Source organism: Eutrigla gurnardus, assembly GCF_963514095.1.
Source record: "Eutrigla gurnardus genome assembly, chromosome: 13".
In the NCBI taxonomy this organism is placed as follows: domain Eukaryota; kingdom Metazoa; phylum Chordata; class Actinopteri; order Perciformes; family Triglidae; genus Eutrigla; species Eutrigla gurnardus.
Window position 1 is genome coordinate 4,654,558 of NC_139936.1, and position 142,202 is coordinate 4,796,759.

A 142,202-nucleotide genomic window follows, 5' to 3' on the forward strand; every position below is an offset into this window, starting at 1 on the left:
ACGTCGAAGTTGTGATATCAGGCCGTCTTCCTTTTCTTGTCGACGGCGTTCGGAAACTAATAAGAAATCCCCAGTGAGGTCAAAATCTATCTCCCGAATCCTTCGCCTGCAGACCGCGCGACATCAAAACCCAAGCAGCCGGTGGAACACAAAGGGGAAATGTCTTTCTAACTCAGAGATAAGATAGAGGCAAAGAGGGGCGATGACCTGTTGCAAGCTTTGAAGAAATGGTGCCGTTTATTTCAAGAAAAGTCGGGGAAACATCTTATTTCATGTTATTGTACCGACAAGATTCTTCATTCAGGCGTCCGAGCATCCTTCAGCCTTAGTAGTGTTTGGTGAGGAACTGCACAGTGGCTACAGGCTTTCCCAGACGGCACCGTTTGATGAAGGCGGGAAGATCCCATTTACCTGTGGGAGCAGAATGACATGTATTAGTACTTTCATAGTATTTGGAGGGGAAATGCACTCAAAACCCACATTTGTTTTGCAGAAATCAAAAATAATTACGCAGGTAAACCTCAAAAGATGATTAGACAACATGTTTTTTTTTTTAACCCGCATACATTTAGTACAGTCTGAGTGCAATCTCTGGTGCATTAGTGTTTCTCATGACCGCTCGGCCCATGTTTAAGGGATCTGAGGCCTAACTGAGCAGCACATGGCTCTGGGATGTGAGTCACTGAGAACAGCACTGCTGAAAATAAAACATGTTGCTGTAATGATGGAGGTGGGAACGCAAGGACGTATTGGCAAGAAGATATGATTCAATTGCCTGGACTGTTTTTTTTTTTCTCTTCCCTCCCCTTTTAAACAAACACCAGACGGCCATCCGGCTGGTATGACAATATCACTTCTTAGATTTTGACAACCGCTGATTCCCTGCAGCTTCCCCTCTCCCTTTACAAAAAAAAAAAAAAAAAAAAAAGACAAATTCACAATTATGATTCCAAGGCAACAAAAACCCTGCATGCTTAAAACTTGCAAACTTCAACAGATTCTAGAGCGAGAGCGAGGGTCCGCCTGCCCGCGTCCTCACATGTTGGAGCGTACATACGACAATGCCGTGCTCCCCAAACGCTGACATTCTGGTATTTCCGTATGTGGAGTAATTACACTAACAGCTGCTCAAGAATAGCGTAGGAAAGTTAATCTTTTGAAAAGAAAGCCAACTATTGAAACGGTCCAAATCTGTAGAGAGAATGGTCTCACAGTTAGGGGTTTGAGTCTGACTCGGATAGGAGCGTAACGTCTCGCTGCCGCGGCAGCTTTACGGGCTCGCCGTGGCTGTTTTCGCCATCAGGGAGGAGGCGAGCCGGGAGAAGAAACACACTTTGCCGCCGATATGCACGTCAAAGTGCGATCGCCTCCAAATCAGAAAATGTCTTACTTAAGGCGGTGATTTTTCAAATTACATATTTTTATTCTAACAAATCTTAAAGATTTATGTATATATCGAGCACCCTTCCCAGTCCTCACCACCTGTTCAGCTCATGACGGCGGTGTGTGCGGGTTTGCCGTGAGGTCGGGTCAGGGTCTGAGCTCAGCTGGGAAAGGTGATGAATGATAACTGGGGGAGATGAGAGGATGAGTACCTGAATCCTGCCTGGTCCCATCTGTGAATGAGGATTGCCTGCAGAAAGGGCTCCGATAATCAAGTGAGGGCAATGGAGTCAAGTGACCTGCCTGTATGATAGGGCATGGCCCCAGTGGCCCCAGTAGCCCCAGCGGCCCCTCTGGCCTGTGCTATCCGTGGGAGATAATGCACTGCCTCTGCAGATCCCCCCAAACCCCCCCGTGTGTCCAGGACAAGGTGCCTGACCCCTTAAAGGAAAGCTGAGGGGTGAGGCAACAAACTTTACACTCAATCATGTGACATATTTGACACTCTTTCCTTTTTTCATAAGAAGAACCGGCCTCACACTAATTTTTAGGCAACATTTCCTAAAAACGGAGAATGTCACACCGAAGATCATATTATTGTAGACTAACGATCAGACGGAGAGTCAAAAACCAGGCGCTGCTTGTAAGGCTTTACACACATAATCCTGTCTAAAGCTGTGCAATCATTGGGCGCAATCCAAAGTGAGGCAAAAATTAACAATAACTGGCGGTATCGCGCCGGCTGGTACCCTGCAAATGCCGAGACTAACACAAGTGACCTTAAAATAGGCTGGTGTCTGTCTGTTTGTAGTGCAAAGACGTGTTTCTGCCGCTCCCATCTGCCTGCTCATGGAAAGGACAGATAGTGTGGGACCTGAGGGCGATGTTCAGAGTCTTCCTGCCTCCCCTTTTGTTTCCACCTTGCTTCGATGTCTGGGTAAGGCAGGGAGATCAGGATTGCTGTGAGGTGACACAGAACTGCTACATTTAGTGGTGTGGGCGGTGTCCCTGCTAAACCTCTTATGGTGTCTCGAAAATACTCAAAAACCAAGTGATCCTGTTCATCGCAGCGGAGTAAGAGGAGCCATGTCAGGGGAAGAGTTTTACGGAGCTTTTATCATGTAACAAATTAAGTCATAATAATGTCACGAGGCGGGGAAATTCTTCGTGGACGTCGGAGGTCAGGGGTCAACCACAGTGACACGTCTGCCGATCTCCGCTGACAGCCTGCTGTCAATACAGAAGCATCGCTACCGAATGCTCGCCGGAGGACTCTTAAAGTGATATGCCGCATGTTGAATTTGTAGTATTCTTCACCTGCAAATAAGTAAATGAATGAACGATTAAATGACCCAAACAATTAATAATTTATCAGAAAAGTTGCTGATTCTGTTTTCACGTTTGTGCACAATATTTGGCACCTTGGTAAGTTCATTAACGTAAATAATACGTTATTATTTTTGTGTGGAGTTTGGGAAAAATCTAGAAACTTTTACCTCTAAAAAAAAAAAAAAAAAAAAAAAACCCAACAACCAGCCAAATTTCAAAACGTCAAAGCGTTCCTTTAAGGCAGCCGACTCCTGGCTGAAACTCAGGCCTGCTGTAGCAACCAAATCCTGGCTCTGTTGACTCCACGCAGCTCTGATTAATGGTAGAGGCTGTGGGTGGGTGGTAGACATGGATCTGCCCATTACCACACTGCAACATTGCAAATGGCTTCAATTACTGTGGAGTGTGCTGAGCTGGCAGTAGGGGCTCTAGGAGGCAAGATGAGCAACGTGCACCATCCAGCAGCTAACTCCACTGTGATCCATTCATTCACACAACATGATCATCATAAAAACAACCCCAAAAAAAAAAAGAGATCAATCTTTTCATTTTCGGCCAATAATTCTGATGCTGTCTTGTGATCATCACCGTTTTTTTCTTTAATGTTTCTGGTCAATCTCCAGTTGAGGTCCCATCGGGGAGACGAGAGGCTGGATGTGTGAACAGTGCATGTGCAAACTACTGCGTCGGCTGAAACAACACTAGACGGCCTCTCTCAAGGCCCCGGTTTCCCTACCCGGGAACGCTAACACTGTTTCCCTTGACAAACTCGCTCGCCGGCACAAAACAGTAGCAGGACATATTGAGGGCTTGCCAAGTGGCTGACAAGTATCACGAGGGCCTGTGTGCCCACGCCTGCCCCCCACCCTGGCACAGGGGCAGCCACCAGTTAGGGACAGCCTTCCTGAGCCAGAGCGAAGGGGGGATTCCCTACGATCACGCCCCTGTGCCCGGTGCCAAGAGCGCAGGGCCCCCCCGTAGATCCTTGTGTAACAAACCAGCTGTCACCATCAGTTCACTGACCCACATTCATAACCTTATCACAGGAGGCACAACAGACTCCCACCATTCTGCACAACAGCCCCGCTCCACCTCTCATTGTTCGCCCCCTTTACTACTTAAGCGATGGTCAGAGATGAAAAGAAAAAAGACGACAAATTTGCGATAAAATTGAGTCAACGACTGCGCTACTGGAAGTGGAAAATGATCATTAGGAGTCTCCCACCCACGGCTAAATGCTCTCCCTTTGCAAATCACATCAATTAATGTCATGGGCTATGAAAAATGCTCTCTGTGTCATACCACATGGAGGGAGGACAGACGCTAATAAGTGAACATACTTAACGGAGGAGGTGGGGAGACATGGGATTCCCTCCGCTCCTCTTGTCTGTGCGGGAATACCGCGCTCATGGCCAAGTGGAGGACGACAATAATACAGCAGGTACGCCATTAAATTCAACCAAAACCAATAATAACTGTAAAATTGAATATTTTTCTATTCATTAACCATGACTGGGCTTTCATTCTTAATATGTCACGCAGCGTCTATTTCCATTACAAACCCCTCTTTACAAGGGCAGTTATCCTCTCCAGAATTGACCCACCAAACGAGACATTTGATTAGCCAAGAGTGAATTTTTTCTTAATTTCATTTCCCCTGGAATAGAGAGAACGCTTTGCAGGAGAGAGGAAGTGCGACGGCGGGAGTTAAACTCATCCAGTCGATTAAGGATGGGTGGATCCACACAGTTCAATCGCTTCATGATGTGGGGGCAACTTCTGTGTTGCAGAAAATTAGTATGCTCCAGTTTATTTTGCACAAAAAGATTAAAATATTCTAAACAGCAGGCTATTATTCATGCTACTATTTCTTCAGCCTAACTAGTTCTGACACAGTGAATGCTATAACAATACCTCCCCAAAAATGTGGATTTGGATATGTAAAATACTCCAAAGTACATGTCTTTTGACATTTCCTTTTTTCAACTTCAAACAGCCCTCAGACTAATGTGAGTGGATTGTTTGCTGACACAGCCGTCAGAAACTTCAAACAGCGGAGATTGGCAGCTCCGCTCATTCACGGCCACGGCGCTTGAAGTCTCACACCGCCCTGATCTCCCCTCAAAATCACTGACTGTGACCCGAGTCGAGCAGACAGACGGGCACGCCTCCTGCGAGGTTCTGCACTGTACATCCAAGTGCAGTTGCCCACCTCCGAGAGACTTTCCATCAGAGGGGGAGGAAAAGTCAGACAACCTGACGGATAAACAAAACAACAAACTCCGCTCTCTGCATGTCTTTTGAGAGACAAAAGTAAGGAAGTGATCCGGTATATGAGCGGTAATCAATGCGATGCGTTTGTGTACACTATGCATGTGTTCTGACTGTCAAGACGTGGTGAGGCTGACTGGTGCAGGTGTGCGTGGGAGCCAACCACACTCGTCCTCTTGACCCTGCAGGCATTAAAACTGCAGCAGACTAACCTCATTAACATTTCCCTTGTTAAGTTCAAGCACTTGGAGAAAACGATCTTCCTAAAGCAACTCCAAATGCTTTGATTAAATGCTTAGAATTGTTTGTTGAATTATGCGTAATGGCACCGCCACGGACCAAAACCCTGGGCTTAAAGGTGGTTCCGCGGTGTCTGGCTGGAGTCTCTTGGGGACGTTATACGATAATGATTAAATCGCTAATAACGGCAGCTTCAGTCTTCTAATATGGAATCATTTCACCCTAAATAAAGGATTAAAGCCCACTCAAAACAAATGACGCAACACCTAAATCAAATTGAATGTCGTAAAATGACACACTTCCTACAGTATGTCAGGAAAAACACAAAAATACCTGCAGTAGTCTATACAGAGCGCTAAAACACAAAACCTATAACCACAAATAACGTGGTTAATTTGAGAGGAAATGTTTGGGCCTCGGTGCAATCTCTCTATTGCTGAGTCAACAACTAAGTGTTGGCAGTTGTGTTGATCAGTGTTGCTATATGATGGATGAGCCTGCGGGGGCCCACAGTGCAGCGGACTCAAGGTGCCGGTGAGCGGAGTCATTACCGCGGAACGAGTTCTCCTTCTTGGTGAGTGACACTGGGACGTCTGGAAGCTGCTCAAACAGCCTGAACTGGTAGCGGTGGAAACCAGATTTCTCCGGCGGGGTTGGACGATTATATTCTGCGTGGAAAAAAAACAACAACAAAGAATCAGAATCAGGAGAGCCGAGACCGGTGATAGTAAATAGCAATACGCGGTATACGATTAACGCAATGATGCAACTGAAATCTAACAGTGGGCTAAATCTTTGAAATCCCAATTCTTTCCATTCACTCATCCTCTGGATCTGGATTATTTTTTTTAAAACAATAAAACAATGGTAGCTGCGGATGCAAAAAAAAAAAAAATGTAACCTTTCATTGCGAGTGCTCTTCACTCACTCTGGGGTGTGGGTAATAAGCGGGCTACATTTTTCTTTTGGATAAACCCTCTTTAATCAAAACACTGCAGGAGAGTAAACACACTTCACTCTCTCAGGATGCACATCCGACTCTCAGCTGTTGAGAGTCGGATGTGACTGTTGCACCCTCACAAATGTCTGCTGCTAAACAAAGGCAGGTATAGGAGCAAACATTATACACTAAATGAAAAGTGAGTGAGATGGACATTTTAAAGACAACAATTAAAGATGAATTGAATGGTCACTTGAAAACCACACTTACCAGTGAGGGTCTGCCCATGTATCTTTCCTTCCTGGAGTGTTCTGCCCTGGAAATTCAGACAGAGTCGGTCAAGCAAAGCATCCAAAGAGGTTTTTTTTAAAAAACAAACCGAAAACAAATAAAATACTTAACAATATGACAACAGAGAAGATGACCCAGTGGGACATTACACTGCTTCCTACAACACAACGCCACTTATGCTTTGTGCTAATACAGACAAATATTCTGCACTCACTTAGCTCAGTGGTCAGTCCTTGAATTAGCACCCACGACCAACTAGAAAGAGGCTGGAGAAGCCATTTAGTTCCCAAGCCAATTTCATTTGGAGCCAATTCTGAGACAGTTTAACTTTTGACTATAGACGTATATTGTCATATCGAGGAATTTTTAGCAAGGATGGATCCATAAAACATTGGAATTAGGTGATAATTGGAAAAAGACAATAATTTGTCGCTAGTAATCTAAAAATATAAAAAAAAGACAGTTTCCAAGCAAATTAAACCATCTGAGTGGATTTCCAGGTAGCAATTCCCCATATTATTAATTGTACATTAACTTCCCGTTGCCTAGAAACAGTCATCATGTCACCCGATGTGAGGCACAGATATTTTTCATGAGCATTTTCTACTGTATATTTGTCAGGTTAAACCCCCTCATCCTCAGGAATCACACAGTCAGGCACCTCGCACTGCAAATTGCACACAGGAATGTTTGTTTAATAGATTTGGCTGCTCACTGCAGAACGACTACATCCTTGAGTGGGAGGAAAAAAGACTAAATATGTTGTCTGTGAAATGGCCCAAAACCCACTTGAGGTAAGCATGGAAGTCCCCCATCACCGGCATCAAATATCTGGTCTCTACACCTATTTCTGTCCTCTTTTTTACTCCGCACAAAGGCTCCCCCTACAGGCTGACAGAGGTACTGTGTTGGGAGACAGCCTGCAAGGACAAAAGACATCCAGGATACGGGGCTTTTACCTCTCATCCCCTTTGATCCTGAAGCACATTTTAGTCAAAAATAGTTGATAGCAATATATAAGAATGGCACAATAGTCTTTATTAGAGTTTATTTTTTTCCATCTTGGGAATGTTGCAAACACACTTTGTGCTCAGTAATTATGATATCTTTTTAAAAAGGTCATGAATGATCATGTTTGAAAGACAACCATGATCCCCCTTTCTCAGTGATTTAATAAATCACCTCAGCATGAGTGTTTGATTTAGATTCTTGACAAGGAAAGGAAAATATTTTGTTTGCTCTCCAGTCATTATGTGGAGAAATAGGAAACTGGACGGATCACAAATGCTGTTTGGAGATGGGATGGCGATGGCACATAGTGCCAATTAAAAATGTTACCACTCTGTTATAAGTACATGGTGTGTCTGTAAATCTAGAGATGCGGTTATAACTCCTTACAGTGTATCATTTGCATGTGTCTCTTTCAGTAAAGAAATGCAGCAGCAGCAGCAAAGCGTGTGTCCTCTACTGTACATCATCTCATCTAGAATCATGTAACTGCTGTCGAGCAGATTTAGCAGAAAGTATGAGAGTGCAGAGCACCAGTGTTTACACAGCCTGCTAAAATTCAGAAGATTAGTTTCAACTGTGAGTATCTTCATCCACTGATCAGTGAGAAAAAAAAAGAAGCTTTATTTAGAAATAGCAAGAGTCCTGCAGCCTGCAGGATCCAAACCCATTGCCATAGCAACAGGTAGTCAACATTTGAGCGTGCAACATTTTCCCACATCTTAATGCTTGGCTCTCGCTCGCTCTCCACGGCACCCCTCTGCCCTTTTAATTTCATTACAATACATAAGAGTAAAGACAACAGAAAATTAATGCAAACGTTAAAAGACGAGTCAATCGTATGCAGGACTCGGACTGAATCGCATGTATTAATATTCACAATATATATAGAAACGTTAAAAAGCGATGTTTTTTGTGTGTGTGTGTGTGGTTGTGGTGGTTTTTCTACTCCCGAGCAGCAGAGCTGGCATCACAGTCGTTGTGACAGGGCAAGGCAGTGTTGAGGTCACCGACTCCTGATGCTCGCTGGGGAGTGACGGACTCGCTCACACTAATCTAAAGGACATTTTCACATGGTGGGCGGCCTCCCTCGGGGACCCTGCTGTGGGGGAGAGACACGGGGCGTGAAAAGTTCGGACCACCGAATGATTGACAGCCGCTCGCTGTGTTAATTGTGTTTTGTGTATTAGGGAAAGGTTCTGCTTAAAGTGTGGGTTTTAATATGTGTACCGTTTTAAAAGTTGCAGCGTTTTTTTCCTTCATTAGAAATAGAATTTGGAAAAGGTGAAATGCCACGTTGCACGGATACTTTCACCCAAAATTAAAATGCATTATTTGAGCAGTTGGAATTGTAGTTTCACATCATTAAATTCTAATGCCTCTCGATCATGGTGAATGGTTTTCTTCTCAACCCCACCCGTGCAAAATCTGGGAATGATGATGTCATAGATTAGCGGTATAATATGATTACAAGGCTGACATAGTTGTAGCCACCAATATGCTGGTGAACGAGCGCGGATACACAGTTGCCGTCTCCTTGAAGTGACTGCAACTCCGGCTTTGCTGCCTGGATGATAGATGTCATGGCTTCTCGCCGCCCGGAGAAGTTTTTCCATATAGTAAATCCATTACGGCTTTGTTAGGGCGAGTCTAAAGTCACATAGCGCATTGATGAAGTTAATCTGGGATCAATGATATCCTCAGCCAGGATGATACTCTTGAGCTCAGGGTTAGGAAAGTCAAAAGCGCTGAGGCTCCACAACCCAGACGCTGAAAAGTTCCCCAATAAAAACAGTAGGAACGGTATCACACTTTAAATACAACTATTATCACGTCTGGTTTCAGGAGACAAAAGAATGAAACATGAGAAAGCATGTGAGTTGGTTTCTTGTAATAATAATCTCAATTCTCCGGTATATCACACTATGACAACACAAAGGTTGACCATCTGACTAAACATATTTTGGGGGGATTTTCAACAGCAGCTTGGACGATTGTAATTGTACAGTATTGTTTGCTCCTCATAACAATGAAAGCAAAGCATGTAGACACATAAATGGACAACCAATCATCCGTAAGCGTCTCTGATCTGAAGCTCTCGACTGAAAAGCAGCCGAATATTAAAATGCGTATCTTTACCGTGAGAGCCCAGTGGAGTACTCGCGGCTGCTGCGTCAGTGTTTCAACTGTTGGAAAATGTGCAAGTTATGTCATTTCAACAGCTGAAAGTTGAAAAAGAACTGCCTCATTATCTATGCGGTTACCAAGGAACTCACTATCAGTGCTTCCGAATAGTGTAGGCATGTAGGCGCTGCATTTAAATTTGTATGTCCATGAGTCACACAAAGTCTTCTAGTTTCAGTCACTCATAGAGATTAATATGTGTATATATATAAATGCTACCTAATGTTGTGATCATATTGTATATTTTGGGATGTTCTGAACTATTCTTTAATATTTATTGACTCATGTTGATTTCATATTTGCACAAAGCAAACATTTACAGGAGAGAAATGTTTGCTGTTTAAACTCACGACAGGCATAAAAGCTACATATACATATAAACAGTTTATCATATGCCAGCGTCACATTATTAAAAGTCTGAAATTAAGAGGAGAAGCTTAGTAGTTCAAAGCACTTTTCTCAATGACAAAGATACCTGCACTCACAGTATTGATCTGAATGAATTGAAATAATTCATTGTGACTGCATGAAACCGATTATGAATGAGTCCTGCCTTTTTTTAAAAATGTATTTGGTTGAAGGACAAACCAAAGATGTTTCCTTCAACTGTTAGTAAAAGCAAAGAGCATAAATGACCCGTGTAGAGTTTATGTGAAAGTTATTAAGTCAAACTACGCTTTGAATTCCCATACAAGGGGAATGCCCATTCTTGTGGCTGTGAATCACACACACTGCAACAGTGTGGGAGAGGCAGGAACTGACAGAGAAATGAAGTGAAAGCATCAAGATGGCTGTTTAACATTTGATATACTCAACAGAAAAGAACAACCTTCAAGAGGAGAGCGTTACGTTAAGAGTCTAAGAACCTGAAACAAGGGGGAAGGGAAAGGCCTGGACTGGATAAAAATGTAAATCAAGACGATACCATTGGCTAATTATTCATGGTAAGTGTCAGGCCATCTACTGATATATTTGGGGCAGCAGGGGGTGCAGTGAGCAGGGACACCACCTTTTGAATGGAGGGTCTGAGTTCGGGACTGGAAACAGGAAACTTCAAGCTGGAGGGGTTTCTTCATTTGCCTTTCGCTCTGCTCAGATTTCCATCCACCGCTTCAGACACCAGATCCAACTCATGTCCGTCCAGCTGCGGCGTTACGGACACTTCATCGCGCCGCTCCCCTGTTGTTTCATCGCGGGCCACAGCTTGCCTTCATGTTTTACTGACTCTCTTTCACACTATGACTCAGGCAAAAGCAGAAAAGGATCCCGGACAACCTACACGTTATGAGCAATGAATAATTCTGAAAATCTGGAAACTGCAACGCACCAGAGCTTTTTTTTCTCTTTGGGTCACGTAATAGCCTGACACGCCAACTACCAACATTCAGCACAATCGACTCTCCGTTCCAAGTTGAAACGCAACCAAAGCTGATCCAGACCAACTCATTTATTAAAAATCCGCCCTCTGAATTCAGAATTAGTTTGCAGTAGTTTTATTACCACAATGACATTCCTGGAAACGGCCTATTGATGGGACACCGATGCACCTCTCAAAGTGTCCAGGTATCAGCGAGGTAAATTGCCCATCATCTGAAATCAAGCTGAATATTATACATGCATTGTTGACTCCTCTAGGCCTCAGAGGAGGAGATGAGCTGTGTGTTTGTATAACGCGTCTACATAACTTCCGCTGGGAATCCTCTGACAAGAGGTAGGAGTCCGTGAGGAGGTGGTGAGAAGGTGCAGGGGTGCGGCTTCACCAGGAATACCCACTTGCCCAACAACCCTTCTCCTTTTTTTTTTTTCTGTGTGGGTGAGTGCTTCCCTTTGTCAGTTACTCATGCACCTCCCTGTATGTGCACCACTTCCCTCCTCCTCCCTTTTGCACACCCTGTAAACCCACACCTACGACAATCAGCACCCACGTCCTTCTAATGCAGTTCTGAGAGCATCATTCTCCCTTTTACTTGCAGTCAGGCTAACAGACGGGGAGAGAGAGCATGACAGATGGTGTTCACAGCTCTATTTCTGAGGCTGGACTCGTACCGCCGCAGCACCCCCCCCCCTCCCCTCCTCGCCTATTCCACTCAAGCCAAGTGCTTATGACTGCCTCCTCATCTTCGCCTCAGTAATCAGCCCATTCATTTGCAGGGTTATTGTGAATTAAAAGTCTGTTTCTCACAAGGAAACCTCACCATTTACAGGTTAAGCAGTTGTTTTTCTGCCTTCAAGAGAACATCAGAGAGAATCGCATCAAAGCCAAGCTCGGATACTTAGTCATCTTAAGCAAGAGGGGACATTGAATTTCAGTTCTTAACAACAGAATTCTCTCTAGGATTTCAGTGTAATCTGTCACAAATTGAAATTGAGTGGGTGAAAAGATTCTCTGGTGTTGGTGAAAAGACACCAGCTCACCTGACTTCACCAACGCGGCGTGCAACAGTTTTACTGACAAAAGATTTCACCACTTATATAACAGCTGAGGATACTTAGTTACTCATGTTTCCACGTTATTTCCCTGTCATGTCCACACCATCCACCCATGCACAATGTCTAACCCACTTACACTGCTCAGGAATGCAGGGGGCTGGAGCTTCTCCCAGCACAGAGAGAAGTGAGGACACTGATCAGGTTTGTCATCATCTATTACAGGTCTGAAATTTCAAGCTGTGCCCCAGTTTGGACAAAGTGCCATAAAGAGTCAAAGAGGAGTACTGATGTTGTACAGTACACTGTTGGGGGTGCTATAAAGTAGTTGCTAAAGGTAGAATATGTGTCCACTGTCAGACTCCTAGTCCCATACAGCTATAGCAACTTGTAGCTGTACTGAGCACTTTGAGATTCATCCATCCACCTTCCTAGTCTCGAACATTCTGCAAGCCGGACTTCATGTTTCTGGATTATCGGGGGGCCCTAACTTTGGCTGACGGGCTCCTCTGTGTAAAGATCCGGGCTGCCACTCAGCCAGTAACGGCAAAGTCTTTATGGGGTGATTTGCAATCGAGGGGTGTCTGCCCTGACAAACCCCCCTGTTGGGAGGTAGAGGGTCATTAGTTAAAGCAGCATGAAAGTACTTGAGGTAAAGAGACAACGTATTCAAGAAGAGACAGCATGATTGATATCCTCGAACTATGACAGAAAGGAAATTATGACTGAGCATGCCTTTGAGGAGTGAACGATGGATGCTGCTGGCCTAAGCATATAAAAGTACAGTTTTCCTGGCTGAACTTAGGCTAGAACTTCATGTATATGATGAAGTATGGTACATGCACCACCCCTGACCCACCCTTCCTAAAACTGCTGGTCAACGTCTCTGCCGACCCTCCGAAGGGGCTGGAAGTTGAAGCAGTAACCTCGATTTGGTGGCCAGTAAGAAGCCAGGCATTGGGCAAGGGATTCCACTACCACGGCCAAAACATATTCAGGCCTGGGCACAACCAACTTAGACATCATTAAGATGCTCTGCTCTCCACTTGAAAGTTACTCTTTCTCTCTCTCTCGCTCTCCAACACTTCCAACTGGCCGTCGAGCATTCATCCTTGCCAGGAGGTCCTCCAGGATCTGGAATCGGCGAGTCAACTTCTGTCAGGTTCAACATGATCCGTCAAGCTGGAGTGAAATCTGCATGAAACAGAGAGTCTGCACCACTGATGTCAGCTGCAGACAAGCATGCATCCCTATCAAGGGACATGCCAAGGCCATTGTTAGGAGCCACATTCCTACCAGCCAGCACCCAGGAGCACACTTGAGACCACATCTACATGGACCTCTACGGTGTAGCGTACCATGTGGTGGTCAATTACACTCATAGAGGCTATCGGGGGTCTCCGTGGACTCAACCATCCTAGAGTTACGTTTCGCATGCTGATTTCTATTATCATATGGCCCACAGTTAGCCGAAGATCAAACCCATATCCTGCAACTGAGCAAAACAAGCGTGAAGAGGCTGAACCAGGTGCTGAAGAACGGCATCAGAGCTCAGCTAACAGATGGCTTCATCTTCTTCGTGGAAGCTCCACGGTGCTCTTCAGAAGCTGGTCTGTAGCCCATGCAGGTCACGATTACCATCCTACCATCGTCTTTGAGATGGCACGCAAACACACCTATAGGCAAAGCCCAGTGCTGCATGAACCGGGAGTAACGTTAGCCGTTATTTTATAGCAGGCAACCTTGACTTCTCGGCTGAGCAGCTGGTAGATGTGTATGGCAGTTATAGCATGTACACGTTATGTTTTATTCATGTTTTGCAAAGTAGAAGTGATGTTCCCCCCCACCCCCACTCCCAACGCCCAAAAATAGGGAAAATATAACTTAATTAATTAAATCAGTTAATACATAAAATAAATAATACTGTTAGTTAAATTCCAAATTTGACTTGTTAATGTGATTTTTTGACCCCTTTAAAATTGATGATGATTTACCTTTTCGTTGGTTTAAAATCAGCTAGTAAAGTGGCTACTTGTGAACCAATCCAGTCGTACATGTTGCCTCTCAACTCCAGTCTGGCATCTCAAGTTGCCAATCGGACTGGAAACAATGAGCAGCGCACGGAAAGGGAAGTCTTCACCAGAAAAAACACAAACGTAGCATGCTTGCCCTCAGAGGCTTATCTGTTGTCAGACTGATAAGAGGGGTTTTTAAAGATAGTATCAAACACAATAATGATAATACTTTTAATCTGGAGTCTCCCGTAACAGTAAATGAGCCTGTGTTGTGAAAAAGCCTAATGGGCTTGGAGTCTGAGTTGATTGGTTGGTGGAGCAACTTAATGGGGATCAGCTGAGCGGGATGGATTGGCCTCAGCAGGACAGGGTGAAAGCCAGTGGGGGAGTCACCCATGATGTGCTTCAGTGCGCCGACAAATTAACCCACTTAACAATAGCCTGCTGGAATAATGGCTTTAGTAAAGAAACTCATTTGGCTTTGGTAATGAACTGAGTTGGAAACATAAACAGTCCAGTTATTAAGTGAACTCCAGCCATCACTGACATCGCTCAACACGCACCGCCATGCACCCAAAACCTACACTAACGCTGGCAATGCTCATTAGCAGGGACGCGCACTATTACTCAAATCACTGATTTAAGAAAGTAGCCACCCAAACTCATTATCACACTCATCTATTCTGGTCTAATTTGCATAAATTAGAGATCTGCCTTAACAAAGTGGCCGTGCTGGGTTGGTCATCTCGTTCTCACGGAGCAGATTGGGCCTAACGGGGCAGAATAGAGGCCAGAGTGGAAGTGATTTAATAAGATAATTTCATTCAACCTGGGTTGCTGCTTCCAAGTGTGTGTGTGTGTGTGTGTTGGTGCTGATGAGTCTGTACTTTAGTACTGCTGAGGGAAGCCCAAGCGTGAGTTCCCAAGGTAACAGTCGGTTTGAGTGGGGGCTGGCTGAGTCATTTGAAGGGAATCCTGGAACCTGAACAAGGCTGCCCACTCGCCCCACCCCCAGCTTCATCAGCACAACAAGCAAACAAGGCACTGACATGTCCCCATGTAGGGCTTCCCACTGATGGGGGTGGCACTGGAAAATCCCAGCCTGAGCTTGCCTACGAGTAGCATCACACACACACACACACAGACGCGAGGCCTCACCGCTGCGTGGCTGCAGCGGTTTCCGGCGGTAAGAGCAGAAATCCATGGAGATAGTAAATTAATACGTTATAATGGAGTACAAATACATCCAGGCACGTGCTGGATTTTGATTAAAACATGAGAGGATGGGGGAGGTGTAAGGGGGTGGGTGGAGGAAGAGGCAGATAATGCTTATTAAAGCAGTCAATGGCATAAAATTAAAGCCGTTTTTTTTTTTCTCCTTCTTCTTCTTTTAAGTGTGAACAGTGACACAAAATAAATGAGAATTGAAACCTTGTGGGCCCAGAGGATGGAGGAGGAGGAGGAGGAGGAGAAAGAGAAGTGAGAGGCCGAGGCGGAGGATGAAGGAGGAGTAGGTGGACAAGAGAACGAACTCTTTGCCCACACAATTAATCTAATTATTAAGAAATTAAAAGAGATCAACAGGCGTGTAATTGACCACTTAATTAGTTCAAGGTCAGTCTACTCTTTTGACTTTGGGAGGAGGGCGGCCCACGGTGCAACGAGACAGGGAAATCTGCCTCAAATATCATGTCATTTGCAATGATTAACAAACTAACAATCAGCCACAAGTGTTTAAACACAGATGAGGTTTTCCAGATTCATAATAACTGTTTTATGTGCCATTATGTCCAATATTGTGTCATTCGTATATATAAAACAAAGGCAGCGAACCATTTAAAACCTGAATAATAATGTTAGTAAAAAAAATAGTACATGAAGTCAGTAATCCGTGCTGTTAAGAGTAGTCATTTTATATGCTTCTGTCCGCGGTTCTATCTGTTGATAACTCTATAGTTCATTCAGTGTCTTTAGTCATTAACAACTGAGAGCCGGCACAAAGGGATTTAAGAGGCAGCATTACTGTTTTGAATCGCTGGATGTTTAATTCTTCTATTATAATTGAGGTAGGAGCGAGACAGAGGTTATGGTAACTGCTGGAAACCTGTCCCACTTCACAGAAAGGTTAATGAACCTTACAAGTCCTATGGGAGATGGAGTATGCTATTAATTTGACAAACGTGGGAAATAAATGCTTTTATGCTTTTATTGACGGTGACCAATAGCGGCCTTTGCTGAAATGAAAGGTTTTAGTCTTTTGGGTGCTTTGCTATGAGGCAAAACAATAATGTGGAATGCATTTGTTGGAAGAAACTAAGTACATAATTGTTTGAATAGCAATTTTCAGGCCAAAAAGCATCTTCATTATTAATTCCTACTTTTTGGGGGAACATATACAGCGCAAAATGTACAGTAACCTCATTCATGTTATGAAACATCGGCCTTTATTCTGAATACATTTGTGGCGATGAGGGATTTTTTAAAACGCTGTATTTTAAAATCTACATATTTCCACAATCCATTTTATGCACTGCTGGTCTGGGTTGCGTTTTAACAGGGCACCAAGGGTATAATATATTGACAGCTGGAGAGGAACATGTGCAGCGGTGTCGGCGCTAACCTGAATGGGGTTAGAGGGAATCATCGGGAAAGGTGGCTGCGATACATCAGGACACAGGTTTTAGGCACAGCACCAATAATGCATACAGTGTGCATGATTAAGAGATTAAATGGATAATCTCCTTTTCCATTCAAAGAGCCTGACGGAGGCAGGGATCTGGTTTCACAAAAGGTAGACTTTCACCATGGCTTAAATCTCACCAACAGTTCAGACTGACATCCACGTTCATCGCTTCCTCAGAGCTGCTCAATCTCAGGCAGAACGAATTTTCTGCATATATCGGTACAACTCCCGACTCGTGGAAACATTTCCTGAAGAATTAAACAACGGATTAATTCATTTATTTATCCACGCATCTTCAGCAACTCTTCTTCTTGTCAGAAAATCGCAAATTTTGCAATTGGCTTAAAAGGCTACGTGTGAATTTCTGCCCCTATATGGTTAAGAGACGGATAACTTAAGTTAATGGTGGACTGGAACCAAATACATGTACTGTAAGTACATTTACATTTAGGTCATTTAGCAGACGCTTTTGTCCAAAGCAACATACAATAAGTACATTTGTCAAAAGAAAGAAACAAAGAAACCACAACATATCATTGCCGATAAAGTAAGAGCTAAAAAGCAAGTGTTAGGTCCTCGTCTGAGTAAAGTAGCTACTTAGTACTGTATTATAATAGTATTCTGAGGTAGACATATCATACGTGTTTTCATTTTCTGGTACTTTATACTTTGTTCCTCTAATTAGTATGTTGACATGGTGGTATTGAGGTATGGCAGGTAGCTCTCTAATATCAGTCTTTATTCTTGTGCAGCTGGTATTAAACTAAGACGGCCTTCGCCTTACAGACCCATCTAAGATGGTCCTAACCTTACAGACCCATCTAAGACGGCCTTCGCCTTACAGACCCATCTAAGATGGTCCTAACCTTACAGACCCATCTAAGACGGCATGCCTTACAGACCCATCTCAGACGGTCCTAACCTTGTAGACCAGACTAACACATCTCCATGAGATCGTCCCCGGTTATTTATCATACCTCCTCTCGTCTCAGCCAACTCGCTGTCTCTCACTCTCTCAGTCTCCCAGCGATACTATGGGCACTGTTTCCCTGTGCCTGTGCGCACCATGTTTGCCAGAGGAACGCACAAGAATCCGAGCTCCACAATCCCTCTTAACCTTTGACCTTGGCTTATTGTTACCTGTGAGCAGCACTGTGGCAAACATGTTGTACAAGTACTGTACAGCCCTGCAAGCTGTTTGTGTTCTGCAAGTATGGAGGGCAGGGGAGGAGGGAAGGAAGAGAGGGAGCTATTTAATCCCCCCCAAAGGAACTCCCCTCTCAACCCGTATCGTGAACTCACAGGCAAATCGCGTTGCTGGAAGGCACACCACACACACACTGCTGTCTTTTTAATTTCATCAGCTGAAAGAAATCTATACAGTGCTTTGGAATCAGACTGAGCTGCGGAGAGAAGTGAACTATACGGCACCCCGGAATGTAAACAGGTTTCTCACCAAGTGTAGCATAAAAATACCACATTGTAACAGACCTCTTGGCTATGATAATGGTCAATAGTACAGATCAGAGGTCTTGGTAGATTTTATGGTTGTTAGTCCTACAGTATATCAATAGGAACAAGTTGAACAAATCCAGACAACAATTCAGAGGGAATATAGCAATAGTATACACAAATTATTCAAGTGTTAACATGGATAAAATGTTGGCTTCTGGTGAAAGCATTGTATTGACGGTGGCGTTTCGCTTGCCATTATGAAAAGCATTATCTCCTGGGAATATTAGGAACGCTGTCATTAAATCCCATGCAGTCAGCTGCTTGGTTAGGAACAGATATGAGCTGTAATCTGCAGAGAATGGACTCATCTCTCCTGCAATTTTTTTGTAATTGTCCAAATATCCACAAAAATAGGAACAATTATTATTAAATATTCATAAAACAGAGCACCCATCTACATATAATTGTCAAACCTCCATCACCAAGCTTAGTAACAATGCTGGCCAGACATTTGAGTTTTTTTTGTTTTTTGTTTTTAAAAAAAAAGAAGAAATCATGGTAGATTCCAGCTGCTCTGGTTCTGGTATTTTATTTTACAGAAGAGATGTCATAACAGCTGTAACTGTTTGTTCATTATACAATATCGTCCTTTGTCCTCTATTGCAGTTTTCTAATTTTGCAGTTTGGTATAACTTTTGGAGTACAAACAATCCTCATCAGTACGGGTAAGAGTTAGACAGGCCACTATAATATCTGCCAACTTTGCATTCATAGCTGTCACACTTAATTATCGTGCCAAAATAAAAGAAAATACATTGGCTGCAGGAGGTCTTTTGTGAAGTCTTTGTTTTTGTGTACAATTAAATGGCAAGCATGCTATATACTTAAGTAGGGGCTATTTTAGGTGAGCATAATTGTTAGTGAGTTGTTTTTATCAGCATGCATCCCTCCCCTTCACCGCACCCTATCAGGAGACACCCCTAAGAGGAAGCGTTTTCCACAGCCGAGGCCCCGGCAACCCCCCACCAACCCTGACATTTGTTCATTTACCCGCCCCTCTCTCCCCCTTACGCTTTCGATGCCTGCCTTTTTTCTCACCGGGTCGGTGTCTGTCAAAAATGGACCAGTTTACAGGGGGGGGACAGGTAGGCAGACTGCAGCAAGCCCCCCACCTGTACCCTAAAACCCATGAATTCGCATGCGGGGCCGACTGCCAGAGATCCTGCTTTACTGACTGAAGTGGAGGGTGTGTGTGGGGGGGGGGGGGGGGGGTATGACAAAGACGACAGCTTGTGTGGGGGAACATTGTCTGCGGCTGCGACTAGAAATCTTTTCAGGAAAAAACAGGATTTTATACACAATGGTCGTGGGTGTGAAGAAAGGGGGCACATATTAAAAGAAGCGCCTTTATGTGTGCAGAGCTACTGGTTTTAAACAGCATTTGCATGGAGAAGGTCCAATCTGTTCTTTTTTTCCCCTACTAGGCTATAGTGTGACAGACTGGATCAAAGGGGGCTTTCCAGGTTGTCCTTGTTTTCTTGGAGACTAATCGGGATATGCCCAGGACGGTGAGCAGGCTGCAAATTAATGTAGCTCAATGACACACAGCAGGCCTTCTTCCTTTAAATAAAATGAATGTTTCTCTCTCTCAGACAAAGAGACAGAATCCATGTGGTAAAGTCAATAGGAATTTAGTTTTTCTTAGAATAAACTATTAAGCAACATGTGCAAACTATAATATATGGATGATTATTCCTTCGTTGCCCGAACAGCATTCATGGCTTGTGATAGGAAACCATAGCAGCTCACGTTCTTCATGCAGTGAAACCTCCTCAATCATCTCACCACGGCAACCGCAGCAGGGAGGTCAGTTGTTATAGAGATGGCAAGGCTTGGTAGGTTATCAGCTACAGTATCGCCCGTGTGTGTGAGTGTGTGTGTGTGTGTGTGTGTGTGTGTGTGTGTGTGTGTGTTATATGTGGACGGGGGATGGAGCTGACAATTGAGCGGAGGATTCTTATGTAATTCTCCCTTTAGGTGGCAGAGAACAGTGAGAGCAGCAGCCCACACTGAAGAAGAGCCTGTTTGTTAATAAACTGAAAGTAAGATAAGATCGTATTAATACAGGCTGCGTGTACACAACAAGGGGGGGGTCATGATGTAGAAGTGCGATGGGGACACAGACAGTAAAAGCAACTGAGTTCAGGTATGAAGTGGGCCTCAAAAATCACCCTTTTCTATCAGCCTCTTTTAAACACTTCCACACACTATATGCAGATAGCACACACACACACACACACACACACACACACAAACCCACTTGAAACAGGACAACCTTTATAAAAAAATAAATATAAAAAAGAGAGAAAGAAGCTAACAAACACCAACATCCTATGTGGCTGAGAGGCTGATGAGGTTTAGCGAGGGAATGACTTCCACAGGCTGAACTCCATGCAGCACAACCTCTGACATTTGTCTGGCTGTAGCTGACAGCAGGATGAGCACCGCTCTAAATGTTAAGCACCTCCAGCTGAGTCTCCATGTTAAGGGCTATTGTTGACTTGTACCGAGGGAGGTTTCCGATAGTTAGGAAGAAAAAAAAAAAGACAAACTACCCGCACGTAAACTTTATCAGGGTCAAACTAAAACACAAAGCTTTTTTCAGACTTCTTGGTAATTTACTTAAATATTTCTGGCATAACTCTTAATCACATACGTTTACTCACTTCTCACATATATTTATATACGACAATCTGTTGAAATTCTTCCCACAAAGAACATGTGTTTATGCTGTCAGTTTAAGTTTAAACAAAGGAGGACAACAGGTGCACCGAGTGGAGTTTATATTGGATGAAGTTGCTTCATATGACTCGGAGCCAGGAGGCACGTCTGTGTAAAAGTTTGCAAAACCATAAACAAGCAAACTGTTAACCTGGGTTATGAGCATTTTTAGCAACTTTGGAGGGAGAAAAAAAAAAAAAAATCACATTTAAAAAAAAAAAAGAGAAAATTGTTCAATTCCTTTGCGCCCACCCCCTTGTCATAAGATATGGATGTCCCGTAAGGTTATTTGTGTTTGCCGGGAAATGAAGTGCTCAACTGGATTAAAAACATACTGCATATGTTTGGAAATCTGTTTCCCTGGGCGTATGAGTGGAGTGAGCGAGCGTGAAGCAGCAGCTTGCGTCTCCTCCAAGAGAGAGGGCAGACACTCTCATCATTAGCTGGGCTACAATGTGCTCCTCTACCTGCTCCAATCTGCACAGCCAGGCTCCACTCTGACGCCAGACAGATGTTCCCAGCACGAGGTGCAAAGTACGGAGAGAGGGGAAACGAGAGTGAGCAGGAGAGAGGCAGAAGAATGGAAATATTCAGCAGAGTACACAATAAGAGTTTAATTATGAATAATACCAATGGTTCTTTGTTCTCACAATGAAACTAGCTATGGTTCGTCTGGCCTTTGGGAAATTGTTTTTGGCTTCCATATGGGGGCAGCTGTCTGTCAAAAAAAAAAATAAACGCTTAAATCACAACATACCACAGTGGGGATACATGATAAAGAACAACACAATTGTGTATGTTTGTTTGCAATATGGGATATTGGCTTTTGCAGGGGTTAGAAATGTAATTTCAGCACTAAATCAGTGACTTATGTGACGGTTAACATCAACCTGATATAGTTTGTTCCTATTGTTGATCCCAAAAATATGAAACACTAATAAATGTATCAGCACAGTTGTTGACACATGCTTGATTATAATCAAACGATGCTGTTTGCAGAAACAAAACCATCAAGTGTTATGCTTTTTAAGGGGGATTTGAATGAAATACAACAAGGGGTTACAAGCCTAATAGTTTGCAGTTTAAAGGACATCTTGAGGTGTGGAGCAGACGATCACTGCAGGCTGCAGAATTCACAAACACAAAGCCAGCTGGTCTGACACAGTCACAATACTTCACTGTTTGTATTTGCCTGACCAGCAGCAGAACACAGGCTCTGTTCCCCTCCGGGAGCCGCTACAACAGAGATGGATGTTAAAGCATGCGTATCCCTCATGCACCATAACAAAGAGCACAGCACACACCGTGTGCCGAAACGGCCAACTGGCCTTCCATTAGCCGGGGAGAGGAAGTTAACGAACACATGATGGCTTCCCATCAAAAAGACTTTTGATTTGGCCTTTGGAAAACGAAGCAGCGGGTCACTGAATGACCACAGCCTGAACAGATCACCGTGGATCAGGAATCCTTTGTCTCATGTCAACAAGAAACTGCTGTCTAACCAAATGAAACAAGCTGATAGTTTAATATAGTTTCTGATTAATACATTTATATTTATAGCATCATTTTACAAATAGAATAATCGAAGGCATTGAAACTTTGATGGGGACAGCAACCTCCAAAATACATCCAAAAATCCATTAAATATCATAAAACCCAAATGTTATATACTCCTGCTCCATCTCAATAAATCCTAAAACAATGCATCGCTGTTTGAAATGGGGTTTAACAGCCCTAATGAACACCTTTTCTCAGAGGAGAGAGAGCTTTAGCCACTCTTCTGCAAGTTCATATTGCATCACGTGGATTCACAAACCGCCAAAAAAACTTTAATGAGAGAATAAGTATTAACAAGTAAAAGTAAGACCCAGTGCTGCATTTATATAAGCCGCCTCTATTCGGATACTAATGATTTGCTTGTTACGGTAATTAGCGCTGCGAGACCGTACCGGAACATCTGCATCGGTTTAGACTCCGGGAGAGCGGAGAGAGGGAGGGAGGGGCTCACAATCTGGAGTTTCGACTCCGAAAGCTTGACAACAATCTGTTGATGGTTATTTTGGTAATTGTCCATAATTGATGTAAAACACGCCGTGTGTGTTGGAGGAGATTTTAAACAAATCTTTGCGTAGCTGAAGGGGGGTCAATGAAAAGGGGCATTTGAGAGGAAAATGCACACAAAGCATCTGATAAGTGTTTTAAAAGAAAGTGGACGGGAGGAGACGAGACACCCAGACACATGAACATGGTGACAACTTGATGACATTTGTTTCAACATCAAATTCTGTTGAAACAAATATTCGGAAAAGAAGAAATAAAACTAAAGCAACGCAAGCAAGAAAGCCAAATTAGTTCCTTGTTTTATTTTATTTCCATACATACGTCCCTCCTATTATCTTGAATGTGAAATCTCAGTAACACTTCAAATTTGGCAACTTGGTGGTCAAAGGTCAGTGTGACCTGTGTGAATTAATATGCTTATTATGATAGTTACAGGGGTAAGGGTGGTAATTCTGGTTTATGAACGTTGGTTCTTCTCTCTGTCTTTGTTAGGCATGCATTCGCCGTCCATGAGCAAAAAATGTCCTTGTTTCACGTTTTTATAACCGTCCATCCAGAGGAGCTAATCTGAAACGACTGTGCAGTGTGTGTGTGTGTGTGTGTGTGTGTGTGTGTGTGTGTGTGTGTGTGTGGCGGGCTCTCAAACACCTCTTCCTGTGGTCATAGAGGGTTCTGGCATGACTGACTCATTGTGAGGAGATCCTCAGCACATGTTGTGATAAGTGAAGAGCCATAGCTGAATAATTCGGCTCAGAGCAAGGTGAGTGATGAGTGTAAAATAAACACGGTAGCCCAGCGCGGCGTCCTTGTTCCGATCGCTCCTCTAATGAGACCTCGGCTGAAGACGCGGCGTAAAGCTACGGTGCCACGTTGCTCGGTCCGGCCTGACCCCGCTTCACTCTCGGCTGAATCAAGGAAATCTTTTACCTCCTTAGCTGGGGCTACGGATAAAGGATACGCACTAATTATGGAGACGTCCACAAACTAGAGCAAGACTGCACGACCTTGGACTAATGAATATAAAAAAAAATGAATATGGCTGCTGCAGCTCGTGCTGTTTGACGAGCGAGGATCAAAACACTGATCCGTTTGACATTTGAAAGCATGACCCCCAACTACTACAAATATTCTACCATCAAACAAATTGCCAGAAATACTGATCTAAATTTAAAACAAGTATAAAAACTCAAAGGACCAATTAAGTATTTTCAAATATATAAATATATATAATTTAAGAATAAATTGACCTAAAATTTCCCTCAAAATCATAACTGCCCTGAAACAAAATCCAACACGTTCACATTGACACTTGAAAAAACAAAACCGAGGTGGCGTGATGTCACCTAGCCACTGTGGTCAATTAAACACCTCCCACTACAGGTTGGCATCACTCAAAAGGCTCATTAACCCTTCTGACCAACCACCAGTCACAATCAGAATAACATCCCGTCACATCGGCCAATCCCTACATGGGCAGAGCGGGTCAACACCCACACAAGTGACAGGAAATTGAATTGCCGGAGAGAACGCGGCCCGTCTGAGCACTTGAAAAACATTTGTTTATTCACAGCCGGTCACACGGCCAGACCGATTTTATGGGCTTAAATATAAGAAGCAAAAGGTGATGCCTAATGCAATTTAATAAAAGTAAAAGTACTTTTTGTGTGTTGTTGATGTATGCGAGTGATATGAGGTAAATATCCTTACAGGCAAGCAGGATATGTGGTTGCATAAATCATCTCTAAAAGCACAGCGCCCGACGAGCTGAATCACAGAATTTCTTAATTCATAGCCGTTGGAAAGGTTTTCTGAAATATATATCCCGGATACATCACATTTGGATCTTTGAATCAATGTGGCGTGTACTTTAGCGTACAACTGCGCCTTACAAAACGAAAACAGGAGCGGCGACGCATCGCCGAAGCCTCTTTGTGTGCTTGTTTTTCAGACCACTAGTCTTAATCTACTGGGTTGATCTCCCGGCTCCCCGCGGGATTATAAAAATGTCTGCAAACCTCCAAAATATTTGAGGCAATCAACAACTCAACGTGCATTTGGCGGTAGAACGCAAGAATGTGAAAACACACAAGCGAACGGATAAAAAAAGGAGTGAAATATGAAGAGAAATAAGGGGATCGGAGCGGTGCCCATTTCGGGGGTGTAAAATATGGAGAAGTGTGGATCATTGGGGGAGCTGCTCTGCCTGGGGGAACAGATGAAGGGAGGACACTCTGCCAAGATCTCTCCACTGGAGGGGGAGCTGAGGGACTGGAGCTCTATGGGAGAAAGAGTGTGCGCCTCGCATGCTGCTCTCCTCAATCTCAGTCTCACACGCCTGCATTGACACGTCCCAGGCTCTCTGCAGCAGAGGGAAATTGCTGCTGACAGGGCCTTGCAAACTTTCACAGCCATTTAGAAAGACTTACTCCCACACTTTTGTCACAGGCATTTATTGCACAAGATACATGATATGAAAAATTAACATTTTTTGAACTTGGCATGCCTTTTTTCGCCAAGTTAGGCTTAAAAAACCATTCATAATTTTTCAGCCGCGCGATCGGCCCCACTGCAGATGTAAACACGAGACATGCCAAGCGAGACCCCGAGATTATGACAATTTTGAAGAAAAAAAAAAAAAAATTCAAACGCTACTTCATAAATTTGTACCACACGAGCTCCTAATCCAATAACAAATGCCGTCCGTGTCACCATCACCAAAACACACAAGGCTGTTTTTAGGAGCAGAGGTTAATGCAGACGTAGTCTTACCTCTATGTCCGCGACCACCCAGTGTCTCCAGTAGCGATATATTGGTTTGGCACGGCTGAGAGCATCAGGATCAACCATCACCAGAGTGTACAGCTTATCCTGCAAACATAAAATATTATTTTTAATGCAGACAGAGTGCTTTACTACAGTAACACACACGTTGAGGCTGGCCCATAGGCAGTTCCAGCGGTACCCGATCCCTTTCTGAAGGTGCCGTTTGTGCATCACATTGCCCAAAGGCTTGCATCTTAAATACTTACATAATATATTTCACATTCTTAGCTTTAACTAACTGTACCGAAAAGAAAGCATCAAATTAATTACACTCCAAAATGTCACTCTATTCATAACAGAAATGAGGTGTACTAGTTATTTGTTTGGTTGACTGAGTTCACAAAGCTGACAAACACAGTTCATAACCAGAAGGTTTGGTTTTGCCTTTTGTTGGCTTCAGCTGTCAAGGCTAAAATGTTGCAGAGAAAAAGAGAAACATCTTCCATCTGACAATGTTTTCTGTAAAAAGCATGAAATAAAACATGTTATAAAACGGCAGAAATACACATAAGAATATGTTCTGCAGCCATGCGAGTACAGTCTGATAGCAAAAGTACAGCTTGCTCTCTTCTGTTATTCCTTAAACTTAATATTATCGCTGTGCCATCAAGGAAGTGACAACATTTTGGATCTGGTACCAAAATCGGCTAGTTAACATATTCACAGTAACTTTCTGCCACTTCCCCAGTATCTTTGTACCCCTCAATCTGTCAATAGATAAAGCGAGAGAAAAAAAAGCATCTTAACGAACACTTGATAACAGTTATTGGACGTTGACTTGGCGGCTGAACTGCCGGAAAAAATTTCATTCTGTCTGTCCCTAAAAGTTAGAGAATTATGAGAGCAGATTGAATTACTGCAAGAGCACATTTGTCATCCCTGGTCTCGTGCCCAAAATCTGCCAGACCATATGATGGGCTTTTTTTATTTTGTTCACTTCCTACAAACAGAGACATTAATCGAGGCTGCTTCAATCCACGATGTCCTCTTGCAGTGTATGTACTTTCAACTGAGGCGAGACCATAATGATATCAGCTTTAATGCATATGACACAGATGCAGCGTTTCTTACATTTTTTACACTCGCTGCCAAACGACACCGTCTGTGGTGCATTGAGCCCATTTCAGAGAATCAAACGCGCGCACATAAATATAAACCCTGAATTTCTGTTTGTTGTGTCCCATCAAGACATTCTTACAGGCCCCTCTGAAAATCATCGTAAGCTGATGTACTTGAATGAGATAAAGAGTCATGTATTTTTCTGCAGATGCTCATTTTCAGAAGGATTCTCTGCCTACCTGACAAGCAGTAATAAGCGTAAACAACTAAGCCTAATAATAGGATAATACTGTAGTCTCAGCGATAGCGCCTGCAGGTAACATCCAGACACACCAGCAACAATAGAGCCTCCTCCACAGCCTGTCAAAAGTGACTCTATATCAGTGACCCCCCCGGGCAGCTTACCAACCATGACCTGTTGCCTTCTCAAGAGTTGTAATCCTCATTTGTACATGTTTGCTACCAGGCAAAAACACTGTGATAATGTAGTTACACTAATATTTAAGTCAGACCCCCATGCATTCAGAAATAGCATGGTTTCAAACAACACACACACACACACACACACTAAAAGGTATTTAAATTAAAAATGACCTCCAGTCACAATTATCATTGTAATAAATAGCACTTTATCGGATATTTCACGAAAGTTACCATGGATGGAGCTACACTGTATAGGACAGGCTTAAGATTTCCCAAAGCCAAATTTAGAACATTAAGAACATTTCACATTAATTTTCCAAACTGTAACAACAAACATGTGGTCTATTTATGGTAGAATTTAAATGATTCCTGCACATATTTTGGGCTTGAATTTCTACCTGTAAGAATCTGGCTGGTCCAGCTGGCACAGGCAGCAAATAATACAAGAGGCTCCCTCCGTGCTTGCACTTCACACATTGTGGCATGTACCCTTCCCTCTTACAAGAACACTTTTTTTCTCCATCTGTCAAAATCCACATTAATTACGCACAGATATGTGTGAAAGACTCCAGGGAAAAACAGATGCATATTCTGCCATCTGAAACCATTTATCGTGGCTCGACCAACTAAATGTATATTAAAACATGTTTTTTAAACGGGGGCTAATTCTCATGGCTGGATACTGGAAGGAACACATTTTCCCAAATATATTTTGTCAGTATTAACTACGATAATGAGAGAAAAGTAACAGTCCTCAATGATAATTGGATGAATGAATTTGATAATGAAAATTTAGATTTGCACTGCAGCGAATCAAACCTCTCATACCTCTTATGTTCCTGTGTTTAATATTTTTCTTTTTTTTTTTATCTAGTAGACTTACATTATTGTAAAAGAGATGAAAGGTCAGCAACCCACTCTTGTTACGCTCCGTAATGGTTTCTAAAGGACTCTGAAAATGTCAGAATAATCTGAGAGCCCGGAGCAGAAGTGAAATCTGGGCAGGTGTCAGCCACGGACCACAGAGCACCATCGGGCCATTATACAGGAGGTTCCTGGGTGTAGGCTGGAGGTGGGGGGAGATTGAGCCTGCATTCTCTTGGGATTAACCTCCCACTGCCTGCTGTGATCACAGCAAAACGGCCCCAACGGGACCACACCTCAGACGCCAGGCGGCTGGAATAAACCCCGACGCTGGCTGGGTCTCTATCATGGTCTGCTGGTTGGTGGTGGTGAACAGTGGGCAAAGGGAGCCTCAAAACATCTTGATGGTTGTATACGATAGAAAGGTGCAGTCTGTTGTTTTAATACATTTTTATATTGTGTATTTTCGAGAGATGACATGAAACTCCCACTCCACGCCAATAGCATCGAGTAGATACACTATTTGCAAAACAGAAGACGGCGAAGAACAAAGGCAGAGAAATACCAGCGTCTCTGAGGACGTAAACTACTGGCTTACCTTTGAGTGAACTCTGCTGGGGATGAGAATCAGAGAGATGTCTAATCGCTGCTCTCGTAGAGCTGCCTGGGCTATCGAGCCCGGCTCTGCTAACTGATGACACCGCGAAGGGCGAGAGTGAGTTAGCGAGAGGGAGGCAGGGAGGGAGGGAGAGGCCCCTCTGTGAGTTTACAAGTTCATGCTTTATCCCTGACCCAATAGCAAACAGTGTCATCCGTGCAGCTGCCTATTAATATACCCATTGCTTTATCCTCCCCTGTTCTTCATCTCCTAAGCACAGAACTCACAGCGTTTCATTAAATGGTCAACTGTGCTCGGCGCTCGACCCGGGGCAAAGCAACGCATCGATCTCAAATCCCTGTTTAAGTAGCAAAAATACTTGAACTCGTTTGGTAATTAACAGGTATCTGTGTTGTGATTAAGACACGCCGGTGGCTTAACAACCATCGACTGCAGCTTAGAACAAGGTTGAAAGATCGATCTGGAAATAACAGAAAAATAAAAAACCTAAAACACAACTGATGTACATTTTTCAGACGCTGAAGTAAAATCGATTTAGCCAAAAAAGTATTTAAAAAAGAAAACCGAAATGAAACTCCATCTATAATCTGGTGTCAAGTGAATTCATAGAGCAAAGGACGTGTGCACTTTTACACTCCGGACAAAGTAATAAAGTTTAATTTCGGAGGCGGAGGGAGGGGCAGGAGGGCAAACGATGGGGAAAGGTAACAGTTGCGCCACTGTCGGGTTCAGCAGAGGAGGTTCATCCTGTTGGAGGGGAGGTCAAGGGTCAGCCAGACAGCAGTAATTGAATCCTGACCAGAGTGGGAGCCGCAGACCCAAAAATGAGATGGAGATGGAAGGGGGGGGGCTGTGGCAGTCACCTAGAGTCCACCATCCTTACAGGTGAGGAGGTCCTCGCTGGTCATTAATAATAGTCGCCCCCCAAACCTGCAAGCAGCATTATAAAACCTTCTTCACAGACATTCATAAAAGGCCGATCGGTAACCTGCCTCACAGGAATCGGACGAGGAAAAAAACTGAATTTCGTGGGAATCTTACAAAAATATATAGTTTTATTCTAGTGATAGAAAAGAGGCCTTTGTGACTACGGAGACAAAAATACAAATGTCAACTTAGACACCTACAACTGCTGTGTGATCTGCAGGTTTAAGGAAGTGGACAGCATTTACATATGTATTAAATATACCATGACTCACATCTGTCCACTGCCTGCACTTCCACTGCCCATAATATACTCCCAGCGGTTCAGCTCTGTGAAAGATGTTGAGTTGCATTATGGGAAGTATAGTATCCAGTTTTTATATGCAGAAAACATTTTTTCATTTGTGTTCCCTACAATATCTGCTCTTGCAGTACAACATCTGTTTATACCAACTGAAGCATGATTTTTTTTGTGAAGGTGCCCTGTGGAGTTTTTCTTGTTTACATACATTGTGTCTCACTAAAACACATTATGTGTGTGTGTGTGTGTGTGTGTGTGTGTGCTTAAGCTCCAACAATTTGAATGCGTTTCCTTCTTTATAAAACATTTGCAAAGCTTTCTCCATACTTCAAATCGTGCACTGTCGACATCCGTGGTTCCTTCATAGCATTGTTCTTCTTCACTGCCTTTGTTGTTGGGCCATTATCACCAGTGACTGTCAATCACCGGACGAGTGTGAAACCAATGGCAGGATGTGCATCCAGCGTCTGCGTGGGTGTTCACACGATACAAACAAAACAGGGGCGCACTCATAATAACATTGCTCCATAGTGCGGGTACCCTCGACGTCATGTTTAACACTTGGTTAAAAAGTTAGGGGAAGTTCTTGGTCTTGGTTAAATATTGTCTTTTTTATTTCTTCAACTTTGGTCAAAGTAGTTTATAAATAGAATTTCTCAACTAGGGACTAAAAGTCAGAATATCTCAATCTCATCTGCTTCGATTTTGACATAAAAAATATATATATGACTGTCCCTGTGATTAAATGTGCAATTAGGCTTTGGAGATAAGATTATCATTCATCACTTTATTGGCTGACCACAATAATGGTCCTCACTTGTTTCACAACAACACGCCAAAATTCAGTTATTCAGTTAGTCTCTCTCTTTCTCATGCTTTCACTACGCTTCAACAGTTCTGTTGCAATTTTGGGATTTTGTGTTATTGTGGTTACATTTATGACCACCCCATTAAAACAGGTGAGAGCAAACTGCAGTTGACCAATACATTTTGGACCAAAACAATGAAGAAGTTAAGACACAGCGTTGCAAATTCACCTATCGACAATAAAAAAGGAGTGCCTCAGAACGTGAACAACGCTGTGCAATGAAATAAGTTGGATCTACACCACAAATCATCGTGCCAGCTCTTGTGTGAAGTGGCGCTTATTGCCTATACATTGGCAACCCGTATTGCGCCACATGCATCTCCAGTACGTGGATATTTATATCTACGAGCGTCTCGTGTCCAACTGCTTTTTTTAAGATAATCATTTCTTATGTAATTTTCTTAAAGCGATATCATCAATAGGATATTTTTAACATTGCACAAACCTATGCAATACTTCATTGTATGTAAAATAAATGTAGATGCAACACATTAACACATGCACATGAGGTCAGCAAGTCAAACGGGGTGTGGGGTCAATGCATAAGCAGAGAATGCGGTCCCATGTATTGTTAATCTCCATAACTCATAATCTCAGTGCTTCTCCCCACTTTGGTGCAACTTGAGCGCTACCGATGCCTCCGAGACCAATATACAAGATGATTTGGATATTTCACGAGAGCCTGTAACAACTACAGTTACTGGTTTAACACTCGGATTGATTATTGACACGTATAAATGATATGCAAAGAGAACGCCAATACTCCTCAGTGTGTTCTGAAGCGCCTCACACAGCGCAGGCTGCTCACTACCTCCAAACCTGCCTATTTTTAACTCAGCCTCCCTCCCACACAGGAGTGGAGTGTGAAGTGGCTTATAAATCCACACTTCGAAGGAGCCACATGGTCAAAGAGAAGTCACATGTGGATACAAACGCATATTCCAGGCCCAAAGACAACGGCAGCTACTCCATCCCCGCCAGGTAGCCAAAACAGAAGAGCGAGTTACGGCATGAGGAGGCAGAGGTTCAAGTGGAATCGCAGCGGGACATGAAACACAAGTTTACATAATCGCATCAACACGTTTTTTTTTCTCTTTGCACATAAAAAAAAAGCACATAATCAAATTAATATGTGAAGCCAATATTTGTTATAGCCTCTACACTCTGCAGGTTGAAAATAAATCTGTGCGTCACTTGCAAATTCATAAAACCGCCATTCATTTTGGCCAAAAACCCCACACGAATAAACGTTTGAATGCAGTCCGTCCTGAACTCTGTCTGCTAAAAGCCTCGTACTTTCATGTTGCAGTTTGGAGCTGCTATGAAGCCATGGCTAACAGTAAGATGGTTCACAGTCTGATTGAAGCTAGAGGGGGGTGAAGGAATTAGTAGCAGCCTAGGGAACCATTTCTGCATTTTTCTCTCAACATTGAAGACCTCTTTCACCGCGCCGTGCTTGCGAACACAGCCGTGCTCATGTTAAGCTTATTAGTCACCCTGGATGCGATCTTGCTAGCTGAGGCTTTCAACACTTTCTAGTGGTGGCTTTACACACATACACCTACTCACTGCCATGAAAGCATTTTTCCCTGCAAATGCACATGCTCAAACACAGTAACTACCACTAACAGGTATTCTGAAGTAGCATGCAGCCGGGCTATATGAGGCAAGAACTATTTCCGTCGTGTAGTTTGGCTGTTGAGAACGCAACGCAGTCAAACAGGGCAAATTGCAGCACCGGACTCATATCCATAATTAGTCTGTCAAGCATGTCAAACAGCGAGAGTCATAGATCTGCTATTTCACCACCAAGTGCAGCCTATAAAAGTTAATGGTGAGCACATTCTAATTACTTCAGCGGCGTTTTGGGAATCTACATCAACTATTTTGATTCTAACAGCACTGAGGGGAGTTGCCGAGATAAAGAGAGGGAAAATAATACCGATCTGTTGGGATTACTTTTGATTAGTGGACTGTATGTGCAACAGAAAACGGCAAGTTGACATGAGATTTCTCTGCTGTAAACACCTAAAGCTCATATTTAACATGTGTTCTACAAATTATCTAGGTCATTACATTTTATTTTGGCAGCTATTTCATGCTTGTGGAAACTATTTGTTACATTTTCATATTTTGGGGTGCAAAGAGTGAAAGACGTTTATTTTAAAAAAGGGAGAATAATCCCTATTGTTGCATCTATTCTGCCACATTTTTAAAAAGGACTATAATATAATATAATATGATATAATCACAACAGTTACACTTCACGGAGAACCATCATGCAGCAGACACTTTCCGAAGACGATGGGATACATGCTGCCATGACGGGAGCTTAGTTGTAAGCACTCTGACACTCATTCCTATTTGGCCATGGGAGCTGTTAAAGGTGTCAGGCCTGTTCACAGGCACTGTGTGTCTCACCAGCCAAGATGGCTTCCACATTTTTTCTATCATGATTAATTATGGTTTCTGATGGTAGTACAGTGAGAAAGTGTAAATTATTCCCACATTTTCTTGTGCCCTCCGTTCAGTCACTGTTGTGTAGGAAGATGCTATTGACGCCATCCATGGATGGCGACCAAAAGGCATCTACATGGGGTGGCAAACTCTAGTGCCTATTAAGGGGTGGAATTTGTGGTGGGGGTGGGGGGGTTGCTTGGCATGTGGGCTGAACCTAGTCAAGACTGCCAGTTGACAGGGCCAGATTTTCCAGTATGGAAGAGTCTTGTTTCAGTGGGCGAAGCTGGGTGTTGGGAGACTGGGAGAGAGGACTGCCCAGGGCTTTGGAAGCTTGAAACAGAATATTTCAAACAGACAAGCACCGTCTGTGTTCCAGTGTCACCAGCCCACCCGTCTGACAATCAGGGCCATGTCATCACACGGGCTCTGAGTAATTCAGGGAGCACTCTTATCACCTAAGAAGATGTGGCAATCTCAAGACGTCAGAGCGGTCCGAGGTCCCGGCAGCAGAAGCGGCGTTATGGTATGGAAGCAAAAAGAACAGCTAGCATGTTCACCTACAGGCAACACATAAAGAGCATGAATGGAAAACGCTTGGAGGAATGCAACCACAATACTGCGCTTTGATTTGAATCATTACAAAAATCCACAATATGTCCTCAACACACACACACACACACACACACACACACACACACACACACACACACACACACACACACACACACACACACACACACACACACACACACACACACACACACACACACAAACACACACACACACACACACACACACACACACAGCACTGAAAATCCCTAGTTTTTGGAGAACTGGTTGGAATAAAATAATTCGTCTGACAGATCATTTTGTGTATGATGTTATATTTAGCCATGTCAGAGAGGACATCACAGAGAATGGCACTTATATCACAATGCAAAAACTGTTATCAGAGGAGGTACAGGTTTATGGTTCAAGGGCTCGTCCATTCATAGAGAACAAGCTCAGCCTCTGCCTGACACACTGATAAAGACAGCACAAATAAAACGGCTCCACGGCTCCATCTTTGCCTCTCCCCAAGGGAATAATATATCACCCATCTGAATGTGGCACATATTGAATCACTTCCAGTGTTGATGATTCATTTGAATAAATCAGCCTTTTTTATTTTGCCAACTTGAACTGATACGGAAATAAGGGAAACTGAAGTCACATTGTTAGGTGCGAGGAAGGACAGGTGTTAAGAGTGTTCTATAGGACTGGTAATCCTAATCCCCTTTCAAGCAACAATTAATGACTACAGCAATAATCTTCGTATATATATGTTGCTGCAATTCCTTTTTGACTGTCAACCGCAACCTGCCTAACTCACATAGACCAAATCCAGGGGGATATGTCGCTGCAGGCAGATAGGATCTTATCCTGGATTTGCATAGATAAATGCAAAGCAATAATTCAAAAAGCACAAGGGACGGACGGACGTAGTTTTGACCCGAGATGTATTCTCAATCTGACCATGCACTATTGACAAGACCCGCTCTCAGGAGCTTAATTTTCATATACGGTTGATGCACAGAAAAAAAGGTCCGATTGTTACCTGCATTAACCCTAAACAAATATGAAATATTTCAGGGAAGGAAAATTAAATATGGAAGCTCGCGAAACAAAAAACTTTTAATGTTTTCCACAAAAAAAGCTACGGATGCACAGGATCAGCCTATCGGCAAATATGAAAAATCAGCAGCTTGTGCAATGAAAGGGTTATATCCGCATTCAAGCTAAGAGACATACTCTAACATACACAGACACAAATCCTGTTGAGCTGAGCCGAGCAGAGATACCCTACCAGCCCTCCAAGGCACAATTAGGATTTCACGGGGGGAAGAAATCTACATTCCTGCACACATGAAAAAAGTCCTTTCTCCCTCCCCACAACAATATCAACTTTTTACTCAAGGAAAAAACCTGAAGCACCACTCGATAGGATTTGGACAAAGAAATAAAACAAAGCCAGAAAAAAAAAAAAATCTAAATTTAAGCTGCGGTTGTTAAAGAAAAAATATTATGGTTGAGGGAAAATCCAGTCCTAAGCCTCCCAGTTCCAATCAATTTCTGCTATTCTCTGTGATATGAAAAGAAGCAACCACTCATAGTTTGTTTGAAGTGCTTGCCTGCGTGGAGCCGTGCCTGCCTTCAACAACACTTTGTACGGGCAGCCTCGGTGTATGATTTTAACACCTGTCAGACATTCAGTCCAAGTTCAAGAGGTCAAGTACCTGCCTTTTTTTGGACAGATGGAGCAAAACACTCAATTTCATTTCACTCACGAGGTACACTAATGAAGCAGACAGGAACATCATGGTTAAATCATGCAGCACACATGCGATAGGGACGTTTACTGCAAGTACTACGGTTTGCAGAAGGTACATTTTCCTCCAAACTATATATAACTATATTTGAACGTTGTGCAAACTTATCTATGTCAATGATTTCCACTTCTCCCAAAAGTTTGTGAATGATCGATAAACTGTGATGCACAAGTAAGACACGAACACAACTTTCTTCTGTGCATAGTGTGGGAAAAATATATACGTTTTTTCATTATTAGTATGATTCATGTTTCATTTACGTCACGTTTAATTATTTCGTAGTCGAAACAAAACCATTCGTCAGATGGCAACGTCAGTGTATTGACAACCGGAGATGGAACACAGGAAATGAATATTATTAGAAAGACTTGATCACAGTCAGATCAAGAAAATACAGTCAACTGAGTATTTTAATTACTCTGCAACTATTCTGATAACCTAGTAGACTACAATGTTATTGTTCAAGCAAAAGTAACACACATTTTAAGTTAGAGCATCTCAATTGTGAGGATTTTCTGCATTGATGCTGGCATTTTGTAGACAAAAACAACTAAACCCTTAATCAAGAAAATATTGTTCAGGTAAAGAAGCATCGACAACGTACTAAACATGCGAGTTCACAGCCGTAGTATTAAAATGATTGGCTCTGCAATGCCATCTTTGATCTTCGTCTGGTACAGCAACACATGCTTGTCTGGATGTATCTCATGGAAATTGACCCTGGAGCTTTTCAACACCATTAAGTAGAGACACAGTGGACTAATATTTCAGCAGCAATCGAGCCAAACAATGTGAAAAAGTGAGAAAAGCTGCTACAGAAGGTGGTGAGCAAGCTACTGAACACACACTGAAGATGAACGTGAATATTTGGCTCGTTAAAATAACTTCCATCTTGCTAGCTGATATAACTATTAAAAGAAAAATCTATTTATCCATGAAACAAAGCAAAAAATCAACTAAGTTTTAAGATTTAAAAAATGCCTTTCTATATTTGAGGCAAACTCTAGCCAAAAGAAATGAATTATGCTTGTAGCACATCAACATTTACTTTGACCCCCATCATGTGTGATTTAACATTGACAGACATTAAGCTAAATACCATGAAGACAATTAATTGACTCACGCTTCAGCTACAATGAATGTCACCAAGTTTAAAATTACAGTTCTGGTGATGTGATCTGGCAACGCTAATTCCCCGAGGCACATCCATAGAGCATTATGCCAAACAAGGACATTAACGGCGCCCGAGTTTGAACGAGACCTTTTCGCGGCCCGGCCTGTGAAGTGGTGTTTTTTTAAGGAAAAACACATTGTGACCGTCACTACCGATCCTCAGATTTGCGTCGCGTCTGAAGAAAAGGTTAAGCACATCATCTATCTGAAAATGCCCAGATCTGCAGTCGGGCATAAAGTTGGCACCCGGATAAATCATGCCATCACTGCGCTTCAGTTTTCCCATTATCCATACCTCTCATGACATTCACAGAAAGAAACAAAAGCATCCTGCCAACACCTACTCTGTGAGAGAGCTCTTTCAGTTCAGCTCAAAAGCTGAGAGCTCCAAAACCTCCACACCACAGTGTGGGCAGCTCTGGCAGAGCCGCGTGCCTAAGAACACTGACTGAGTGCAACAGTTGGACTAATAACACAACAAAAAAATAAATAAAAAATAAAATGGACGCACAGCGGGGACAGCCACAGCTCCACAGCTGAGGAGCAGGTTGACTCCTGCCCACCTCTCTCTTTATTCAGGAGGAAAAGATGTCCACAATGCCTCTCGGGTCTTAGTGCCATGAGGGGCGGTGAGCTCCCAGCTTCAGCCACTTCAGGGTAAAGCAAATCACTTTAATATGTTAAGAAGATTACGCTGGATAAATGTCTAGATACATTTTTTGAAAAGCCACGTAAATCTGTAGTGTTTTTATTTGGGGAGGGGCGGCGTGTGAGTCAGTTGAGACGATCAAACACAAGCCCACCGAAATGCAACGCCATTGGCTGGGGGAAATTGGGCTTATTTGAGATTTTGCATTTTAAGCTTCTTGAATCTAAGACCATCCCACCTCTTTCTTATTATTTTTAACACCAACCTTTGGGACAACAAAACTATAGAAAAAAATAAATAAAAACAACACTGGTCACAGTTCCGTGTGCCACTGCTCCCTCGGCTTAGACTTAAGACTCAAACACAAAGAAGGAGAGAAAGAGGTTAAAGTTTAAGGTCTATAAAGTGAAGTAGTTGAGAAAGCTTTCAGGGTCTCTTTGTGCATTTTTTTTCAGGTAAATCATTCAAGTCAAATTAATTAATTGGGGCAAGTATATTCTAAATACAAAATGGATGGCTGACTTTTTTTCTCTCTTCCTTCTCTATCTTAAGAATTAGCAATCTGAGGGTGTCCGCCTGTCAGCTTGCTGTGCTAGAAATTGAGTGTGAAAGCGAAAGGGAGAAATGGAACAAATAATGTAAAGGGATTAACAAATCATTTGCATAACATTTTCTCTGATTTTCTCTGCTTCCAAACTACAGGATCAGGAAAATGACAAGGAAGGCAGTTTTTATTATTCCCTGTTCTCAGATCAATCAAGCATCAATGGACCTGATCGCTGTCACCATTAGCGAGCGGCAAGCTTTTAATGTCAAAAGCAAAATGAATCACTGGCAATACATCTTTTTTTCCCCCTTTTTTTCAAACAGTTCAAATAGACCCACGAGGTAACTAAACAAGTTGGGAGAAACAGGAATCATCCGATGAAAAGCATTCTCCGAGGAAAAACTTGAATAGTGTGCATCTTTTGCAAAGATACTTTACTTTCGCTGTGCCAAACGTGTATTAACCTGTTTTTTCTTTTTTTTCTTAACGCTCTGTATCTCCATCCAGAGTTAAGACAATAAGACCACTGAGGAGATGAAGGGGATGGCATTATGGAGAGTTAAGCATTATGAGCAGCCCTGAAGCTGTTTCTAAAGAAGGTGAATCAGAGGATTGGGACATGACTGTAACTAAACCCTGGGCCGGACCACAAATGAGAATGAGCACAAAACATTTTGGGCAAAATGCCACTAAGCCAAGCATCTGGGTCTTAAGTAAACTTCAAATCATCACTTTTAACTTTTGTGATTACTTAGTTCTTAAGAGACAAGAGGCTGTCAATGAAAAAAGAAGAAGAAGTAAATTACCTCCATTTCAAACATAAGCACCACAGTAATCGTGTCCGTACCAAAGTTTCTCACTGTGCCAAAGTGCGACCGAGTCTTCTCCAGCTCTTACAGTGATTCCCTGGTAAATGTTAGGTTTCTGTGGCACATATAAATAGAAATTTAATCTTGTATGTTTGTCTTAGTATCCACAGCAGCAGATGCACTTCCCATGCAGATTATGAATCTTTGTTTGAACAGATCTTGCCGTCAATGTATATGAACTGACAAGATAGAATTTCTGTGAATAATAATCAGGGAGGCACAGGTTCAGGTGCCATTTTATTATTAAAGATGCACTGCTTCTCCGAGTCTTCCATCGCTATTGCCTCTGTGCTGAGGCTTCTTTGCAAATTTTGGCTCTAATTAATTTTCATAATTGTCATGTGTGTGTGTGTGTGTGTGTGTGTGTGTGTGTGCGTGTGTGTGTGTGTGGTCTCATGTTAGAAATCTGCAACCCATTCCAACATGCTGACATCAACCTTTGCACATTTTCTTTGTTAGTTTGCTGTGTAAGTAGAGTTTACCTTTCTCTCACTACAAAAAAAAGGTACATATACTGATCTTAAACATATCAGAGTGTGTTGAATCGGCTTTACGTGTTGAACCACCTCCTTTCCTCAGAGCTTTTGTCAAATGGTGAAAATCTATCATTTTCTCCGATACCACTGCTCGCATAGAAACCTGACCATTGTCATCTGTGAGAGCATCCTAGAGCTTCCTTAATCTGCTCTTATCCTCCCATTGATAATACAATACATTTTCATGGTAATTGAAATCATATTTTACTCACAGCCACAGTAAAAAGTATTGCTGCCTACGCTCTCCAGCAAAAAAAAAAAAAAAACATAAGGTGAAGAAATACCATGCTACTGCAACAACAGGGTACAAACGGTTAATACAATAAAATAGACTGTCAGTGACCAAGTGAATGCATGGGTGAGTGGAGGGAAGAAGGAAACAGGAAAATAAAGGAGGTGAGAGGAATAAGAAAATATAAAAATATTGGTCGTGAGATATAGATGTGTTAGGTACAATCTCACTTATGCATGAGCCCACATTTGCACATCCATCCTTTTCAGTACTTCTTCTCGCACATGCGGTGGTCAGCATGCCACGGCCATGCTTCACGAGGTGCAAATTATTCTTCTTCTGCGTGGAAAGGTGGCTTAAGAGGGGGTTATTGCCTCTCTTCCTTCCACTGAATATGCATAATCAATCCAGCGCTCCTGGTAGCAGAAGGTTGTAAGTCTTTCGTCTCCAGGAAGCTCGCATGAATCATACATGTCGTGTAGTAATGGGCAATGACTGAATGGAGCGGGACACGGGTCAGCTTAACGGGGTGTTATAATGACAAAGGGGAACATTAGCTAAGGAAATAAACTCCCTGAATCTCGGCCAAACACGCTCATTTAATCCAGCAGAGCCAAAAACACCCACCTGATGACACTGAATATGCAATTAGATGGATATTACGGAACATGTTTCACTTGTTGACCCTCACTGTCACGTAAAGGCTCAATGAAGTGTCTTGTCTGTTCATCTAAATATACACCCTTGACTCTTTGGCTGAATGAAGGCCATCGCCTACTGCAAATACAATCCCTATCCTTGCACTCTCACATCCCCATCGCGAAGACCTATCAGGAATCCTGCATGGGTGGACATGTAGGCTTTCCTAGGAATGACAGGGTCTGCTAAAGAGGAACCCCACCCTCGCTTTCTCCGGCATGCCAACACAGAGGAGAGTGGGCAGCACTGAGACGGCAGCCTGCCGTGGGCACTGCCAGGCTTAAAGCTGCCCTGTCGTCATCAGAGGCTTGCAGAAAAGAACGCTGAGATTCACCAAAAAAAAAAAAAAAAAAGAGGAAAAAAAGAGGAGGGGGATCGTTGCATTTAAATCCTCTCTCAACGCCCCCACATGTTTTAGCAAAGCATAAAAATCATTCACAGAGAGAGAGAGAAAGCGAAAAAGAAAAAGATAGAGGGAAATAGAGAGGAAACAGCTATTAGCAGCAGTAAGCAAGCTCAAGAGATCATAGTGAGGCAGCTCTAATCGCAGTAATGGTTTAAACCCTCATTCCATCCACCAGATGCAAGAAATGTCTACCCCAAAACAAGGCTTTGAAATCCCCCATGTCTAAGAATGTGCCCTGTGGCTATGGTCCTTACTAAAAAAAAAAACAACAACAACAACTCCAAAACTGTCTCCACTTCTGGAGCAACTATGAGGTAAAGATAGCTCCTGTGGCCTGTGTTGTTTACACCGACTACATCGAGGAGCGATGAGCATCGTAAATAGTAAAGACTATTAAATAATATGTAGCATACGTTAATGTCAGTGAGCTGAGAAATCAAACATAAGAGTGCTCTGAAGGATGCAAATGGAACCTAACTCCCTGCCCTTTGAAATGAATCTTAATTAGTACGTTTAAAAATATACACGTCACTTTTCACCGAGGTGGCTAACTTTAGATAAACGTTGCACTGATGTGAAGCAGGCATTACCATGGATTGGACTGGATTGTGATGGGTGAAAGTATTTTTTATTTTATCTTATACTGCAGACACTGTGTGGTCCAAAGCAAATTTCACACTGGGACAATAGAGTCTGTGTATCTCATCTCATTAGTGATAGTGTGAAAATTGTCTCGCAGGTAAAAAAAAACAAAACTAACATGAAAAATAATTGTAATCATCCATTTAAGAAGGTGGAAACTCACTCGATCTTTGGTTGTGCCAAAAGCACACCTGGATGATCTGATATATCGCCAAATACATGTAAATATAAGCTTTTTAATCCTTTCTGCTTCAGAGTTATGTGCTTATTTTAGGAATGGTAATCATTTCCACTGCACTTTTATTATTTCCTGTATGCAAAGTGTCATCTTGTAGCCACGTTTGTTGGTTTCCCAAAGAGCTTCTACCAACATGAACATTTCATGTGGTTCTTCCTTTCTGTGAGAAGAAAAAAAACTGGCTCTTAGGGTAGATATTAATGTTAAACTGAAACACGAAGAGTGTATATTTTAAACAGGAAGAGGTGTTGATACATCCTCTTGGCGTTTAGAAATGACTTTCAGCAGTCTATAATGAATCTACTTCTTTATTAAACAAATTAATAAATCAGCAGGAATGTTGTTGCATTCTAATAAACACAATTTAATGATGATTAGTGCCAAGCTTCTTTTTTTTAATGGTATAACACTGACCCAATAATAACAGCAGAGAGGAGTTGAAACAGTTGGTTTCCAACTGAAGTTATGTATCTTGTGTCTTTGGCTCCTCACCTCCACACTGACATTAACAGATACTTCTGTTTCCCACTGAGGAAATGCATCAGAGTGAGGTTTTACAGCCAAAAAACTGACCTTAATTTCCACAAAGACACTGATCATGAGGTCATGTACTATCCGAGTTCGGACATTACAACCACAGTCAAGAAAAGCTATTCAGCGGTAATTTGTTGCTCTGCTTGTGTAGAACTTGCATAACTATATTTAATTGGAGAGAATTTACTGATGTTCAAACTTAAGTGTAATTATAATCTAATCAGATTCCCCCTTGAAAAACTAGCTCTATTCTTAAGTGCAATACTCGTGTTAGGCTGAGTGTCCATACAGCGTTTTTCTCTGGCAGAAACAGCGCTGGCAGGGCGACACCAGCACCTTTCTGAGATTTTTCAACTAGAAGCGCTCGGAGCGGCTGCAATAAAAAAAGAAAAAGGTGGAGAAAAAAAGACGCTTTTTCTCTCAGCACACACTCTCACCTCATTGGGAATAACGGAGAGAAAGACGCTAGCACTCACAAAAAACAAACAAAAAAAACGCGATATTGACACTCAGTTTATATTGTTCAGCCATGGTAGAGTATTTAAAAAACCATCAGGAAATGAAGACAACAATTACATATTCTATTGTTGCTCTTTGTAGACTTCAGAGGTATTTTTATTCATAAAACTAAGTCTGTGGTGTTTAATCTTATACGTGTTCACCTTCTTCATCATTTCTAAACATGTTCCCATGACATAATATGGTCAGGTCTGTTTAATCTCCGTTAACTTCATGATGAGACTGTAAGCAAGCCATGTTGTAATAATTTTGTTTCATTGGCGAATGCATGTCCGTCTTTTCTTTTCGGGCTTCTGAGCATAATTAGAATTTCTAAAAATGCTCCATCTACACGCGTGCCAGGTTTTGCTAACACATAAGTCAGAGTGTCGAATCGCTGCTCTGAAGTTTGAACACATATCTGCGGCTTCTGTGGCCCTTTTGCTTTTGCTTTTGGTCATGAGCACCTATTTAGAGGCGTGTTTATGGGACTCCTGCCCGTTGTGCTCCATTACAATTACTCAGCAGGCATGCATCCCGTCCCAGTAATGAAGTGGGTGTTGCAGTGGGTGGATTTGAAACTGAGCGGCCACTATTCTGTATTCCTGCTACTGGGTACAAGGGCTGAGTGGTGGAGAATAGCAGCAGTGCTGGCAGCGTGGCGCGGTGACAGGAAAGCGTGGTGGACCAGCAGACCGACCGCAGAACCACAGGCAACGATCTGATCATCCTTCAATAACGCGTGCTTACTTAAGTGTCAGGAGAAATGGAGAATTACATTTCAAAGCTCAGTAGATAAAGTTTGTATTGATTTAATCCAACACGTAATCTGTTTTGCTGTCTGACACCGATTGTGGCAATAAAAGAGAATCATGTAAGACAGCATTATAGATAATACGACCATAGATCAAATGGAGTTTGGGCAAGAGAAGGGCAATAGATCATGTTCAAGCCAGACTGCTTAGCTCTGGAATTCATAAACTACCTCCTAAATCGAGGTGGCTTTCAATTTAAGTTTTCAATTTACGGATAAAGGATTTGGTGTGCAGTTGGTGCAATTTCATTGTCAACTTCAGCAGGGGTTCTAGGCGTTGGGAACTGGGTTTCTCTCAATTTGTCGCTCAACCATAAAAGATACGCTGAAAAATACACATATAAATAAATGAATACTGCACATGTGAATGTAGCTCTGTGATTACTTTATATCTGGCAAGAGGAGTTTTTTTTTTATTATTTAAAGAGGAACATACATGTCATTTAAGCCCTACTTGATGTGCTGTTGAAAAATGTTCCAAACATAATTTTCTTCTCCGTTGTATGAAAGTCATTTAGGAGCTTTAATGTTAATGTCATTCTCTTCTGGAAAGCATTTTCTTTGTTTGCAAATCTCATTTTGAAGTGGCAAATTACATCTTTTAAATCAAGCACAGTATGACGTTCCAATCTGAATCTAATATTCTAAGGCAACACTGAAACTTCAAACTGTAGTTTCACGGTCTTGCATTCAATTACTGACCCTTTAGATAAATTAATTACAATTAGCGATCTTTTTTTAGTCTTTGGGCCATGCTCTTAGTTTTTACATAAATCAGTATTTTTCTTATTAAACATGATTTACCACATAAGAACACCGATTCCAACACTGGTGCTCAAAAGCACACACAGCTTTGTGTGTTTGTCTGCAGCAATTTAATGTAATATCTGCAACAACACCTAACAGAGGATGGAGATTTATCGTCCGTAGTGTCACTCGTATGAAACAGAGATCGCAGCATCCATCAGTCAAAATCAGTTACTTGTTTAAGAAACATCAATGACAGTATTATCTTCTTCACAACTGATGTTATTTGACATTTTCGAATAGTATACACTGTAGATATGACATTACTTTGGTTTATCACAGTTGCTCATTGAAGGGCTTGCACGTACGATGTGCTAGCACCACCCTCTGGTGACTTGAGATTACTACAGCGTATCAGGACTCAGTACAGGTGACGCAGTCAGATGATAAAAGGTGGCAGAGAACCTCGAAACCGAAGAACGGCCTGAGATTTAAATAATGCTGAAACTGTACTTCATGATTATTATTTTTCAAAGTCCTGTGAAACTTTGTGTTTCTTGTGCCAATAACTTAAAGCCTGTTCTGTTGATGTAGAGATGTTTATTCTTTATTAAAAATCTTTTACTGCACTCTAGTGTTAAAAACAAGCATGTGCATGTTTGCCAAATAACACAAATTTACAGAAGACACAATTCAGATCTCTTTGCCATAAGAATGAATGAAACACAAAAAAATAGGATTTTCCATTTACCAATGGAGCAAGAGATATCACTTTAGAATATGTTAAGATATTCGCGTTCTGTGATGGTTCAATTGACTCTTTAATAACCCACAGTAGCAGAATTACAATAACTGTATGCACAAATACTGGCCTGAAGCTATTTGACATCAACACACTAACAAACTGACACAGACACAGACACACACACACACACACACACACACACACACACCTTACCTTGTGTGCTCGAGGGAAGTAAATCCGCGGTGCATTCCAAACTGTGCCGAGCAGTTCACGGAGTTTCGGCTCTACTATGAGGCATTTGTCAACGACCAGTTGTGGATAGATGACCTCTAGTCCACCACTTTATTGAAGAGAGATACGAGATGAAAGTCAGTTGTGTTTTATATCCTATATACGGTTTATCTATCGTTTATTATTATCTATAGTTATCTGATGTATTTGTACTTACCCACAGAAAGAAGAATCCTTAGCGCTCAGGGTATCCGGCGTTGCTTTCACGTTGGAAAACCCCAAAACACAGGCACATAACAGAAACAATGCAAGAACAGCCTGCAGAACGACAATGGAAAGAGTGCTTTAATTATCAACAACCTGCTGAATCACTTTGTTGATTTATCCTTCAGTCTGTAAAAACAGGGTTCTTAGTTAAATGTAAAATTCCTTTAACTGACTAAAAAAGCTGAAAACAGCTCTTTGTGTTGAGCAGACAAAAAACAGCCGCATTAACTTGTGAGCTTTAATTACAAAACTTTAATGTTTTCACTGCTTGAACAGTGCACATTTATTGTGCTATTTGGTAAATTGGTGCCTAAGAAAACAAGTAACCATAACAACCACTCTAATAAACAGGGGGAAACTCGTGAAATAACCCAGTGAATAAAAACACACGGGGAAATATTACATTTTGATAAATGGCAACTCAAATTTAAACATGCTAGAAACAAAAAATCCCAAATATTCCCTGATTTAGCCAAAACAGAAATAATGAAATCCCCTGACTTTACCTTTAAAACGTTTGAATATATTTCAAAAATTCCCTGACCCATGGGAAAAAATGTCAAAAAATGTTTTAAAATGTTTGTGACAATTCAAATCCAATCAGTGAATGACATATGATAAAAGTCAAAGAAAATGGGAACTTCAACAGTCTTTTTTCTCTTTGACAAAAATAACTGAAAGTGCCAATGTCATGTACATAATCTCTATTTACTGCAGCTGATTAGACGCATCCGTGTTTACTTAACAACTCATCGGTGTTTGCTTAACAAGCATCCGTGTTTACTTAACAACGGTGCTCGAACTGTCACCGTTACATTACAACATTCAAATGAGTGCAAGAAAAACAAACTATCTGATATAGCAACGTAATATGCGCTGCTAATGCATCTCTATATTTAAATAGCAACCGTTTGGCTAACTTACATCTACGACTGCGTATTAGGGGGAGGAAATAGGATATTTGCGATTTCTTTTCTCTGAATATTGCCCACATTTTTTAGTTTTTTTTCATAGAGTATCCCAAAATACACAGTCATAAACACTACCACAACACACAGAGGCAAAACAAAAAGGCAATATACAGCAAATACACGAAAGGGCAGTTTACTTACTTCGCGTTTGCTTATTTATTTCCCCATAACTCAACTTACTTTATTTTTAGAAGTGACGTTAGCATAATTAGCTAAGCATGCTAATAAAAGTTAGCCTGCAATTGATTTAGCTTGTTTACATTTACGCAGTGCGCGCGCGTCAGACCTTTAGAGCAAAACATGCCTTATTTAAAACGTTTACATGGAGAGAGTAGACATTAAACATAATATTGGTGATGAACCTTACCATCTCTCATAAGTTTGTCCACTTATCTTCGAGCTGCAGGTTTCTTCTTCTTCTTCTTCTTCTTCTTCTTCTTTGAGCTGCAGGTTTCTTCTTCTTCTTCTTCTTTGAGCTGCAGGTTTCTTCTTCTTCTTCTTCTTTGAGCTGCAGGTTTCTTCTACTTCTTCGAGCCTACTGAGCTGCTGCTCTCTTATATACCGTAGCTAAAACAAACAACAAACAAAAAAAAACTGTCGCAACTGCAATTGCTCCTTTTTTATTTATTTAAGTAAATATTATGTACACATTTCCAAGAACACATGCTACAGAATTTCAGATGTACAGCTCCTAAACAATAAAAACAGCTCCTCGAGAACAAAAGTACCTGAAGACGAAAGAAAATGTCATTCAGGCTTTCAACACTGAGAAAACATTCAAGTTTTTTTTTTTTTCACTTTTATTATTATTTATTTTTTTTATTCTTATTTAATTTTCAACCATTTCTGAACAAGGCCTCTTAAACTATGCAGTAGTGATTGTGCAGCATATATATTATATTCCTGGTGCTGCTAAAGCTCCCTTTGGTTTGTGCTTCTCTGCAGCGTGAAATTAGCACCCAAACATGTGGAAAAGGGCTCCAGTGACCACTTCTTTGTAATTTATGATCTAATTTTTTTTTTTAATTACCTGATGTTGTCTACGTATCTAATAATGATGTCGCTATACCATCTAATGCAATTTGAATAGAACCTGGTGCTACAAAGCAGTGCAAGTTTGTAATTTCAAAATCGGACATTTCAGTATGCATAGTACAAAAAACATTATCTACGTTAAACTATGCAATAGCTTAGTATCAATTGCTTCGTCAAGTTTGAATTGCAAGTCATTACACAATTTCTATTTACATGTTTGAGTCACACGCTAACTTCCAGTGGCCACCCCGTCTCAGCAATTTGTAATTATGCAGACTCCAAAACTGGAGCTCGTTAGCATAAAGCGACTTAAAAATAATGGAACATATTGGAAATCCCTGCATTCATTTCATGATTAATGTCACAAATTGATGGTTTTGTCATTATGTTAGTCTATCGTGGCCTTGATGGTCAGAGTCTTTAATTAGTTTTGTCTTTACAGCTTTTAAAAGGGCGTTAAACCCTCCGCAGTGTTTTAAACCATAGATAGAGCACACTCATTCTATCAGTCACACATCCAAATTATGTAAAGATTATGTACACATACAGATACACACACACACAACCTAGAGAGCACCATGGTAACTGAACACAGAGCAAACAAACGAGTAACCACAGTAACACTACTTTACATTCGATACCATACACTACACTGTACATTAAGGCATGAGGTGTCGTTGATGCAGAACATCAGCCAAAGACTCACTGAGAAATGCAATGCACTGAGGAATGAAATGCGTGTCTATTAGATTGATCAATCACACCACCAAGGTTAAGTACGACAACATAGACCCTCCTTCTACTTAAACACTCATGATACACCGTATTTTGTGTGGAAACTAGACATTTAAAAGTAGTTAGACAGACGGTCTGCTAAAAGAATACATTCAGAATTAGGATAAAGCCGACTCTCATCCCAACGTCTGACCACGTGTGCCAAAAAAATGTGATCAATTAAGAGATTCAAAAAGTTATTATGTTACTTAGCAATAGACAACCATTAATGTGATTGAGGAGAATTTAAAGCTACTGCTGAGAGCACCAGCACCACTACTCTATATCTACATCCTACACTTTAAATGACAATTTGGCAAGCCCTGTTCATGCAGTTTAGTTATTAAGTCAAAAGTTAATACAAGCAGGAAAGTGATTGATACCACTCAACAGTTTTAAGCTCTTTGTTGGGCTCTAATATCCATCTATAACAGTATGGAAAAGTCTAACCAATCACATGAAGGATTAAAGATTTCTTTAACATATGCTGCCATCAGAATTTACTCTTTTTTTTTTTTTTTTTTTTAGAACAATGGCATGTGTTATGGCTGTACCATAAGTCTTAATAATGTAATGTATATAAAGATGTGTCTACAATTCTTTGCACCTACTATTAGTCGACCGTTTGTTTGATCTGCCTTTAATTTGCATGTATACTACAGTATATAATAGGTGTAACCGGAGGTCAGCACAATATGAGTATTCAGTCATTTTCAACAACAGTTTGTAGCTGCACGGTAACTAAACGCAGTATAAGTATTACTCAGTAACACCGTACGACTCTGCTCACTGCCTGCAGTGCACAATATTAGGTAACAACACGTTAACAGTGATGCAAGTTACTTGCAGTGTGTCTGATATTTTGTACAATTTACACGACGACCCATCTTCACACAGAGCGTACGAGTCCAAGTTACGCTGCAGTCCATCCTACAATCGAGTACAACAGTAGATGACAATCTTTAAACAGAATTATATACTGTGAGGTGTGCAAAACAATTCAAGAAAAAGGACAAAAAAAACCAACATTTTCAATATCGTGGTCTGCAGATGCAATATTTCATTGCACACCACACCGTCTTTAGGGCCATTCGCCAGGACGCTGCTACTGGATGTGTGTGTGTGTGTAAGTGTGTGTGTGTGTGTGTGTGTGTGTGTGGAGAAGAGTCCAAAAAAAGTGCTTGAGGTGTGTTGAAGTGTGTGGATGACTTCACCCAGGCACGAGGAAGCCTCCTGCATGTATAAGTCTCACATGGCCAACTTCAGGGGGGTGGGGGTTGGGGGTGGGGGGGTGCATCCTCTGATCCACTAAGATAAATCTCTACTGGCCAAATCGTGTGGTGGCTTTTTCTCTGCAAATGTCGCTTTTGGCTCTGAGATGCATCGTGTGTAAAGCTGAGGATACGTGTGCTAACAAGCCTCATCAAGCAACTCAGGAAATTATAGTAATCTGGCGTGTTTTTGCTGGCATTTACTCTGATTTGGGATCTCTTGTGTCTCAGGACACCGGATGCATTCATATAAACTAAAGCCCTTTTGTGACAAGTGGCCACAAATCACAAAGATCACAAAACATCAACGCCGAGCATGTTCAGACTCACGTTACGGTTAGCTGTGCAAGTTGTACACGAAAACAACAAAAACAGGATGACTTCACAGAAACAAGCAGGAGTTGAACTTCCCCTTCTACCTACACTGATCCACTGATCACAATCAGCATGGTTAGAGCGCATGACGTCGGTGATTCCTATCGTTACATCCCGTTCACGAGATCACACTGTACACATAGTTTGGTAGATTGTACAAACACTTAAGGGCAAAGTGTTACATCTCTGAGACTGAGAACTTCTGTGTTGGATTGCTGGTTGTTGCAGCTGATAAGCAGCACTTGGTTATCAGTTCAGGTTAAACGAGGATAATCAAGATCACAGGTGAAGAGTTCTGTGCCAGCAGAGTGCTATTTATTTTTTGTATTTTTTTGTATTTTTTTAAACGGAGGTGGTGGATCACACGACAATCAACGTGAGTTGTTATTTGCGCCTGTTACACTGTGCCATTTGTCAGTGAGCGTTCACAATCACTGAGGTTTGAGTGCAGCCCGAGCTAAAAAAAAAAAGGAACAAAAACTCATTACTTTAAACCGCCGGATTGAGCTGACCTTGCAGACCTGGAGGAGTTGGACTGCAGAGGCGAAGAGACCGTGTGCCTGAATAATTGGGGGGGCGTGCCTCGCCAGCCAGCGGTGCTCGTCTTTCTATTGTATCTTTTACAACTGGCGTCCAGCACTGACACGCGTGGATCTGACCTCAACCACGGGGTCAGATGACGGCGGAGGAGCCAGACGAGTTTGAGTTGGGGGAGGTGGGGAGGTTCCAGAAGAGCCACTTGCGTTTGCATTGCCGCCGCTGGTACAGGTAGTCCTCCTTGTCACGCTCTTTGCGTGCTCTTTGGTAGTGGTCGTCTTCCTTCAGGTACCACACAGGTGGCCAGCGATGCTTCTCAAAGTACTCTTGGTTCTCTGCACATTTGAAAAGGCTGGGTGTGAATTTTAATAGTCATATTTCCCAACAAAGGGTTTTGCATTCAAGCAAGGTCACAACATTTGCAGCACATAGAAGCTGAACAGATGTAATTGATATTTCACAATAACGATTGTGCTGGAAATACATCACTGGGGAAATCTTATATTTAATTTTTCATAAATAAACATAGAATCAAGTCCCATCATGTAGAAACAGTGTTAATAAGTGATAATATGACTTTTCTTTTGTTGTTTTAGAAAAGAGAACAATCTAAGAACAAGATGATACATGTCTTTTTGGATTATTGATCAAATCCATCAATATTTTGCTTTAAAATTAAATATTGCCTTACAGAGGAGCATCAGTGAGCATCATTTAAACCAGTTTTCTTAAAGCCTATTAAACATGTTTTTTATTTCATACTGTTCATCTCCACACGTTTGTTTCCATACTGTGTGTCAGGTTAGTGTTTAGTATGAACTAGGGGGCATTCAAGGTCACCGGTGTGCCACCAGGTCACATGTGTGTTACCTGTAGACTTGGCCTTCATCTCTCGGGGAAACTTCCGGCAGACACTGTTGTAGTTGGTGCAGATGTGGTGGAGACACCAGCCGGTGAGCTGTTGGGCACCGTGGAACTGTCAACACACAAATGATTATTGGTCACTTTTGAATCGGTGATTAATGTTTTTAATGTCTTTTATTTATATTTTGACAAGAATGCAATGGCTGCCATGTTTACATCTGCTTGGTCAGACCTGGCTCTAACTTTATATGTATATGTATTTATATTATATATTTCTCAAAATCCATCAACTTAGCTGCAGTTATTCACTGTGGTTCATACTATGCTGTCAGTTCTTTGTTAGCAATATTGAATACATTTAAGATGTTGTTCATTAGCTGCACTCATTTATACTTTAACCTTCGTACCAACATCAGCATGCTAATTTTTACCATGCTGGCATTAGTTTGAGAAAGTACACACATTGCTCCTCTTCAGGACAGGGCTTTGTGCTTTCATGGTGCATAATAGCAAATAAATTAGTAATGAATCAAATGAGGATGTGGCTCCCGAGCATCTCTACTCTACTGCAGCCCTGCATACGACACTGAAGATCTAGGCTGGCACCTTAAAGCAAGTCCACTTGCCTAAGATAAAGCTTTCAATGAAGTGAAAATGCTGAAGAATGCTGAGATAAACCCAATGTGCTGAGCCTGACTCCTGCAGTGTGTCTTAAAAGCCCCCAAAGAACCGGTGCCGTTCATAATGCCAAATAGCTGAATTGCAGTCTGAAAAAGAGGTTTTTTGGCTCCATCATCAAGGAATAAACATTATTTCGGCCTCCAAAGCAGATCCGCCTGAGAAACTGCCCCTCGTTAATAAAATTCCAATGTGCCAAAGCATTATATAAGAGCTTTAAGTGCTGTCCCTGTTTACACTACCTGGGCCATATCCAAGTACACCAGCACGTCCCCATCGATGTCAGCCCCCATCATCGCTGCCTCCGTCAACACTGTCACCGTGTAGAGCTCTGCAGGGGACACAGGAGATCGTCACTGTGTGCATTAAGGCGATGGCTTCGTGGAATACAAGGTGAGTCCCAAATGTGGTACCTGTAAGTGCAACCAGGTGGGGGAGGCAAAGACGGTTGGCAAGAACAATAAGCTCCATTGCATCCAGGTCAGTCCGAGAACAAAACCGCCCCGTGTAGAGATACTCCAGCACGGCCCTCATGCAGCTGCGAGTTGTGTTTGGAAACAGCACCTTGGAAACGGGAACACGTGACACGGGCGTGACTTAGAGACTCCAGGAGTTGCTGAGTTCTGCATTTTTGCAGTAAAACTGAGAAGAAATTGTACTTTAATTCAAAGCTGATAAAAATAGCTTTGAAGAGCCATACGATTTTTTGATGATTTGAAGAAAACCTGTAGTATTTCATACCTTTATTACCCTTCAGTAGTATTATATTCTGTTCAGGTAGAAAAACAAACTGAACTGACACATCCTCAGTATGTTTGGATCAGAAGCCGGCGTTAATTGTATTACAACGGACGTGCAATCCTGTAATTAGATTAAACCTTGTACCACATAGTTCATTGGTGCTCTACTTGGTCAGTGTTTTGTCCAGTACTGACTTTGGTCTGTACTTGAGCTCTGTTGGTCTTATTTTCCCAAATGTACAGCCCAACAAACCAGTGATATGGGTTGAATTTAGGGCTGCTCCCTCTCAAACAGTCGACTAATCAGTTTGTTTTGGTATTATTCGTATTATTATAGCTTTTTTCATTACTTATTTCCAAGAAAAAACAGTTTTAAAATGGTTCTTTTGTGTGATTCTTTGACTTACCTCTTTGGTGCAGCTCTCCACAAAAGGCCCTCCAAACATAGCTGCCATCCAGTCACAACTAGAGATGAGTAAAGGCTTGTGGGCCATGATGGTCTCATCGTCTAGCTTGAATATTACATCTGTAAGTTGAGACACAGACAGCAGCTTACTTACAGCTGCATCCGACCCGTTTCAAGCAGAACACAAGAATCCGGATGAGTGATTTCCACTCACCAGAAAAGGTGCCTTTGGCCAAGCACTCCTTCACTCTGTTTGTGCGCCGAACGTGGAAGGCTTTGGTGATTTCTTGGTTCATGAAGGCTTCATTGTTAAGTATGTTCGCCACCATCATCCGCAGGTCGAAGACCTCCAGCAGCTCGGCGATGTGTGCGATGTGCATTAGCTCTTTCTCGTTCTCGTCCAGCTGGCCCGTGTACAGGTAGCGCAGCACCGCTCGGAAAGGGCCGAGCTGCATGGACTGGTCCATGTGCACCACGGTCATGGGCCTGGGGCTGTACGTGACGGGGTCGTCCACCAGCTCCTCCTGGATGCTGACGAAGGCGCGGCTCCACGAGGACAGCAGCCTGGCCCGCCGGGCCCCCTCAGAGTCCTTCAAGGTCCCGTCGCTGGTGCAGGCCCTCAGGTTGGCCCGGTCCCCGTCGTCGCTGCTTTCGCAGACGTCGAAGCTCGCGGCGCGCATCAGCAGCTCTCTGCCAGAGAGAGGGCCGCGGGAGGGCCTTTCCGTCTCCTCGCTGTGATGGTCCATGATGAAGAGGTCGTAGAACTTGGAGGAGGACGTCGCCAGGTATATCTTGTGAGCGAAGATTTTCTGCCGCTCCTGCAGGACCAGGATGACGTCAGCGCAGTGCGGGTCCTCCAGGAGGCCGACCGGATGCTCCTCGGTGGTGGTTGGCGGAGGAGGCACGGTGATTATAGGAGGGGGAGGTTTCGGCGGCAGGAAGGGCGCCTGAAGGAGAGGCCGCTGAACATTTCTGAGGTGGGATTTCCAAAACTGCAGGTGTCGGCGTGAGATGAGGGCGGCTCGGATGGCGTTGTCAAAGACGTCCTTCACGCCGAATTGAGCAACAACACTGGTTTCGTAATATGGCACTCCCAACTCTTTGGCCACCTCCCGGCCTCTCTCTGGAGGAAGAATCTCATTGGATTTAATGGGTCTGAAAAACAAGGTGATATATCAGAAGGTGATTCTGGCAACGAGAATCTCTTTGAATCTGGTTTCAAACGGAAGTCCGGCTACCTCGCCAAAGGCCTGCGTGCCCTGTTCACCGCCTCCAGGTCTGCATAGCGCAGGTCCAGCTGACAGCCCACCAGGATGACGGGAGCACGCGGGCAGAAGTGCTTGATCTCGGGGTACCACATGGTCTTCACATGGTACAGCGAGTTGGGGTTGGCGATTGAGAAGCAGAGTACCACCACATCCGACCTGAAAGGGGAAAAAGCAGGACGAACTCGCTGAACTCAGGAAGAACCGAAGCAAATAGAGGACCAACATTGACATTTTATGATATCTCACCTGCCGTATGCAAAACGCCGGTCCTTATGATGGTCTCCAAAAGTATCCCAGAGACGAAGGGACACGCTGACGTCATCCACCACATCTCTGGAGCGCTCCAACACCTTAACGAGGTGACACATTCAGGGATATTTCATTTACTGTGTTTTATTGTGTGTGTACAAGAGAAGAAATCCTTAAAATATATATTATATATACTCACCTCCTGGCAGACTCTGTACTGGTCTATGGCCCAGACGGTGGGCACATGTGTAGCGAGTAACTGGTACTGAGTCAGCGTGGCATTGCAGGCCCGGGCGCAGATGAGGCGGGTCTTTCCGACCGCATTGTCTCCCACCACCACGCACTTGATAGTTTCAACGTTTGGCCTCTCATAGTCCATATCAGAATCTCTCAGCTGGGACCTGCCAAGACACACAAAGAGGCACAGGAAGCTGCATCAGCAACTGGAATCCTTCGCCCGTCGTCGTCCCGAGAGCAGATATGAGACACTGTGACTACACTCCTCGTCTGCACCGCTCCTCCTGCCTGCAGAGCTATCAATGGACGGTCCCGTGACTTCGCTGTGCCCATTCACAACTTCCCTGTCCCGATGCAGGAAAAAGATTTAAAGGGACAAGCTGTCGAAACGAGGGAGGATGTATTGGTCCGTAGAGTTTGCAACACGCCCAGTACTGCAAAATAATACGCCAATGTTCCACATTTGAGTTCAAATTGTGAAGTAAAAAGCATGTTCAGGTTCAAAACCCATCTCAAAATAAACCGTTTAGTTTGTCTGCTATGGGTTAATAAAGGCATGTATTTCTGTAATCTCATTAACCATCTGCAAGCCTATAAATAACTCCCCCTGTTTACAGTTCGCATATAACAATCCAAACAGCCTCACCTTAATGCTAACACTATCTGCAACCATCGCATCCCTAATTCACTCACATCCGGCTTTATTAAATGAAATGGAAGGAATAGGTTAAAAAAAAGAGGCTATTTCTGTCTCTTGAAAATGGTGGCTGATGATTTAGGTAGCTGGACTTGTTTCCAAGGGAACTGTAGCCTGTGTGTCACATCCCCACATCAGACCACCTTCCATCCAATACACTGATCGTGTTATTTATCCTTTTGTTATTCGAGGAAAACAGAGGCATATAAACTACAACAGCTGTGGTAGCCAACTGTGTCGCCGCCTTATTTTAGCTCTAAGCTGTTCCAAAACCAGGGGAGCAGATCTGTAGTCTCTACATCCTGAAATGTCCCAGCATCTCCTCCCCTGAGAGGGTGTCACGGCACCGGCACTGGCAGCCTTTAAAACCGGGAGAGTCATTCATATTTAGAGTCCCAGATAGTGCTGCTGACGTCAAATTCTCTGGGATGACGCTCAGAAAGCGCCTTTCATTTCTTGCTGCAGGATTTCAAATTTTGATGCACATAGAAATCACTATTATGGGGGTTACTATGATTTTTTTTTTTTTTCCTGCAGCCATTCATAAAATCAGCCCTTCATTGACTACACAGTGCATCCTTATAGACTAGGTGTCACTTCCATTTATGCATATACATATATATATTATATGTATATAAACAGAAATATCTGACAGCCTGACCTTAGGTTGGGGTTTGCATGACATTATAGCAGACACACCGCCTCTAATATTGCTCATTCCACATGTCCTTTCCGGTCTACACTGCGCAACTCCCGAATTAATTCATCTTTTTTTTCTCAGACACCCTAAATAACGCAAACAGACCAAATCACCATTCAAGAATCTTATCATCCACAGCAAAATACGACAGAAAATAATCAGAATTGTGCATATCCTACCAGAAGGACCGAGCAGTCCCACCACCACCACCGCCACCGAGACACTAGTCATGAGGCTCTGCTGCATTACACCTTATGTAACACGCCGTCACTGACTCTTGAGCCCGTTTATCCGCGTTCATCACAGCAACAACAACAATGCACAGCAACGAGCAACGAGCAACGCATCCGTTCGTTTCCCCCTGTTTTTTCTTTGCAGGGAGAGATGTCGCGGTCTTACCGCAACGTAAGGAAGTGCTGCATCGGGCTGGCCGACGGACGAGATGGGAAGCAGGGCTCCATCGGATGCGGCTCGCACCTGACGGCTGCTCGCGTTTAACTTCATCTTCGAGTCTCCGGAAGGGAAAAAAAAGAAAGAAAAGGCGCAGATGTTTCAAGGAAAAAGTCCGGTCGCGTTGGACAAAAAAAAACGCGATCAGTGCGATGCAGAAGAGCTGCAGCCCTGAACCGCCACGGAACCACCTCCACTTACTGGAAGGCCTCCGTAGCTAATAATAGACAGGCAACGACGGGGGTGAAAAGCAAACACCACCCCATTCATTACAAAACACTGATCCACTTTAAAGTCGCACAAATCCCATTCCACAGCTCCTAAGCAGCCTGGATAGACCGCCTCCCGGCCCGTCGCCAGCTGCTTTCTGCTCTGTGGCTGCTGTTGTTGTTGTTGTTTTTTACCTCCTTATAATAAAGAATCTGGATTAAAGCATAGTTTTACACTTTAGGTCGCGAGTGCAATGGAAAGGCATCGTGCACGCGCCCTCGTGCGTCCAGGCTGAGGTTGGGGAACGTGCCCGCGGTGCTGCACTCCAGACTTCCGCATGAATGATGAGCTAATGTTGAGTTGTGTCCGCGGGGCGGGTCTACTACATGTTCAGTTTGGGGAAAGGTGGGGCTCCCATACTGATGTGCACACTGTATACAGTGTGTACGGTAAACGCGTGTGTGTACGTATTGGTTGCACGTGCGACAGATGCATGACACAAATTCAATTAAAAAAAAAAAAAGCATCAAAAGTGTTATGTATTATCCAAGAGAGCTGCAAAAAAAAGTACAAATGCATGAGTCATGAGGGGTGTTGAGATTTATATAAATGATGAGCTTTATATAAATGAACTCTTGTGGGGTTTTAATGTAAAATTATCTTTTTTTTAAAGTGCTGCATTTTCATAAAAATGGGAGAAATATGACATATTACTTAAAAAAAAAATTTAAAAAAGGAATTTGAAGTAGAGGTATGATTGTGCCTCCAGGTCAAGTTCCAAAAATAAGCACTTCCCATGATGCAACCTGGGAAAGGGTCTTTGTTAGATCCTATCTGGCTTTCAAACACAGCATCCTCAGGTTGTCATGGTGCCTTTCTGTTGCAAGATCTACTAGTTTCCCTGTTGACATCATCGTCCCTTTAATGCAGCGTCTGATCTACAGCAGGAGTTGTTTTATAGAGTGAATATATTACATTAAGTTAGTGTTATTTTGGGTAACCGAGTTAAATTAACTCTAGATTCACCTTTATCCCGGTGACAGTAGCCTAAATAAGTCTGTGTTGACCATGAAGAGAATACATTATGTATTGCCTTTAACAATGATGACACATGCAGCTCTTATTAGCAGTTAGTTGTGATAAATAAAAGGCTACTCACCACTCACTGACAGCCATAGTGCTCAGGTGGTGAGAGGCTTTTCTCTGTTAAAATGAGGTTATTTCCACTGCAGTTCGTTCGGTAACTCCGTCCTCAGATGATGCAGTTTAAGGAAGGCTGTAAATCCCCCGTGAATCAAATTCTCAAGAGTTGTTTTATCTTTTACCTCCGTCACTCCGTGTTGCTCGGAACCACGTCACTCCCGTCAGTCTAACAAGTGCAATCCAGTGTTTGTACACCTTAAGAGACCGAGAGGATCAAATTGCAGTTGACCTTTATTCTTACTAATTTTATGCCAAAGCTGCACTGGATCGATTGTGGAAGAAAAGCCATCAAGTATGATTGCGGGGAAATGCTTTGACAGATTTATATGCTATTGCATTACTATTCCATCAAATGACTTGTCAGCTTTGCAAAATGATGTCACTGAGTTCACATATATACTAACAATTTAAAGCCTGTTCGACAGTCACTCCGGCAATGTCCAGTCTGCTCCACCAGGTGGGGCTGGCAGTCTACTCTACATTCCCTTCAACTTTAACGTTGAGCCACAACGCAGGCAGATATGAAAGCAGAGCAAAGGCTGGAACAATGTCCTTCAAAACAAGGAGACATGGAAACAAATCTATTGTACTGACACTCATGTAATACACACATTGATTTAATAACATATATATAATACATATTGTGTTTCTAAGCAAGTGGCAAAACTGTGTTCTGAGTTCTGTTCTGAAGAGTAAAGCCAAACCTGAAGTGCCTTAATCTTGCATTCTCTCTACTGGCCATCAGGGGGCGACTCCTCTGGTTGCAAAAATAAGTCAGATTAAACCAAAGTCTATGAGAAAACGATTTCTCACTTGATTTATTATTAGGTAAACATTGTGAACCTGACTTTGTGGTCTCAATCTCTAGTTTCAGGTCTTCTTCAACCCAGCATGATGTTCATTTATTAAATGATGGTCCATTTAAAATCAAACAGACCATAAAGCAGGGGATGCTTTAGGGCGGGGCTACGATGTTGCTACCGCAGCCTCGCTGTCACATTAAACAAAGTTGGTTTGTGTTATTTTGCCGTTATATGAAGCAGTTCTTTAAAGTGTTGTAATTCTATTTTTATAAACAGAGTCTCAAGTCTTCGGTCACAGGTTCAAATCAAGTCTCTTACTGTTGTAACAAACATTCTGTTATCTGCTGCCATCCGGTCTGCTTATCTTAGCATAGCTAGAGCTAAGGAATTTAAAGGGTACAGGCTACTGTGTTATTATCTATTAGCAAACAGTATCAGCATTGATTAGTGGTTTGGTACGTCACTTTAAACATAATTATTCAACCTATAGCTAGAAAGCTTTTTCAAGTGACAATATGTACGATTATCCTGATAAATTCCCCACAATCTATTGAATAGTCTTATATGTGCACATAATTGATACTTAACATGTTTTTGGATCTAATGAGCAAATCAAAGGAATACGTCTGCACAGCTGTATATAAGTTTTGTTATTTTTAAGTGCTAGTGGAAGTGTACAAATGATAACAGTGGACATCGTCTATCAATAGAGTGAAGTAGCTGCTGATTTGCAACGCTTAAAACTTGCAAACTTATACAACAGCAAAAGCCAGGGATTAATGTGTAACTATTATTGACTAACAAGTGAACTTTGGGCCCGTGTCCAGACAGCTTGGGGTCTCTTGAACCGCTCAGGTGATTGTTGCTGTCAGTGGGTCAGATTCCGTCTCTATGGCTGCTGCTGCTGCTGAACCGGACCCCAAACCCCTTTTCTCTCTGGACCCGTACCATGTCTCCGAGGAGCTTGGCTTCGTCCTCCGTGACCCTCTGGTAGGTGGATGGATTTGTTTCTTGCATTTAACCTCCACACAAGGAGTCGTAATGAAATATCTGATTGTCAGGAACCTTTTGATTGTCATTTAACTGAACTTAAATGTAATTCCCATTAAATGTAAACAGCGCTCATGGTCAAGCCTTTATGGAACCGTGAACTTGTGATTGTTGGATTGTTAAACCTTCACATCTGTGCACTGTCATGGTGATCATCATGTTTTCTCTCCCAAAGCAAGAGCTTCCACCTTACTACCAGCCTTGGATGGATATTGCCCTGCGGATGCCGGAGCTCGTGCACTCTCACGAGCTGCGCTCCCACATTAACAAGGTGAGCGGGGACAATAAACCGAGAAAGGACATTTCACTATATTTACGGAGCCGTGGTTCACCGGTAACACCACGTCTGTCCAGATGCCGCTGCTGAGCAGCCAGTTCCTGCAGAAACACCGGGAGCTGCGGCTGGCCCACCTGGCCCTCAGCGTGATGACCATGGGCTACGCCTGGCAGGAGGGAGAGAACAACACAGTGGAGGTTTGTCCGGTTCACTTTTTGATATACTGACTTTTTCCTTCCCTGCCATTTATATGAATCCATCTCCAATAATCTTCCTCTGAGATGCTGCCACGTAACCTGGCGGTGCCATACTGGGAGGTATCCCAGCGCCTAGGACTTCCCCCTATTTTCACCCATACAGATGCGGTACTATCTAACTGGAAGAAGAAGGATCCAGAAGGGTAAGGCAAGTTCACTTCTGCACGTGGTTTGGGTTCCTCCTGAGAAAGTGTTCAAATCTGTTCTGTTTGTTTTTCATGTCTCCTCCGCCAGGCCTTTTGACGTGGAGTAAGTACATTTTTTCCACTTTAATTCTGCACACAATGCACCATGTTGTTCTGATGTGTGTGCAAAGCTTATTGTTTTACTTGCGTCACACAGGAACCTGGAGCTGCTGGTCAGCCCCCCAGGTGGAGACAGCGCCCGAGGTTTCTTTATCGTTACTCTGCTGGTGGAGCTGGCAGCCGTCCCGGCACTCAGGGTGAATGCATAGCCAAAAATAAGTCCATTCATACAACACGTGCTAGCGGAAGAACCGGAATTAATTACTTTTGAGTTCTTTGAAAACTATAAAAAAAAAAAACACGTGAGACAAAGCCAACTGTTACTGCCTGTTTTGCAGAACATTCCCACTGTGATCAACGGTGTCGGGTGTGGAGACACTGAGACCGTGGCCGGAGCCCTGGAGGTCGTCAGCCGGTCCATACAGGACATGACGAATGCACTCAAACTGATACAAGGTAATCAATCTAATGAACTAAAAAGTCAATTTCTCCCATTGACTGTCTATATTGATTCATGTGATATTTCTCAAGTGCATGTGGAGCCTTCGGTCTTCTACGGCATCATGAGGATCTACCTGTCTGGGTACTTTGCTTTTTGACTGATTCATCATTTATTTTTTAAAAGTGGACTATGTTTTTAGAAATGTGTGTGTCCATGTGCACAGGTGGAAAGACAACCCCAGTATGCCGAAGGGTCTGATCTATGAAGGGGTCCGGGCTGAGCCCATGGAGTACTCGGGTGGCAGCGCAGCACAGAGCAGCCTGCTGCACTGCTTTGATGAACTTCTGGGCATCAAACATGAAGCAAAAAGTGGTGAGTTTTTCTTCCTATATGATTGATTACAATCAACCAAAGTTGGACTGATTGTGATGGTTCTGCTTCATTGTACGTAGGTGCCTTTCTGAACCGCATGAGGGACTACATGCTCCCCGCCCACAAGCAGCTGATCCGGGACATCTCGTTGCAACCCTCCCTGAAGAGTTTCGTGCAGCGGCAGGCCAGCGAGCGGCTCCACCAGGCCTACCAGCGCTGCGTCACTAACGTGTTGGCTCTGCGCAGCTACCACATCAACGTGGTCAGCCGCTTCATCACCGTGCCGGCGGCCCGCGCCCGACAACTCAGAAACCAGAGTCAGATGTTGGAGGGGGAGGTCATCAGCAGAGCGCCCAGGGCGTTGGAGGAGAGGGGCACCGGCGGCTCCGGCATCATGACCTTCCTGAAGACCGTGAGGGACCAAACCAAAGACGCCTTGCTGCCCGAGACGAGCACAGAGAAGAAGCACCACAGCTGATGTGAAAGCCGTGGTGCAGCAGAGCGTCAACTGTATTATATAAAACACCAGCTTTGTTTCTGTCTGTAAGCAAACCTCAGCTCAACAGACATGAGTGATGCCCATCATTCAGTCCCAAACCATAATCCAAACCATCGCTGTTACTTTCCATTAAATTCAACCGCTAATTCCTCAAAAAATATGCATCAGATATGTGCTCCAGAACCATGCATCTCCAGGACATTTGGACATCTGACGTGATTTTGAGATCCAGTTCAATATCAAGGAAGGTTCGATGTATGTTGCTTGTAAAATGTAGAAGCAGTTGTTTAATGGAAACAATACTTACTTGAATAGAAGCTGTCAAAATGTAAATACCACAATACCATGTGAAACCAAGGCAGGGCACTAAAGCAGGGCAAGCAATTCACAGCAAAAAGGTTTTCTTTAAAAAGCCCCCCAAAAGTGGTCAATACCTGAATGCAGCAAAGGCATGCAGGCCACTGATTTACACCTGATGATACAGAGATATGTTCATGATTTGTAGCAGCCATTGGAAGGAGGTGTTACACACTAAGGTATCGACAGGCTGGAACCTGACCCCTTTTTTTCCCCCTTTCAGAAAATAATCCACCTTTGTTGCATCTTTGCTCCGCAGAGTGTCCTCACAATGGGGTTTGTCACGTACCAAGTACAATGCACAATGCAGCATCACTTATCGGAGCGGTTACCTCAGCACTCCCGCCGCCGCCTTCGTCCGAGCCCACATCCAGCCCTCACACGCCCGCCGATACACTTCCTGGACCGAGAGCGTGGAAAACCCAGAGCGATGAAGGGACGGATTGTGCCCATGAATGGCTGGCGGTGTGTAATCTTCACCTGTTTTCTTCCCAGGCTCGTCTCCTCCGGTGTTGCGTTTCAATAACAGCCCTCCGGGGTCTTGAGCGATCGACTTTTATCTGCGCCCTCAGCAGCGAAGACAACGGAAGACAACGGTTACGTATGCGGCCCGTCAAGGTTTTTTATGTGAGGAGACGTGTGTTAAAAGGTGTATGAAGACAGATGTTTGAAGCTGTTTATTTTTGATTGATGTACATCAAATACGATTATAAAAAAAAAAAAGGTGTAGTCATTGGGTTCGTCATGTCTTTCATTCACCGCAAAACCCCCTTCAGTCAGACACGTTTCACAAGCCGGGCGGCTGATAGCAGGAAGACCCGAGGTGAGGAGGTGAAAGGTGAACAACAACGACGACGCTGCGATGGAGAGAGATGGTGTGGCGCGGGAGGACAAATACTGTGTTCACATGTCACGGTGATCTGATTAGAGCCTTCTTCCACAGCCAAAGCAAATAATCCCCTTCCTTATTGCCTGACTGCTGGAGGACTCCCTGACAACCCCGGGCGGTAAACACAGGCCATCTCTAAGGATGTCTTCATTGTGTAGTCGAGGGCTGGTTTCAGTGCAATACATGACACACGCATGCATGCATGCATGCACGAACCTGCTTGTGTCTGTACCGACAATGCTGTGATTACAAAATAAAAGTGTGTATTATATACGGTATTAATATTTCGGCTTAACGTCTCCAAGCAAACGGCATCAGGAATCAAGGCGGCGGAGCTAAATGAGTGATTTTCCTCATGTTAAAAGGGCATCTGGAGGCACTCTTTCCACGAAATCTCCTCAAACATCCATTTTCCATCTATCAGAGCTGACAGGATTACAGGCGTGGGTTCTCCTTTTTTGATTAGACAATCGGATATCTGTGCTTTTGGTGGTTAACCAGGATATCCTGGATTCTTGTTATTTCTAAAAATTGAATTTATGATGCTGCCGCTGCTCACCTCAAGCCAAGCAAAGCCGAGACCTTTTCTCACCCAGGGGAAATTGATTGTCTTTGGCCTGCATCATGGCGGGCGGAGCCGGGAATGACGGGTAGCTTGCGTCTGCAGTGCAGTAGGTGACTCCGGGGCGTTTTGGGCACTCCTCATCTGGACATCGCTATCTTTGTCATCTATGTCCTCACACCCACACGGGTCAGACACGTCTTCGGAAATTCACTAATACGGATCACACCCTCTGTTAAAATCGAGCTCCATCTATCCTAATGAGCGGCTGTCATCACCATTCTTTCACAACCAACGTACAAAAGATAATGGGGGGTTTAGTCCGACAATATATGAGTTAAATGGCGTTATTAGACCAGCTCCTCTCTGAATAATCCCCCTCCCACATAGTCATCCATTTAGTGGTCTGAAAGAATGTAAAAGAATATGTGACAGGCCACCCCATGGGCAGATGTTTCTTTACTTATAGTGTTCCTAACAACCTTCTCCATGCCATGATCACCTCCAGACCGGTGAATCATCGTTCCTATAGTACCTCCACGCCGCGGTTTCCATAGAAGCCCATCTAAACACAAGCAAATGGAGCCGACATCAACCGTGTTGCGGGTTCTTCAGGATTCACTTTTCTGCCTTCTTGTCACCGTTAAACAAGACATCAAGCTCATCTTTCACCTACCCCGTCTTTCAAACACCCCCTTCTTTTTTCTCTCCTCTTTGTTCATCACTTGTGCGGTCTGTTAGGACAGGTTTAAAAGGCGTTTGATGTAGTCATCTTACAGCAACTTTATCACTTCCTCCCCACTGACTCGACCGAAGCAAGCATACCCAAAAAAAAAGAGAGAAAAACGAAGCTGTCATGTTCACGGCCAGCTTGAAAGGCTGCTTTTTCAGGTGTAGAGTTACCGCTGCTGCCCGCGTTGACGGGACCGGTCCCGGATGACGTCACCGGCCCTGACAGGAAAGCACACGTCACATTGCCGCCCTTTCATTCTTGCAGGGAGGAACGTGTGACATTTTGGCGCCCCTGTGATTAAGATCCTGCATCATCGCTGCTTTGTCCCGCACAGATATCCTTTCAGCTTTAGAGGGGTTATATTACTTCCTCGTTTAGCTGGATGAACGTAGGAGACTCTGTCGAAATGCTTTAATGCCTCTCCAGTTTTGTTGAGTCACCTGTGACGCTCTCTAGACCTCCCACCATGCTAGTGGCTCTGTTAAATACATAAATATTAGCATGCTAGCATGCTCACAATGACTAACATGCTAATGTTTAGCAGGAATAATGTAGCACAAAACACAAAGTAGAGCCGAGGCTGACATCAATGTCGTTAGTTTTGGAGGTATTTGGACAAAAATTCATCCTGAGTCGGGAATGTCTGAAATTACATTTCATTCAAAACGACAAATGGGAATGTCATGAGGATTTTAAGACACATTAAGATACATTTCTGTAGAAAATTGCATGTTAATACATCTAAAAGTGTTAAAGATATTTCTGTTTGGACCAAAGTGAAGCATCAGACTGATCAACATTGCCATACTGTTGAAGCTTGGCTGGAAAATGTACATTTAATTGACTTAAATTAAAGTTTTCTCCCCTCCGGCCTTCTTTTTCTGTTTAAAAGCTGTCTCGTCCTGTAGTGACCTCCAGCCCAGCGGGGTCGTTGACCTGTCCCCGATCCACCCGTGATTGAGCGACAGATTTCAAACAAACAGTCACGCAGCAGAAAGCTCCTGTATTTCTCGTACGTACACTGTGAAATATGCTCTGACAAGGTTAATTAAACAAAGAAAATGCGTCCGCTGCCGACTTGCAACCCAAGTGATCGGCGACATGCTTCCATTGCCTCTGTGCTTTGTAGTGGCTGCTGGCCAGACAGTGGATTTAAGGACTGTCGGGCTTTATCTTCCTCAAACTCCCGTGGAAAGTAATGAAGTTAAACAGAAGTTAGGAGAGATCGTAAAACACACAGGAGCATGACTTTCACTCATAATTATTTCAGAGTCATTTCCTCCTACAAGGCTTGTTTTTAGATCTTTGGCTGTATAACAAATACTTTTATGAACACAAATTCCAGTCGGCTTGAATTACTGAAAGACAAACAGCAGCAAACATTTTGGGGGAGAGCAGGCCTCTGCTAAATGATTTCCTGTGTGTGTGTGTGTGTGTGCTGCGGGTCCCTTTAATTGAACTGTAGCCTGTAAGTGTTATTAGAGCCGGAGGGGACTCACGGTGACCAAACTGCCCTTACAAATTCACTTAGTCACTGAATTGTTTCCCCGGAGACAACGACCACACATTTTACATCAGATTTCGATGTGCAGCTGGAAGAATACGTGACATTCAGATTGGCTTCCTTCACGGGATTAGCACACAAACACACACACACACACACACACACACACACACACACACACACACACACAGACACAGACACAGACACAGACACAGACACACACACACACACACACACACACACACACACACACACACACACACACACACACACACACACACACACACACACACACGCCCACGTCACAGCCTTTTGTCTTAAAAGGTTAGGACAACTTTGAACTGTGTGTGACAGCTCAGCCTCTCACCACAGCTGACTCACCACTGGCCTCGTCCAGGTGCGAAACAGGCCACTGTGCGATCCCACACACACACACACACACACACACACACACACATGCAAATGCACTAAAATACGCGGACACACGCCATGCCCAAATGAGCGCCAATGCGTGCACGTGCAGACGCAGAACCTCGTGCTTCTGACCTGCAGACAAAGATACCATGACTGTATGTGTGTAGGTGTGTGTGTGTGTGTGTGTGTGTGTGTGTGTTTACTCCCACTTTCCCCCCCACTCAGCTTTCCTCTCATGCCACATAGCTATTGTCCTTCTCCCTCCTCGCTCCGCTGATTGACTTCCTCTTCCTCTGAGTTTTTTTTTTTTGTGCTAATGTCACCTTCCCCGCTGGCGCCCACACGCTCGTGTTATCAACAGCTTCTGATCCGGCTTACAAAAATACAGGAAGTTCCCCCGGGGGTCCCCCGACGTGGAACATGGATGTATCGGCGTGGAAAAGAAATCCATCTCTCCCGTGTGCCGCGGTCACATGTATCTACATACAGGGAAACGCCGTAGATGACACACCAAGTGTCCGAAGACCTTCTGGGACTGGAGATCAGCTCTGATATGTTCCAACATCCATATTCAACACAAAGCGTCCAGGTAGTGAAATGGTTTTATGCCAGTTAATCAAAGAGGGGAGTCTTTCTTCCCAGACCCTCCCTGCAGTTCAGTCACGGACACTTTGTACTGCAAGTCCTGGACACACAGTCCAGTTTGCTTTTTCTGCATGCGGATAAAGCTCATTAATCCACATTGGCGATGGCTTAACTTATGTAAGAAAATAAAGGGGGGGGGGGCTTCCTTTGCAGCTACCGAGAGATGGAATGAAAATTTCTGCGATGGTCGTCTAATCCCAAACTTCCCAGTAAAAACATTCCACTTCCTCCCCGGCGAGATCCGGACTTGTTCGCATGCAGAGCTGAGGGAGGCAGGGGGGGGGGGGCTGGAGATGGACGGGGTCAGGCAGAAGGGGGGGTCAGGTGCTTACAGGCCTGAGGAGACCACTGACTGGAGGATGTATGAACAGATTCCTTCTGTCAGAACGAAGGACGGACTCCTATTGTGGCTCAACTCAAGTTTGAGGAACAAAAAATTATGAGGTATGAACAAAAATTATTACAATTCATCCTCAGGGTGGGGGGGATGTTAATACTGAATATTATGCCAATCCATCCAAAAGCTCTTGAGATATTTCAATTTTTGGGCAAGCTGACATCGAGGGCCATGACTACGAAGCAGTGGTCTGGTTTGGTTGCCTTGGAAACTAACATCACTATAGATATCATTTAATTGTGCTATTGTGCTGGGACAATGTCCCCCACCAAATTAAATTAAATCTGTGAGGAGGACCACCAGCAGCCGGTGATATGGGCTGAAGGAGCTCCGTGACTGGTTTGACTGGTTCCTGTAAAGAGCACATTGGGACGGCGTGTCCCGTCCTGAGCTCGGCCTTTTTTCTTTTTTTTTTTTGCTGCCCACACAGCGAGAACTACTTTGCTCGTCTCTGTTCCCAAACTCATGTGTCCACAAAATAAACTATTACAAATTGTTCTGCCAAAATATGTTCACCTAAGCCAGAAACAACCAAATTTAGATTTCTGCCATGTAATTTGCAAAATTGGGGAAAGCCAATATTGTTAGTTTCCACAGTGGGCTTAATGCAAAAAACACAAATAGATGCTTGCCAAAATGTACTCGTCAATGGACAAATTTAGTTTCTGAGAGCTAAAATATTTTTCATTGCAAAAATCAGGAAATCCAAAAAATATTGTTCCAACCTCTCATGTGGTGTCATCTGGATTACTGCGGAGTGCAAATACACAGTAGTAGAGCGAAATGTTCTGTAATTATATAATCTAGTCTGCTGCTGTATAATCAAATAACTGAGCTTGTTTTAAATACTCTGGGAGGGCCTTCGTGCTCATTTATTTATATTAATCACCATATGTGGAGCTGACACACAGGAAGAACAAGGTGGACGAGTCTGGAAGAGAACGAGCCCAACCATCCAGCCATCTCAACCTCAGCTGCCTGGCTTTTCGCTCCTTTTCTACCATTTTTCAGACATCAAGTGGCACCTTGGCAGTCTCGGGCACTGGCCCCAGGTTTTCTTTGTTGCATTCATTTCCGCTCTCATTCGTTCTGACTCATTTGTACGTGAATAACTTCCAGGAGTTTTCATTCCGTCTCCGTGCACCATTTTATTTTATTTTTTTTCATTCTTCCTCCGTCGTCCGCTGCATCGCACGCTGCTGATTGCTCTCCATTAAATGAAATCTTTTCTCCAAAAATAATTCAGTAAATTCATTCTCCTCTGTGTCAAGACAGTGTGTCTGGCCAGATGTTAATTCAATAACTCTAAATGGGCCTCATTGTAAAAAATAAGTTGACGGCGTTTGGCATTTTTTTCTCTCCTTTGTCTTATTTGGAGATGTACGTTGAAATCAGATGCACACAAACACACGCAGGAAATAAATCCTCCAGGATCCTTCACTTTTCAACACCAGCCTCTGAGCGAGCGAGGTCTATAAAAAGGTTATTACCCCGAACAGACCGTGGTAACACTGCGGGGCACCGTGACCTGTTTAACACATCCAAATATTCTACATTACTGTAACATCAAATACATCTGATGGAACCTGTGACGCCATTAATCCCGTTCGTAAATATTGAAAAAATGTCAAATGGAGTTGTGAAGCCCGAAGACACCTGATGTGAAACTTTGGCGAAGTTTTTTAAAACATTAATAGCTCCGTCGGATCTCTGGCGGAGGACTCTTCTGGTATCTTGAGCTTGAAATAGCAGTTTGACAAACAATTCCTAGCACAAGGTCAACCTACTGGAAGTCTTCCAGAGCTTTCAGCCGATATCTCATGGCCTTTGTCAGCGGGTGAAGTTTACTCAGTTGTCATGGAGATGGTTCGGCTATTATCACCTCGAAAATTTCAAGATAACATATATTAGAGGAAGACTGTAATCACTGTCTGCGTCGACTGATGAAGGCCATAATATGGCTGAAAGGACATGGCCATTTCCAGTAAGTGGAACCTTTATTTTTGTATTCTTTCTCTGTTCTTATTATACATTTTCCTGTATTATATTGGTATTTTCTTTTTAATGCAAATCCCATTGAGTTCACTTGACATGAAGCGTGCTTTATAAGTCTAACTGTCTCGTCTCGTCCTGAAAATGGATGCTGTGTCACTGTTTACACACAAGTTAGAGGCTCATCAATTAAACGCTTTCTTTTTCTCCCCTAAAAAAACCTCCAAAAAACCCCAAAGCAGAGCCGTCCTTTGAACATGAAAATAACTTCTTACAAAATTCACTTGGCATTTCCCTTCAATAAACCCGGCAATAAAGGAGGACATTTTCATGTACAGAGGGATAGATTAGTGTTCACCCTCCAGCATGAAAGTATTAGTCAAGAAGAGCGACACATAAAAAACAAAACAGGACATCGTGTCCCTGTGCAGTCCCAGTATACGGCAGTGTGAAAGGCAGATGTACTTTTATTGAGCTGATTATCCTGCAGCACATTGTCCCGCTGTGAGGGATGCTTGAGCCTCAGCTCCACAGAACGCTGAGTGATGTTTATGAGGTGACTTTTTGTCTCCCTGCTCAGCTCGGCATACACTGCATCGTGTACCAGCGGAGAGCGGCGACTTTAATTCTGTCTGACGACCTCGGTTAAATCTTTCTTCTTCCTTCTATTTGTACATCTGCTGCATAGATGCTGCAACAAAAAAAATTAAAACCCCAGAATTTCCACAGGGCACTTTAAAGTCAAAATGACTTTTTTGACAAAAGACAAATAGATTCAGCTGTGTTTTCTTTACGAATCCGAAAAAAGAAGAAAAAAGTCTGGAAAATGGTTTCTTCAAAACAAAAAAAATAAACCCATACCTGTGTTTGAAGAGAGTTCTGAGAAATCGTTATATATATTTTTTAAATGTTGTGGGAACCAGAGTCCTGTCTGGATAATGGGGCAGGATGCTCTGGCTGTGTAGTCCTCACCTGCTGGCCAGGCACCAAGCAGACCCAGAAAGAAATTATGGCTCAGCAGCTTGAATTAAACGGTCTCATGCAGACAAGCTTGTTCCATTACCAGAGGAGCACGGAGACAGGCATGTTCCACCGCGTTCCTGTTGTGTCTGAAGTTTTAGGGTGCACGCTGGATGCCAATTAGAGGCTTTGTAATGTGATTTAGGTGGAAGGGGATCGGACGTTTAATATGGAGTGCGGCGCTCCACAGAGCAGCACTAAATTTGTCAAGAGTAATGGAAATTACTGGTATAAATAGTTTCAAATGGTTATGTTTTTATTATTATGTAATTAATCTCAGCTTTCTTTACCAACTTCTATGTCGGTTTTAATTTCCTACAATGCCTCAGGACAACCCTTGTAAATGCATACCGGTACATACATATATATATATATATATATATATATATATATATATACATACATCAGCGTGTCAATCAGTGCTGGTTACATGCAAAGTGTCTTTTCAAAATATACTTCCGCCTAAACAGGAAGACAGAGAGTTTTGTCCTTTTAGTAGCCTACTATGAGAAGTTACCTTAATATGAAAATGTAAATATTGATAGATTAGATAAAGATAACTTGATTTGCAGTTACAATTAACAGCACAATATACATACTTTTCTTATGAAAACAGCTGCGACTACACAGATACGCTATAAAAACAGTAAAGTTAAAAGGCTTGAGTTGATAGAAACTGTAGTCGGATGATCATTTTCCGTGCATTGACATATGATCCATAGTCAATATAAACATGAGACTGTGTATGTGATTACTTTTAGTAATAAATCAAATAAAGGTCATAAAAAAACACTGTTAGGCATGAAATTCAAGCAGCCCACCACTGAGAAGTGGACATCCCCTACGTCTCTTCATTTCCATGATAGGATTCGTCTGTCTAAGGTGAGCCATGAGAACCTCAGACATGTGTGAGATAAAACCCCAGACCACAAGGAGCCAGTCCAGGTCTATATGCAGCTCAAACAAGTCCTGACATGTAAGGGAAGTCTGGGGTGGGGGTGATTAACTTCTGGAGGATGATACGATGGTCCACCTCACTTTTTTCACGTAACGATACTCCGCCCTCGTGCAATCAGATTACATTTAAAGATTGAGCTAAACACATAAATCAACATCCCTGCAGGGTCTTGCCTCTTCGATGCTAACCAAGCGTGTACAAGGTCTCTAAAGACCCTGCAGATAAATCTGCATGATAAAACACTGTTTTGTGGGTTTTTGTCTCCACGTCTAGAGAGTTTGCCACAGAAGAAGAAGTGAACGCACTCATATTGGAAGTCTCGCAGCTGATGTCAAGAGTAGGATAGAAGGCCATTAAAGCTCTCAAGGGAAAATAATGCAAAGTAAGTCTGAGGGAGCCAACAGCATTTTTTCTTTCCTGTGGATCGGAAAAAACGGAGCAGCCTCTTGTCTTACATCGCTGGTGGGAACGTCTGTCAGCAAGCCACAGCCGGGTCACATTAACTACCAGTTTTCCCACAATCTGGCCTTTATTAGGAGGGCTATTAGCAACTTTAGAATCAGGTAGATCTGAACTGCCCCACAGAGAGAACAGTGAACACTGCTTAATTCATACAGGACGGCCTAAAAATATCTTCCCCCGTGTATGACACGATGCCAAGGAAAGCAGTCAGTTCCTCCGCCATCGCAAAGGATGTTGTTGATCTGGAGCGTGCGGAAGGTGGTAGACCAACAACCTCCAGTCTAACGTCAGACGGGTCAATAAAAGGTTGCCGGTTCACATGATTCATCTTTGAAATGGAAGCGTGGATCCAGAGGTTGAGGGGATCCAGATCCGCCGTGAGGCTCTGGATCTCCTCGGTACGGCAGCTTGTGAGACGTTAACGTGACCTCGGTCCGGTTTGGTTTGGAAGAGGATCTGTGACTCAATGAGAACACACACTCCGGAGGAAAGCACCGTTTCCCTGTCGCCTCGCACCACTTCCACCTTGTTCATGTTGAGTCACAAAGCAGCAACGGGGAAGGATATTTCCCCCCTTTTACAAGTAGCGTATTGTGGTTTTTCTTGGAAGCGGTGTTTGACTAAGATAGCGTAAACGCCAAATTTTCCACGTTTTCTTTCATATCCGCCGGCAATTATAAAGTGACTGCTCAAATTAAAAACAACCATTAGGCCAGATGTTTAAAAAACACATTCCCTTGAGGTGAATTTCCTACAGCTGCATGGGAACGACGGGGATGTACACTAACCGATCAATATGATGTGATGATACGGACTCCAGGAAGAGTCCAAATTAGCTTTGTTGAGTACTTCCTGCATCAGGAAGGCAGCGACGACGTGGATGACGAACTTTAAGTCACACATTAAAAAAAAAGTATGATTTGGGGTTTCAGGATTTAGGTTGAATATTAAATAAAATGTATTTTTTATTTTCATTAAATTATTCATTTAAAGTCCCAGCAAGTCTGGCAGATCGATTTACAACTCTCATGCTCCTCCTCCACGACCACAAGCTCCTCCCCCTCGACCACCGAGCTCCTCCCCCACGACCACCGAGCTCCTCCCCCTCCACTTCGTACCCTTTGAAATCCCTTAGATCACGCCACCTTTGAAATGCGGGTCCGATGTTGACTCTGGTTTTATCAGGGGCACCGACGCCATCTTTCTTTTTTCCTTCTTTTCCACCGGTGTTTTCTTCTCCTTGGTTGTTTTGGACCTCCTCGTTTCGGTTTTTAACGAGGAATTGGAAGCTTGTTGCTACTTCCCTCCGCCTCCCCCCTGTGATAGTGGAACGACCTGAGGGGGGAGGGGCTCTGTGTGTGCACGAACACAGCCCTGCGTGCTGATTGGACAGGATGATCCGGGCGCTGTCGGATCTTTGCAAAACAAACAACAGGCACTACGTGCACGTAGAGGAACGGATGATTTATGTTGTTCTATCGGAGCGTAGTGTCGGCTTCAGTGAACATGATAAAAAAAATAAAGAATATTTAAAAAACCATAGCTACAAGAAGTTCAAACTTCTGTAAAAAGTAAAAATTACACAATGACACTTAGCAATCATGGACAGACAGACAGACACTGAGGGAATCCTATGCCCTTCTTCACTGACTGTCTGCAGCCGTGACTCGGAGCCACCAGAGACCCCGACTGCTCCACATACAATGGTTCAGTTTTCACCACTGAGTAAACAGGGGGATGTAGCTAATATTATCGGCACCAAAATAGACTTTCCAGCAAGCGGGAGTGTAGAAAAAGCAGCTGTGCATCCTGGGAGGACTGGAGAGAGGATCTCTGGGATGCTGATGAGTCCCAGTATGAGCAAGTGAGGATTGAGAACTGCTTTCCAAACACATGGGAACTGACTTAAGTGTGAAAAGGGAAAGAGTATTTAGTGCAGACTGAAGGGGCAAGGCGTTAGAAGTGTTCATGACAGATAGACTCGTAGAGGAAGAAACACGGGGTAAACAATGCAGTAACAGCAACGGGAGGAAATGAAGTCAAGTGAACAGGAAGCTGCCCGGCTTCCCGTTGGAGATGTGAATAATTGGTGTTAATGATTCTGAGTGCCGAGAGGGCAGTCGTTCACAGCTTCTTGGTATTTCAGCGCGTTTATCAGGAACGCACAACACAAAAACAATGTAACACTTTGTCATTTAAGTGACATGTTGACCGATTAAAAAAAAAAAAAGCCTTTTCATTTTCTCACCTACGCATTTCGCTGCGACTCCTCCCCTCGGCAGTGGATTTTCTTTTTTTTCAAGGAATCGTCTATAGTCTCGTTCATAAAACACAAGACTTTCCACAGAACGCAAATAAAGTGAGTAACAGCAGGCCTCATATTTAGCAAAATAACCAATACCTTCCAGGAAGGTTAACTTGAAGAACCTCTGGCACCACACATGGCGACGGGGAACAGAAAATGAATGCCAGACTTTTGCACCCAATTAAAGGTATAAAAAAAAGAGATAAAGTTTAGCATAAAAAATATCCACTCAAATAAGTAATTACTCTGTAATGCAGGCTTGTCCTGGATCCAGAGTGTGACCTTGTGTTATCATGCTTTATAGAGCTATATTCTAACGGCCCAACATGGTATTTGTGAGTAATCACTTTCAGTAAAGACTTGAGGCATGAGGACATGGTAGGACCTTTTTAGGCTTTTTAATGGCCCACTATTTTCTTAATTTGCTTCATTTTATGTTTGCCCCTTTGCTTATTTGAGTAGTATTTTTTATTTAGCACTGACCCCGGTATTTATTCCCCGCCTAAATCGACTTTCTGATGGTCTCATTTTTATGTTTCGAACTTAAAAATCCGTTGCGTGCAAGCGGAAAAGACGTCACCGACAGATGAAGGGCTTTTTGGTGTTTTTTCACCGCGATGTGAGCATCAGTCACAATGAACAGCCTCACCTCAAAGAGATGGGTCGACATGAGAAATGCCGAGCTTGGCAAAATGATGTGAACTCGGCTGACACACACACACACACACACACACACACACACACACGGTTGGCACAATGGCGGCTTTATGGCTGTTCACAGGTGGCCCCTTTAAAGTTTGCAAACATCCTCTATAAAGCTGCTGTACTGACTCATCTTCACCTGCGTGCAGACACACACACACACACACACACACACACCAGCACTGTGTGCACCTGCATGCACACACGCAGGACTGAAAGGCCCGGGTAACACCTACTTAATTGGTAATCTACAACCCAAAAAAAAGACGAGTTTGAAATGTTTAAAGGAGGTGAATTCTAGGACAGGAGCCTCCACATCCTACGGGATCAGCGTCGGGCTTATTGCAACTGAGCCGGGAGCTGTTCTTGTGCAGGAAAACAGAAGACGGTATGTCAATGAAAACAAAATGAGTAGCATTTTATACAAACAGGCTGGTTATCATTCCAGATGTAACTATGCTTCCCAGGACCTGAGCTGTTTACAAGCTCATGAATTTCTTAATGGAAAATATTCGCCCCCAACAAAGTCACCGCCAGTGTTGTTGGATGTGTTACTAAGTGCACGGCCTCTCCTTTTCCACATAAAACCGCTGTCTCTAAATTGTGCCGTTTTCAGTGAAACCACCTTTGAATTATCACGTCTCCTCCCGGCCAGTGCACTGGAGAGGAGCGGAGGGAGGAAACAGGAGAGTTCTCATGCTGCATGCTTTCATTTTATACCTGTGTGCTGCTGTTCGAGGGCAATAGAAGTCTCTTATTAAAAAAAATACGGCTTTTTTTTTTAAAAACACAACAGTATCATTATATGCTTTGCCAGTGGTTTGAACATGGAGAGGGTAATTCTGTTGCAATAATTGTGGCGCTGACAGACTGATGTTAAAAAGTCTCTTTTCCTTTGCTCAGTCAATTCAACAGAGTTGCGACCACTAAAGAGGAGGCCAAGATGAAACAACTGTACCCCTAATTTGCCTGAGCTACTAATCCAAAGCCTATTATATGCTATTTGAAGTAAATACTTTCACATTAGCTTCTACAAGGTCCTTTTCCACTGTGATACAAGACCGTATTTCAAAAGAGACTAACAAAAATAGACAAGCGCCGATGCTGGGTTTTTTTTCAGATATGGTGACATTTGCTTTTTAGCTTTTAAGATAAATATTTTCTAAAAAATCTTTATGAACTCCCACGCTACTGAAAAATGAGGAATCAGATTTATGATCGCTGTGAAAAAAAAAAATCTGCTTTCTCACTTATGGGGTACTAAATCTTTCACCAACACAAATAATGTGCAAATGTGATCAGTTTGCGTTCCGCTGGTGGTGAGCAGAACATATTTTAAACCCTTGTTGAAAAGTCGGGATATATCTATCGTTCTAACATACAAAGCAAAGACTTCAACCGTCCACTTGCTTCAAATCCTATGAAGCTACGACGGCCACCTTGCTGCCAGCTGCGTTTGTAAAACCATCACATCTCCGGAGCTGCGGGGACCCGAAGGACCTCGCCGAGGTCCAGTGAGGACATTTGCAGACAGTGTGGTTTACACATTCCCCACTGTGCACACAGCTCATTCTTCAATTCAAAGCTGGTTTATCTGTCATCCCAGACAAAAGAATGCAAACCCCACTCACTAACAAATACCAGGAGAGAACGCCACGAACAATACTGGTTGGAGCTCTAATAATTAAGCTTTAAATGAACATTTCTGGACACGTTCGGTATGTCGGAGCAAAGAGAGGACACGGACACACTTGCCTATCCCCAGCTCAAACACACCTCAGCCTATCAAATTTACGATTATGACTATTAAAGCATACCCTGCCCACATGCTCCTGAGTGATACGTGAGCCAATTAATGCATCACAGCCCCGAGCCCTTTCAAAGAGCTCTCCAACTGGGCGGCTGAAATTTTAAAATGTCTCAGGGAAGTGAACGTGCCTTCGCCAAGAATGCTCACATGAAAGGTTACAAGGACCCCTCTTGTTTTCGTTATTCGTCCCACTCACTGCGAGTGTTCGATGTGGTTTACGCTGCAAAGTTCTATAAACCCGCGGGACCAAAGTGCTACAGAGAAGGGAGTCGTAAAAACAGCACTCATTTACTTTCCCTTTGACTCACACGTACTGTACACACCAGCCACGCAAGAAAAATACCTTCAGCTGGACTTTTTTTTTGTCTGCTTTCTTCTACATGTAATGAGTGTGGACATTGAGGAGTAAACTGGTCCCAAAAGACTGAAAAACCAAAGCCACCGGACACATGGCTTCAACTCCCTGATGGAGCACCTTCGCTGGACACGACATCCGACTGAAAGATGATGAATGGGCTTCATTTCCCCTCCACCTCACCTCACTTACATTTAACATAAGACGATGCAGGTTGGCTCTTAAAGTCGAGCTGAAGCGGCATTTCAAGAGTGTCCTGCTTCCGTATCTTAGTGTATTTCCTGTATGATTCTGTTTCAGGGACATTATCCCGGAAGGCAGGGTACACCCTGGACAGGTCGCCAGTCTATCACAGGGCCAACATGTAGAGACAAACAACCATTCACGCTCACATTCACACCTACGGGACATTTAGAGTCCTCAATGAACCTCTCCCCATCCTGCATGTCTTTGGACTGTGGGAGGAAGCCGGAGAATCGGAGAGAACCCACGCTCACACAGGGAGAACATGCAAACTCCACACAGAAGGAACCCGGGGCCGACCCGGGGATCGAACCCAGGACCCTCTCGCTGTGAGGCGAGAGTGCTACCCACTACACCATCATGCAGCCCACTAATGCATCATATTTTCCTTTCCAGGGAGAAAAAATATAGGATTTTGATATAAAATAGCATATATTGTTGAATGGATTCACAATATGATCTAAAAGGGTTTGAGAGCCATTGTTCATTTATTACTTATTTATTACAACTTTTGGATGGGTAATAAAAACCCACCTCCCTTGACTCTGTGGTCCCAGAAAAGTTTTTTTTTTTCATGATCAAAAAGGCATTTAAGAACACAAAAAACTTCCTAAAGAAGTGTCTTGTCTACTTCCAAGAAATCAAAAAAATAATGGATAAATGTTGGACCTCGGAGTAACTAGGGAGGTGAGTAATACAACTCATAATGTTGTTGAGTGAACTAATCCTTTAAGTCTAACTCGAAACTGATGCTAAACCGAGACGGGAACCAACAACTCTCATCACCTGGCGTGGAATCAAACAGCCGATGTTTCATTTTGACGCCCTGGAAAACATCCCAGCCCTTCAACGGCGGCGATGAATCTCATTTGAGAGTAATCGTTTTGGTGGAGATGAGTGATAAAAGAGCAAATGACTGAGCGTGTCCTCTTTTCTCTTTGTGTCACCTTTTAATTCATCGTCTTTATCTCCCCGTTTTTGTGTTAATATCCGGCCTGCTGCTCGCCGAGACAAAGGAGGGAGTGACGTGACCCGGCCCTGCCCTGTTTGCACTTCCACCGGCTCTCAGTCGGATTCTGGTTCTTGATGGATCGGTGGAAAACACGTGGCGACTTCACCATCTTTGCCAGTTGAAGCAGGAGCTTTTTAAAAAAGTTGTAAATGGCTTTCCTGTCAGTGAAGTTGACAGTGAATAGACAGCCGGCTACTATTACATTTATGGCTTTTAGCTGTCTCAGCATGTAGGGAGGGGTTTACAAAAGAGCGAATAAGGCCGTTTGACAGGACATGTGGCCGGTTGATGGTCAGTGTTGGTCTTTTTGGGATTCAGTCCCTCAAATCCATCCATTTACTGGACGACCATCTCCCTAATGTTCTTCTTCGCCATATGACTCTAACAATTAACAGATGTTTCTGCTGAACGTTGCATCTGCCCTGCCTTTGAGACGACGGATTACTGATCTGAACTCCCCTGAACTGCAAAATCCCAATCGCATGTCTGCTGGAGAGGCATGTGGAAAGTAGAAATTGATTTCATATAAATGCATACGTAGCGGATTAGAGATGTATTTACGATTCTGGGAACACACTTCAGACCCATACTTGATGGTGCATATTTCAGAATGAATGTCTTTGTAGGAAAAGTAATATGCACGCATTTAAAAATAGAATAAAAAAAAGCAGTGAGCAGGTGGCCTTGTGCACCGGAGCCTTGGAGAAGATAACCTCATCATGAAGGTTGCTGCCGACGAGAGGGAGAACAGCTTCTATTGACAGACGTATTTATACTGGCAGGAATGAAGGTCGATGAGGAAAGGATTAAAAAAAACTTTGCACAGAGTAAACTAAACTAAAAGGCTGTTGACAGAGACTAATAGATGTTAGATCATCTCCTTTCCCCCCTGATCTTTATCTTGGACTGTGAATGAAAGATTACATAACACTTAAACTTAAATAGCATTTATTTGTCGGTTACTGCTCTGTTAATGACTTCTCCCGCTCTCCTTTGAGAACAAAAAAATAGTAGTAAGTATATTTATATACACACATTTCTTTGTCATGATGTTGCCACTTAGTTTTGCATTAATTGGATGGAAAGGTACCCGTCTATGTGGATGGAGATTTGATTTGGATACAGCCGATCCAGACACATTGAACTTCTAGACAACAAAAAGCTATCTTTACCATAAATACAATTGGAAGAACACCCAAATCACAAAAACAGGTTTCCCTCTGACCTATAAGTGCTTCTTTTTTTAAATCAAACTCGATTGTTTTGGTGTGAGTTGCCTAGTTTTGGAGATATGAACCATGTCTGCTTTCTCTCCAATATAATAAGTACATAGCACTTGACTCGTGGTGCTCAAAGCGCCAAAAATATACTTTTGAAAAACTCAACAGCAACGTCTCCTGTTTTCAGCAATCATGATCCGCTTACTGAAGATAAACCACAGACCTTGTTGTGAGCAGTTTCACTATAGGAACTATTTTCTGTTAAAAAAGTATTTATTTTGACGCTTTGAGCGAGCCGAGTGCCACACAGTTTCATTACATGCGAGAGAAGGCAGACTCTAAATCACACCATACAATCTATATTGATAAATAGCACTACAGGTAAGAGGGAAAGTATGTATTTTTACGATTTGGAGCCATCCTTTTATGGCCAGAATCTTCTGAATAAAATAAATAAAAAGTGCCTTTTTTAGCCGGTTTGTTTTGGAAATGGGCCTGCGAGGGCTCTCGCCAGCAGTTTGAATCTCGTCTTGTATGGAGTTACTTGGTTTTCATAACGCTCACATCGTGATCGATTTGATTGGCACAACTGAGTGAAATAAGTACGGTATTTACTGAGCTGTGCCCGTGATCGGAGAAAAACAATGCTCCGTGAATTATTTATTCTCATTCATTTATCAGGAATGAGTCACCTTTCTTTTAATTTAAAAAAAATTATGAAGAGAACATTTAAACTGACATTATTTTGACTTAATCCAAGCACAAATTACAGTAAATGCCTGGAGGAATTAATCTTTCAACTAAAAAGAAAAGAAAATATCAGGCAACAATTGCACTCAACCTTGAACAGCTGGGAAATAAATCGTATCCGTCAGCAGAAATTCTTTACGGAGCAGCTGACGGCGAACATCAGTCGTGCGGGCTCAGAACACGACTGTTGTGTCTATTCTGTAACGAGAAACTAAAACACGAGTCTCCGGTGCTTTTTTTCCTCCTGCAGACACATCAAGGACATTGAATGCAGATGCAACTGAAAAAAAAAAGACGAGCTTGGGCCGCTGCCATCCGCAACTAAGCATCTAATTCTCCTGATATGGCACTTGGCACCTCGGGGGGCCTAACCTGTAACATGGTGTATCATGTTTCTGCACCCCCTCCCACCCAGAGGGAGGGGCTGCATGGCGAGGGAGTGGACTGCCACAGAAGGCCAGCAGAGCTCCTGGATCTAGGCAAGCTTCCAGCCCCCAGCACGCACACCAGCCCATCTTCCTACCCCCGGGGCATTCTCACTGATGGCTTAGACTGGCTTTTCACTGTGCCATGATGCTTTCATTAAGCTAGTTTATTCCCCCGTTTTCCATTGCTGGGCATCTCTCCCATCTGCATTCACTCACAGCGACGGGCCAAGCTGCTCGGGCTCTGGAAGACATGGAGGCCGTATTTCAGTGAGGATGCACAGCACTTCTACTACAAATCCCGTCGCCTTTCTCCATTATCCGCTGCGGCGGTTGTGCGGTTAGGGTGTCTGCCATGGGACTGTCGTGGGCTGTGGCTTGGTAAGACGCTCCTTGTCTCTTTTGGAGCTCAGATTTTCAAACGGCAGGTCAAGGCCTAGATCGCTGCACCAGAGCTCAAAAGTAGTTTATATTGCCATTGGGTGGATAATTGTAAGTACCAACATTGTTTATATCAAGTTCTGCTCTGGAAAAGCACTTTGCATAATCCAAAGTTATGTAATCAATCTTAAACTGAGCGTTAGGAAAATGAAACCCACACATTGAGCTCAAGCAGCTTGGATACTAAACAGAGCATTTAAAAAGGAATTAATAAAAGCAACAGTTAATGACAAACAACTGTGCAGAGGTGGCTGCAGAATCAGCTGCAGGGAGACGCTGTTTGGAGCTGCATCTTCCTCGTGTTCAGCTCGTTTCTGCATTTGTAAAACGGTTTGGTGATGTCTCTCACTTAATGTCAGTCTACCTGTAATGTCTGAGATTTGACTGCAGGAGCGTTGGGTTGATTTGTGGTCGTTGTCACGCCTCCAGTCCGCTCGCCGGAGTGTCCTTTGGCAAGACGCTGAACCCCCAAATTGTGAACGCGTTAATCAGATTAGATCCTGATGGGCAGGCGGCTCCTCTGCCATTAAGTGGATGAATGTGTGAATGGTTACTTGTGGTGTAAAGCGCCTCGAGAAGATGAGAAAAGCATTGAATGAACGCAGGTCCATTTACTACGGCGTTGTCTCATCTTTAAGATGCTGTCATTGAAAGTTGAATAAAAAAACACTGAGGAAGCAAACTGAGGTCATAAAAGGTAAGGAGCAATGGAAACTAAATACACAAGACACTAATCAGGCAACAAGACACAGGTGGGCAGACAAGAGGGCAGGCTGGAAGCTGATTGGAGGAAACGGAGCAGGGCTGACGACATTAACGTACAGCAGCTAAATGTTCTAAATGCCACAAACAGGGAAAATCACAATCAGGAAGTTGAGCAAAACACAGGAAACAAGAGGCAGGGAACTTCAAAATAAAACAGGAAATAACCAAACGCAGAATCACTATGCTTTTGTTGATATCTACACAGAGTCCGTCATGTTGCACCACCACGTTCCTACGTCAAACCAAACGCCGGCTCCAGAGAGGGCCTTCAGCGTTTTATGTTGCCTGAAGGCCACCGTGGTTCTCCGACGCGCTTGGGAAAGGGAGGGGTGAGTGGAGGGGTATTCAGTAGTAAATCCTACACTCTGCTGCTTTAAGTCCAACGGCAATAAAATGAAAGTACAAACCACTTCCTGCGTTGACGCTGCACTTCCTGACACTTCCTACAAATACTAGTCTTTCCTCTTAAAGATTTGGTGTCGAGTCGCTTATCTGGATTGAGACCAGGTGACTTTATAGTCCGTGACGTGTGATTCACATCACGTTCACACACATCAAACTCAGTGACCCTGCAGAAAATCATCTGCGTTCATTTATTCAGATTTGTGATGCGTCTGTAGAAGATAACACACATTTGAGCAACAATAATCAATCATGGTTCGGTTTTTTTCCTCCCGCAGGCGTCTGACACAGCCCAGCTAATTAATGTACATGATGCATATTACTGCTAACACCAAGTTCATTACTATGAATTGCTGGCGATGTTTCTGACCATAAGGATGCACGCCTCATGGAAAATTTGGCTGCAGCGAAGAGACAGAGGTTGTGTACACCGCTGCCCGCAAAGCAACAACGCCATAAACATCCTGGCATCTGGCTTATGTTCCCATCATAAGTTACGCTCAAATTCAATTACCAAGTCAACATTCCCTGAGCTGTGTTGAAGGGCCCTTGATGGAGTGCTATGTACATAACCCTGATTAGGGATTACGCATATGCGACGAACACCGCAAGACCATTGAGAAACTCTCCGGCACCATAAATCAAAACCACAACCATCCTGCAGATTTCAAGCTCCGTTCAGAATTAAAGCTTTTATAGAACACATTTAACAACACGGGAATTAGTGTAATGGTGAGTCTTATGGCTTCTTGGTGCATGTGGCCATTTTTATTTACTTTTTTTTACGCAACACACACACACACACACACACACACACACACACACACACACACACACACACACACACACACACACACACACACACACACACACACACACACACACACACACACACACACACACACACACACACACACACACACACACACACACGAATGTAAGCTAATCCACAAAGAATTTCTGTAACAGTCATGGGAATCAATTCAACCACAGAAGACTGACTGCAAGCCGAGGTGCCCAAACGTATGCAGGCAAGGTTCCTATTTAGCATTTAGCAGACTTACAATAAGTACATTTGTCGAAGGAAAGAAAGTATATATTTAGTAAATAAATAGCTTATTTTCTGTTTCAAATGATGCTCATATTTCATTTTCAATACACGGCGTTCAGGCTGCATTCAGACCTCGTCGTGTATCTTGATTACGTTTGAAGCAGTCGTTTTTATAAAAGATAAAACTATTATAAACCAAGAAGGTCATTCAACAACACTTACTACCTCTGAATGTATTTTCAGAATAATCAAACTGAAGACATATTCTGCTTGTTGAATCATAAAAAGGGCCGCCTCTTATATATCTTAAATTAATACATTTCCTTTCCGAGTCGGAAGTGACATAACTACTCGGATGATTTCTGCAGCACAATAAATAATAGAATATGAGCACATTAGTTTGCAATGAAATATAAAACAGAAATCCATTACAATGAAACATTTTAATCTAGGTTCACGTCCGACAAATTGAGCAAGTGTCATTTAAGGCGACGATCTTTGTTTGGATTAGGAAACCGAGCCACAACTTGGGAAATGTGGTAGAGTTTGATTCCGCGTGCAGCGGGCTCGATACTTTTATTAATCCAGATGGTACGAAAAGTCTGGAAATAATTCAGAAAAGCAGCGAGCGTTGTTAAATGACCACAGTCGGTCCTCTTTGGTCCAGGCAGAAAAAATGACAACCATTCAATGGGTTGCTATGACATTTGACACAAACATTCATGGTACCCAGATGATGAATCAACTCACTTTTTCTGCAGCGTCACCATGAGGTTCACACGTGTGGTTTTTAGAGAAAAACAACTGAATAAATATTAAATGGACTGCCAAGCCATTAATTAACGTCCTCATGATTAATTATAAGAACATTCATGATCCCGTAACTTCCCCTCAACTGTCAGCTCAAACATATATTTTGTGCAATACTTTGGTTTTACGACCAAACACTTACAAATCTCATGAAATTCCCATCGACCTCAGCTGCATTTTGTCTCTGCTCGTTGATGTTGTGCGTGCTAGCATGCTAAACTATGGTTCACACCTGCTTTTAGCGCAAAGCCTCATACCGCCACCAGCACGGGCGTCGTCTAGCAAGTTCATTATATAATGATTCCTAATTACATAATGGTATCGATTGAAAGTCCAACCAGGAGTTTAATGTGCATCCAAGCCTCGTAAATGCTTAACAAGCCGACACTTGTTTGTAATTCATTGGGCAACACGAGACATTCCTGGATGACATTGCACTCACAGGACCTACTTTTTGTGTTTCTGAGGTAGCGCTACTGCCGGTCTGAAGGAGGCCTCACAACATCTGACAGTATGATGCAGAGAGCTGCTGCTGCTGCTGCTGCTGCTGCTGCTGCTGCTGCGTGGGACGAGTGCAGGATGGATGTGAATGACAGCGACTGGATGCCTGATGGGGAATTTATATGAGGGCTACCACTGTGCAGCTCCTATCAGATTAAATCTGCAGTGGTATTAGCATGCAAATTAAAAAAAAGGGGGGAGGGGGGGGGGCAGTATTTTCTTTTGGATTAACTGCCACTGCCTGCGACATTGTACACAGTGAGACGGTAATCACACAGCCATGTGAAACTCTGCGGCTGTTTGAGAGAGCAGGCACCGTGGGCGTCCTGAGGAAGATCTCCACTGGTTTAGTCATAGAAGTCATTAAAATGTGCTGGTGGTCACAATTTAAAATAGATTCAGGTGAAAGCATCACTCTGACGCAGCAGAATTCATCACGCACACACACACACACACGCACACACATGCACACACACTCTTACAGAAATGGGAAAGTTCTAGTAAGAATTGCAGCTGGCTACGACGCACAGAAACTAACCTTTGTCCTCGTTTCCTTTCTTTGTACAATCAAATCAAAAGTGTCAAACGATATTTTCAAAATACCTTAAAAAATATAGAATTGTGGAAGAATCCCTTACCCAACTTCTGATTTGAATGATGCAGATTGGAATAAAACGGTGAAAACATTGCAAACAAGAAACTGGTAGCTAACGTAACGTGCATCAGAAACGTATCAACATCAATTAATCTAAGCCCGTGCAGGAAGTCCGTGCATAATTGCCAAATTGCTCTAATCCTAAAATATCTTCTGAGTTTAATGACGCGAACCGCAGCTACACATAAAGCTAACGTGTTCCTTTTGGTGTGGGAGCCCCGTGGAATCATGCTGTCAGTTACAATGTGGGGATGAGCCCTTTGCATGGTTCTCATCACTCGTCGGCTTTTCCAGTTGCTTCATGTTGGCCGAGAGGATACTTGCGGGTAGCTCTGAAATCAGCAAACAAGTATGTGTTGTGATCCTCGGAGTCTGCGAAGCTACGCGGTCGGTCGGTTGTGCTCCGGCTCGCTGGGCTGAGCGTCGACGCGCTCCGGTCGTCGAGGTGTAACCGTGGCGACGTCTGCGTGACGGCCCTCGGAGGCCTCGTTGCGTTCGGTCCTGCTGCCTTCTCTCCTTTTGAAGCAGCTTTTCTTTTTTTTTTTTTAAACCAGTGTTCACCAACCGCCACCGCCACAGAAAAAAAAAAAAAAAAGCTCAATCACTTGGTTTTAGAGACATTTAAAATTGAGTAATTGAAAACACTTGCCTGTGTGAACGGATGTGGGCACCCCTCCAAAATGTATTCCTGAGATGCCTGGGCTGGAGACAGATCCAGATGGGTCTGAACTGAAACCAGATGGCTGGGTGAAGGGAACATAGCCTAGGTACTACTGCATGCTGCATACAGACAGGCTCTTTCTGAGGTACAGGCACTGGGATTTTTTGCTGAGTGTGGCTGTGTGTGTGTGTGTGTGTGTGTGTGTGTGTGTGTGTGTGTGTGTGTGTGTGTGTGTGTGTGTGTGTGTTGAAGCTCAGATGTGTGTGCTTGGGCGGTGGAATGTAAAGAGGAATTACACTAATTATCTTCAAATCCAAGGGAGGGAAAAAAATGTAATTTGTGACATTTATAGGGTTATTACAAAAATGTCTACTGACTTACTCCATCAGCTTGTCTTAGAATGCATGACAAAGCAATAAAACTTACACAGATTTCTTTATGAAAGCTGAAACATTTTGTTTAAAAAAGGCACATCATTGTGGCTTCTTTAAACATCGGAATGATCTACAAGCATTTAAGTTACAACTGAGCAGCCGTGACATTGGAATTAAAAGGTCTGACACGAATAATAAATCACTGAAAAAGTAGTTGCCGATCTGAAAATGTGCTTTTCATAATTCGCTCACATTCCAGCGGTCGCTCGCCAGGCGCTCGCTCCTCGTTCTGTGATACTTGACGTTTCCTCACATGCACCAAGGATGAAATCAGAGCCTCGAAAAAAAGGTGTCAGTCATCTTTATCCTTCGGTGGATGTTTGCCCAAGCAAACAACAACTTCCATTCCCGGTGTATTATGTCGATACTACTGTTGCTGCTGTTGGAAACAGTTACTGCAAAACACACCTGTGCACCGGAGGCGGCAGGTGTTTCCGACAGCGATAAAAAAAAGTGCCGCCGCTGCTGTGATTAGGAGCGATGAAGCTCTGGGAATGGAATGATGTTGGGATTCACGGAGCTCCGTGGATGACTCTGCCCTTTGGGAAATAGTGTGGGACTGATAAATGAATGCATCTCAAATGTATCTCCGACGGCACGCCTCACGCAAAGGAGACAATACTTTCCATCATCATACTTCAAAAGCATTCCCATTAAACATGTTTCCAATCTGATATTTAGCAACAGAAAGCTCAACACACACACAATATCAAAACTGCACTCTCTTTTTTTTTTTGTCCTCGTAAAACTGTCTTTGGGCTCCTGATCTGCGTGAGCAACATCCGTTTGATTCCCCCGAGGAGAAATGAGTCACGTCAGTCGTGTTACGGGAAGGTAAAAAGAGCAGGAACCGGCTACAGAACCACACAGATGGAGCTGATTCAGCACATCTTGCTCGAGGACACTTCAGCAGCACGGATGCTTTATGTGTGTGACTATGAAACGCGTCGCCTTACTGATGATGTGTCATGAAATCTGGTACGAGAAAAGAAAGGCATGAGTGTTAGGAGAGTCTGAGGCGTGAACATCTGGATGAAGATAAATCACTCAAAAACTCCTTTCATTTAATAACTCACCAGGTGAGCTCACATCCTCAAAGTGAGGAAAGTTAGGGGACGGAGTGCTTCTTCAGACAGTTGGCTGTTATCTTTACAAGTGTTACTTTCTATGGGTTTGGCTTTACAAAGCACATTTGGGCTGAGAAACTGGAGGGCAGATGTGTAAAAGCCAAACGGGCGGTAGTTAGAGAAGGTTTTGCATCAAGTATTACATACATATAACATGTTTCAACATAACGTGAATGCAGAGAATGTCTTATTGTAAATGACTTTTTGAGCTTTAACACAGAATTGATTTTAATTCCACATAAAATTGCATATAATAGAAAGAAATCTTAAAAAGAAAAGTGTTCTCGTTGGAACATCATTCTCTTCTTCTGTGCAAGTCGTCCAGTTACACCAAGAGGAAAACATTTGTAACAATTAACTTTTTCCAACGTAACGTTTCAAGAAGCAGAGCTGCAGAGTGTGTTTTCATTCCGGCCTCCAGATGTATATCCCCGCTACGCTACTCGTGTTGGTTACACGCTCAGGAATTCAGATTCCCCTGAGATCTTTTTTGTTTTTTTGTGTTATGTCCAAGTCATGCAGACATCTGTTCGAGAAAAAAACACCATTCATTCAGAAACTATCGAGGAAAGGAATGAATTAACGCTCGGAAAACAAACTGAAACAATACACCTTCCATTCTGGTGGAGATGACAATGAGCATTTTGCCAGTCTAAATCATGTTTTTTTAAAAAAATAAGAATTGTGAATTCCACCGGGCCACAACAGAATGACAGCGGTGTTTTTCTAATTCCAGCCTTTCTGAGTGGTGAATACCACTCGGCTGTTCAATGTGCCCGCAGAGACCAAATCTCAGTTCGGTCGCTCCACTTCTGGTTGTTGACGGACGTTTACTCGAACGATGCCGATTATAACGTGTGGTTTCAATAAAATTGGACAATTTGAATTATGGGAGCAGTTTTTAAGAGGTTTCTGACAATTTCTCAAGCCTCCTGGGAGCTCTGCACATGTTTTTATTCTGAATTTCATTGGATATTTCTTTTAATTTAAAAGTGACGTTTCTCTCTTTTAGCATCAGGAGGGTGGGGGGTCTCTCCTTTCTGGACGTCAGACGGATCCTGGTTCTTTCTGCCCACAGCTATAACCTCCTGTTCAAAATACTTCCTCAGAAATTAAGTGCTATTCTCCTGTGATTCCCTTACAAGCGTCCGCCGCCAGAAAAGCTAAACGCGTTATCCCCCCCTGAGCAAACATCACACATCCGAACACACGCAGACAAGTCTGAATGTTTGGCTTTCACATTCATTCTCAAATATGACAAATCATAATTTCCATTTCCCCCTGCATCCCCCCAGCACACGAGACACACCGGAGTGTTTCAAGGTGTGAGGCAACATCTCACAGAAGTCCCTCTTGTGGATACAGCTAGACTAGCAGCGTCCTTCAGGACTTGCAAGTGATTTTATATAACTCATTATAAAAAAAAGGCTTCCGTGCAGACATTAGCAATATTTGTGATTAATTCGCTCGTGCTTGATAAAGGATCAACCTCCCCATTTATTACATTAATTTCAAATCTCTCGCTCATAATGAGCAATCTCATAATCTTATAATTATAGAGGAAGTCGCTGTCAGGCAAACAGCAATAAGCTCGGGGGCAAAAATTCAACTTGGATGCAAAGCGACCTCTAATCGGAGCATCGGTTCATCCACCTCAATGGAAATGAATGCAAAAAGACTCTCACGCTGCGGCGCGTTCACCCTCTGACACAGATTTGTCCTTTCGGTGAACTCTGCCCTCCATCTCCCGAGCCACGGCTGTCTGTTAGAGCTCTGAAAACAAGGTGAATCACCTTCTCCCAACCTGACAACGGAATTCATTATCCTTCTCCCCCCCTAGAGGACGTAGAAGTGGTCTTCTCGAGTGTGTTTGTGGCGTGGCTACGCTCCAAAAAAGTAAGAGTCTGCAGTGATGTGCTACCAAGGACGAGCCCGACTTCCAAACTCATGAATAAACTCTCCGTTTCCCGTCTTCGGGTTTCGGCGGAGACGCAGCTCATCCACCCAGCTTGGGCGAAAAAACAGCAGAGGGAAGCAATAAATGCGAGAGCAGCAACATGGCAAGCGTGAATAACAGCTCAACATCTGACTCAAATCTTTGTTTTCTTCGGGGGGGTTTTCTCTCTCTTTTTTTTTTAGGAGTGTTGACATAACCAATAAGCAAGCAGGCCCGTCTTTGACATGCTGTTGTCGACACCTAATCTGCAGGGAAAGGGAACCAGTCATCGCTGTGGAAAGTTCTTTATGTGTAACAGAAACGAGATGCCAAAAAGGTAAGAAATGTACCGTCCATATGTCGAACGTGTAACTCACGGCACCGCGATGATGATTGATCCTGACAGCAGATAATAGCCTCTTCATTAAGCAGTTACATTCACATTATCTTTCCATTACAGAGACTATATTGGCCGCGGCTGGCAGCGGCCCATATTTGGATTCCCCGTCAAGAGATAAGGAGGCCAACGGCCTGGCGTCGCGCCCAACTGACAACTCTTTGGGAAAGAATTAGAGTTACGGCACGGAGATTGGCAAAGACAAACAGAACACGGAAGAGAGACGCAAACGGGGCTTTTTCTTCTGCTCCGTGTAAACGCCGACACCGAGGAAAACCCCACCACTCTCTCACTAATGAATGATTTGTGCTCGGCACGCGTCGACACCTGTTATTATCTGAACGTGTGGAGAAGTTTCCCTGTCTTTCACCCTCCATCCTCCAGCTCGCTATAGCGTGTGAATCCGTCTGTAACAGTGGAGCGTTTGCTGTGGATGAAGAGGCGTGAGGCCTCCGTGATTAATGATAGCTTAGAGTCCCACACATCATCCTCTGTACGCCGGCACGTGGAGCTGCAAGTCGGAGGACTCAGCCAACATTTTCACAGTCTTGAGGAAGGGGAGAGCGGGTCGACCAGTCAGCATCAGGTTCACGGTTTCATCATAAAGCAACGCTTCAGGAGAATGCCGGAGTGATATGTGGATATTGTAGGTTGATATGTGGACAAAGTCAGGCAAAGTATGTCGCATTTGACTGAAATAAAGGTACCAATAATCAATGCACCACCCTCCAAATGATACCTCGAAATAACTCAAAACTAAAGAAGGCAAATAAATCAATAAATAATGTATCCCACTGTAAACGTAATATGGTTTATTACTTCAAATGTATGACATTTAAAGGTGCAAGATATGCTATTGCAACCCCTGAGGCGGCGGCTCGGAGCTAACGTCGCTAACAGCACGTACAAACCACAGCAAACGTGCTGGCAGAGCTAACGTTATTGACCTGAAGGGGGCGCTACACACTTTAGCGTGGTGTGGTGTGTCGCTCACATGACAAAAACAAAGCAAGGAGAAGCTCGGATAACAACACACACAGAGAGACAGGGCAGCGTTACTCCACGATATCGCTACATGGCTAATAGTTGGAGATGCTGTATTAACGCCCAGAATGTCTTGTGTTGCTCAATATGTATGAATGAAGCTCCAAGTTTCATGTTAAACTTTATATTATACATTATATAAGGCTATAGACTAACGTTAGAGATTACTTCTAGATGCGGGAAATCTCGTTGCCTTTAGAGAGGTATTGTTCGGTCTGTACCGAACATACACTCATCCGCATTATGGACCTAGCTCATCATTTATTCCAATAAATTCAACAATAAATCTCATAAGGAAATGCAGAAATACAACATACATTTAAAAGAAATACACAACCCCTTTCATATTAGTTATGGAAGCATGACTTAATGTGACAAATACAACTCATATTCCTATTAAACTAATGCTTCTTTTATATAAAATGTTAAGATAACTCATCCATCAATCAATATATTCCAGGTTTTTTTTTTAAGAATCACCTCATGATGGTGATGACAGGTGATTGTGTATAGGGGTGATTTTAAAAATGTCTCCTTGGGGGTAACTTTTAAATTTAAAAAATATATATATTTTTTTATATATATATATATTTTGTTCCTTAGGATAAATATGAGAAATAACGCCTGGATTCTCCACGCAGAGTTGCCGTTGTTAAATGATTTTCTTCTTTTTCTTTTCTTTTTTTTTATCAATTAGTAGTGGAGAGAGCAGGACCACGGTCTTGAATGCTGCGTTCTGATTGGCCCACACGCAGTCCTCGTAATGTTCAGCGCTCCCATATAAACCCGTGCAGACTTGACATCGGCGCTATCTGTCATGCAAGTGCAGCGCGCAGCGAGGAGTCCGGTGTGAAGACGTCGCTGCCAGCTTCCTACTTGTGATCGCCCCGCGTTTCATTGAGTTTTTTCCCGGCGTCGCGGAAGCTTTTTTTTTTTTTTTTTTTTATAAATCATAATCTTTTGGAGCGTCGTTCTTCTGAATTACACACACATAGCAGGAGCACTAAATCTTTGCATTTAGTTGTATTATCTGTGTTGAGAGGACGATGCTGCCTTTGAGGACTGGACTTTTTCTCCTGATGGTGCTGAACGCATCTGCATACGAACTGGATCAAAACGAGTCTTATTCGCCCAGGAGAACGCGCTTTTCTGCCAATAGCCCTTGTAAGTAACACGCTGCCTCCATCTGCATATCTCAGAGTGCACTGCTTGCTCTTTTTTTTTTTTTTACACACACCATTTCCACAATGCACAGGTTTTCTCGCTTTTCTCCCCCTCATATATATATATATATATTCTTTTTGGCCTATGCAGCCTTTCTGTGTAAACGAGCGTTGAGTCATGGATAAAGCCTGCGGGATTAACGCGGTGGTTTTTTTTTGCCGGTGTCCTGCCGGCAACAGATGAGCACGGAGCTCGGTGCTGACACCTGAGAGTGCAGGCTGTGTCATGCTGGTAGTCTCTTCCTCGGGGCTTTAGCTGCTGCATAGTGGACTTGTGGAGGGGGGGGGGTTCAGTGCATAAAGCACAAAGCTTCCTGTGTAGCCTTCAAGTCAGAATTAAAATACTGTATTTGTGCACCCTGCTTGTCTCTTTTTGGATACATGAATGCATTTCTATTCCAATTAGAGGAAAGGCCTGAGTCATAATCTCCCCGAACACATTATCATGAAATGACACTGCAAAGCGTGAAGCCGCAAGGCTTCATTGAAATGTTGACTTTTCCTTTTTAACACAAAAGGTACAGTGATAAAAAAGGCAGCAGGGGGGGGGGGGGGGGGGTGCTGATTCCCTTTCTGCAGGAAATGCTTCATCATCATCATCATCATAAGATTTGCGGCTCACCCTCTGTATTTTGGGAACAATCTCTGGTCCCCGATGGCAGGCAGACTTTATCTGACTGTGCAGGTCAACATGGGGCCCCAGATTCAAAGTCTGCCAACTAGGCTTAGGCTCCACGGTGACATTTCTTAATGGAGGATTTGAGTCGGGCTGCTTGCCATCTCGATGGATTTTCTTGGACGGAGAATAAGGAGAGCCAACTATTTGGATGCACCGATTTTGCAGATTATGTTTTATGGCTGATTTCTTTTTTTTGTATTTTTCGTGGTGTGAAATTTCAAGCCGGTTGCATGGATTTAGAGCTGTGTTCCTTATGGCCGAGGTCAGGTTTGGAACCGAATGGTGTTGCAGGCTATAGCTGTGATTTTATTACAAAGATAGGGATCTGGCGGGTTAATCAGCCTCATCACTATTCCAGTCATGTGACGCTCCGGAAATGAATATGGCAGCATTTTTTCTCAACATGTGTTCCATTATGTAGATGTTGGTGGGATCATTTCTACATATTTAACTGGACACTGTGACATGTGTTGGTTAATAGCTGAGAATATTAAAGTGTCTTGGAGTCCTTAAATTCAGCTTGACAGTTACAGCTTGTGTAAAAAATTGAAGACAGGGCTTGGTGGCAGCGTGTGTGTGAATGTACGAGTGTGTGTGTGTGTGTGTCAGTGGTACAAGTGTGTGTGTGTCTACAGGCACGCCAACAATTTTCAGTAAACTCTTTGGTATTTCTGGTGCTGTTCATCCAAGCTCTGCTGAAAAGAACCAAACAGTGGAATAAAGGTCCCTGCCAAGAGAAAAGTGCAGTCGTGCCAAATAGTGTCCGAGACTCTCCGACTTGTAAGGTGTCCAATCTCCAGTCAAGTCACTGTTTGCCCCCCGAGTGACTGTACGTCTTTTGTGAATCACCAAAGTATGAAAATTCTCTTTTGTTCGCCGCATTTTTTTCTCTCGAGCCCGAAACCCTTGGCAACCCCCCTCGCGTAATGAGCTCAGTGACTGTGCAGTGATTCCCAGCGAGAAGAAAAAAAAAAAAAAAAAAACCCTACTGTTGGCTACCCCTGCTGATGGTTCATTCTCTGTGCCCACAGCAGATGTGGCACGCTGTCTCAACGGTGCCCTCCAAGTTGGCTGCGGAGCCTTCGCCTGCCTGGAGAACTCGACTTGTGACACAGATGGCATGCATGACATCTGCAAGTCCTTCCTATACAGTGCTGCTAAATTTGACACTCAGGTATATACACTTTAAATTCATTTCCACGACAAAGACATTGAGTTTTTCTCTACCCTAGCACATACACTTGAGCTTGTGTAGGATTACATGGGTGTAACTGTCAGGGCAAGAATGTGTGAAGCACTGCTGTGTTTTTACAGGGTAAAGCATTTGTGAAGGAGAGCCTTAAGTGCATTGCCAATGGCATCACCTCGAAGGCATTCCCCACCATTCGCCGCTGCTCCACCTTCCAAAGAATGATATCTGAGGTCCAAGAGGAGTGTTACAGCAAGCTGGATATCTGCACTGTAGCCCGATCGAATCCAGATGCTATTGGCGAAGTGGCACAGCTACCAAGTCACTTCCCCAATAGGTGAGCTCTTCCTCTCCTGTGTAAACACTTTAGGAAAAAAACGAGTTGATGTGGTGGCAGCGGTACACGTTGTACTGAGATTTATTAAGTGGCGTGAAGCTAATGATGTTCAACAGGCTCTTTGTTTCCAGAGCAGATTTAAAAAAAAAACAAAAAAAACCCAAGAGCAGTAATCAGTCAGTAAATACAGCTGCCAGTTTTAAGGGAATGACAAGTTTGAATCCTGCTAAAAACCACACTTGACCCCCGAGTTATGCAGCAAAACAAATGGCTAAATTTGTATTGATTTTCCATGTTTCGGTTAAGCATCTGCTTCATGCATTCTTTCATACAATGAAGGAAAATGAAACGGGAATATCAAGTCTTTGGGTTCCCATTGTTGTTGTAATACGTGTAGGACTGCAGTTTGGGAGTGGATAGAAAATAGTTAGGAGGGCGAAGCACGAGGCTTAGTAGTGACGGGAGAAGGGATGGTCACTCCCATATGGCTGACGTCAGACTGAAGAGCATGTGTGTGCATATGCGTAGAGATACCTATTTAGATTTTAACTGTTAGCAGGTACAACAGGAATATATGTGGGGGTTTTTAAGCTCTTAAAAAGACATTCTGTGATGCCGTGTTTTTGCCGTCCTAGGTTTTATGGGAAGCTGCTACAGAGCCTGATGGACTGCGATGAGGACACCGTGGACCGCGTTAGGACCAGCATGGTGTCGCGGCTGGGCCCAGAGATGACCATGCTTATTCAGCTGCTGCAGAACAAGCCCTGCCCATCCACTGCTGTGGCTGCAGCTGCCGCCATCCCAACTGGAGTGGAGGGCCGTGGGAGCTGGCGCTGGTCCATGGGTCCCCATATGTACAAGATCCAGCCTAATCTGCGAAACAGAGACCCTGCCAGTCATTTTGGCAAAAAGCGCTCCGCCGGTGACAGCTCCTAACTTCCACCCCAGATTCAGAAAAACTCCACACGCTCCTCAAAAAAAAAAAAAAAAAAAAACATCACGAAAAGCTCCTCTATTCCCTAGGGGTGATTAAATCCATTCCTCCGCTAGACTGGAAGTTACAGAAATATGCACCTCTAGGGAATGCCGGAACGCCCATAGAGTCGATATCAGAGTTTGGTTGTTGTTATATTGTATATCCTACACTTTAGGCTTGAGACAACCCCCCCCCTCCATTGAGTCCGATCACAGTTAGTGTTGAACATGTGGCTGTGCGACGTGGTCCTGTTCGCTCCTCTTCACCTCCTCCGACAGAGAGGTGAAGTGTTTTCCAAACAAAAAAAAACAAAGAGAAAAGAAAAACACAGCCATAGTGTTTCACGCCTTTAGAGCACAAATCCGTACTTTAAAAAGACAAAAAAAAAAAAAAAACGGCACCTCATAATCCCGACATTTGTTCACGAATAGAAATCAGTAGTTGGATTATTATTAGTTCATTGATAGGAATGGGGAAATTATTGTTAGATGTGACGCCAAGTCAAATTGTGAGTTTCATATCTATTTTCTGACCAACATAACGGATAAACGTACTGTATACCAAGTTATCTGAGACAGCCATAGCTAGCCCTCTAAAGGAGTGAGGTCTGTAGGTTTCACGATAACCTTTGAGTAACCTTAAACTGACCAAAAAAAACTTCAAACTGCCCTGAATGCTATTCATGAAATACCAAAATAGCGTATAGCTTATAGCACTTATAATTGTTTTATTTTTTTTCTGATGACAGATGTAGCCATTGGTCATGTGTTTTAAATCATCGTCCTGCAGATACGGATCGTCCAGGTCGTGGCCAAGTCTTAACTATATCAGAAAAAAGTCAATTTTGCATATCTTGTATCCAGACACTTGTAATGCATATGACTGTTGAGCTCTATGGAATATGTGGGACCATGTTTAGTGGGATCTGTATCCATGATCTTAACCCAGCGTGAGGCAGTCGTGTATGTGCAGCAGCCGATTGGCTGATGGCTCACCGTCGTCTCAGACTGATGATGTCATTCTCTGAGGTGAATATCGTGACATATACACGCTGGCTTCCAGTGTCGAGATAGAGTGACTATTTAAAAGAGAAAAAAAAAAGCCTTGTTGGAATGATATTTATTTTCCTACTATATTATTTAATTGCGTTATTGTAGTTATTAATTAGTTTACAGATTTAAAAAAAAAAAAAAAAAGCAGTTCAGTCACGGCTCCTATTTGAACATGAGCTCTATGCCAAAAAAAAGAAAAAGAAAAAAAAAAAAGGTGAGCTGCCACTCTGGTGACTGAATGGGACCCATGTCATGACTCTGTGCTGGCCATAGGGGAACACGGTTGGTCATTCAGGTCAGGTGATCTTCTTTATGGGTGTTACAAGGGACCACAACACAAAACGATAGCTTCAGTTTGACACTTTTCTGGTCGTCATTGCAGCTGCTAGAAGCTTGTGCACGTTATTGAGGACCGGGTTTCATCACAGCATAAAACAAACACCAACATCAGATTTTATTTCAGTTTTCTGCACTAGTTTGCGGCGCTTATCTTCTTCATTTTCCTAAAGATGTCTACATAGATCACTCCTAATCGATTACTGTCATCTCTTGCATTTCTTTCCTGTTATTATTTATTTTTTTATGTTATTTTGTCAGTTCTGATATTATATGGGAGAGACAGAGACGGGAAAGATGCAAGGAAAATGACGACACGCATCAGAGGAGTAAACACTGAGGTATCTGCAATTATCCTGGCAAAAATAATTTACGATATTATCCCCTTAAAATGCTTAAAATTGGATTTAAACACACTGGTGTCACTTTTTTAGTGAAAAACAATCATCTTTAAGATGATCAGAAACCATGTGGTCTCCCTGGATTAATAGAGGATAAATAAATTAAACATTTTTTGTACTTTTCAAGTTACTGTGGATATTTAAGATTATCCCATGATGGAAATTAACATTATTGGGTTGTTTTATTGTCTTCATCACGATCCGCGATAAAACCCTATATTGTCCGGTTGTTTGAATTCAGTTAAAATGACACTCAGGTGTTGGGCTGTCTCAGTAGGTAGGAAGCTCCCGTGTGTAACTGTGCATCAATGCAACTAAAAGTCACCACTTCATCCAGTCAGAATATTCTCTTTCCCCAAAAAACAACATACGAACATCTGAACACGTTTGCAGACCAAACTGCACGTTCATGGCCTTCAGGGATCGAGACAATCATTGAGAAATCAGGAGATAAGTGCAGAGCCGTGCTGGTGTTTGTTTTATCTTGTGCCTGGTAGGTAGATGTGGCGATAATCAGTGGCTTATGTTAGTTTCTGTCTGACAGGAAATCGCGTTTGTGCACAAATGAAAATGCAATATAGATGATATAGATGAGATGAAGTTGGAACCGGGGCTGGGTTCAGTTTCACCGTCTGACCCCTTCTGTAAAAAAAAATGCAAACCTTGCAAAGATCTGAGAATAGTTTTAGATCAAAATTTGAAAATATAGTTTTGATTTTATGAAAAGGGAATTGAACCCAGCCCTGTTTTGCAAAAGAAAAGCAGATTTATATATTGTCCTGGATTGATAAGCACAGACCAGAAAAACGAGATGTCAGTGTCAATTTAACAGCTATGTTAAGAATTCCAAACTATGCAATAATCTCACACAAAAAGGATTCACAGCAACACAGAAATTGACCTTTATTTCATTCAGTGCCAGCTGATGCTGTGTGAATAAAGCCGCAGCAGCTCACAGCGTCGAGGGCATCGCTCCTCTATATTTGCTTTCTGTGTTTTGTTTTTTGTTTTGTAAACTGGTGTTTCTTTTTTTCTGTAAATATGTGCATTTCTTTTTGTGTCGTTTGGTGCGAAAAGGACAGCAGTTCTGAAGGAAAATCACTTGGGAAGTTAAGAGCTATAGTCACACTGTAGTATACCCTCGCTTACTATGTTATGTTAAATATGCACTTTGCATCTTAACCACTATAAAGGGCATTGAAACATTCTGCACATGTGCAACCGAGACATGTTTTATTTACCCGGTGAGTTGAAATCAGTTTGAATATTTCGCATCCTGAAGGGTCAGGGCTTTTCTTCATGTACTATTGATACATAATGTCTGTATCTCTGTTGTCCATGGGTAAATCCAACACCCAACAGCTGCTGCTAAACTGCTACGTCCCCCCCCACCCACCACCACCACCACCACCACCACCAACCCCCTCTGCCGGCCACTCGGCCCTGTCAACACACAGCGAGCTCAGAGTCAGTCCACAACCCAAAACATCCGATTGTCTAACCGTGTCTTCATATTTATTTTTTTCTTTGTGTCAAAATATATTTGTCAAAAAAGGGCAAATTGACTGTTTCCTCACAAAGTCAAATGTAACGGTAATTTCAGAGAATGTACCTGTAAACTGAATGTCTGTTTTTCCGAGGAGGACGTGCCCAAAGTTAGGCGAGACCCCGAGAAGGCTGAAAAGAAGAAGTGAGAAAGGTGTCTGAGGCTCTCAGCTTCCTTTCTGTTTAAGATTTGAATACAAGCGTATCGGGTGCTTAAGGTGGTACTGGAGCGTTATTAAACTGACCCGTGGTGAGCTTTGTGAAACTGCTTCTCCTGTCAAACACTAGAGACTAAAGACTCCCTCACTTCTGGCACTTCATGGTACTCTTTTCCTCTCAAGACTTGAACTAGATAAATGTTGTGCTTAAAACTAAATCAAAAAGGCTTCAGTGACTAGTAAAGTTTATTTTGTATTCATATATATATATATATATATATATATATATATATATATATATATATATAATTGACAGTTATTTTACTATCAGATTCAAAAACGTTATCGAGGATTTAAGGAGGTTACTGAAGTTCCTGATACAGATGCTATGTAACGCATGATTGACCCTTGTGAATCACTTGCACTTTAAAATATACCCATATACATATATACCCATACTGTGTATATGTTTGGGTTTTTTTCCTCTGTACTGAAAAGTCATGAAAGATACAAATGCATCAATTGTGTGTCTTTTGCTGATCAGAAATAAAATATTTATCATATCTGGCATATGGTATGAAATATGTTGCTTTGCTCCCTGTTTTCGCTCATTCGGATCCGTTATCGCTCGCGGCTTTTGGTTTTTGAAATTCCTTTTAGGCCTCTATGTTCTCCGTCAGCCACCTTAAAATTGTCAGAAAAGTGTCTCTCTGATTATCAGCAAAACCCCAAATATGCAAGAAAACTGAGTAAAGTTTTCCCTCCTCCGACCAATTGGGCTTAAGAGACCAATTTATTATTTGAGATGTTTGAGAACGTGTTCACGGGTCTCCTCAAAAACCACGAGACACGTGATGACACATGGACCAAACTGCCACAACCGCCAACTTTTTGCTAAAGTGTCGATCCTGCGTGACCGAAACACTTCTGCTGGACTTTCTGGATCGCTGAGTCACCCCGCCATAATATCCAGGGCTATTAGCATTTCTGAATTCCTCAGCAGAGATGGAAAATAGAAACAGATTCAGTCCTCAGGTTGCCATCGTCCCAAACGTCCCCAGAAACGGTTCTAAATCTAAAAGATCCTAGCGTTTCCCAAATCTTCAGTTGAGACAATTACAACCCTGATCATCAGCCAAGTCATGTGGAATGGATTATAACGTAGAATATCTTGGCGTGATAGTCTCGTCACTCAATGGCAATAATAACTTCCCACTTGGAGAGCGTAGACTCGGGGCCTCCTGGTTTATACGCTGGCTTCTTATCAAATGCTACATGAACAAATGCAGCTTTCGCAATATAATGCTACATAGCTACATGCACTACTAGAACAATACTGTTAGCTGAAACATGGAGTGGCTTCTTCATGATCTCAACTTGCACATTCTGCAAAAAAAAAAACGAAAATCACTAATTTTGAAAACAAAAAAATAAGCATATTTCGTCGTTTACGTGATTTCGTCCCAGCCGACTTGTTGCTGGTTTTGCCGTGGCGGGTCACAATTACATCACACTGTATTTAATATATGTATTCATATTTTATCTTGCAGCGTTAGCCTCCCAGCTAGCCCTCATCCACCGGTCAGTGCTAGCCATGCAGGGGCACTTTAGAGCTACGAGGGCGTAAACCAAAACAATGACCTGAAAGAAGCTACAACGCTCCACAGAGCTGAACTGCAGAGCTGGTGTGAGAACACACAGCTCTCCGTTCTGCTATTCTCCCTATATTCTAGAGTTACAGAAGAGGCTGTACAGTAAAGGGACTTCCTTTGTTCTGAATTTTTATGATTTTCCACTTTGGTGACATTAGAGTGGCTTCTTTGTTGCCGTCCTCGGGCTGCGACTTCACTTTGGAGCCGAATGAGCCACATGTGGATTCAAATCTATAATTCAGCTTTTCCCTGAAGATTTTTTTTTTTATCAGTTTCTTTGAGGTAGAAAAAAATCGTATTGTGATGGATATTAAACGCGGTTTCACGCATCCTGCAGGACCGACGCGACGGGGAAGATGAAGGACTCGGAGAGCACCTCCTGATGAAAAATGAACTTTCTTAAACTTGAACAGAAAACGAGCTGAAACTGCAAAGCGCTCCGTTTGGTTGGAGAGCCTGAGGAAAAGAGGGGGCAGAACGCAAAAAAAAAAAAAAAAAGGCTCCATGGACGCTAATCTCAGTCAGAGGGAGATATAATTTCATGCCTATTTAGAGACGAGTCCTGAAGGGCTTTCTCATCAGCCGCTCTCCAGTCTCATGGATAGGTGATGCAGCAGCTCTGCACACAGATTCTATCATCGCCCTCCTTTAAAGAGACACTCACTCTCCGGCTCATCAATGAATTTAGCACAAGTGTGATGGACAGAACGCCGCTTTTGAATATTTCCATACGGTCATTTTAAACATCTGTCTCCGGGCTTGAGCCTCTTTTATTTCAGTCCAGTTACATAGCTGCAGCTCTGTTGTGGGCAACTTTTTTTTATTTTTTTTTTATAAAGCAATTGGGTTGGAAGTGCTGCCTTCAACACACAGAAACGTCTTGTTGCCAGGAAACATTTGAACAGATTTTTGACCCTGCCTATTCACTTTGTTGCCTGTTGCTTGGACTGCTGCCGAGTGCATCGCCGCCCTGACAATCACAACCAGAGTAATGATGAATAATGACGAAATTAGAATATAATTATGCAGATGCAATTCATACCATCTGCTTGTGTGTGTGTGTGTGTTTTCTTTGTTAATGCTTTTTAAAGCTGGTAATGAAACAATGCTCCGTTTGAGCGATCAGATCCAACGTTATGCTGTTATGTTGTATAAAGCTTCTGCACATGCACGTCTGTAAAGTACATCTGCAATGCTCGCAGTGTTGCTGAAACATGAGAGTAAATGCCTGCATTTCTTCCACAGCATTGAGAGGTGATGTATGCTCTCCTTGGACCAGCAGAGTGACCCTGCAGTCAATGATCACTAATGAGCTTCTGCCTGCAAGCTGCAGGAACGCAACAAAGCCACCCTTTGTTTGTCATTGTTTTAACCTCTTCGTCAAATTGTGAAGGAGGAGAGCAACGCATCCGTGGTGCATGCACAGTGTCAGCGATTTAATGGGACAAATGAACAATGCGCTGTGGTGAGTGCGGTGCGGCGATTGCCTCTCCCCTCTCCCAGTGTGTTTTATATTCATTATGTCCTTCTCTTTTCCCATGAAACTTGTGGCATATTCATCAGCAGTGTGACAAATTAGATGTGCAGTGAAATGGAGTATGACTGAGAGCAGTGGAAGATTAGATGCACTCCAATCTTACCCGGCAATCACCATCCCTTCATTTCTGTGGGGAAATACCCAAGGACGGGAAAGGAAAATTAGATCAAATTTGAGTGAAGTGGCAGGGAGAAGAGATGAAACAGAGCATTTTCCTTTTCTGCCAAAGCATAGATTTGTCTTGGAAACAGATGCAAACGTTGTTTTTTTGTTGTTGCTGCTGCTGCTGGATATGCTTAATACCATTAAACATGTACTTGTGTATTTTTTAAGGTAAAAAAATGAAGGTTCCTTTCAATTTTCAATCAACTGAGCATCACATTCAGTCACTCTCATGTTGCTTCCTCTTGCAGCTCAGCAACTGAACGGTGAACAAATGCGGATGAAGACATGTTCCACACAATGCAAACAATCACATCTTCTGGAGAGGATGAACCTGAGTGGCGATGAATGCATGATATTTTCTCACTTATTGATCAAGTGTGGGTGAATTCATCCTTTTCCTGAGGCCCTTGGAATTAACACAGTGCAGCAGAGACATCTAGTGGCTGAAAACAGGTTTCACCAGTTTCTTTTCTGCACACAGACACAGCTAATCAATTGTAATAAAAACACATTTAAACGGTCATTTTAAAATGTCATTGTTATTGTAATCCATCTGTTCCTTATCCATGTGCTTTTTAAAACAACATCCACTTAAATGTGCTGTTAAAGACACGCAAACTAGAACATTTAGATATTTTCCATGTGTTGAAACACAATGATGAACAGGGCTGCACGATATATCCGTGCAGCATCAACATGATGCAGCTGCATCACTACCAAGAAAGTAATAATTAACATGTAAAACCATGATGGATCAGGTGACACGTCACTCTAATCTGAAAGTATTTGGCTCTAAATTGGCGGAAACATGACCACAACAAAGGATGTTTCGCCAAATGCCTCAGAGGAAACTAAATTAAAGCCTCATCCAGCATCTACAAATTAAAGGTTAAGTATGTGATTCTATTCAGAAACACGTTCTGTTATATTACTTGAAATTCTCGTAACATACCGATAGTAATGAATACATTCAAGGGGCCCGAACGAAGGGGTCTTAACGAAGGGGTCTGAACGAAGGGGCCTGAACGAAGGGGCCTGAGCGGAGGGGTCTGAACGAAGGGGCCTGAACGAAGGGGTAAGAACGAAGGGGTCTGAACGAAGGGGCCTGAACGAAGGGGCCTGAACCAAGGGGTCTGAACGAAGGGGCCTGAACCAAGGGGTCTTAACGAAGGGGTCTGAACCAAGGGGTCTGAGCGGAGGGGTCTGAACCAAGGGGCCTAAACCAAGGGGTCTTAACGAAGGGGTCTGAACCAAGGGGCCTGAACCAAGGGGTCTTAACGAAGGGGTCTGAACGAAGGGGCCTGAACGAAGGGGTCTGAGCGGAGGGGTCTGAACGAAGGGGCCTGAACCAAGGGGTCTTAACGAAGGGGTCTTAACGAAGGGGCCTGAACCAAGGGGTCTGAGCGGAGGGGTCTGAACGAAGGGGCCTGAGCGGAGGGGTCTGAACGAAGGGGTCTGACCGAAGGGGTCTGAGCGAAGGGGTCTGAACGAAGGGGTCTGAAAGAAGGGGCCAGAACGAAGGGGCCTGAATGAAGGGGCCAGAACGAAGGGGCAAGAACAAAGGGGTCTGAACGAAGGGGTCTGAACGAAGGGGTCTGAATGAAGGGGCCTGAACAAAGGGGGCGGGACTTATAAAAAGTGTACAATTATTGGCAAAATATGTAAATGAATATCTACATCACGGCTCAGCATTCACTCTTGCACAAGCAGCTACACAAATAAAAAAGTAAAAGTGGGACTTTAAATCTTCTGTAGTGCAGAAGAGCAGGAGATGATACAGGAACACTTATCTGGTCAGATGTAGAGTTTTGTAGGTGACGCAGGTGACAGTAAGTATGCTCATTATTAAAACACAAACACTGATGTGGGTAACAATGACCCACATACTGCCTGAGGAAGTAATTCACCGTTCAGCTTCAGAGTCCCTCTATAGACCTTGGATAATACAACCAGTCTACGCTCTAACTGCAAGGAAACGTCAGTGTCACATCACGTTCTGATGAGTATCTTCGGTTGCGTGTCGGCCACAGGAAGGATCAGTTTCAAGTCAACTCCGTCTGCTCTTTCAGCTGCTATCAGCCTCCCTTTTTGCCCCATGATGAATTAGGGGTATTTTGTGGTAAACTGTACTTAGAGAGCTTCTTGTGTTACAGCGAGGGGACAAATGGTGGAATCAATAGGACAGGCTTTGATTTTAAGGAACGGGAGTCAGAAACTCCGATGGGGAGCGTTGCTTCCAGCCTCCGGAGAACACCGCTGCAGCGATTAAGTCATTTAGCCATCAAACCGGACACCCTGAAATCCCCAAGGTGTCAAACAACTCACATTCCCTCTGCTTTTGAAGTTCAGGTTTCTTGGTGTGTCAGTAAAATGTCAATATCAAAGCATTGCAATACAATTTTCAGCATTATTTAAGACAAATCAGGACTGAGAGAGCAGCTGAAGCAGCATGGACAAGACCACATAAAACAAACTACCAAATGCATTTTTGTATTTCTATTTTAAAGGTTTTTTGGGGGCTTTATTGTAATCAAACCGAGGATGATGCAGTTATACAGCAAACAGGGCACTCCACTTTATTCTATATGTATTCCAAAGCAAGAGGAACAACAGGTTCCACACAGAGAGGCCTGTGAGACGTGAGTCTGCAGCAGGTTTAAGTTCATCCTCAGACACAGTGACCTCTAGTGGCACTTGGGTGACTTCTACAAATTTTCTATGTTCTAAGCAAACTGCCTGCTTGACTCCACCCAAATTTGACCAGAGCACAGATCTAACTGGTCGAGAACATCAGCCTCATTTTTTCAAAGAGTATTTATACAACACTTTTCTATTGTGGAAGACAGTCTCAACAGGTTGTAGTGGTGAGTCGGTGCATGATGGCAAGTATAGTATAGTACCTAAATGTATAGGCTGAAAGCCTGTCATGGCATGATGCATGATGGGAAGACGGCAGCATCTGTGGCTCTGATTAAGATTATATTACTATTTCTATAGCACCGATTAGAGAGGTTTCCATTTGGTTCACGTACAACTTCCAACTACGGGCCAAAAAACAAAAAATACTGCTGATTCTGACCAACGCATAAGTAATGACAGCCCCACAAATGATATTTCATATCATATAGTCACATGATCACAGAGTCTTGACATTGGACAACATAAATATTACCCAGTTGCAGATCTGCATACGAACAAACAATAGCCCCCATTATAGTGATCACTCTTATGGTTTTAAAAAGTATAGTTAAACATGTATTGTTGGAGATTTGACCCTTCTGACCAGGATCCTGTCTGCACCAATGAAAAGATGCCAGAGCTCTAAAGTCCCTACCACCCAGCCACTATGGCCCCGGTTCCACAGCCCACCTCATCTACGAACCCCGGCTCCACTCACCTCTCCATCTGATGATGCTGCAGAGCTGGAATCTCCTCCTTCCATCAGATCCAGGAAGCTGAGAAGTCCATGAGCTCCATCATCTTGCCACCAGTGCCTTCATCCCTCCGGGGCTGGACCCAAAGCCCCGGTCAGCTGGACTCCAACCGTCCCACCAGGAGCCCAGGTCAGTATAGTAGCAGGAGAGGGAGGGTCCTCTCCAAACCGTCACATTGGAAAACAGAAACGACATCCTTGACCTGCATGACCTCTCTTGGCATATCCAGCCCTCCAACCAGCCACACCGAGTCTCCTTCCCCCTCTCTGTCCACTGTCCTCCAACCATTGCTATTTCCTCCACCGTCCACTCTCCTCCAACCAGCCTCACCATTGGAGATTCACTTGTAAGAACATCTGCAGTGACTTTCTGCTTCCAGGCGTCCAGGTGACTGTTGACCCAACCTGCACCTGAGCCCAGCACCTCCTCACCTGGAGACTATCTAGTCGTGAAACACTGATTCTGTCTTGGTTCATGATAAAATAATGTTCTCTTGAGTCTTCTCTTCACCTAAACGTCCTTGCACTCCAGTTAAACTTATATTTGACTTTGTTTTTAAGACTACGCTCCACAGCCACGTGTCTGATTGACCAACACCCGTCACTTATTACTTCTTCTGTCTACCTCCTTGATTCAATGAACTCACTGGCTCCCCCGTGTGGACCGGCTGTATAAGACATTACTCCCAGGATTCTCACTGGTGTCCAGACTGATCCATTAGGATCCTGTCATGTTCAGCTAATCTTGGTGTAAGGTCTCTGCCCAACAGTATAGGATCTTAAATGATTGTATTACTCTTTATTCTTATTCATACATTTCTAATTTTTTACAGAGACATGGATGAGGGTTGTTACCTGGAGCTGATGAACTATGAGGGTGTGTGACTTGACATTGTTTTTATTAGAATTTTTATTTATTTATTTATTTTATTTATCATTGGTTATTTTAACATAAGGTTATTGGTGATTTTAACAACACGACAACTGAAATTCGAAAGCAGTTGAGTCTTTTGATCAGGTTCAGCTCAGTTGCTTGCTGAACATAGCCTACAGCTAATGACCATTAATTAATTAATTAATTAATCAATTAATGGATAATCAGACAAACCCATAATGATTGGATCATTTCTAAATAATGAAACAGGAATCACACAGGTAAACATGTGAAACATTTAATAAGTTTGTGTTCAAAGTGTCATCACTGAACCATCCCATTCCAGCACTCTGTCCTCAAATAACCCCCCCTAGTGTCCCCCCCAGTGGGACAGGCCGCGTCTGTCCTGGTTCCTGTCTGCGAGGACGCGCGTCTCGGCCTCAGTCAAGCATCGCAGGCTGGCGCCGCCGCCTCTCCACTTCCACAACATCAGGTATAATGTTACTGTTTGTTGTGGCCTGAGAACACTAATAACGCGGCAGGAAAACAATGTTGATGGTAAAAGCTGCTCGACATCACCTAAGATCACTCAACCCCCGAGGACCTGTGTGCAGATTAAAGTGGCTTTACTTGGTGGACCAGAAGCGTGGTTGGGGTGCACCCTGAATAAACGACCCCCCCTCCTTGTTTTTTTTAAACAGGTTAATCAATCTGGGTCAGTTTCACTTGTTTCTAATGATGCAAAAGTAGCCACAAATTCAATGTTTTAGTTCATAAAGTGTGGGAAATCCACGAAAAAAAAAAAGTTTTTTAAAAAATATATCCTACATTTTTATAAATATGGCTACTTTAGAAATAATAAAAATGTTCAGTAAGCAACCCCCTGCTACTAAAATGACTGAAAAAAAAACATGTTTTAAAAAGGTTAAAAAAAAAAGTGTATAACTCCAATATGAAGCCAGTGCTCTAATGAATCAGCTTCCTAATCGAGCCTGGTCGGTCTCACCTCCTCGCGCAGACAGACGGGTGTTTTTGATGTGAGGTGTTCCTGTAAGGTGAGAAGAGAAGGAGCGCGCGCAGGGCAGGCTGGGTGTTGGCCGGTGTTTTGGAGAGGGGTGACAGATCTCTCTCTCTCTCTCTATGTGTGTGTGTGTGTGTGTCTCTCTCTCTCTAGCCGGACCCTTGGCTGACTTAAATCCCCCCCATGCCCCCTCACTCATCAGTCAGTGCAGAGAAACGTCCGGCCTCTAAAGAGCTCTGCAGCCCTGATAATAATAAGAAAATACATTTGGGATGCATCCCAGTTCAACCACCTCGACGCCCTTTTCAGTGAAGGATATTTTGAAGCTGGAGCACCACCACGACTTCCGCCATGAGTTTTTAATTACCGACCAAGTTGTTCCGATGAATTACCATCAGGTGCACCACGGTGCGTCCCGGACCAGGGACGTCTACGACCTCCATCCGGAGCCGTGCGTCTCCGGGACGCAGGAGAAGCTCGATGTCCACAACTCGGCAACGGAAGAGGAGATGAACGAGCAAGGTGAGACGATACACTGATACTCAGACAGGTCCAGGTTTATAGTCTCTGTGGACGCTTTAAAGGCCGACAGAATGAGGCCTTCAGCGCGTGATAACAGGGAGACCTTTCCTTAACATCTTGAAAATTAGAAGAATTCCTCTTCAATAAAATCACATTAATGGGGAGGTCGATATATTTGCAACAACATCCAAAAGTGATCAAATACAGTTTAAGTTTTATTGTTGCTGTTATTACTATAATAATAATAATAAGTATTAACACAGTTTAGAATAGAATAGAAATAATAAATAATAATAGAAAAGGAGTTCCTCCAATTTTCACAGGTGTTTTAATAACTAAAAGGTCACATTTTAACTCAGGGAATAACTTTATACTGCGTGTTGTTTTGAATGTAGTTCAGCTTTAAAATGTTGTCTTAAAAAGTCAGAATATTAAAATGTACTTTTTAAAACTCAGATCATTTTTATTTAATGCATGTTGGTTTGTTTTTTTTACTTTATTTTATTAAACACGTATAACGTAGTTTGTTTGTTGTTTTTTTAATGACAAAGCAAACATATCGAATATACTATAAAATAAACTGCAAAAATAAGGCAATGTAAAGTAGCCCAAACGTTTAATATATATACCGGTATATATATATATAGTTTTGTTTTAGAAATATATAATATTGTTAAAAATATTGTTATGTATTTTGAATAAAGTGCTATAATTTAAATTGTTAAGATGCAGAATTAGCATTTAGAGATGCGTATTTACGCGTATTTGACTGTTTTCGTTTCAGATATAAGCGGTCTTGACAGCTCACCTGACTGCGACCAAAACCCGGACAGCAGACCCAGGCAGCGCCGGAAGCCCCGGGTCCTCTTCTCCCAGTCCCAAGTGTCCGAGCTGGAGAGGCGCTTCCGGCAGCAGCGCTACCTGTCCGCCCCGGAGAGAGAACACCTGGCCCAGCTCCTCAAACTCACCTCCACGCAGGTGAAGATCTGGTTCCAGAACCGGAGGTACAAATGCAAGCGGCAGCGGCAGGACAAGTCTCTGGAGCTGGTGGGGGGGTACCCGCCTGCGCCCCGCAGGGTGGCGGTGCCGGTGCTGGTGCGGGACGGGAAGCTCTGCGGAGCGGGTCCCCAGCATGCGGCACCTTACAATGTGACTCTCGGACATTACAGTCCCGTGTTCGGGTACGGAACCGGGTACGGTTATCACGGCGTCTCTCCTCCACAGATGTCGAACAGCCAGCTGGTCGAGTTAACGGGGAGCGGCGAGGGGCCCTTCAGCCACGGACACTTCCAGGCTTCATTACAGGGCCCGAGAGGCTGGTGATCATTCTCATACATGTTGGATGGACCTGCGTCTGTTTAAAAACAGCTGATTTCAGTTTACATCGCTGCACATTCTGAATTAAGGATATTTAATATTGGTTATTTCATGCCAGCTGATCCACAAAACCTGTTTATGCTACTGATTTTAAAATTAAATAATTTTCTCTGTGTAACATTTTTTAACCTGTAATTTAATTTGTGTTTTTAAATAGGATTTTCCCATAAAAGTTGCTTTCTAACTTTTACAAAATAAATATTTTAAATATTAAAATTCTATTATCACCTTCTCCTAGATAACATTTGAAGGAGCCAATTAAAAAAAGCCAACATACCCGATTAGAGAGCCTTTGGTGCTTCCCGTTTTATCGCAGAGAGCCATCAGGAAGCTTAATGGACGCGGTGACATCTGACCTGACAGGCCGCGCTGCTCTATCAAACCGAGCTCGTCATTGTCCCATTCACAAATCCGCCGATAAGGCCGGAGAGCTTGTCCTGTCCCGGAGCTTTGCTTGGTAAACAAACCCGCAGACACAGCGGCTCTTTAACTTTTACAAACTTTCAATCAAACGGGAAACGGTTCCAGTCCGACCTGTCACTCAGCGGCGGACGGAGGAGGACGCTTCCTCTGCTCTCCGCTTCATTCACGTTAATTATATGGCAACTTAAAAAAAAAAATAAAAGTAAAGTTATAACACCATAATGAACATTAGGAGGATTTGAAATATCAAAGCTTACAGATTTAAAGTTTTTAGTTAATCGTGGATTCATTTAAAAAGTATAAATCCATCGATCTTGCTTGGATTTAGTGCTCCAAGCTTATTAAAAAATCTAATAATGAATGAATGAACCGAATGCGTCACTTTTAATGGACTGTGAGCTAAAGAGCCCGAGGAGGAGAAACACCTCCGGGAGGAGCTGAAGGAGCTGAAGGAGCATCTCTGCACAGATAAGGACGAAGCTGCAGACAGAGAGGAGACCAGAGACACTTCAAGAGATCAGATAAACCCTCTCTCTCAGTGTGTGTGTGTGTGTGTGTGTGTGTGTGTGTGTGTGTGTGTGTGTGTGTGTGTGTGTGTGTGTGTGTGTGTCAGAAGGCTTTGCACAGTTATGTTAATGGTGGGTGTGTTCGCCAACATCCACGGTTTTAAAATGTTAGTTTTATCTCATATTCTTTTATATCTACACTCACATTTTCGTCCACAAATATGCAAACATTTAAAAAAAATCAAATAAAATCAAGGAGTTAAACAAATATTCATTTAATTATTTTTTACAAACAATCTGAGTCCTGAAAATAATCAATATGAGTACTAAATAAATATTGGGTTTTTTAAAGTTCACTTTCACACTTTTAATATTATTACATCTGTATTTTTGAGCTGGGGAAAAATAGTCTATATGCAGATGTTCTGTATTATTATGTGATTTTTTGTTGCATCTTTGTGTGTGTGTGTGTGTGTGTGTGTGTGTGTGTGTGTGTGTGAGCGAGAGAGAGAGAGAGAGAGAGAGAGAGAGAGATGTATAAAGCCTGTGATGATGAGGGTCAGTTTAAACAGAGGTGACGTGAGTCCGGCTATCAGTGAAAGACCCATTATGGTTGACTCAAACAGGTTTCCACTCATGCCTGTCTATCGTTACGTCAGCTTCATGAAGGCAGATGTGTAATAGCCTTCAGTCTGATGATGCTGTGTTTACGATTGGTGCCCAGATGATTCTCCTCTGTCCAACCATCCACCCCCGTAGCCTCTATACGCTGCAGTTATGAGCTACACGAGGATGCACGATAACTATCTGTAACTATAATCAGACTCTCTTCAAACTCCTCCTTTGGTAAAACAGCTCATTGTGTGGTTTGCTCGCGTGGTTTGAAGTGGCTTTGTTTGCTCTGCGAGGACTTGATGTTTGGCTTTAAAGCTCCCTCTGGTGGAGGAGTCCTACTCTTCTTACATCCATCGACTATCTGTCTTATATGGGTGAAGAACCAGGTACATCCAGGACAGGTCACCACTCACAGCTACCAGCAATTAAGAGTCATCAATTAACCTAACCTGCATGTCTTTTGACTGCGGGAGGAAGCTGGATGACCCTGAATCAAGTACATCGCCATGGAAACCAGATGTATTTATGCCAACATATGCTATATAAATAAATGTATAATAAACACTGGGCGATGGAGAGACTACAACGCTCTTTCAAAAGTGTAATTCACTGATTTAGAGTGACGATTTTGTTCTAATAAAGGTTTGTCCTTTCATTGACCCGCTCAGCCAGACGACGTACTCGTTATACCGTGCGACGTGTGGAGTGAGGAGCTTGTGCAATAACCCAGGTGTGAGTTACAGTATAATGCAACACTGATGCTGAGCAGATAAAAAAAAAACTGCGACAAATCTAACGAGCCACACCGCTCGTCATCTCAGACAAAGAAACACGGAGGAAGATTGATGGCAAAAAACAACTTTCGGCGGCTCAAAAGAAAACATCGTCACCGCATAGTTTGTTCTGTTCGAAGACAAACGTCTTTCCTGAGCTGAAAGGTCACGGGGTCGACTGTGTCACGTCTGATGCGCAACTATGCAGACGAATAGCTGGAGACAATAAGGAGTAGGCCGTCGTTTTCAACCCAGAGCAATCACGTGGATTGTCTCTCAGAATAAGGGCAGGAGGATGACAGCATGGTCGGTGGAGTCACTCTCACTGCTGGGCTTTGTTTACGCTCCTGTCATCCCGCTGACTGCATGTGATTCCTTATCAAGTGAATACGCTTCTGATGGCAACCAAACATTTGATGTAATTTGGAAGTCCCCGTTGAGGTGATCAAAATTCAAAAAAGTTGCTTAAATTTGGAAGGTGGAAGCCCTTTTATGTATTTTTTAAATATGAAGTGTGTGAAGAGGTTTTAAACCTGTGCCTGTAGAGGAAGGGGCTCTCTGCTCGCAGATCAACATAGTTTAGCAGACAAAGAATTCAAGGTGAAACGTATCATACTGATGATCTTAATGCTGTGTTGACAAGACAGCAGCTAATGCTTAAGAGGAGCCACAGCAGATTAAAAACAGATTATAAATATGACGATCCAGGCCACACTTTACTTGACATGCACATAAAGGAGCCTACACTCTTCAGTGTGACATTGCTTGGTGCCAGGGAAGTTCGGGGAGTCAGCGGGGCCAGGGGCCACGGGGAGGATCATGTTTATCATACCTACTTTCGTGCATTTTTCCAAACGAAACGCAAACTCCCAGAGGAACCCAGAAAAACGTCTAGTAAAACGTGTCATTCTCACACAGGGAAAGTCAGGCCGAACCCGCGGAAGAACAACAAACAAACAGCCACCGGGCCAACGACGGCGTCTGTTTCAGGAGCCGGCCCAAATGTGTCGAAGTCATTAGTGGCTCCAGTAGCAGGGACCACCCACTCAGACCCCCCCTTACGACTGAGACCCGGGTTACTCTGCTGAACTCATGGGGGCACGAAGACAAGACTTAATTCCTCTTAACTATGATATTCAATTTGAGAGAGATTATCCACCATATAGACCAATAATATAATTGTCTGGACTCACATGTGAAGAGAAAAAACAGCTACTTTTCTATATCGTGGTTTAACTGGATCATAGTATCCATACACTTATGATATTCTATTATACAAATAAGAGTTTCTAATATTTTGTCTGTCTCCTTTAAAGGATTAATGTTAGAGACACCTCTCTGAATAATGCATCAAATTCAGCCTCTACCCTACATTTAAATCTGCTGTATTCATACAGAAAGGGACTATAATCATAAAGGACAAAATGTGCATATTGTGCAGATTAAACGTCCAAAAATTGTGCATTTTTGTTTTCATGAGAATTAAAAAAGACGTATTAGAATTATGGACACTGGTTTATTTTTATTCTATTAGATAAGTTGGTATTATTATCCCTGTGAAGTTGATCCCAGTAGTAAAACAAATGAAAGTTCCTGGAGGTGGAAGTACTCGGGCTACATAAGCAGTTGGCCCGCCTCCTTCAACATGCCGGTTCCGCCCCTGCTCCTGTATAAATCCACGCTGTGTGAGTGTGTGAGGAGACACACTGCTTTCGACGCCGCGGCCCCAAAGCTGCAGCCCTCGAGCCACTGAGAGGCCCCCCTCCGACTTGTGGATTACTGGATGGAAAAATGTCTGTCAAACCTCTGACCTCCTTTCTCATCGAGGACATCCTCTCCGTTAAGGACGCCGCGAGCTTCGACGGCAAATGCTCTTCACAGAAGACGGAAAGGTGTTCACAGTGGAGAGACGGACCCGAGGAACTCTGCCCTCAGGAGACGGCGTTTGGAGTGCAGACAGGTGAGATCCCGCAGGCTTTCAGCAGCAGGAATGTAAAGGAGAGACAGCCAGTCAGTTGTTTGTTGGATTTGCAGGTTTTAGAAGATGGCATGAATCTTGGATGTTTATCTGTAAAAGTATTCTCGGGGAATGAAATGTGAGAGTCCTGATCTGTACTTCGCAGAGTCCCTGGACTCGTCCTGTCCCGGCACCTCCAGCAGGTGTTCCTCCGTGGGGAAACAGAAGCGCTCCAGAGCGGCGTTTACACACCTCCAAGTGCTGGAGCTGGAGAAGAAGTTCAACCACCAGAAATACCTGTCGGCCCCGGAGAGGGCCCACCTGGCCGGCGCCTTGAGACTGTCCGAGACCCAGGTGAAAATCTGGTTCCAGAACCGGAGGTACAAGACGAAACGCAAGGAGCAGAAGCCGGAGTTCTGTAAGGACGGGTTCAGAGCGGAGGCGCTGGGCCTGAAGGACGAGCTGGTCCGATCGTCGCTGATCACCTCCTTCTGCAAGGCTTACCAATACAGACCCTACGTGTGGGACTACAGGGGCCCCTGGGGGCCCACGTTGTGGTGAATGTGACATGGTGTACTGTATGATGCTATGATTTACAATCGTAAAGCTATGGTTTAGTTTTCCCTGATATTTAGGCTCTCTGTTCAATGTAAAAGTTGATTATTTGTTATTATTCACTGGTTTTAAATGTGCCATTGAAAATGATTTTTCTATGCACACAAATATTCTGTCATTTTGTAAGCTTTGAGAAAAATTATGTTGTACAAAAATCAGACTAATCATGTTGTTATGGACAAGATGTGTGTTTGCACAATTAAACATTTGATCACTGATGTCAGTGGCAGCGTTGATTCATTCATTGTTTAATGAATGTTGGTTACTTATGGCTCTGTGTTAGGAAAAAATACAGAATACAGTCATTTGTCACATATGTATTTGTACCTTTAGCAAATCTTAACAATTTTCACGTCACTCAGTTTGTTCATTTAAAAAAAAAATGATAGTACAGGTATATGAAATGTTTTTTGGATATAGAACAATGTATGATTTGTCAGCGATTACACTATAAGCCTGACAATTTGAGTGATTCATACTGGAGACATTTATCTATATGGAGTTAAACTCTGATAATGCAGCGGAGCTACAACAGGAGATAAGACGAGGCAGAGATGAGGGCGATGCTGTAAATGAGGGCCGAAGAATGAGATTTGATTCCTTTAAAGAGCCCCTGACCTGATTCCACAGAGATACCCTGACAGTAAGTCATGCTGCCGTCTGAAAGCAAAACCAATCCGTATCCATGACGTCTCAATTAAAAAGGCCTTCACATCGTGACCTCCACTTCTGTTTGAAACAAACAAACAAAAGGATTCAGCCTCAGCTTTTCCAAATAAGGACGTGCATGATTCAGATTAACAGTGCCCGTATGTTAAGCTAAATCAATTTGAAGTCCATGACCTCACCTGCATGGTGTGAATGAGCTGCTGTGACCCAAACAGAGGCCGATCCTGTTTTATTACAGAATATCATTTCTGCACTAAAACATATTGATATCATTGAGAAGTTAGATTTGGATTTGAATCCTTTAATTGGGTCTCATAGGAAACTATAAATAAATAAAAAGAAAGCAACACATATTTTACATTTGATACAAACAACTGATAGACGCTTTACTGCTGAGCAGCATATTTAAGGAGGTTGAAACACAAGTTAAGTGTGAGCGGAGGACTGATGGAGTTGATAGAGTTAAGAGTGGCGCCACTAACCTGTCTGCCCTCAAGTGTCACGACCTTATATTTATTATTCCTCATTGCTGTCATTTTAAATCGACGTGTGGAGACGATTCAGCAACTCAACTGTTACATCTAGAAATGAATATGAGCCTCATCCTGCTCAAAACAAGCAGAAAGTTGAACATATTGCATATCTTTGAATGTAAACAGTAAAAAGAAGAATAAATCAAATCTAGAAAATCTTAACAATTTCCTCCAGCTAAAGTGAGTTCTTATCAACAGCCCCATTCACTGTTGGCCTCCTGGAGTAAACAGGTAATTAGACATGAAGAGGGCAGATAGCATCTGTTTTGACGGCATTGAGAATCTGACAGTATCTCTCAGTGTCTCAGGTTGTACACGAACACGCTCATCAGATAAAAGCAAGCCTGTTGAAGGGTGAAGCTGAAGGTTAGGAGGACTATTATTACCTTTTTTTTTTTTTTGCACTTGCCATTCGGGAAACCGGCACTTCCGCAGGCTCAAAGAGACACGGTACATTGATTCACAAACACAGACGACTTAAAGACAACATCCTTCTTCATCGGGGAGTGTCTCGACATCCAAGGCTCCTGCCCCGCCTGGATTAACTGGATTTGGCAGGTAAATAATGAAAAAACAGAGTGGATGTGTTTAACATGACTGGCTTATCTCTTGGATATACTTGGATCATAGATGTGGCTGGTGCACGGCTACATAAAGATTTTCTGGGCTGTGGGAATAAAGCAGGTAAGAAAAAAAAAGTGTTTAAGTTTATCTTCTTTATCTTTGGAGGGGGGGGGGGGGGGGTCTGATCGGGAGATGCGGTGTGGTCGTCAGGGCCGTCGTCATGCTCTTCAAGGTGGCCAACGATGCTTTGAAAAACAAGCAGATCTTCATAACAGATGAGGAGTAAAAAACCGAACCCCGACCACAAAGACGGCCTTTGTCAGTGCTCCAATATGCCGTGACTGTCTGACAAATTTGTTGGGGTTGATAAGGAGGTTTTAAAACAGCCCCTGATCTTTTCACATGGGAACACTCGTAAACTTCCTCGGGTGGTGTAACTGGATCCCTCATGTTACGGTACCAGTACAGCAGCTGCCCCCTTTTCTTTTTTCCGTCTCCCATCAGTAGATACACCACTGCTTACCCGATGGTTAGCGTTGATTGTGTGGCTGTGAACATGTGTGTGTGTGTGTGTGGGGGGGACACAGAGGAAGAAAAGTAATTTTCCAAGGTTCTTATCTGCGGGTGAAAGATATGAAGTAGTGGGACAGTTTATTCAGATTGAAACGATGAGGGCGACGAGGAGAGAAGACACAAGGCTTCAGATAAACAACCTGCCCGTGGACGAGGGCGAAAGCTAAACACGCCGGGGACAACAACCTCACGGCACACGTGTACGTGTTCTCAGGCATGCTGGGGTTGGGAATAAAGCTCCACACTGTCTGCATCGCAATAAAAAAATTTTTTGTTTTCATGTCATTACATAAGGTATCTTTTCAAATACAGCATTCACCTTCACGTAAAAAACAGTAGAATAAGTCAAACATAAAAGGACATACAGATGCTAATCCTGTGCTTTTAATCACGGTGTGATATTCACATAGGTGTTGTGTGAGAATCAGTCATTATACGAGTGCTGGACTGGACTGGTGACAACCTTTAAATAACACTATACCGCCCTCTAGTGGAGCTACAAACATCCTGCAAGATTGCAATGGTTTTGTCTTTTATTTTTTAAAGAAAATCATTGGGGAAACGTCTACTACATGTGAGGTTAATGGATTTTGACTCATGACGACCCTCACAGCACTGGAAATTTATGTTGTAGAATTCAGTTACAACTCCTATTTCTCACATTTACACAGGGGATGTGTAATCTAAGTATATTAAATCCTGAAACTACAAAAAAAAAGTAAATAATTTCCCCCTCAAGAGACATTGATTTGTCATATTTCTGAACATTTGACCTTAAAAGGTGTTGTTTCTTAGAGACCTGGCTCAACGAAAAGCCAAGTTAAAGCACCAATTAAGTCTTCTATTTATTTATTTTATAAGAGGTGGAGGCCTAAACAGCTGGTTTTGAAATTAGTGACATTAGTATTACGTAGTAACTCTCATACCAAAGCCTCGTTAACTTTTAAAAGTCTCAGACGTTGTATTTTCATGCTGAAAGAATAAAAACAAACCAACTTCTTCCTCTGCATCGACTCTCGACTGAAGCAGGACATAAGAGCATCAAAGCAAACAACGCACACACAAAAAACCCAGCATTCCTCACTTGTATGTTTATTTCGGCTCCAGTGTTACATACTGTAGCAGCATTTTCACAATCATTTATGATTTGCATGGTCATAGTTCAAAGCATTTCTGTTTCAAGAACTCCTCTCAAAAAAAATAATCCTAACTCTCTTTCAATCATTTGTGCGTATTTAGCGTAAAACTATTTACATTATGAAAATCTCCTTGTGGAACATCAGCCCGTCCTTTAAAATGGAAGCGACTATCAGAAACACTACTTTGACACGTTAAAAGTCGGACGCGGGTGTTGCAACGCGGTTCAGGAATGATGACTCAACATCTATGGAATGATGACATAATTATGCAATTGCAATTATAATGCGATGAATCAAAAACTAATCTGACTGACCGAACTTTTTGTTATCGTATGAATCACTTGAAATCAGAGCATCTGGATCCAACTGAATGTGGATGAAACACTAATATATATATATATATATATATATCACTGATTACACTTATATTAGAATAAAACATCATGAATTATGATTTGACGCTTACTAAGCCACTTTGAACCTCAAGCTGAGAAAACATTGTGTCCTTTCATAGAGTTGTGCAACTATCTTCAAAACAAATAGTCTAAAAAGAACGATCAGTCAAAAAATATAAAAAAAAAAAAGGTCATAATGTAATTTTCCAACTGAAAACCTACATGAAATGTTCAAGTACATTAGTAGTCAGTGAAACCTTTTAGATTTGGACAATATTTTTCTGACACAAGAAAATAATCCTCTAGAGTTAGAATTCAAGTGATGAGGAGATTTAACACGCTGGGTCTATGGGGGGCAAAAAGGATGGCATGACACTTCACAGCAGACAAATATGTATCGTAAATACAGGTTAAAAGGTAAGATGCATAGAATAAAAAGCATGTCTTTGGTATATTAACAATTACCCTACTTGTTCAAGCACAATTAATCGGTTGAGGGTTTGTGAGACAACCGGAATCTGACGAACTCTCTGAACTTCAGCAAAAGGAAAGAAAAAAAACCCCTCCATAATTAGAAGACAAATAAATATGACTGCCGGCTGGATTACATGAATATGGGGAGGAATGTCTCGGGCTACTGAATGGAAAATCGAGGTTGGAGACTCCAGTGAGCACACGGGAATTGTGAAACTATAACAGGATGAGAAAATAAAAGAAATAGCGTTTCCTGCACACCGGCTGATTTAAATCCAGCTTCTACTGGTCTCGTAGGGACAAGGAGTGCACTCACTTTCAAAATAAAATAAATGGTTTGATGTTTCATTTCGGATCACAGAAAGTCTGTGCTTTAAATATCAGTCACAATCTGAAAATAGTATATACTGTATATATAAAATACATATACATGTTTTTTTTGCACTTAAAGCAAAAAGCAGTAACAAAACATATAGAATTGCTGCAGACTGGCATTTGATAATTTGGTGAAGGGACAATAATTGAAAAAACTCAGCTTAGCAAATTCAGATTTGACCTCAGTTGTGATATAAAAAGCTACTATAAGACATAATCCTATAACAGAACGGTATGCTTCTCTCCTAGACCTTGGACCAAAGGAAAATTAAGATTTTCTCTACCTGAGTGCGAAAGAGAAAAAATGGTGAAGCAGGGTTTTATTATTTATGAGGCACTTGGAAAGCGCAACTGATGGGGTTCTTTTTATAATTAATATTCACAATGAAACAAACACAGAATTGTGTTTTTCTTCCGCATCCATAAAATACAAGCCTCTGAAAGCTAATAAAAATAAATACTATAAACATCAGGGGTGTCATAATTATCCGAATCCACCCAGCGAATTGACTTTTGATTTTACGGTCTAGACTTTTTTCAGCACATTTTTTTATTTTTATTTATTTAAAGAGATGCTTAATGGTACCGTGATGGATTTATTTATTTATATTTTTGAGAATGTACCACACTATGATCAAATTAAAACAATTTGATGTGTAATAACTTATTTCATCAGTCACACTGTTTAACAGATTAGACTAGATGGCAGGAGGGTACTTTTAGACAACAGCGCGGGTCTCTCCGTTTTTACAAGGTGCACCTGAATGCACCACATACTTTGTCGTATAGAGACGTAAACACACTATGGGGTGGAGCTACAAAGCCAGGAAGTGTCTCCTTCAATGATTCTGTGTTTACATAACTTACGGGCAAGGCAGAATGCAGCCACACCGGTGACAAAGCAGGAGGGGTTTTCAGTTATGTGGTTTCTACGTCATCTCCTACCTTAGCCATGGTGTCTAAATGCACTTGCAGGCTCGCGGTAGCCTACGCTGTGTCTTCTTTCAAGTGTTGTTGTTTTATTTGTTCCTTCGAATGTATGCAAGTAGGCGGAAGTGGAGAGAAAATGTTTAAATACGGGGAGAATCACCAAGGTCACAACCGAAAAGCTTATTTCTATCCATTTTCGATTCAGAATCAAAATTGTGACCCCGGCAATAAACACCCTTCAAGGCAACTTAATGATATGGTCTCCACGTGGAGAGTTGATGTGTTTGTGGAGTGCAGGAGGAAGAAGACGAATGTTTCAACTCTTCCCTGGGTGTCTGTCTTTTGGTCGTGCAACATCATTTTTGCTGAAAACGCACACAGATTCGTGTGAGTGAACAAAAAGGAGGAGCCATTCTCTGCCACTGCATCACCATGACGACCTCCCAGGTTGGAGTTGTCACTTCCGGTCCAGGTGTACTTGGCTCCATTACACCGGTCCAGAGCGCACCTCCTGTTCCAGCTGCTGCTTCGTCAGGAAGTACTTGAAGAATTCGTACACTGACCAGGCGATGGCAGTGGAGGGCATCTGGTATATAATCCGAGCTTGAGCCCCTTTGAAAAAGCCCGCCGTGCCACCGAGCCGGTACACCGTCCTGAAGGCATTGGCCATTCCCGATAAGTGGCCGCTGATGTTCATGGAGCTGAGCGCTACATTCTCCTGCGTGTTGAGCAGGGTTTTACAAACGTCCAGTGGGGTCGTTATCGCTGCCGAAATGGCTCCGGCCGCCGCTCCCGACAGTATGTGGCTGCCGGGGTTGTAATGTCTGTGGGGGTTCAACTGCTCCTGCATCAGTTCGTAGGTGATGAAGTGAACGGCCTGGAAAGGGATGTTCATGGTCAGCTGTGTGCTGTAGCTGCGGTAGAAGGCTCGCACGCCCTCAGTGCGCGTTATTTTTTGAAGACAGTCCCAAAGCCCTCGATATGGCGAGTTGTACATTTGCAGCCTCTGCTTTACCACTGAGCCATGGAAAGACACAGGTGACCACGTTAGCATGATTTATCACATTAATCACACACACTGTCGATGCATTCTGTACAGATGGAGTGTCTGTTAAGACTGGGATGGGAAGGATGACCAAATGTCTGTGGAAACATTTCCAGGAAAACTCGAAGAAGGGATCTCTAAGAAGTGACATTCAAAAACACACCTGCAATGACCTTTTATCGCCATAGGTGTCGCCAAAGACAACGAAATGAAGATCTTCAAGATTGTAACAAATCCATTTTACTTTGCAGGTGGATACAGGATTTTTGAGTAAAGCCAAGGATTATCTTATTGGAAAATAACTACTTTTTTTTTTCTTTTTTTCCATTTGTTTTTGGAAAACAGTGGAGTTGAGTGGCACTGAGGAATAAAGTCTATGTAGCATTGGATGTACAGATAATACTTGTTAGTAAGATCAATTCATTGTTGGTTTTGTTATTTTTGTTTGTTGACGATAGCTTTTAGCTTAATTTAGCTTTTAAAGTGTAAGATAGAAAAAAATGTTCTCACCTTCAGCTGGGTTCATGACTGCATCGTGTAAAACTGTAGCCACACTTCCTGCCAAACCTGTAAAAACATGAACAGAAGTCGTCAGGCCCTAATTAAGCAACTTGCATACAGGAAGTCCAACATCAAATTCACTTGTTGCAGGTATGAGGCTTATTGAAGTAGATGTCGGGTTGAATTATCCATTTTTCATGCTATTTAAAAGCTAAAGAAAACACTTGTACCAACATATCCCAGATTGCATGTTTGGATTTTTCACATTGGGAATATGGCTTTATCTTTTCCCAGTGTAAACAGGATGTGGCATTAATAAGACTTATCGTTACTACACTCCTCCGGGGCCTCGTTGCTCAGCCCGGTGTGAAATCCGTTAGTATGACGATCAAGTGATTTGTGTCGAGACGTGGGAACGCGTACCGTTGGCCAAATGGCTGTTGCCTCCGCTCTGAATGACGTCGCTCAGTGAGCGTTTGACCCGTTCGTAGCAGGCGAAGTAGAGCGCGTGTGCAGGTCCGGCTCCCATCATGGTGATGTTGAGGCCCCTCAGCGGCCTGAAGAACCCCTCGGTGTGGATGATCCTTTTCAGTGCCTGGTACACACTCCTGTACTGTGCATTTGGGTCTGGCTGCAGGCTCTGCATCCTAGTCTGAAAGAACATTAAGAGATATTTAAATCGTTAATCATTTTTTAAAGCTGTGGGCTCTGTGTGAATGTGAGTGGCTTTAAAGTGGGCGCCTATTGTAGGCCAAATGATCAGATTGTCACATTGTCCTGACAGTAAGTGTACTTGTGAGGTCCTGACTGAGTGATGGGTGTCTCCGTCTCTGTCTCTGTGGCAGCTCTTTGTTTTAATCAACCATGCCAAGTTATCTGGACGCCACAAAAGCATGTTTTTATTTGCAAAGAGATCTGGGGCTGGCTCAGGAGATAGGCCGAATCTATCTTCCTCAGCATGTTCCCATGTGTTTCCTTCCTTTGGGTTAACAATCAAATATCAATTACATTTCCGTTTGATAGATTTGGGAAGTTTGGGCACAGAGTTTATGTTTCTACGTTTGCGTGACTGAATTTAGGCACTAAAAATCAAACAGTTTTCTGTGGGACATTTTTATATTCAGGTTAATGGAAAAATACAGCTGGTTAAACGACTTACAATACCAGCTGGTTCAAGAGATAATATGACGGGTAAATTAAGTTTATAGAAATGAACAGATTTAACATCTGAAATTTGGTTAAGGTTAGGGAGAGATTTTAATTATTATCTTTCTTTAAGAGGAAAAGATGTAAAAAACGGGCATATTGCTTCTTGAATTGACACCAGAGAACAATCAAATAAAGCTCTTAAATATTGATTAAATGATAATGAGTGATAAAGTGGATACATTGTGTGTCAAAACAACATGCATCTGTGTGTCCAACTAAAAAAAAAAAAAAACTTTAAAAATAAAAAAGCAAAACTTGACTTAAAGTGACTTAAAATGTTAAAGAAAACGAGATTCAGTGTGTTTGAGTTAGAAAGCTGTGGTCTAACGTGGAAAAAGACAAAATGTAGTGAGAAAAAGCTATGGAGTCCGGCAGTTTCAGGTCTAATTTTAGAACAAGCATCACTGGGTTCTCAACATAATCTGTTTATTTACAGTATTCTGTTTATTTAGAATTTATTTGCAAAATAAACCTTTAAAAACATTTTTTCGACAGTACTCGTGTGAAACGCTGAGCACTGAATTAAACAGACTCAAAAGATGACTCAAAACCCTCTCATCTACTACATTATCCCAATTCTGTGGCCGTTTACTAATCAACACTGCAAAAGAACAACCGCTTAAACACACACCCTTCACTGTTCGATGCTGATTGGAAACGTGGACACCGATAAGATCCCCCTCCTTGGGTTGGGACAGGCTACTCCCCGAGTCCTAGCGAGGTCGAAACACGAAGGCCGAGAGGTTCCCGCTATCAAGTCTTATAAAACAGATGCTCAACTAATCTCAAGCTTGATGCAAGACACCGATTCGCGACTTCAAACACAAAACTGGGAAAAGAAAATACTCATATTTCAAAACAGGTTCTTGGTCAACCCCAGACACGCTGCTGATCAAACTGAACGAGCACTTACGTAAACTTCTCAAGAGGAACTGGCAGCAGTGGTTGATGTAATAACGTCACATGGGTTAATTTGGAAAGACTATGACACTAGAACAAAGTGGATATAATGTAATTTGGGGTTTTTTTCTCCCCCCCGCCTTTAGAGTATGTTAATGAATTTGTCTGTGCCACATTAAGAGTGTAAGGCCGGCACGCCAAATCATCAAAACAACACTACATTGTTAGAAAACAATGGCTGAGCAGAAGAGGAGGATTGCAGGGGGCAAAGTTCACACTCAAACCAACCGGTTTGAGATTTGCTTTGTGGAGAGACGCGGGCCAATTTTTAACAGGCTTTTCAAAACCAGCAAATAATTTAATCACGTTTCTGAACACGAACTCAACGGAAGGTTTTGACCTCGAGACGGCACTCAATCATGAAGAAAATGTGTTCTTCTAAACGCCATTCAAAGTGCTGAAGTTAGGGGGGGATTTCTACGTTTATGAACTCATCTCCGCCGAGTATTTGTATTACGAAAGGCTGGTCCAACAGTTTACAATCTGTCAGGTTATACATCTGTGATAGTCTGTGATTGACTCCAGATCATCACCTTGGTGATTTGAGCCTTATAACTAAAGTATTAGTGATATTAAACCAGGCTTGAAGGTTTGTTTCAAGAAGAAAAAGCTCCAATTATAAATCTGAAACCTGAATGACTGAATGTTATTTATCCTGGGCTTTCAGTCTGCAACTCTGCAGGTATATCCTTGACAAATCCTTTAATCCAAGATATCGACTTAAAATGTCTTGAAGACTGAAGATATTAATTTTGCAATGATTAAAAAAAAAAAAAAACTGACAAATCCTCACATTCGAGCAGCTGTAAATCTCCTTTTTGCTGATTGATAATTAATTATCTGTTGACAGAACAATCAATTTAACATAAATTAATCTACTCTGTATTGCATTGGCCAAAAAAGCCCCATCACTCATACCGAACAACATATATTTGCACTTTGATTAGATGCTAAGCTGCATTTTGTTGTCATGTAATGACCATATGAGTGAATAGATTGAGACTATTCAAATGTAGAGTTGATTAAATTGTGACATCAAATAAAAGTACCATTCATTTATTCGTGAATGCATCCATGCATGGCCACAAAAGTAAGATTGTGTATCTGCACCACGAAGTTTATCGACATTGCAAAAATAAATTGTCGTTTGCCCTTGAAGACTGGAAATGCATGCAACACATGGATATGAAGCCAGTTTGACATCAGGTGCCTGACCTTCACTCATCCTAGTAGTTACACTTTAGGGAAGAAGCATGAGGATAGCAGGGAAACTTATTTTTAACCTCTCTAAACAACACAAAAATGTGACTTGTGTGTTAATTGCGGTGACACTAAACGTCCAGCCAGCTCGCTACGTTAGCAAAGTTACACCGCGAAGGGAGTCCCGGTGAAACTGTGTTTGCTACTCGCTCGGTTTAGCTAACATGTTGTGTGTGATTATGTGTGTGTGTGTGCCATTTCACGTCAGCCTGCTCAACGAGTTTGTTGGGTTGCAGCCCGTCCTGCCGCCGCGCTTTAATTAGCTAACACAGTGGCTAACTACTAAGGATGGGCAGCTCGGCAACACGTCGTGGCTAACGTCCGTTAGCAAAGCGCATAGCGACCCGTCATAGCGTTGCTATGTGTGGCCGGTTAGTTGAACGAGCAGCAACAGCACAAAACAAAGCGCGAAGCCGCCTCTGCGCGTCCGTTACCTTGACCGAGTCCACCGGGTACATCACCGTGTGCTCCAGGATGCCAGCCACGGCTCCCGCTGTCATGTGGGTCGCCACCGAGACATGAGGTGGCAAGCTCTCGTAGTCGCCGTCGTCCTCGTCTTTGCCCGCGACCTGCGACATCTCCAGCGTTGCCACCGCCGGGTCCGAGCTCAGCGCCATGCGAGCTCCCTTCCCACCCGCACCTGGTCGCTCCTCTGCGCGAGCTAAACGCTTCAGAAAGGTGTCGGCGGCGGCGGCGGCGTGGACAACCACAACATCACATCACATCTCTCTCTACTTACTGGAGTTCCAGCGCCTTGTGTGACGTCCGCAGCGGTGGGCGTGGCTCGCGTGGACACACGGACCAATCGTTGCGCGGGTATCTCGCAATGGGGCGGGCTCTCGGGGGTTTTAAGGCGGCCAATGAGAAGTTTCCGTGTGACAGCTCGCGCTGACAACTTCGCTGCGCTCGCGCGCATCCCTGCTTTTTTGGGTTTGACCAAAGTGAGGACGCGATAGCGCCGCTTGTATAGATACGTGGGTTTGGCGTCCTAATCGGGGGGCAGCCATCTGTTTGTTGAGACTTTAGAGATAAGACATGGGGGTACGACGGGTCGCCCTTTAGCCACAAGCTTTGATGGTTCGATTCCCGGCTCCTAATATCCGCATTTCGAAGTGACGAGACACTTTTAATTTGCACGTTGTTGTGGTTTTGTTGGCTATTAATCCTATTTTTGTTTGTGCAGAACCATATCATGTTTAAAATCATTAAGAAAAGTGATAATAATAATAATTATTTAATAATTTAAATAATAATAATAATTTAATTTAAATAAAAAAGGGCTCTCTGAAACCACTTAGTGCTTAGTGAACTAATTAATGTCTAAATGACAAACACTTTTTAAAAAAGTACTAAATTTAGCTCACACAACAAGTCTCTTAAATTTGAACATACCTATCACATGTGATCACACAGCATCAGCCCTACACATCATGTGAACAGTCATATGAAATAGCCTGGAGTTGAAACAGAAGCCACTTTGCCAAAAAAGGGGGCACCAAATCCACACTTTAGTTTCAGCTCCCGAATAATAAGCAGGCAATGACATCACATTTTAAAACTCGTACAGCAGCCGATGCTTCTAAATTAGTTAGCCTGATAGAAACGTATCCTCTTAATGAATGCCTGCACATTCTTCTCATTCCACCTACTTATTCTTAATTATTTATACCATGTTTGTGTTTTTTTGGCTGTGTCGTCCGGTCTCTTGTTGCAGGCCACAAGTTTACGTTTCACCTTGATATCCAACTGGATGGCAGTTTGTGTTTAATACATCAGCTGTTACCACTGAACTAAACATTCAGTCCTTTCTACACCACAGAGAGAGATTCGAACCTTTGTTCTGTCGGTCGGAATATTAGATTTGTACAAATGACTATTCTATTCTATTAAAAAAAGAATCATTAATCATCTTTACAGTGAAGGAGTTGGAGTGGATGTATTAACCATTCTGTGTCACCATTGGCTGAAACATAATATCTAAACAAACAGCCCACTGTGGTATCACTGTGGGTGTGTCGGTGAAGCACTGTGACATATCAGTGACTCAGCATTATAGGAGCGTTGCATCTTAAAAAGCCACTTGTTTCAGCAGCTACGGACATGTTCAGTAGGGTAACAGTCAGAGCCGTTTCCTTCACCTTTTACTGCCGGAGAAGCTTATAAAGTGACCACCACACACAGTCAAAAAGTTAATTATTATAACCCTTCATTGCCGTTACTACAATGCTACATATTGACATTATGAATTATGGATTTAATCTAAATTCTGATGTAGATTTGCTTCATTGTATGAACATGTTTACAATAAAAGCATCTTCTCATCCATTACGTACTGTTTTATAAGGATCAACGTTATTTTACCGTGGAAGTTGTAATGAATTAAAGCTATTGAGGCTACAAATACCACCTAGTGGAGACCACACAGGACGGTTTAGTGTGTCCCACATGCAGAGCGCATCAAGTAACAAGTCTTCTATCACGCTGAGCACATCGAGTGCTGTTTGACAGGAAACTGGAATGGACCGTTAATGGTTATTTATTACATATTCACCATAGAGTGTTGTTTCAGATTGGTGCTCTCACACAGCATTTAGTTAGAGGAGGAAACTTTTTTTTATTTAGTCCGATATGCTCCTCATGAAATAAACAGCCAGACAAGCGTACCATAAAACCTTTATTACTGAAATGAGACAACACTTTTGCTTTCATCTGTGCAAACATTTCACTAACGACCAATTTCTTTTATATAAATAATGGGGGATGTGCTCTCATCAACAATCCCCTCACAACAGTGATATGACAGCTTCTGAAAAAGAAGTCCAACGTAAATATATATGCAACGCCATCCAACTTAAAAGTCAGATGAACCAACACAAGAATTTCAGCAGGGCTTTAAGAGATTGATGCTCTCTGGGAAAAAAAAAAGTGTTCTTGCAGAGTTTCCTCAACAGTGACAAGACATGTATTGCACTAGTACAGCTATTAAAGGCTACTTGTCTTGTTGAGGCAGAACAATTTGGGGAAAAAACACACAAAAAAAAGACCATTCCAGCTGGGAAGTGCACTCAACTGCATGACAAAGTGCTCCTTCCACCAATTATTAATCGTATTGCATTTGAGTTTCCTGTAGAACTGCTGTACCATATAACAACTATAAATAAAAAATATATATAAATTATGTGATCATAGACAAAAAAAGGCATGAAGAAAAGGCAAATGTCCAATATGTGAAACTCAAAGTAAAGACCTTATATTCATTTGTGTATGGAAGATTTGGTAGTGAGCAAAGTACCTTTGAGTTTGTCTTTTTTTTTTTTTTTTAAATCATAAAGAAGACACCTGGAGACAAGAACAAGCAATAAAATGGATTCTATAAAAGTCATAATTAAACAAAATAACTTAAAGAGAAATTGATTTATGGCTCAGGTAAGCCTGAATACTCACATAATATCTTCCTCGAGTCCAAATCTCAATACAATCTCGGTTTACACTCGCAGAGGGTAGCAGACTTTAAAAGCTCACTGAACAAGCAGATGGCTTGAGAGAGAGAGAGACAGACAGAGAGAGAGAGAGAGAGAGAGAAGAGAGAGAGAGAGAGAGAGAGAGAGAGAGAGAGAGAGAGAGAGAGAGACAGAACGTTTGATAGTGGAGAGGGAGTTCAGAGGTTGATCGGGAGTGAGGGTGAGCCGAGGCCCTCCTCCAACCACGGCACGGAGGAAGGGGTGCAGCGCTGCGCCGTACGCCGATGGATGCGACGGAGCCGCAGCAAGTACAGCATAATGGACAACACCACGATGAAGAAACAAGCCAGGAACAAGTAGTGGTTGTTGACGAAGGAGAAGCTGTGCCGCCAGTGAGAATGCGCTCCTTTTAGACCTTCCTGCTGGATGTCCCTGCAGGATCAAAAAAATTAATGAAATCCACACATAACAGCTGCTTTATAAAGAGATACTGTGTATACAAAAAAATAATCAATCCTGGGCGTGATTCATTATGTTAAGAACAAATGAGGTTAGATTTTTTTGAAGCACGTTTTAAATTTATACTAAACAGAATTTCTTGTCTAAGGAACATCCAATTAAGCCCAAATTTTTATACAAAACAAGGTGACTCAGGACCAATTAATCCATTAATAATCACCATCACTCTAATTGTTATTGTCGTTAGAGGCTCTGGCAGACAGCCTGGTAATGGTAAAACGGTAAAGGAAAATCTATCTCACCTCAAAGGCAGAAAACGTGTTCTGTAGAGAATAGCGCCAAGAGTCCATTGGACCTCCTTATCATAGACCAACAGGGCGGTCTTGAGGTTTTTATAGCTGGCTGGGAAAGAGAAGCCTGAGTGCAATACTTCATACATCCACGCTGATTTAAAACACTGGTACCTGCAGGCAGAAACAGAACATCAGTGATTTTTTTTTGTTTTTGGGAAAGTCACAAACTTGTTAGTTGAGCTTTAGAAGCGGTTTGATAATCCTGTGTGACTTACTTCAGTCTGTGCATATCAGCATGCGAGGCGTACAAGCCGGAGTCGAAGCGTTCCCTTAGAGTCGTCCACTGGGTGGAACAATAACTCTGTAACAGCAGCGTCAGGAGAGGCGTCAATAAAGGCATCAGTGGCTTCATGAGATCGGATGTGATGTTTGTGTCGGACTTACCTTGGCAGCCTGGGTATATTTAGAAGCGTTGTAATCCCCGCCCATGCGCAGCACATCCTCCGTGCAGTAGTAGAACTCCGAGAAGCCGTAGAACTGACTGTTGGTGTAGTCGATGTTTGGCTGGTAGACGCCGTTGAGAGACGTCAGAGTCTCGTTGGTGCGGTTGAGGAACGGCTGCAGGATATGCCTACACTGGTCAAAGTCTCCCGTGCCTCGCAGGTGGAGCCTCTGTGCTGACGGGCCGACTTCATCCTGCAGGTCCGCGGGCAGACAGGGGTCCAGGAGGGGAGACTCTGCCGTCTCACCCACACGCAGATCCAACAGCCTGGAGAAACCAGTCACACAGTGTCAATGCAGTACAGACGGAGACATTTACAACACAACAATGTGATGTGGACTTACTTGTTTCGAGTGGCTGTATTTTGGATGAGACTCTCCTCGTATCTCTGGCGTGCTGCATTTCCCCCAAAACCCAGGAAGGTAGACACATAAACACGATAGACGTGCTCGGTCCGATGAGCGTCACACCCCAAGTTGAACTCAGCCAGTAAGTTCTTGGCAACTTCCTCCTAGGGAACAAACAAACATCAGCCTGGAAACCATGACACCTGTGCACATCCATGTTTGCATTACATTTATCCTAATGTTGACTTTACAGCAGACCACCTGAGGCCACATTTAGTAGAACTAATTATCAGAATCTAGTTTTACGCGTCTTCAGACATAAATCAACAGAAGCTGAAAGGATTTAACAAGATCACAGTGGAAATTCAATTAAGCATTAAGTTGTGTAAAGAAAAAACAACGAGCCTCATTCAGCAACTGTTCTTAAAGTACAGACGGCATTTTACATTTATTACATTTTAAGAAGAAAGCTCATTTGGTGTTCACTTCCTGCAGAAGTACCTCCTCTTTGTTAACATTTGTGCTCCACCCTTTTTAGATTTAAATTCGGGCGTTTCAGTTTCTGTGTGTGCACAGCACTTTTATGGGGATTGGCAGGGAGATTACCCAGTCTAATTGGGATCAACTGGAACACTCCTTCAATTTACGAGGCCAGTGGGATTCACCGCTTTAGGTACACAGTCACGAACAAGTCTGCGGTTTGAGGATGCCTCATGAATCTGGCGTTTCTTTTGGGAACAAAAACTTGCTGAATGAGGCCCAATGAGAGCAAAAAGGGATGAGCAGTGAATGCCAAACCTGCTAATGCATATACATCTCTAACAACACAAAACGCATGTGATGGTCTCTACAGAAATGACTTTCAGTCCAGAGATCCTGCTATGGAGTCATGCAGCAGGCTTACAGTACGCCTTCAACAGTGATGAATGGAGAGCAGATCGTCTCCACAGGACAAAAATGGTGCATTTAGGGTTTAACCGGGGAATGACAAGAGGTCGGAAGGAGGGAAAAGAACAAAAAGGTGAGTGACAAAAAACAAAGACAGCACAAAAACAGAATTGGTTGTGGATAATAACCTGTTGTGGAGAAGCAAAGCTTACAGTTTTGGGCACTTCGTATGCGATCTGTGTGGAGACCCCACCCATGTCCAGGACGCCGGCGGTCCTTTTCCTCATGAGCGCCTCCTGCTGATCGTTGCCTGGGACATGCACCTCCACTACAGCCTCGCCATCTTGAACGGTTGACAGGGGAGAGGTGATGGAGTCAGGCAGGGTGAGTATATCACGTGTTGAAATGCTACTTGCCTGGGTCCTTACCTGCGTGCACATGGTTAAACCTTCCGAGGACAAAGTTGATCCCGATCCATGCGTAGACGCCTAAAGCCATTAATAGCAAACTGTTAATATATAAACGTTAGCCAGCATCTTCACTCTTGTATTACTTTTAAATCAGCGTCTACCAATGTAAAGTTCCAATTTAAATTTGCAGTATTTGATCAAGTGTGATATTATTTACCTTCCTGTTTCCCAGAAATCACTTCCACATGGGAGTCAGAGAAGAGGAAGTTGAAGTGGACGGGGATGTCGGTTCGCAGATCCTCAAGAAGCGCTTCTTGTTGACTGAGATTAAACAATCATAGGGACGGCATCATTAACAGGTATAGCATACATAGCATCAATCAGTGCAACTTAGCATTGTTAAGCTGTGTAACATTCCCTGTAACTTTATTTATATCTGGAGCTTCTGGATGTAGTGCTTGTTCATATTATAAGATGATGCCCATTAAGCCTGACTGTACCTCTCAGGGAGGATTCTCATTCCGGCTGTGCACAGGATGTACAGGGGTGTTTCTTGATGCTTATTTTTAGGAATATGTTTGGCTGCAAAGCTCAGCAGTGGGTAGATATAATCACTGGCTTTCTCTGGGGTTTTAGCCAATTCGGAGATACCTACAAGGAAAAAAGCAAAACAAAAGTGTTTTATAGTGGGTGCATGACAAAGATAGCATGTGACAGTTTATCTTACATTATAAATCACCACTTGAGTGTCTAAAAACAAATGGTGGTAGTTGTTTACCCTCTCATTTTGAATGCAGTTTTGATTGACGAGAAACCGAGCACCGCATGACTTACCCGGTTTAATCTTCATGACCACGGGCTTGCGGTTTTGATCTCTCATTTGCCGAATGTCCAGAAGTTCATGGGGGTTACCATTATGCGGGGGCCAACAGTACACAAACACCCTGGAGCCGCTGCTGCCGCAGTCCACCACCAGGCCGTAGTTCAGGTCTGGGTTGCTCGTGTCCGTCGCATCCACGTCGGTCACCCTCGCCAAGTGCCTTATAGGACACCAAAGAACCGTTGAGACCAAAACACGTAACATAAACACCGAGCAGGCGGCCGTTTAAGCAGGTTTACCTGTGGAAGTGGTTCTCCTCTCTGATCCAGCTGGCGGGCCCCTTCCCGGTGACGAGCAGCACGTAGAGCATTCCTATGAGGAAGATCACCAGGCCGATGAAGAGCAGCTGTCTGAGGGAAGGTATCAGCAGCCGAGGAAGAACCGAGGACGACAGGCTGAAATGCCACGGTGCCGGGAACAGGCACGAAAAGCTGATCCTGGACAGATGGAAGTAAAACAATGTCACATGATAAAACTTGTCCCATGATAAAACTCGCAATGCAATCTACACCCTCCACCCCCCCCCCAAAAATGACAGCAAACCAACCTTCCCATAATGCAGCAGGTCTTCTTCTTGTTCGTGTTAAGTCACTTGGATGAAGAATCAAAAATACTCAGTCTGCTAAAGATGGGAGCTTCGGCTTGTTCCACGGCTCCATCCTGTTTTTCTCACTCATGACCTTTTGGGGGCAAAACATTTTAAACATTAGCAAGACAGGATCTGAGAAAGGCCTCACGCTATGTCAGATCCGTGTGTCCTGATATGTAAATAACGTTAGGTATCGCTGCTGTAACGAAATCAAACAACACAGAAATTAGCCACATTGAAGGGACGCCAATGTAAAGTAAAAGGTTAGCTAGCTAACGTTTCCAGACGTCTGTGGCTGTCTAACGCTAACCAACGTGACGTGTTCGGCTGTAGGAGCGAGCTAAAAGAGACGATTTTTAAACAGTATTACTCGTCGTCAGTGTCGACGCAGTAACGCTTCATGTTCGTAGCTTTTAAATGAGTTCATACTTACTAGCTAGAATGTGAAAATCCCCCCAGTTTTCAGGACAAACTGGCATTTCGGTGTAGCCAGATGCTAACCGCTGGCTAATGTTGATAAGCGAGTATGTGGCAGGTCTCCGGTTCGTGACGTAGTTTGGCCCGACCACTGTGGTGCGTTAGATTTGTGTCTCCGCGTTGCCCGGAAAACAAGCCACCATACAGAAAACCCAATACCGCCCAACATTCTTCATCATCCTTTTCCATTTAATCCCGGCTGCAACCGCGACTAAGGTGTATTACCGCCACCTAGTGGCTAGAATGTGTACCAGGAAAAACAACTTTGACACCAGTACTGTTTCTCATGTTTTTGTTTTTTCAAATAACCAATTTATTAAAATACATTTCTAATGCAGACGTTATACAATATGTTTGGCTCTTTCCTGGTGCATTGTAAGACTGGTAACACTTGCTTGGTTTTTATTTATCTTTTTATTGATCTATTCATCTATTAAATTATATCTAAAAATCCATGTGCAATATGTTTCAGAAATACTGTACTTTTGTTAACATGCCAATAAAGCACTTCTGAGTTTGAATGCCTATTAGAAGTAGTTTTATTCAGTGTGTGTATACTCCAAACACAATCTTGTTATGACTTAAAATTGTCCCCTCTGTACAAAGAAAAATAACACCACTTCTTTATTGCAATTTTTTTTATTACTAAAATACACATTTAAATAAAGATATCTGGGTACCTTCAGTTCAGTCCATATCTTGTGTGAAATCAACATAAAAATGAGTCCTAAGATCTATTTCTTAAAATATATTAAATTCAGCATTATCTTCAAAACAGAGCAGATCATTTGTAATTAATTCAAGGCACTATATGGTCAACATGTTTTGAGTATTATGGAAATATTGAAATCTGAAAGGAAGCACCAATTGTGTAAAATCAAAGTGTTTAAAGAACTTTAGTTACAAAAATAACAAGTCATACAGTTGTAATCATACAGGCTGAGATACTAATGTAAACATTGACACATTGTATTAGTTTAAACGTTTAAAGCAATGTTCATCCACCTTCATCTGCCCTGAAGCTGCCTGTCTCTGCCTCACAACCAGACAACTTGGACTTTACTGATCCTCTCGCAGTCCAACCACTCGAGCCGGCTGATTTTCCAGCAGTAACTCACATCGATGTACTTGAGTTTCTTGCTGCGTAGCATTATTCTTTTCACTGTTATCATCTTCACATCACTCCTCGGCAGGTCAATACTTTGCACCCGTCCAAGTGGCGTGGGAGGCGAGGCTGTGGAATCTGCAAAGCGATGTAGGCCCGATACGCCTAGTACATCCTTTAAGACACAGTTCAGGGGACAGGGCACGGAGACCAGCGAGAGCTTCTCCAGCAGAGGAGAACCAGCCACGAGACACTTGAGCGCCCTCCTCAGGGACATCCAGGACATGACGGGCTTCATTTGGCTGTGCTCGTAGGAGAAACTTCAGACAAAAGGAGATGGATTACTTTATGAAGTAAGACCTCATTTACAGCCAATTTGGCTTACTATTACGAACAGCATTTGTGTTAATTAGATGGTATCATAGACATGGTATCTGTTAGGTATATGAGACACAGCATTAGTTAACTTAATGTACATCATAGCTGCACCAAAGACATGATTACAACCACAGCTCCCGAACACGGGTTAATAGTTCCTAGTGTACTTCCTAGTGTACCAATAGTGCTTACTTGAGTGTTAGAGAGCAGAGGTAAGGGAGCTGTGGAAGATCCCGGTCGTCCCGCTGATCCTCCTCGTCTTCTTCTCCCTGTGGTGTTGTGGGAGGCTCTGCAGAGATGAGCAGGTCTCTGAGTCTGGGACAGGCCTCCATGACCTCCAGTAGAGGGGTGTGAGGGCTGGTTTTCACCCCCTCCAGGGTGAGAGAGACCAAGGAGGAGCCTGCAACTTGCAGGGCAGGAAGGAGATCCTCCAGAGGGCCCGGGTAGTGCACCGAGAGGCTCCGCAGCTGGCCTGACCACGCCTGGAGGCCTGCCTCTAACAGAGACCGCTGGCTTCTTCCTCTAGCATCTTCATCATCACAAACGTTCACAGACATGGATTGAATGTGAGGACATACGCAACTGAAAATGTCCAGAGAGTCACATGATAAGCCCTTGACGTCCTTCAGGAGCAGGATGAGGCGTTCATCGCCTAATAAATCTCTCCCTCTCCTTTTTTCTTCTGCTTGGTTTGGAGAGAAATGTGGCCCTTCGTCTCTACTTGCATCTTCTTCACTCTCACTATTCCCATCCCACAATATCCTCTCCTCCTCCTCTTCTTCACCTGCTGCTGCTTCTTCTCCCTTTTTCCTCCAACTATGCATCCTGTGCCTCCTCTCCCTCCACACCTCCCCGAGCCTGGGAACTCCTACTCTGTCAGTGAACTCATCTGTCTGGCTGAACTGTCTTTGCTGGAGGAGACAGCAGGCCTGGACGAGGCCCTCCATGGCCACTCTCTCCAGGCTGGGCAGGGAGAGGAGGAGGTATGCCGCTGCCGCTACGGGGTCTCCCTCCTGTTCCCCAAACCCAATGTCCACAGCCAGCAGACTGCTGAGGGGGAGAGGAGACAGGGGCGCAGCGCAAGAAGAGGAAGTAGAAGATTGGGATAGAGAAGTTTGAATAGGTGACCTAGATGGACAGCCAGAGGACAAAAAGGAAGCCCCATCCCCGAGAGGAAGTAGTGCAGCAGGGGAAAGGAAGTGACAGCGGGATATGTCCAGATGACGCAGCAAACGACAGCCACGGGCAACTGTCCTGATTACAGATTTGTCACAAGGTGTTCCAGCCAGGGAGAGCGAGCGCAGGGCAGGTAGACTGCAGAGGGTTTCAGACAGCGCCTTTGAGGGCAGCTGCCGGCCTCCAGACAAGTCCAGGCTCCACAGACCCTGACCCAAGAAAGGAAGGAAATATAAATGAAATAAGGAATCATAGGCAGCACACAAGATTTCATGTGTCTATCGTTACTTTCCACAGAGAGTTTAGGGGATACGTCAAGGAAAGAAACCTGTGATTTATTTTTCTATATAACCTACTGTCATGCAAAATGATAACGTAGAAAAACAAAACAAAAAATGGAATATTTTAAGCCCTGAAATAATCGGCTACATATGCAGACAATGACCTGGCAACGTGGAGCAATGTGGGCACAGAGGGCGGAGGTCACCAGACCGGGACACCTTTCCAGAGACAGGCCACGGAGTTGGGGGACCAGCAGGAGGTGGAGGGCCGCCCGGGACATCTGCTTCCTGGTGCACAGCAGCCACGTCAGCTCCTCCACCAGCTCGCCCGCTGGACGGAGAACACAAGTCAGACTCAAGTAGAGACAGACAGGTAAGGGAGGAACTTTGTAGAGCTGATTATTAGATAAGCCCTCACACACTCACGCAGAACGTTGAAAGGCCCTGTGATGTATCTGAATGAATAATGATCCAGGTAGTTATCAGCATAGTCCTTCGCCCACACTCCCTTCATGTTGTCTGCCAGGCTCAGCAGACACAGCCGCGTCAACGACAGCACAAAGCCATTTTCATCCGTCTTCCCGCAGCCCCCCATCCACTCCGTATTCCTCTTCCTCCTCCGAACCTTCGCCCCGCCGCGTTTACACGGAGCCCGAAACAGAGGCATTGTGGGACAGGAAGTGGATGCTGACTCCGTGTGATGGGGAGTTTTCTCCTCGCTGCTGGAGGGCTGAGGAAATTAATAGGATAGAAAACATGCTGTTTACATGATGAAAACACGATGTTTCAGATTACTGAATGAGTTTTACATCTGAAGGCTTGAAAAGATAAAGTCAACAATAAAAAACAGTTTTGGGTTCCAATTGTTCGTAAGCAATCAGTGCTGAGGAGTTAAAGGAAGACTATTGCTTTGCTTTAAAGGGTCACCAGCCAGAAAATGTGAGCACCAAAAATATTACATACAGTTCTCATCATCTTCCTCTAAAATGTCAAGAAACATATAAACATATGTCTGATATTAAGAACAAAATGGTAAAATATTGGTTTCTGTGCCACGTGGTTAAGAAAGAAAGAATGCCACTAAAGTCTTATTTATTTAAATTTTAATGCAACACAAACGCGCAGGGGCAGTAGTTTGGTCACCTGACGTGCAGGACGAAGGGGACATGCATAAAATGTATTATTATTGTTGTTATTATGATTAATTCCATCTCAAAACAATGACCTAATTCCTATTTGACGTTAGTTGAATTAACAGGAGACATCGTGAGACATCAGACAGACACACATCTATAGGCTATAAATAATTCAGCAGATTAGACAGATCGAAAAAGAGGGAGATAGAAGTTAGTTATAACACACAGTAGATTCATATGAGTTAGTATGTAAGATACAGTGTATCCAATAAAGAAGAAGAAGAAGCATAAAACTTACGTTCAACAATCCAATAAGAAATAAACCAGGAATGTAAAGTGAAGTCACCACATTCAGATACTTCCTGATTCTGGCATTGGGCCCTTCCAGCCCTCAGTTCAGTCTCTCAGGCACTATTTCCTCTCAGGCTGTTGCCGGTCAAGGGGAAGTCTTGAACCTGAACAAGTCTGCCATGTGGGTAAAATATATTACCAATAGCTACGATTTAAACCTAATACCTGATTCAATTGATTCGAAGCTATATTCAAGGCCGATGTGCAGTTTCGAAAACGGCACACACACACACACACACACACACACACACACACATGCTTAACATGGTTGTTTAATTAATTAATCAATTAAATAAGCACATTTCCCATGTCATTTTGCAAACTATGGTTTGATATACATACATATTTCTCCCTTACCTCTACGTTTATCAAGCCACGCCGATCGCTTTGGTTTTATGTTTTAATCAAAACAAAACAAAAAAGATAACATTCTTGGTTACCAGGGGCAACACATAATGAAGAAATACTTGCTCAGTGTATGTTGAGAGTTAACTTCCCATTCTCAGAGGCATGCTGGTGTGTGAGTCATCACTGAGACCTCTGTGTCCACATACTATCATTACCATACTGTACCCGTGTTAATGATCGACAGCACCGAAAATGAACATTAGATTCTAGGGATATCAGACTATTTGAAGTACAGTGTCGCCCTCTAGTGGCTGTTTGTTCATCCAAACCTTTTACCCACACCCTGGATTATGATCCTTGATCATGAGCTGCACACAGATATCAAAACAGACTTTGTGGAATTCTTTATTTAAATTTAACCAACATCCTATATTGGTGTCAAAGAGTGATGTGTTGTGAGAAAAAAAGAAATTAGCTAACCTTTAGCTTGAAAAAAATATATATATATATATTTGTCTTAAATACATTCTCAAGCCAAACACATTCAGCAATCAGTTCATTTGATTTCCCTTCATTTCCCAATATGCATAAGATAGTTTGCAATGGTAATTTAAATACATAACTTGATTTAACTTCGGTGGTGCTTAAAATCATACATCTCAGCAGTAAAACTTCTAATTGATGAGTGAATCTAATCTAAAAATCAGACATCTTTTTGTAATATTGATGTAGGGCAGTTCAGAGACTTCCATTAACCTATACTACCATCAACAGTACTTGAATATTAGTTATTGCAGACCATCAGTGGGGTGTCTCCACCTTCTTAAGGTGAACATTTGCATCTCTCAGATATAAATGTGAAGATAGCTGACTTTCCCGTGAGTTTGGGCTTTGAGACGAGTGACCAAAGCATTTATTCTGTGAACGGGACGACCTTCCTCCCGGCCACAAACACCTCTGCTATGTTACGATCATCACCTGTCAAACAGGAAGGACACGAACATAAAGTAAATGATCAGCAGCAGAAAAGAATCTGATAAGTTGGGACAAAAATACTGAAATTAACACTCACCCAAATTCAAGAACTTTTCCAACATAACCTGAAATTGAATACAAAATGAAATATCGTTACACTGAAATTAAGTTACCTTATTTGTGATTCAATGTGAATGATTTAAGCTTCGCAACCAACCTTTGGTTCGTCAAACTGGATCAGGTCGATGGGTCCAGCAGGAGCAGCTACATTCACCCTCAAGGCGTCAAAGTCTTTTCCCACTTCAAAGTTCCCCGTCTGGTCATCAAGGGACAATGCTACAGGCAAAACCACCAAAAAAGAAACTGTTGTGTTCCCAACAATGTATAAATTTGAAAGAGGGTGGCATCGTGGGGAGTAGGATGTCAGTTAGATCGGGCCACTGGTCACGTCTAAGTATAGGGGAAGTAGCTCAAATGGTAGAGCGCTCACATTCTATGATGGAGGAACTTATGGTTTATGCCCATCCAGTGGTATCATGCAAAGAATACATTACATTGCAACGAGGATGAGGTTCAAAGCCACACGTGCAGAGCACAATGGATTAGCAGTCCATCGCTTTTAGCGACTCGGCCACCTCGACTGGTGGCTCTTATCTCATTTATTTCACGACCGATCCAGGCCATGTTCCAGGGACATTACGTCAGCCTGGAAAGTTTGGAAGAGTGTGACATCCTGGGGAGTAGGATGTAAGGAATCACTCTGTAGGGGAATTAGCTCAAATGGTAGAGCGCTCGCTGCGCAAAGGAAGGGGGCCAATGTTTACGCTCCCTCACGCAGAGTAAAAGACACGCGAAAAGCACGGGGGAATTATTGAATAGTGAAATATCATAGACAGTGTCCCCTGTATCTCTATATAGATAGTTATGGCGTATTTTAACCGAGTCACCCGCCGTGCACTTCGCCGTGAGCTGGATTCGAACCTGCCGGCCAAGGCAAAGCCTGGGTCACACACTCACACAACAGGATAATATTAAGATTATTGCGCCCGTGGAGCAGCGCATTATAACGTTAAAACTATTTTATTTGTTTGTTATTAATCATCAGCAAATAAAACATCGTGAATCAAAGAGTGGTATTTACAGTGGAGCCGATTAGAAGGAGTTACAGTCATATATGTGTGTATATATCTATGGGTTACAGTCACGTGATCTCATGAGAAAGCAGTAGCCAGTGTAAATAACAGATCCCATTAAATAATGTTCTGAACGACACAGGTACTCGTGTTGTTGTTGCTCCCTTTCTGAGATTGTTTGTCCGTTGCCATGAGAACGTCTCCCTCTACTGGTCTCGCGAAATCACGGCACCAGATGTTTAAACCGATTTAAAATCCATAGCAATTTGATGTTATTGTATTGATTAATACTTCTTAATTTGTATTTATTATGAAGACCATTGCTTTGGCTTTAAGATATACCCCCCAATGACTAGTAATGTTTATTTCTGTTTCTATTAATATAATGATAACATTAAAATGTGCTACTATGGGACAATATGGACAGTTTTTTTTAATGATGGACACACTGAGTCATAAATGGTGGTACAATAAGATTTAATGAACACAAGTATAAGTACAACAATATAGTAGTAGTCTCAGTGTACAGCTTGCATAACAGTTGGCAACAAAAGTGAGTACACATGTCACAGGTTGCTGCTGGAGTCCTCTCTCTCTCTATCTCTCCTCCATGATGACGTCACAGAGCAGGTGGACGTTGGACACCTTGCTCTCCTCCACCTTCTGCTGCAGGGTGCTTCACAGATGCTCCACTGGGTCTAGGTCTGGAGACTCACCATCACTGCACCTTCAGCTTCCCAAGGTGAAGCTAAATCTATACAGTTACACAGGCTGTACACTGACTACATTAAGTTATATAAAAGTGTCATTTCTATAGTGTTGTTCCCTGAAAAGATGTATTAAAGTTTTTAAAAAATGTGAGGGATACACTTTTGTTAGATACTGTATTGGGGAACTGTACTCAAACACACAATATATACACTATATACACAAGTTCACAATCTATTTTGGTGCTCTCTGTTCCTTCAGCCACTCCTCCAGAGATTTCCCTTGTGAGGCCTGTGGACAAAAGGTGGCGCTGCCATGACGGCTATGGCCAAAGTCCTTGGTTTTTGGCTGTCCACACTTGCCACACATGTTGTATGCCACTTCTCTGACATACCTCCTCTTGGGCACCCCACTCTCCTCCTCAAGGGCCCGCCGTCGTCTGTTCCTCTCTGTGAAGCGAGACACAGGAGCACCCAGTGCAGGACCAAGTGGAGCTGGGCCTGCACTGGGTGTTGAGACACCAGGAGCTGCCAGCACCAGTGACAGCGTGTTGTCAGGGTTCAGGACTAAGTTCCCTAAATGAGCTGACATGGGCTGTGCAGTGCCTGGTGCGGTGGGGGTGGCTGCAGTGCCTGGTGCTGTGGGGCGCTCCCTGGTGGCAGCAGCGGGCCGTCTGCCTGGCCGCAGGAGTGGAGCCTGTCCCTCCAGATTAGGAGGGAGGACAAACTGGTGCTGCGGGCCAGATGTTGGAGGAAGGAGCTCCAGTTTATCCTTCGGGGCCGGAAGCTGGTCGGGTGCCACGGGAATCTGGTGAGTTGGAGCCATTCCCTGGGAGAGGACACTCATCTCCTGGGTCTTCTGCCTCCGTTGAAACCTGAGAGAAGATCATTTGTGTTAGATCAGTGGTTCTCAAATGGGGGTACTAGTACCCTGGGTATTTGAAGGCTTTCCAGGGGGTACATGAGTGCTGCCAAAATATGTGTCTGACTTACCATTGAATCAGTGTCCTCTGATTGAGGTCAAACAGCTGGAGCGTGGTCTCCGCCATAAGCCTTGGCGTGTTGAGCACCAGCTCCCGGATGTGGTGGTAGTCGCCAAGGATTTTTGACCATCTGGGG

At 43.1% G+C, this 142,202-nt stretch overlaps 11 protein-coding genes across 15 annotated transcripts in view; 4 read left to right on the forward strand and 7 right to left on the reverse strand.

Moving 5' to 3' along the window:
* Positions 1–212: 212 nt before the first annotated feature.
* pebp4 (phosphatidylethanolamine binding protein 4) lies at positions 213–47,089 on the reverse strand. The gene is made up of 7 exons (XM_084025299.1): positions 46,944–47,089; positions 45,556–45,656; positions 45,321–45,447; positions 25,838–25,936; positions 6,434–6,479; positions 5,775–5,891; positions 213–411 (listed from the first exon to the last, which is right to left on the reverse strand). Exons 1-7 carry the CDS (start codon positions 46,944–46,946, stop codon positions 326–328), a joined length of 579 nt encoding a protein of 192 aa, XP_083881425.1. The 5' UTR covers positions 46,947–47,089; the 3' UTR covers positions 213–325.
* Positions 47,090–47,404: 315 nt separating this feature from the next.
* On the reverse strand, positions 47,405–57,317 carry rhobtb2a (Rho related BTB domain containing 2a). 2 transcript variants are annotated; one of them, XM_084025297.1, is made up of 10 exons: positions 56,807–57,317; positions 54,973–55,174; positions 54,771–54,874; positions 54,495–54,680; positions 53,471–54,411; positions 53,258–53,376; positions 52,524–52,674; positions 52,353–52,441; positions 51,439–51,544; positions 47,405–50,903 (listed from the first exon to the last, which is right to left on the reverse strand). In XM_084025297.1, the coding sequence occupies exons 1-10, from the start codon at positions 56,866–56,868 to the stop codon at positions 50,704–50,706; spliced, it is 2,160 nt and encodes a 719-aa protein (XP_083881423.1). In that variant the 5' UTR covers positions 56,869–57,317; the 3' UTR covers positions 47,405–50,703. The 2 variants fall into 2 exon arrangements, with proteins under 2 accessions (XP_083881423.1, XP_083881424.1); XM_084025298.1 differs by lacking the exon at positions 56,807–57,317 and adding an exon at positions 56,587–56,687.
* Positions 57,318–59,919: 2,602 nt separating this feature from the next.
* ido1 (indoleamine 2,3-dioxygenase 1) lies at positions 59,920–62,494 on the forward strand. The gene is made up of 10 exons (XM_084024588.1): positions 59,920–60,063; positions 60,299–60,394; positions 60,478–60,597; positions 60,682–60,800; positions 60,892–60,906; positions 61,000–61,099; positions 61,241–61,358; positions 61,434–61,485; positions 61,568–61,716; positions 61,797–62,494. The coding sequence occupies exons 1-10, from the start codon at positions 59,965–59,967 to the stop codon at positions 62,192–62,194; spliced, it is 1,266 nt and encodes a 421-aa protein (XP_083880714.1). The 5' UTR covers positions 59,920–59,964; the 3' UTR covers positions 62,195–62,494.
* A 29,371-nt stretch (positions 62,495–91,865) lies between these two features.
* Positions 91,866–99,674, forward strand: stc1 (stanniocalcin 1). 2 transcript variants are annotated; one of them, XM_084025195.1, is made up of 4 exons: positions 91,866–92,358; positions 94,131–94,270; positions 94,411–94,622; positions 95,258–99,674. In XM_084025195.1, the coding sequence occupies exons 1-4, from the start codon at positions 92,241–92,243 to the stop codon at positions 95,556–95,558; spliced, it is 771 nt and encodes a 256-aa protein (XP_083881321.1). In that variant the 5' UTR covers positions 91,866–92,240; the 3' UTR covers positions 95,559–99,674. The 2 variants fall into 2 exon arrangements, with proteins under 2 accessions (XP_083881321.1, XP_083881320.1); XM_084025194.1 differs by having other exon boundaries at positions 91,874–92,358; positions 94,128–94,270.
* An 8,370-nt stretch (positions 99,675–108,044) lies between these two features.
* Positions 108,045–109,617, forward strand: nkx2.7 (NK2 transcription factor related 7; the record flags this gene model as incomplete). The annotated part of the gene is made up of 2 exons (XM_084025691.1): positions 108,045–108,294; positions 109,079–109,617. 2 exons carry the CDS (start codon positions 108,045–108,047, stop codon positions 109,615–109,617), a joined length of 789 nt encoding a protein of 262 aa, XP_083881817.1.
* A 4,056-nt stretch (positions 109,618–113,673) lies between these two features.
* nkx3-1 (NK3 homeobox 1) lies at positions 113,674–114,783 on the forward strand. Its single transcript, XM_084024922.1, has 2 exons — positions 113,674–113,948; positions 114,112–114,783. The coding sequence occupies exons 1-2, from the start codon at positions 113,780–113,782 to the stop codon at positions 114,504–114,506; spliced, it is 564 nt and encodes a 187-aa protein (XP_083881048.1). The 5' UTR covers positions 113,674–113,779; the 3' UTR covers positions 114,507–114,783.
* Positions 114,784–117,972: 3,189 nt separating this feature from the next.
* On the reverse strand, positions 117,973–125,921 carry slc25a37 (solute carrier family 25 member 37). Its single transcript, XM_084023881.1, has 4 exons — positions 125,622–125,921; positions 122,182–122,410; positions 121,768–121,824; positions 117,973–121,229 (listed from the first exon to the last, which is right to left on the reverse strand). The coding sequence occupies exons 1-4, from the start codon at positions 125,802–125,804 to the stop codon at positions 120,700–120,702; spliced, it is 999 nt and encodes a 332-aa protein (XP_083880007.1). The 5' UTR covers positions 125,805–125,921; the 3' UTR covers positions 117,973–120,699.
* Positions 125,922–127,848: 1,927 nt separating this feature from the next.
* On the reverse strand, positions 127,849–133,629 carry entpd4 (ectonucleoside triphosphate diphosphohydrolase 4). 2 transcript variants are annotated; one of them, XM_084024055.1, is made up of 13 exons: positions 133,450–133,629; positions 132,975–133,107; positions 132,667–132,864; positions 132,382–132,587; positions 132,048–132,198; positions 131,765–131,868; positions 131,566–131,625; positions 131,350–131,480; positions 130,247–130,413; positions 129,845–130,169; positions 129,676–129,761; positions 129,410–129,571; positions 127,849–129,080 (listed from the first exon to the last, which is right to left on the reverse strand). In XM_084024055.1, exons 2-13 carry the CDS (start codon positions 132,980–132,982, stop codon positions 128,846–128,848), a joined length of 1,833 nt encoding a protein of 610 aa, XP_083880181.1. In that variant the 5' UTR covers positions 132,983–133,107; positions 133,450–133,629; the 3' UTR covers positions 127,849–128,845. The 2 variants fall into 2 exon arrangements, with proteins under 2 accessions (XP_083880181.1, XP_083880180.1); XM_084024054.1 differs by having other exon boundaries at positions 131,326–131,480; positions 133,450–133,624.
* A 479-nt stretch (positions 133,630–134,108) lies between these two features.
* Positions 134,109–137,969, reverse strand: LOC311023073 (uncharacterized protein). 2 transcript variants are annotated; one of them, XM_084024739.1, is made up of 5 exons: positions 137,868–137,969; positions 136,860–137,163; positions 136,598–136,764; positions 135,169–136,361; positions 134,110–134,918 (listed from the first exon to the last, which is right to left on the reverse strand). In XM_084024739.1, exons 2-5 carry the CDS (start codon positions 137,098–137,100, stop codon positions 134,531–134,533), a joined length of 1,989 nt encoding a protein of 662 aa, XP_083880865.1. In that variant the 5' UTR covers positions 137,101–137,163; positions 137,868–137,969; the 3' UTR covers positions 134,110–134,530. The 2 variants fall into 2 exon arrangements, with proteins under 2 accessions (XP_083880866.1, XP_083880865.1); XM_084024740.1 differs by lacking the exon at positions 137,868–137,969 and having other exon boundaries at positions 134,109–134,918; positions 136,852–136,959.
* A 997-nt stretch (positions 137,970–138,966) lies between these two features.
* LOC311022803 (guanine deaminase-like) overlaps positions 138,967–142,202 on the reverse strand; it is a 49,796-nt gene continuing 46,560 nt past the window's right edge. The window contains exons 12-14 of the mRNA XM_084024366.1: positions 139,461–139,579; positions 139,341–139,368; positions 138,967–139,246 (exon numbers count right to left, since the gene is read on the reverse strand). Of these exons, the coding sequence (XP_083880492.1) occupies positions 139,182–139,246; positions 139,341–139,368; positions 139,461–139,579 (212 nt within the window). The 3' untranslated portion in view covers positions 138,967–139,181. The remainder of the gene's footprint in view (positions 139,247–139,340; positions 139,369–139,460; positions 139,580–142,202) is intronic.
* The window catches only part of LOC311023675 (uncharacterized protein), a gene marked incomplete at its 5' end in the record, with an annotated part of 6,076 nt that continues 5,167 nt past the window's right edge, over positions 141,294–142,202 (reverse strand). Inside the window, 2 exons of the mRNA XM_084025667.1 lie at positions 141,294–141,958; positions 142,077–142,202. The exon at positions 142,077–142,202 is cut by the window's right edge and continues 380 nt beyond it. Coding sequence (XP_083881793.1) covers positions 141,319–141,958; positions 142,077–142,202 — 766 coding nt within the window. The 3' untranslated portion in view covers positions 141,294–141,318. The remainder of the gene's footprint in view (positions 141,959–142,076) is intronic.

Bases quoted from the DNA above. Each gene is read 5' to 3' on its own strand.
- rhobtb2a (XM_084025297.1), bottom strand. From the start codon at position 56,868: ATGGAGCCCTGCTTCCCATCTCGTCCGTCGGCCAGCCCGATGCAGCAC. The intron at 54,875-54,972 runs GTGAGTATATAT...CACCTCGTTAAG, and splicing joins AGTACAGAGTCTGCCAGGAG to GTGTTGGAGCGCTCCAGAGA. The intron at 52,675-53,257 runs GTAAGTCAAAGA...CCCGTTTCCAAG, and splicing joins TGGAGAGCTGCACCAAAGAG to GTGCTGTTTCCAAACACAAC.
- nkx3-1 (XM_084024922.1), top strand. From the start codon at position 113,780: ATGTCTGTCAAACCTCTGACCTCCTTTCTCATCGAGGACATCCTCTCC. The intron at 113,949-114,111 runs GTGAGATCCCGC...TGTACTTCGCAG, and splicing joins GGCGTTTGGAGTGCAGACAG to AGTCCCTGGACTCGTCCTGT.
- stc1 (XM_084025194.1), top strand. From the start codon at position 92,241: ATGCTGCCTTTGAGGACTGGACTTTTTCTCCTGATGGTGCTGAACGCA. The intron at 94,271-94,410 runs GTATATACACTT...GTGTTTTTACAG, and splicing joins CTGCTAAATTTGACACTCAG to GGTAAAGCATTTGTGAAGGA. The intron at 94,623-95,257 runs GTGAGCTCTTCC...TTGCCGTCCTAG, and splicing joins CCAAGTCACTTCCCCAATAG to GTTTTATGGGAAGCTGCTAC.
- entpd4 (XM_084024054.1), bottom strand. The intron at 130,414-131,325 runs GTTATTATCCAC...TTTGTTCCCTAG, and splicing joins GCTTTGCTTCTCCACAACAG to GAGGAAGTTGCCAAGAACTT. The intron at 129,572-129,675 runs GTAAGTCACACA...TTCTGCCTGCAG, and splicing joins GCTGATATGCACAGACTGAA to GTACCAGTGTTTTAAATCAG.
- pebp4 (XM_084025299.1), bottom strand. The intron at 25,937-45,320 runs GTAAGGTGTGTG...TTATGTTTGCAG, and splicing joins ACTTCCCTCGAGCACACAAG to GATAAGCTGTACACTCTGGT. The intron at 6,480-25,837 runs GTAAGACTACGT...CTGAATTTCCAG, and splicing joins GGGTGGTCGCGGACATAGAG to GGCAGAACACTCCAGGAAGG.
- slc25a37 (XM_084023881.1), bottom strand. From the start codon at position 125,804: ATGGCGCTGAGCTCGGACCCGGCGGTGGCAACGCTGGAGATGTCGCAG. The intron at 121,825-122,181 runs GTACGCGTTCCC...ATGTTTTTACAG, and splicing joins CAACAGCCATTTGGCCAACG to GTTTGGCAGGAAGTGTGGCT. The intron at 121,230-121,767 runs GTGAGAACATTT...TCCATGGCTCAG, and splicing joins AGTCATGAACCCAGCTGAAG to TGGTAAAGCAGAGGCTGCAA.
- ido1 (XM_084024588.1), top strand. From the start codon at position 59,965: ATGGCTGCTGCTGCTGCTGAACCGGACCCCAAACCCCTTTTCTCTCTG. The intron at 60,064-60,298 runs GTAGGTGGATGG...TCTCTCCCAAAG, and splicing joins TCGTCCTCCGTGACCCTCTG to CAAGAGCTTCCACCTTACTA. The intron at 60,598-60,681 runs GTTTGTCCGGTT...TCTTCCTCTGAG, and splicing joins GAGAGAACAACACAGTGGAG to ATGCTGCCACGTAACCTGGC.
- LOC311023073 (XM_084024739.1), bottom strand. From the start codon at position 137,100: ATGCCTCTGTTTCGGGCTCCGTGTAAACGCGGCGGGGCGAAGGTTCGG. The intron at 136,765-136,859 runs GTGAGTGTGTGA...TTCTCCGTCCAG, and splicing joins AGGGCCTTTCAACGTTCTGC to CGGGCGAGCTGGTGGAGGAG. The intron at 134,919-135,168 runs GTAAGCACTATT...TTTTGTCTGAAG, and splicing joins CTCTGCTCTCTAACACTCAA to TTTCTCCTACGAGCACAGCC.